Consider the following 107,587-nt stretch of genomic DNA (forward strand, 5'->3'; position numbering starts at 1 on the left):
ATATAACATTCATCGATCTACAAAAAGCATATGATACAGTGCCAATAATAAAATTATGGGAAGTATTGCAGGAATCAAGAATTAACGCAGCTCTGATAAAAGCTGTACAGAATCTTTACTATTGAGGAAAATCACAAATAAAAACGGTCAACGGTCTCTCAGAGGAAATTTCTATCACTAAAGGGCTCCGACAAGGTTGCTGTATATCCCCAACACTATTTAAAATTTATATTGCCAAGGCCTTACATCTATGGAAAAGAAAATGTAAGGGAATGGGTATAGAACTAAATGACATATGCCTATACACCTTGCAATTTGCAGACGACCAGGCCATAATTGCAAACGACAAAGATGACATGGAATATATGGTGCGGAAAATAATTGAAGAATATGCTAAATGGGGTCTCACAGTAAATACAGAAAAAACAAAATACCTTCCAATTGGAGCTAATACAGAAAATCTTATTTTAGACAATAATATGGAAATTAGGGCATGTGAAGATTACAGGTACCTGCGATCGATATTTACAGGAGATGGAACGGACGATAGAGAAATAAACAACAGAGTAATAGAGGCACGAAGAGTTATCAGATGCATAAATGGCATTCTATGGAGTACTGAAATTACAAAAAACAGGAAATATAACATATACGAGACACTAGTTAAAAGCATATTACTCTATGGATGTGAAACATGGCGACTCACTGAAAGGAATAAAAGGAAATTAAAGACAACAGAAATGGACGCGATTAGAAGAGCAATGAGAATTTCACGGAGGGATAAGATCAGAAATGAAGACATTAGACAACAGATGGGAATAGAGGGAACAATAGTAAATGATATAGAACAAAAACAATTAATATGGTACGGCCACGTTCAGAGAATGCACAATGAAAGAATTCCAAAACAAGTCATTCATTGGATACCACCTGGTAAACGAAAGAGAGAACGTCCCATGAAAACATGGATGGAAGGAATAAGAAGGTCGATGAGCGAAAAATCTGACCGAAGATCGATGGGAAAATCGCACAGGGTGGAAGTTAGGCATCGGACAACGTCGTAGGACGTTCTGACCCGAATTTATATATATCTGTAGATGTTAGTAATGTATATATTGCTTTTTTGATTTTTTCAAACACCACGTAACATAAATCTTAGTAAAAATATAATTAAAGAAAATTAACCTTGGAGCGATGTTGACAGCGCCTCCACAGAGCAGTGAAACGATAACAGGGTTGGCGACTAGGGAACGTAAAAATTACGCCAAGCGTGCCAAATAAATTATCAGGCCTGAACGATATGGAATCCGATGACGATACGCCAGACATCATATAAATCATATATAAAAAATACATGTAACGAACTAAAAACGTCAAAAAAATTCTACACCGGTTTAACGTAGGAAACGCTCAAAAAATATATATAATATCATCAACGATGATGAATCGCAATAATCGTCGTATTGTAAGAATAATGACATATCCATAAGTTTTTTATCTATGGACATACCCATAGAAAAATATATTGACAAAACTCAACAGTAGGATGACTATAGGTCATGAAATTCACGTAACATTGACATTTTTCATCGTGTTATCCACATTTGACTATTAGATACCCGAGATTTTGCGATGCTGCCAATATGTGATCAACGCGTACTAGAAAACGATTCGCATGGCAACCAGGATACCAAAATCGATTGCTCGACGTTCCGTTAATCAAATAATTTCGCTTACCGCTTTGAAAGCGTAATGTTTTAATGTCGAAGTTCCAGAATTCGGGCCCAGAATTGGTTTCAACGGATGCAAAAATGCATTGTTGTCATTGGAGAATGTTTGTCATTGGAGAATACTTCGAAAAACAATGTACTGTTTAAAAGTTGTTAACTGTTTTTTTTTCAACTTCTATGTCCGACGAAATCGACCCCCTACATTCTAATAGTGTCTTTGAATTCTCTACAATTACTCCTCATAAGTTTACTGTTGCTGTTATATTAAAAAAAATAAAAACACGACACCTAAGCAAATATAAACATCACAGAACGAAATGACGAAGATATTTCAAAAATTTTATCAGCTCCCCAGCAAGCGTACGTCAAAACAACATCCCGAAAAAGAAATATATCCCACGATTTGTTTTGAATGTAAACACCCGTAATTTTCCATGTAACTAACTATATTTTAACCATCTGAAACCCATCTCGGGGGTTGAAGCCCTCCTGTTTTCTCTCTCTCTCTCTGTTGGTACTTCTGAACATCTGGCACGCATAACGCACTCATCTCTGTCTCTCCTCCATAGATTTCGGGAGGTTAACGCCCTTTATCACAATTTTTATTGGTATCTTGTGCTAGAGAGAGAGGTAGTACACACATAACGTACAAGCATAAATAAAAATCGGCTTGCGTAAACAGAAAGTGATGTTGTTAAAGTACCGAAAAAATTCGGGTGTATCCGTGAGAGACATTTATTTTTAAGAACAATCTTCATTGAGGACACGTGGGTTGGAACGACTTGATATAAAATTCAGGAGTATGTTTCTTGTTTTTTTTTTTGGGGGGGGGGACGTTGGGAAATGTTGATTTACTACTAAGTGTAAATGTTTTTATTTTTATTTTTCAGATAAAAAAACGAGATTTGGTTTGTTAGTATATGACATAAATTAGGATTGATTGTCATATTCAATTATTCTCGGTCACTTCCTGTTTCACCGGAAATAACTACAACTTTTGCTTTTTTAAAAGGCACACTCGGTATTTTTTTACTTAATTCGATAGAAAATGGCACTCTGAATCGAATGACATATCATATGTCAACTTTTGACATAGTCGCTCAAAAACAAATTGCATTTTACATTTCAATCTAGAGTAGCCATCCATAGCTGTGTTAAAAACACTAATTTTTAATCAAGGAGCCTTGGAAAAATAGATTTAATCGTGTAATATTTTTAGTGTCTTGTCCTGGTCGGTTCAAAAGTACCCAAATCGTATTTTTAATCATATCTCTATTTTTTTCAAATGGAACGAGGGTGGCTCATTAGCATATTTGGAAAAATAATTTTTTTACGGATAATTTGATACCACACACTTGGTATTTCGAGTCAAATTGTCATTATGAACCGCATATTATAATTTCAAATAAACCATATGCAAAAATGTCAAAAGTGGACATATGATATGTCATTCCATTCAGAGTGTAATTTTCTATTGAATAAAGTAAAAAAATACCTAGAAAGCCATTTTAAAAGCAAAAGTTGTAGTCATTTCCGGTGTAACAGGAAGTGACCGAAAACAATTGAATATGTCAATCAATCCTAATTTATGTCATATACTAACATACCAAATCTCGTTGTTTTATCTGAAAAAATAAAAAAGTTATAGGGGTGAGCCACTTTTGAGACGCACCCGGGCACCCGGTATATCTTGAGAGGGTATATTCAACTGAACAAAAAATAATTTTAGTAAAACAGTAAAACATTCGTCAAGAAATGTTTAAAAAGTATTTTGGTTAACCTGTTTAACTGCCTAAAAATAAAACTTTAAAAACCCCAAATTGTAAATATCTTATGCCAAAGGAAACGAAAAATAAATTATTCAAAAAATAATGTATAACGTTCAAGTTTCAATACTAATTAAAATCTTTTCTGACTGATTAAAATTCAACATGAATACGCGCATATATGAATATAATTACAGACGTTCATCCGGCCTTCTTGCCACCCTATTCTTCTAAGCTGACCCCGGACGGTCGACTTGCCCTTAGACTTTTACTTTTTCTCTACCAGACATCCTTATCGCTCCATCAAAAATCCGTTTCTGTAGGGTAGGAATACCTTTAGGCCTTTGTCTGGACACCGTCTAGTAGGCACTCGCCCTGCATAATTCATAATTAAGGGTTGTTGTGACCGGGGGAGATTCTTCTTGAATATAATATATAAGAGTGGGAATATTTAACGAAAAAATATTTCCGTAAAAAAGTTTTGTAAATTGCGTATGTAGTCTATGTAGCTCACATAATGCGAGTGGAATTATTGACTTTCTGTGTTACCATCTACAGGGTGGTTCACCACATACGACACGGAGTATTGTAGCTAAACGATTAGATTTTTACAAATTGTAAGTTTTGGGTTCGTTGAAGAACTATTAGTGCTACAATTTAAAAATATTTTTACAAGATACAGAGTGTCCCAAATAAATAAAAAATATCAAAGTTTTATTTTTTTTAAATGGAACACCCTGTATACAGCATGTGTATGCATTTTTAGTTTTTACGATTAAAATAAAGGTAAATTTGATTAAGGTTTATTACACTTAAACCTTACCGTTTTTGAAATATTTTCAATTTTGCGAAATTGCAGTATAAATGTATAAATTTTAAGGCTTCATTTCTCCGAAGATATCAAAGTTTTTAATACTAAATATTTACTGAAGTTTATTTATTGATCAGTTATTGTGTTTTATAAAATTATACTACCTTATACAGAGTGTCTAAAAATTTATTTTAAATAATTACTAGCTCTAAACGGCAATAACTTATTTACTTTAAATAGAACACCCTGTATATTTTATGAGAATCAGATGCACAATTTAACTGTCTATCAAATTGTATTATACCACTTCTTACCTATTCTTTCAAGTTTTCGTAGAAAATGCATTTTCTTATAATTTAGACCTCATTTATCACTATACCCATGGAATATTAACATTTTAGATTGTTTTTAAAACAAGAAATGTACAAAATGAACTATATCGACAATATCAGTATCTGTACCCTTTAAAAATTTGGTACATTTTTAAAAATAATCTAAAATGTCAGTATTCCATGGGTATATTGATAAATGAGTTCTAAATTACAAGAAAATGCATTTTCTACGGAAACTTGAAGAGATAGGTAAAAACGGTATAATACAATTTGATAGACAATTAAATTGTGCATCTGATTCTCATAAAATATACAGGGTGTTCCACTTGAATCAAACAAGTTATTGCCGTTTAAAGCTAGTAATTATTTAAAATTAATTTTTAGACACTCTGTATAAGGTAATAAAATTTTTATTATTGCAACACAATAACTGATCAATAAATAAACTTCAGTAAATATTTAGTATTAAAAACTTTGATACTCTCGGAGAAATGAAGCCTTAAAATTTATACTTCAATTTCACAAATTTGAAAATATTTCAAAGACAGTAAGGTTTAAGTGTAATAAACCTTAATAAAATTTACCTTTATTTTAATCTTAAAAACTAAAAATGTAATAATATATAGGGTGTTCCATTTAAAAAAATACAACTTTGATATTTTTTATTTATTTGGGACACTCTGTATCTTGTAAAAATATTTTTAAATTGTAGCTCTAATAGTCCTTCAACTAACCCAAAACTTACAATTTGTAAAAATCTAGTCGTTTAGCTACAATACTCCGTGCGAGGGGTAAACCGCAGAGGGAAAAGTGTACACCGTAATTCCTTTTACTCAAATAATTCCTCAGAATTCCTCGTAATTCCTTGGGAATTCCTTGGGAATTCCTTGGAATTCCTGGTCTTCAAGGTCAAGGTCAATCATTCAAGGTCTTCCTTGGAATTCCTTGGTACGAACTCGGTAACTCTTTCAGTCTGAACCAGCGTTGCCACCTCGGTTTCGCAGTTCCGCTATGAATTTTCTGGTGATTTTTATAAATGTCTAATGTCTCTATAAGTACTAGATCTAACAATAAAAAGTACTATTACGAGATTTACGTTTTTTAGTTAAATTTTAGGACTAATAGGGGATCATGAGGTAAAATACTGGAAATATGTCGGCACTTACTTATTAAAATTAATTTTTCTCAGGATTTTTTAAAATGATAGGTACCTAGTTATACTCGTATCTATAGGAAAGGAAATTAATAAAACTTCAGTTGCACGTCATAATACGATCACCAGTAAATTCCATAAGATTACGCATGGTATCATTGATGAAGTGCACCTAAAGTTGTATTAATTTCCCTATAGTATATACCTAGGTATTATTCCGAGGAAATGAAAAAATCAACTTTACACTTTCTGGAGTACTGAATAAAAAAATCTTATGAGGGTTTCTTTAAAATGGCGAAATCAGGGAACGTTATAAGTAGATCTCTCGGGGGTGGTTCGGCCGTACTATTGGAAAATATTTTAGATATATAATCGAGGGTACAATATTAAATTAAAAGAATATCTAACCTGTAGATATTTGATATTGGGAAATTTTGGAAGCGAAAACGAACAACGGATAGTAAAAAATCGCCTGCAAAACGTTTTTCTTTAAATTTAGTACTACCTATTATAGTATTCATGGTTTACTAATGTTCGTTAATTTTTTATAAAGTTGCTTGTAATTCCTGTGGAATTCCTCTAAATTTCTAAGGAATTCCTTGGAATTCATTGGAATTCTTACGGAAATAATTGGAATTCCTAGTAATTCCTATGGAATTCCTTGGAATTCCTCGTAATTCCTTGGAATTCCTGTAGAATTCCTTCATAGTGTACACCATAATTCCTCTGCGGTTTACCCCTCGACTCCGTGTCGTATGTGTTGAACAACCCTGTATATTGCTTTGCGAAAAATTTTAAAAACTGTTTTGATTTCTCTCTTTTATCTGTAGTCATGGAATCTAATACATAGGTACTTTGATTTAAGTCCAAGGAAAACGGTTAAAAACGGCCCTAAAGTGTCAAAGAACGGGTTTTCCGCCAATATTAACCGAAATATGGCATATAGATGATTTTCAAGATCTCCAAATGGAAGTTCTGACACTTTTTTTCGTAACGATGTTCGTAAAAAGAAACAAATTCGACTATTCGTAATTATGCAGCTTTCTTTTGTTTACGACACTTTCCGGAAATCCCATAAAAGCGGAAGAGCCACTCACGAATAGTTGTTTTTCATTAAAATGTGATTAAACCAATACTTAAAACTTTCTGAGTTGCTTATAGGGAATCTAAGAACAGTTGTTAAAAAAAGTCTTGACAAATAAGCTATTATTAGTGAAAATATGAATAAGTTTGTAAAAATCTGAAAATTTTTGGACCAAGGAATTTTAATACGAAAAATGTTCATTTTTTAATTCTCCATCTAATAAAAATATAATATACAGGGTGTTCCATTTAAAAAAACGAAGAAAAATTATTTTATATTGTAGAAAGTTTGGCGTAGAATTTTGAACATCCTGTATGATTTACGATTACCATATTTATAGCAAAGTAAGTACAGACCATAGTAACTACCTAATATAGTTTTGATTTCAGGGCAGTTCTTATATTTTTAATAATTGTTTTAAGAAAGGTTGAAAAATACCTATATATTTTTTATTTATTTATTAAGATCTCTGAAACTTTTTTTTGAGGAGGGGGGAAAAATCTTGCATGAGACACCCCGAAAGGGTAGTGCCGGATTCCTACCGGCTAAAAAAACACTCTTCTGCCCTGCCACAGAACCACATTGGAATCCGCTTTCGCATTTCTTCAATCCGGCTGTTGTCCTTAATCTTCTTCTATCAGATTTTACATCATCTGGAACTCCTCTTTATTTTCAATAATATGTCTGATAATCATTGTAACTTTGTCCCAGGCATTTTCCCCGTCAACTTCGGGATATGTTAATGTGTCCATCTGCCATGTTTACCATTTTCCCATTTATTTTACCACTCAGTAATCATTTTACTTCGAGCTTCTTGCCTTGGCAACCCACAGTAAGTTGCATGCCTTTCTTTCTTTAGAAGCTCCATTGGAGTAATTCCAGCTACAACGCAAGCACCTTCATCAGATATTGTTCTGTACACACAGCAAACTCTGATGCATATTGTTCTCTGCACTCTTATAAGTTTTTCCAGTTGTTTTTTATTCTGCGTTATAGTATGTCATGCCGGTGCTGCATATATTAATTGCGAATGCACAACACTTGCCAGAATAGTGGCCTTTTGGAGGGTTTGGGACCCCTGATATTCGGCATGAGACTAATCAATGCCGATATCGTCTTCTGCGCTTTAACAATAGTTTAGCCAATATGTACTCCGAACGTCAGTTTTGAGTCAAGCCATACACCAAGATATTTAATGGCACTACTTGGATTAACTATTGTTTGCTCTACATTAAAATATAGTCTAGCTATTTTTCTCTTAGTCGTTAGTAGAACTGCTTCAGTTTTATGAGGTGCAAGTTGAAGTTTTTGCCTCCTCATTCACTTTGTTACTCGCATTAGTCCGGTGTCGGCCAAATTCATCAAGGATTCCTCACTACTAGCTGTTACAACCATGGCGATGTCGTCTGCAAAACCAACGAATGTAATTTCATCTGGCATGCGGGTCTCTAGCAAACTATCATGCAGAATGTTCCACAAGGTTGGGCCAAGGACCAATCCTTGAGGAACATCACCATAAATTGACACAATCTTAGTGGTCTCACACGATTCAAGTTTTATTTTTCTTTCACTCAAATATGATGATGTTATTTGTATAAGATGTACAAATTCATCTTGTACAAATATCTCTGAAACTATCAAAATATATTCACTCATATCTTACGATTATATTTAAGGTGATCTGAAAGGAAGCCAAAAATGCAATAATATACAGGGTGTTCCATTTAAAAGGTCATCCTGATCCACTCATACTTTTTGAGCCACCCTATAGAAAGTATTTTTTTTTCCTGAAATACATTCTAGAACATACTTTAGGTTTGCATTTAAACAAAATTCCTAAGTTTTTTTATTCTAGGAGCTACAGATGCCCGACGCACTATTGCCGGACCCTGTATAAAGGAACTAACTTCTACGATAATAACACAGGCCGACATGATTTTTGTAACACGAGTCAGTTGCAGAATTTCTTCATAAAAATATGCTTCTAATAACAGAAAAAAATACTCCTGAAGCTCCTACACGTACCACTTTTCAGTTGCCTAATTACGCCTCTTTTTTGCAGGTAGTCAATTTTATAGATGTCAGGTATTAAGTCTAGGTAGATTCGTTTACATACAGGTAAATTTTATGATGGGATGATTGAAAGGGACGCATTTTGTGCACTATAATATATTGTGAAAAACATAAGAGAGTTCAGTTTTCAGTTGATTTTCGACGTGAGTTGTTCTATGCGTGTAGATAAATAGTACGAAAATGTCAAGTCAAACGCGCCGCAGTTGTAAAGTGTCTCCTGATCGATTTTGTTTACATTTGTGGAATTTATGGTGCAATCACAAGCCAGACCATTTTCTGAAAATGTGAAGAAAGCCTACTTCAAGTATTTTGGAGTTTTGGTTGGAGATCAAGACAAGCAGTGGGCTCCTCATGTGTGCTGCGTTACTTGTAGCGTGTCGCTTGTGCAGTGGATGAAAGGGAAGAGGAAAAAATGCCATTTGCGGTTCCAATGGTATGGCGAGAACCAACTAACCATTTTGACGATTGCTATTTTTGCCTGACGAAAACTGAAGGTTTTTCCAAAAACAAAAAGCACAAGATCGAGTATCCCAATTTGCCGTCTGCCATACGACCTGTTCTTCATGGTGCAGATCTCCCCAGTGCCGATCGCGCCCTTAGACTGGCAAGGTATTGTTTTGGAAGATAAGGAAGATATTGAATCAAACAGCTCTGGAGACCAGTGTACTGATCCTACCTTTACCCCAGAGGGCGGTTCCGACAAGCCACATTTGATTGTTCAAAAGCGAGTTGAATGACTTAGTGCGTGACTTGGGGTTATCAAAGCAGCAGTCAGAACTTCTTGGATCCCGGCTTAAGGAATGGAATCTGTTAGCCAATGAAACAAAAATCACCACTTTTAGAAAAAGAAATGCTCCGTTCTCTGCATTCTACAGGTATGGAGGATTCGTTGTGTGTGCATGTACTGATATCGATGGCTTAATGCAGGAACTTTCTATAGAACATTCTCCTGTGAGTGGCGCTTATTCATAGATTCGTCGAAATATAGCCTAAAAGCTGTGTTATTGCATAACGGAAATTTAAAACCCTCTATACCAGTTGCCCATTCAGTGACAATGAAGGAAACTTATGAAAATATGCGCATGCTTTTAGATAGAATCAACTACAACAGGTATAAATGGCAGATATGTGGGGACTAGAAAGTTATAGGAATTTTAGTGGGACTTCAGGGAGGATTTACAAAATACTGCTGTTTTCTTTGTTTGTGGGACAGTCGTGCAGTAAATCATCATTATGTACAGAAAATTTGGCCAGAAAGAAGTGAATTTCAACCGGGTTCCCAAAATGTCAAGTATATCCCTCTTGTAGACCCCAAAGACGTCCTCCTCCTCCTCTTCATATCAAACTTGGCCTCATGAAAAACTTCGTGAAAGCTATGAATAAAGAAGGTGATGGATTTAAATACCTAAGGCAAGTCTTTCCCCAGTTGAGTGATGCCAAATTGAAAGAGGGTATTTTTATTGGACCACAAATCAGGAAATTGTTGGACGACACAAATTTCACAGACACGCTTACCAGGCAGGAACTCAGAGCATGGACCTCATTTGTTAGTGTAGTGAGGGGATTTTGGGAAACAATAAGGATGCGAACTACGAACAATTGGTTAATGAGCTTTTAGATGCTTATAAATCGCTTGGTGCCCGAATGTCTTTAAAAATTCACTTTCTCCATTCTCATTTGTCATTTTTCCCTGAAAATATGGGTGCTGTCAGTGATGAGCAAGGTGAGAGATTCCATCAAGACATAAGGACAATGGAAATTCGTTATCAAGGACGATGGGATCCAGCCATGATGGGTGATTACTGTTGGTTTTTGAAGAGAGAAGACGCGGTCCCTCATAAAAGGAAAAAGTAAAAAGTTTTTGTTTATGTTTTGATCTCGTTTCGATTGTTTTTGTACTTTTTAGGTATAAGTAATGTTTGAGGAGTGTAAACTATAAAATATAATCGGTATATAGGCTTAAGAAGTTCTTAAATCATGTTTTGAATAGCTATCTTAATATATTGAATATTGTAATATTGAATGATGTTTTATTAATGTAACAAAAAAACCTTACGTGTTACGACTTTTTTTTTGCCACTTTCGTGATTAGATAGGTTCATTCTACCACAATATCCTATTGAGCTTTGTGTTACATCGAAAAAATTTTTTTTTGTCGGCCTGTGTAATCGGAGATGGACGAGAAAAACGGAGTTAATTTTATTGATTTGTGTCAGGGTCGATTCTCATGCGGTCAAAGTGTAATTCGTATAGATATCGATATCATTCGAAAATTCGATACCACCATCCCTGCCACTGACGATCCCACCACATTGTACCCGCCCTTCTGGCGACTTTCTCTAAGAGCGTCGTCGTCGGCGGTACCGAGCACCAAGAAGTACCTACTTGTCGGTACCCACGGGGTTGCCCGGTTATCGACCCGCGGTGCCCACTGTGCGTGCGTGTCACCCCGCTAGCCTCCTGCCACATCGGGGACCACGTACCCCCGTTGGCCACGTTGCCGCACTTTTCTAGCGTCATGCCTTGCTAGGCTATCTAGCAGGAAAGCCATTAGTTACTTTGTTTGCCCATTCTCCACTTTTATTTATTCTTTTGTATAAAAATGTTAAGCAAGGAGCAAGGCGTATAATACTATAATACATGTAGAATGTATGGGGGCAAGCGCGGTTTTAGGGGAGGGGTAATGTGGATAACCAACCACCCTGTATAACAGCTATTAAATTAAAGGATTTGACGGACGGGAAGGGATGTTTGAAAAAATGTAGTTTCAAATGTTAAAAAAGAAATAAAATAAAAAAATATTTTTTACGCGTAAAAAATAGTTTATTACGTATAACAGATAGATATTTTTTATTTTATAAAAATGTTTTTTTTTTCTAAAACTGCCCTTGTATGGGAGGAGGAAGTTAATCACTGCAACCTTACAGATCTATTGTGTTCCCCTATCTTAAGTTATAACTCATCATACAGTCTCAGGGTTTTGATAAAAAAGCCAGTGTCTGAGACGGTTTTACAAAGGTTAGTTTTCCATCTCCGATATCTACCATATCAAAGTTTATGAAGTGTTCTGCTGTTTCTCCAATCTCCCCACGGAATCTGCATTCACCGCTGTTTTTTAGCTTCAATTTACTGATGTGTTCATTGAGAAGACAGTGCATATCCTGTTAAAAAAAACTAGCAACAGCTTCTGGTAGTCAGTTAATAATTAGGTAATAAAACAATAGACTTTAAATAGAAGTATAATTAGTGGAAAATGTTAAAAGTTGTCAACTTTTTCTACCAAATGAAAATTACTACCACTAATTTTGATGTTTTGAATGCTTACATTGAAATTAGAGAAACAAAGTTCTCCGCTAATTGAAACCACTAATTTATTCTAAACTCCAAGTTTTCATAAGGGCGGAGGTTTGGGCGGAGGCTTTTCTGAGCATATCCGACATACAGTTATATTACATTATTATTATACAGAATTATTCCAAACTGGTTTACCTTGGGTCAAACAAAACGCCGAGTGCTAGCTGCTGTACAAGCATCTACAATTCTCTACAGATCCAAAATTTGGGGAGAAACCTGCAAAATTCGGAGACATAGAGAGCATACCTTTTTGGAATGTAACCGATGGACAGCTGAACGAAGAGTGCTATACAAAAAACTAAGACTCGAAGACTCGACAGAAATGATTCGATCCCCAGAAAATTTCGATCCCCCAGTTCCTTGGGGAGATACTCAAAGCGGTTTGTGCTCCCCATAGATGTTTTGGACGCATAAACAGTTCTACTTTTTCCTTCTTTCTGGGGTTCACAACCATAAAAGGTTAATAAGGATTTTTTTTGCAATCTATTGTGTGGGCTCATTCAAGGGCAAAACAATTTATTTTATTAAATTAAAAACTTCGGAGGATGGAATTTGTAAAAGTTGTAGCGCCTATGGTTTATGATGTTTTATGACCCCAGCCCTTCTCGCTGTGCTCTCATCATTTTGAGTATAATTTCGAGGGTCTGAATCAAGCTGTATTATTCTGTATTGATTATAGTAAAACATATTTTCTTAATTACTGTTATAGATTTAGTGGCGAATAATCTGTTAAAATGTTTTGACTGAAAGTATGACCACTCTGTATGGAACTTGTCTAGAAAAATCTGCATATAGAAACGTCAAACATACAATGTGTTTAAAAAGTAATGTTCTTTAAGTACACATTTACATTATAGTTTGTGTTGTCTAAGTGGGTCACCAGTTAGGCATGGAGGTTGTAAAAATTCTTTATTATGTTCATATTTTTATCCTTTCTAGATGTAAAACGTGATTCTGAAAAATAAGGTTCCTAAAAGATGGCCCATGGAATCAACAATGTATTAGTTGTTTCTTTTAAATACCAATTAGTATTAGCCTTGGTTATGAATATTAGTAAAAATATTTTTGTACCTGGTCAGTATATTCAAATCGCTGTATAATTTTTCACAGTATGTATGTGTAAGTGTAGCCAACACCATTTCATTGCCACTTTCTCCATTTAATGAAGACGTCATTACTGAGGTACTTTATATCTATTATACGTTTTATTCCGAATAGTGGTTTTCATTCAATTTGCAAATAAAGGTGTATCAAACAAAAAAAACTTTAATTTATTTCTAATAGGGTATTTATAGAGAGTAGATTAAAATTATTTTTATTAAACTTTTTCAGTAAAAGATCATGCTATTAAACTGACCCAATTAAAGTTTTACTATAAAAGTAGAAAAAGTAACAAACCTCATAGATTTATTTCTGTTTTGATATACTTCGTCGAACATCATAACAAAAAAAAATAGTAGAAGGTCTTACTGGCTTTTTGTTGTTCATATAAGTTGTAGGCAAAGGAAAAAAGTTTGTTTTGATTAATTTTGTTATATCGTGTGATCGAAAAAAAACTGCGTCCAGTTGGCTTGGAAATGAACATTTCCGATATAATTTTACAACCGAGTGCGTCTTAATAGTGGCTCACCCCTATAAATTGTTTATATAAAAAAACAGATTTGGTACGTTAGTCTATGACATAAATTAGGATTGATTGATGTATTCAATTTCTTTCGGCCACTTCCTGTTTCACCGGAAATGACTACAACTTTTGATTTTTAAATGACACCCTTGGTGTTTTTTTACTTTATTCGATATATTGTGAATAAAATGAAATATCATGTCATCTTTTGACATTTTTGGATATGGTCTATTTGAAATTATAACTTGCAGTTCGTAACGAAAATTTGACTCGAAATACCAAGTGTGTGGTATCAAATTATTATTCGTAAAAAATGCATTTTCGAAATATGCTAATGAGCCCCCTTCAGCGTTCCATTTGGAAAAATTGAGTTATGATAAAAAATATGATTTGGAAATTTTCTAACTGGCCAGGAGAAGACACTAAAAACATTAGATGACCAAATCTATTTTTCCAAGGCTCCTTGATTAAGAATTAGTGTTTTTAACATAGCCATGGCACTCTACATTGAATTTTAAAATACAATTTTTTATTAAGCGAGAATGTCAAAAGTTGATATTACGATATGTCATTAGATTCAGAATGTCATTTTCTATCGAATAAAGTAAAAAAATACAGAGGGTGCCATTTAAAAATCAAAAGTTGTAGTCATTTCCGGTGAAACAGGAAGTGACCGAAAACAATTGAATACGTCAATCAATCCTAATTTATGTCATATACTAACATACCAAATCTCGTTTTTTTATCTGAAAAAATAAAAATGTTATAGGGGTGAGCCACTTTTGAGACGCACCCGGTATAATCATATCTGATTTTTTTCAAATGGAACGAGGGTGGCTCATTAGCATATTTGGAAAAAGCACTTTTTTAGGAATAATTTGGTACCACACACTTGGTATTTCCAGTCAAATTGTCATTGTGAATCGCATGTTGCAATTTCAAATAAACCATATACAAGAATGTCAAAACTTGACATATGATATGACATTCTATTCAGAGTGTCATTTGCTATCCAATAAAGTAACAAAATACATAGGGTGCTATTTAAAAATCAGTCATAAAGTTGTCATTTCCGGTGAATCAGGAAGTGACCGAAAACAATTGAATACGTCAATCAATCCTAATTTATGTCATATACTAACGTACCAAATCTCGATTTTTTATCAAAAAAATTTAAAAAAAAGTTATAGGGGTGAGCCACTTTTGACACGCACCTGGTATAAATAGACAGCAATCTTCATTTTGGAACCATTGCCGACGCAGTTTTTTTTTCGATCATATTGTATATTAATTGTTGACATTTTTTTTATCAAGACAAAGACTAATGGAGTTTTTAGGTTTTGATCTTTTATATATAGCAAATTACATTCTTTACATTGATTGAAGGAATCACCACCTTTTTTTCTTTTCGCACCTTATCATTATCCTGCAGGTATAAATATAGTTCAAAATGTGTTTTTTGTCTACCCCTGTACCATTCTCACCACCGATAAGTTGTAGGCAATGGAAAAAAGTTTGTTTTGGTTAATTTTATTATACCGTGTGATCGAAAAAAAACAGCATCCACTTGGCTTGGAAATGAACATTTCTCGTATAATTTTACATATAGCGATGTTCATTTCATAGCCATCGCTGGCGCCGTTTTTATTCGATTATGTTGTATAATAATTGCTGGCAATTTTTTTGGTCAAACCTTATTTGATCATGCAAATTACGTTCTTTACATTGGTTGGAACAATCACCACTTTCTGCTTTTTTTATTATCCTGCAGCTAGAAAGATAGTTCAAAATGTGTTTTTGTCTCCCCCTGTACCGTTTTCACCACCGGCGCTGCTCAAGGTCCCGGGAGGGACCCGAACACACAAAATAACCCACGGACCGCGGCCAATTTCAAGGTCGCAATCCACTCTCGGCGGGTTGTTTAGCAGGTGGTCGCCCGCCTGCCGCCGCCACTGCCGCAGAAAATGGCAGCAATCGCCAGGACGGGACGGGGTGACCTCGAGGGTGACTCTAAACCGGGCAGAAAAAACTACCTGGTGTGTAATTTTAGTGCTGCTGCTATGGCTATGGGCTCGGTAAATATGCGGGATGGGATTTGCAGGCCACGGCGTACCCTTTGTAGCGTTCTGCATTTCAAGTGGTAAAAATTCTGCGTTGGCAGTGAACGGATTGTTAGATATACAGTATTTATACTCTTTACAGAGCATAATCGTTCTTTTCAACACTTTTTTAACTTTAGCTTTATTCAGAACCTCGCAATTAGTGGAATAAATTAATGGTTTCCATTAGAGTAGAAGCTTGTTCCTCTAATTTGAACGTAAGCATTCAGAACATCAAAATTAGTGGTAGGAATTTTCAGTTAGTAGAAAAGTTAGTTTGGTAACTTTTTCCCCTTATTGAAAATTCTTACCACTAATTTTGAAACCACCAATTTATTCCACTAATTGCGAGGTTCTGAATGAATCTTTAACTTTGGTCACTAATTATACTTCAAAATTTGCGGTCAAGAGAAATTGTGGTTAGAAATGAAAAGTTTTGTTTTATAAGCTAAATATTAGGCTTTCTCTATGGATGCAACTGATTTCCGCAAGCTGTTGCAAGAATATTCTATTAATTTTAATTGTATTTTGTTAGACATTATAAATGATCATAAACTAAAGGCGAGTTCTGAGTAGTCACTTTTAGTGAATCAGTTTTCATGAATCATTTTTTATGAAACTGCCTTGCGTTCATATTGTCTCATAAAATATGGTCATTTTAAAACTGTCAACTCATGTTTCAGTCTCTAAACCACTATTCATTTTCTATGACCTGTTTTCATAATATGTTCTCATTATTCATTGCGTTTTCATTTTAATAAAATGATCAGTAAAAATGACAGAAAGTAGACCTCCTTTTCACTTTTAATGAAGAGACAAAATTGTAATTCATTTTATAATTCATGAAAACTGAGTCACTAAAAATGACCAGTGAGAACTCGCCTTAATGAGAAATGATAAAGTACTATTAGATTTCATGACTGAAATGCACCAAGCCTATATACAGGGTGGTCCGAACTGTATTCCGGAAACTTCGGCAGCGTATTCTGCAGATAAAAATAAATAAAAAACTTCGTATCAATGTATGTCCTAAAATGCTTAGTTCGGAGATTTAGAATTTAGAATTTAGAATGAGTGGGAGGGGGGGTTAATCACTGCGACCTTACAGATCCATTGTGTCCCCCTTTCTTGAATCATAACTCACCATACAGTCCCAGGGCTTTGACAAAAGCCAGTATCTGGGACGGTTTTATAGAGGGTAGTTCTCCATCTCCAATATCAGTCGTACCAAAATTCATGGCACGAATGGTTGTCGTCTCGGCGCACTCAGTGATGAGGTGTACTGGTGTTTCCCCATCTTCCCCACAGAATCTGCATTCGCCGTTTCTTCTTAGTTTCAATCTACTGAGGTGTTCATTGAGGAGACAGTGTCAATCCGTGACAATCCGAAGATTGTTCTTACTTAAACCCAGGAAGATCTGTGATTTTTCTTGATCATAAGCCCTCAGAAACTTCTTCGAGTGTCTTAGACCGTTGCAAGATTTCCATTCCAGGTTGCGGATGGAATCTTCCAAGTTCTTGAGTTCCGCCTTGAGTTGGTTACCACTTGGAAAGCAGAACGGTTCTGGTCCAGTTAGTGGAGTGTTCGCTCCTTTCCTAGCTAGATTATTTGCTTTTTCATTGCCTTCTATCCCTTGGTGAGCAGGCACCCAGAATAGGAGGACTTTGTTTTCTTTGCCTAATTTATTCAGCTTCTAATGCATTCTTTGACCAATTTCGAATTGATTGATACTGAGTTGATCGCTTTTAACGCTGCTTGACTATCAGACAAGATGGCTATTTCTTGTTTCCGATAGTTCCTATCTAAGATAAGTTGTACGCATCTTTCGATAGCGTAGATTTCTGCCTGTAGGATACTAGGGTAAGTGCCCATTGGTTCGGAGTATTTAGCTCTCGGCCCAAACACTCCGATCCCTGTTCCCGTATTGGTTTTGGAAACATCAGTATACCAAGTTATGGTATGGTCTTTTAACTGCTGGGCAAGCGTTTCGCTCTTCCAATCCTTTTTATTGCTCAATACTACATTGAGATATTTCTCAAAGTTGTACGTTCTTGGCATATCGTCCACTGGGAGTTGCAGGAGTGGTATTTCCTTTATGACGGTGTTCCAAGCCCCTGATCTGACAATTCTCCCAGTACTAATTCCGTTAGTGACCATTCTAATCATTGTCGCATTGGCATATCTACCAATGACAATGTGCAGTGGTGTTAGATCTAGAATGAGCTCCATTGCTGCTGTTGGACAGGTTCTCATGGCTCCTGTGATGCAAACGCATGCTAGTCTCTGGACTTTGCATAGGTTTAGCCTTGCCGTCCGTTGCTCTAGTTTTGTGTACCAGGCAACTGCTCCATAAGTAATCATGGGTCTTACTGTCATGGTTTCGGAGATACAGGGTGTAGAAGTTTCATTTTTATTTCGATTATTTCCAAATAATTTATGAAGTAACGTCAATATTTGGATGAAAATTGGTGTCTGGGAGTTTTTTGACATGAGCAATTTGATTTTGATGTCAATATGACTTCTATTAGTAGAGGGCGCCACCTACATATATTTTAACTGGTTTAAAGAGTAATAACTTTTCGTCCGTACCTGTATAAAACTACTGAGTAAAAAAATATACATTTAGGACGCTTTCTACGTAAAAAAGGTCTCTTGGTAAAAATCGCTACGAGTAATGGTTTTCGAGATATTTGGAATCGAAATTATCAATACCTGACATCACTGACATAAATTAAACATGTTGACTAAATAGTTATTAGACTGAGATCATAAATTTGAAATGTTTTTGTACCAAAAGTTCAACAAAAACAATTTTATCATCATTTTTTTGCAGAAAAAATATGATTAATTTAAAAAAATAAAAATTTCCCAAATTTATTATTTCAGTGAAATAGCTATCTACTCAACGTGTTTATTTTTCGTCAATAATGGCATGTATCGACTATTTCCATTCTAAATATCTTGAGAACGGTTGCTTGTAGCGATTTTCACAAAGAGATCTTTTTTACGTAAAAGATTACAGAGATGTATATTTTTTTCCTCGGTAGTTTTATACAGGTACGGACAAAAAGTTATTACGCTTCAAAACAGTTAAAACACATGTAGGTGGCGCCCTCTACCAGTAGGAGTCATATTGACATCAAAATCCAAATTTCTCATATCAAAAAACTCCCAGACACCAATTTTCATCTCAATATTGACGTTAATTCAGAAATTATTTGGAAAAAATCGAAATAAAAATTAAATTTCTACACCCTGTATCTCCGAAACTAAGCATTTTAGGACATACATTTATACGAACTTTTTTACCTATTTTTATCTGCAAAATGTGCTGCCGAAGTTTCCGGAATACAATTCGGACCACCCTGTATAACCAATACTGAAAAATTAAATATATCTACTATACGATCACAAAAAAATGGCCTTACATTGAAAACAATTATTGACTTATATTAAAAATAAATACTAAATAAACTCTCTTGGATTGACATTGTTTTTAATCAACCAGGAGAATATAAAGCTGCATCTGCACATATCGTTTTCTGTCAGTTAAAACGGAAGACCGTCTAGAAAACTGACGACAGTTCCACTTTCAAACAAAAAATTTTGTTATATCATTTTTTAGTCAAAATTACTTTGTTGACTTTATAAAAAAATCGTACTCCATTGAATGTATGATTCTAAATTGTCTATAAATATGGAGAGAATGTGGCTATGTCTTGCTGAAATTACCATTAACTCATTTTTTTTAAACTGGACTTATACCACTTTTAAAAACAACAGCTTAATTAAAAATCTATAACTATTATCATAAGACGAATATCATAAATGGCTTCTTTAACTTTAATAATAATAATAATAAACAACACTATATTGTACAAAAAGCCAAATTGGCTTCATCGACAAAGCATGTACAGAACAAACAAAAGCACAAAAAATATACAAATAATAAAAAATAGCATACAATACAAATCATACAATTCAAAAAGAAATTTGCGTCATTAAAATTAGTACATTAATACATGGACATTGCAAGAACACAAAAAAGGCGTGTCCATAAAATATTAAATACTAGATTTTTAACCAGTGTGTGAGTGATCAAAATTTTAAAATTCAAAATTGTTCATGATTAAACATCAACAAATAAGTTGTTTATCGCATATAGGGCTCTCTCCAGTAAGTATAATTTCAGAGCTTTGCGAAATGCGGGAAAGAATGAAAACGACTTGATATTCAAAGACAGATGATTGTACATTTTTTTGGCATTGTACAATGTTCAGTGTTTTATTTTGCAATGTTCAGCGTTTAATTAGTTCTGAGCTCGGGGTTGGCAGATAAAGATCGTGCTCCGCATTCCTAAGTGGATAGCTATGAGATGGCCTTTCGGGAATAGCAGATATGTGCTTGCGGATTAAGCAAACGGATCAAAAATGAATAAAGAAGGAAGAGTCAGAATTTTGAAATTTTTAAAGAAATTCTGGCAGTGAGTTCTACTGTTCAATCCCAATAAATATCGAACTGCTCTCTTTTGAAGTTTGAAAATACGATCAAATTTTGTCGCGCAGCAATTACCCCAGAATGAAAGGACATAACGAAGATGCTACTCAAAAGGGCATAATAGACTATTCTAGAGGTTGATAAGTTAAGTTCATTAGAAACAGATCTTAGCGCAAAATAGGCAGCGCTTAGTTTCTTTGATAAAGCTTCGATGTGCAAATCCCATTTTAACGAGTTGTCCACCATAAGTCCTAAGAATTTCATAGTGTCCTCGGCGTCCATAGTGGTGTTATTAAGTACAAAATGTTGTATAGTACTTTTATATGACAAAACTTTAGTTTTTGATAGGTTGAGGCATAGGAGATTAGAATCGCACCAAGATTTAATGGTGCGTAAATCACTGGATATAGTATTATATAGTGCCGTAACATCTGGGCCGCTGGCCGCTCCAGGTAAAACTAGTATCACAGATTATACAGATTATAATCTTTGTTTTTTCTTTATTGTCGTGATTCCAAGTTTCGGAATCGGGCACTAGTTAGGTGACTAGTTTGCGCACATAGCACGCCCACTTATGGCCTCTAAAATTGTGCACAGCGCCTGACCGGCACACTTATTAGAGAGATATCGGAAAACCGAATAGCGTCATCCAGTATTTACGCGTACCTTATCATGGTTACGATATGCGCGAGTCAATTTTTAGTGCAACACTCGCTAATAACGTTACCGCCTGACGTAATTTGCGGATCAATTACACCAAGCGCTCTTTCTAAATAACCTCTGATAACGTTTACAAATTGCTTAAATGGGCATGTGCAGGTATTTGACAACCGGAGCCGGCCGGCGAGATCTTTTATTTTAGGTTATGTTTGAATTGTTTTGAATTATTGCTTTAGTTTTATTAGGTAATTTGATATTTAAGTAGCTGGGATTAGTTTTAATTAAATAAATATGGCCCAAATATAGATTCCACCTCTTCCAATTCTAAAGAACCTATAAAGAGTCTTAATAGGTTTACAGCAGATGACGACTTAGCCCTTCTAAGAGAATTTGTTGCTTGTTGCTCTAAACCCACTGGCAGACGTTGAACAATAAAGCACTGGAAATAAGCACTTTAGCCCTTTAGTTTTAAAATACCTAGTAAACAGAACAATTTCAAAGTTTTAAATTCAAAGTTAGGTTAAGTTTAAATAGCGGACGCGACGCGATCTCGAAGAACTCTTTCCGATCCGATAACTATAAATGAAGAGAGTTAATACAGTTAATACCGCCTCACGTAAAGGAAATAACACCTGGCCTTATTAACGTCCATGCACGCTATTCGGTTTAGCGATATCTCTCTATTACGCTGTTTATTGTTATTTTACGCGAGTTTATTTTTGCGCACAGGAAATTTGACTCGTTTGCAAATCGTCATAAAAAACAATTTTCGTACCACGAATTAGGGACAAGATTTTTATCTGCATACTTATAGGATACCTAATCTGTCTAGTATCGTCCGCAAAGAGGTAGATTTTACCGCTAATGTCTAGATTTGCAATGTCGTTGTTAAACACCAGAAACAAAATAGGGCCAAGTACTGAACCCTCAGGGACACCACATTCTATAGGCTTACAAGAAGACCTTCTTGCTTTGTGTTGGGTCTATTTCGTCAAAAGGTCTGCATTTGGTAATTCGTAAGTGAAATAGAAGTATAAAAATAAAAAAGCTAATTTTTGTAAACACCAATGCATAGAATCCATATGAAAATAGATAAAGTAAGAACTATAATTGAGAAGCTGTTTATAGAGTTAAAAATATATTATTAATTCTTTAAAATTACAAGTTCTATGTTTTTAGCCCACCGTGTAAAAGCTTATGTTGTTTCGTTTGACTCCTCCTTGCTTCACCCCAGAGAATGCAAAAGGAAGAAAAAGAATAAAGGAATGGGCGACGATAGACGTTTCGTTCCATGAGAGAAATGGTCTAAAAAATGTTTCCTAGGAAGTTCCTAGAATATTCTGTTAACCTCTAATTTACTTTAATAGTAATTGTTTTTCCGATTTATTGTAATTTTATACATTTTATAGGTAACTACAAGTTTGATAATTATTATCGAAAAGTTTATACCAGTACTTTTTAACCAATCAAATGGTTTATTTTGATGAAGTTGGCAGTGGATACACTGGTAATACTAAACAAACAAAAATATATAGTTATTTTTTGTAATTTTTATCTTTGTCAATTTTTAGGACATTTCTGAACATTTTACTGGCGCATAGTCTTTGCAACAAAACTCTCTTCCTGCAGAAAAGCTGGTGGGGTGCCATTTTTCGCTGTGGTTTCTAACAAACAGGGAAGCCTTTTCTCGGTAGACCTTTTCCTTGTCTACGGTACCGCATATTATGTCACTGCTTTTGGGCAAATGCTTAACAATCTGAAAAGAAAAATTTAGTATTATTATCTGCTCCTCTTATTCAAGTCAAAATAAGGCCAATTGATGGCAGTTGCTAAGTTGGTAATAAAAGTATCATAGATGTACTTTATCTGGGGACACGGCAGTTTTTTCGAAGAAACTCACGACACTTTTCAGGTGAGAGTATCTTTTAGTTATATATAATATAAATAAAGAGGACATACCTGCTGTAACTGGCTATATTATCTAACATCTATACTAATATACAGGGTCTTTCAAAACAAATGCGAAAAACTTCAGGGGGTGATTCCTTGTTCAAAATAAAGGGTAGTTTGCTTTATAAACGTTGGGTCAAAAGTCAACCATTAGGGAGATATCGCGGTACAAAGATGGCGGAAAAATAATGTTTTTATTCTTTATCTTGAAAACGAAAAACTATAGACTAATGAAATTTTATGGAAGCATTACTGTTATGAAAACATACTTTCTGGTAATTTTCTCAATTTTTTAAAATGAGTGGAAGGTGTTGAAATAAACTACCCCTATCATTCTTGTTTCAAAAAAAAGCTTATCAAACACGTGCAAAAGAAATTAATTTGGATAGTTTAGTTTGTTTAGAAACTTTTTTATCTCTTATGGTTTTTTGATAAAACTCACCGATTTGAAATTAAAAAATAAAATGTAAAGCATTACATATCAGGACAAAAAACATTTTTAGATAAAGAATCTAGTGGGCTGCTCTAATTTTTTTAGGAAAAAATCTAGTCGGCCGCTGTCACTTTTTAGGATGTTTCTAATATTATTTTATTGACATTACTCTACTGCAATACGTTATTATCTAGATTCTTATTATTATCGTTATTATCACTAGATTCTTTATCTATAAATGCTTTACATGTTATTTTTTAATTTCAAATCGGCGAGTTTTATCAAAGAAACACAAGAGATAAAAAAAGTTTCTAAATAAACCAAGCTATCCAAATCAATTTTTTTGCATGTGTTTGATAAGATTTTTCTTATTTCGTTAACAAGAATGATAAGGGTAGATTTATTCAACCCCTTCCACTCATTTTAAAAATGAAAAAATACCAGAAAGCTGTGTTTTCGTGGCACAGTAATGCTTCCATAAAATTTCATTGACTATCTCTTTTGTTTTCGTTTTAAAAAAAAAAACATTATTTTTCCGCCATCTTTGTACCGCGATATCAATGGCTAATGGTTGACTTTTTGAACACCAACGTTTATGAAACAAACTACCTTTTATGGAACAAGAATACTGAAGTTACCGCATTTGTTCGAAGAAATCACCCCAAGTGACTGACATACTGATTATCACGATCCTGCTCAAACCACTCAACGTAAAAAGCTCAGTTTTTGGCATACAGGGTTGATTTCTAGGGTGTAGAGGTTCGATAAGAAGGGATTTTCGAAATTCCAGTTCAAGAGAGTGAAACCACCCCTCAAATATTACAATATTTTTTATTTAAAAAACGGTCAAGTTTCCGAAAAACGCTTAAACACGTATATTTTATTTTGTTTTTTACATATTTTAAGATTTTTAAAAATGTATACAGGGTGTTTCGAAAATCTGGTCATTGATTAATCACGATCCTGCTTAAAGCGTTTGACGTAAAAGCTGATTTTGGAAAACAGATTGACTTTAGGGTGTAGAGGTTCGATAATAAGGATTTTTTCGAAACTCAAGATTCTAAGGGTGAAACTATCCCTCAAATATTAAAATATCTTTTATTTAAAACCGGTGAGTTTTTCGGAAAAAACTCTTAAACGCGTATATTTTATTTTTTGTTGTTTTACATATTTTAAGATTTTTATAAATTTATACAGGGTGTTTCATAAAAATATGACCATTGAGTAATCACGATTCTGCTTAAACTGCTTGACGTTTAAAGCTGATTTTTGGCAAACGGATTAACTGTGGGGTGTAGAGGTTCGATAAGGAGGGGTTTCTCGAATCTCAAATTCCAAGAGGGTGAAAACGCCCCTCAAATATTACAATATTTGTTATTTAAAAAACGGTTAGTCTTTCGGGAAAATGCTTAGACAAGCATAATTTATTTGTTTTTTTTACATATTTTGAAATTTTTTAAAGAATCATACAGGGTGTTCCAAAAAGTTGGGTAATTTCTTAACTACCTATTACAATATTTGTTATTTAAAAAACGGTTAGTCTTTCGGGAAAATGCTTAGACAAGCAAAATTTATTTGGTTTTTTACATATTTTGAATTTTTTTGAAAAATCATACAGGGTGTTCCAAAAAGTTGGGTAATTTCTTAACTACGATTCTGCTTAAACTGCTTGACGTAAAAAGATTATTTTTGGCAAGCGGATTTTTCAAAAGTCAAATTCCAACGAGATGAAACTATCCCTCAACTATTACCAAGTTATATAATAATATCGCCATATTGATTTTTCTCATGCTGACATAAATGTGAGAAAATTTTATCCAGTTTGTATGTTATAGTATTATATATAAAATTCGTAAAATAAAAAATTCCTATAAAAGTTAGTATTGCATATAAAATTCTCGTGTAACAGTTTCAGTTACTATACTCCTCCGAAACGGCTTAACCGATTTTGATGAAATTTTATATGTATATTCAGTAGCTCTGAGAATAAGTTGTTATCTATTTTTTATACCCCTAAGTGATAAGGGTGGCCCACCCCAAATTTTTATTTTTTGGACAAAATTTTTTATTCTTTCTTTTTTATGATTTGGCATTAAAAATACACACAACTCTAAATTTTTACCCTTCTACCATCAACCCCTTTTTTTATGGAGGCTTTTTTTAAATTGTTTGTTACCATACTCTCCCGAAACGACTTGATGTCCATGAGTGATAAGGGTGTGGCCGGTCGTAGCTCCAGCGTTAGTGTGTCGATCTGGGGAGCGCAAGGTACTGGGTTCGATCCCCAGCCAGTACGGTAGTTTTATTTATTTAAATAAAAAATATTTATTTATCTAAATAGAGCGACCAACGAGCCGCCACCTCAAGGAAGGCAATGGCAAACCACCTTGAGTATATTTGCCTTGTACAGCCCCTCAAATAGTGCCGTTCGGATTCGGCAATAAACTGTAGGTCCCGTGTACAGGGTGGACCAAATTCGACGCTTTTAAATGGAAACACCCTTTTCTATAGGAGATAGACGAAAACTAATATCGGTGTCTGGAGCTCAATTTTTATCAAAAACATGATGGTGGAAACCGCACATTGATATCTGTTCCCGTTTCGGAGTTTTAACAAATCGCTGTAACTTTTTTGCTATGGAAAATTTTGTATTTTTATGAAAACATTTCCAAAGCACCTTTTTACGTAGAATTTAATGGTTTAAGTATAATTTTTGTAAAATTAATAATTTAAGAGTTATCAACAGAAAAATTTATTTATTTCGGACACCCTCTATATTTTTAATGAACTGAAAAGAATTTAAAATTACCTTTCCAAAAATATAGCACACTTGATATTTTGTTATAATCCCCTTCGAAATACAGAATTTTTAAAAGTTCGCCAGTTTTAACTAGTAGGCTTGGGACCCCTTATTGATGTTAATGGAACTCGAAAACATATTTTTCCAGCAAAACGAAGCACCGCCTCTGAACGCTGAAGTTATCAGCAAATTTTTGCAGCCAATTTCAAGAATAATTGAATATCTAACCAAGATCCCAGCCGTTGGCCGTCGAGGCCGCATGACTTAGTGCCCATGGATCTAATCCTATGGATATATTTGCGGAAGAATAAAGGTCCCTTATTCTTCCGTATAATCTAGACAAAAATTAGAAATACTTAGTTATTAAAACTGCCCCGTCTGTCCATAACAGAAGATGGTCGATATGTCGAACACCTGTAGCAAAATCTCATGTCTTGGTTTGCTATTTATTTTTATTGTTACTAGATCTAGTCCAAATGTGTTGATGTTGGTTAAATATATTTTAAATTGTTATAAAAGTCTGCATCTCTCATAGCAAATATTATTTTCGTTTTAATTGATGCTCGCAGCTAGAATTTTTTTGCATTACAGCCGGTGCCGTTCAAAGCCTACTTATTTAAAGTGGGCGAATTTTTATATACTCTATATCTCGACGAGGAATCGAGCAAAATATCAAGTGTGTTATATTTTTGGAAAGGTAATTTTAAACTATTTTCAATAAATTAAAAATATACAGGGAGTCCCATATAAAAAATCAAATTTTCTGTTGATAATTCTTAAATTATTAATTTTAAAAAAATTATACTTAAACCATTAAATTCTACGTAAAAAGGTGCTTAGGAAATGTTTTCATAAAAATACAAAATTTTTCATAGCAAAAAAGTTAGAGCGATTTGTTAAAAATGCATATTTTTGAAAAACACCTAACTATATACTCGACGTGTTTATTGTTCGTCAATAATGGCATGTTATTCGACTATTTCCAGTTCTAAATATCTTGAGAACGGTTTTTGCTTGTAAGCGATTTTACAAAGAGATCTTTTTTACGTAAAAAAAGTCACACATGTATATTTTTTCCTCGGTAGTTTTATACAGGTCGACAAAAAGTTATGGACGCATCAGAACAGTTAAAACACATGTAGGTGGCGCCCGTCTACCAGTAGGAGTCATATTGACATCAAAATCCAAATTTCTCATGTCAAAAAACTCCCAGACACCAATTTTCATCTTAATATTGACGTTAATTCAGAAATTATTTGGAAAAAATCGAAATAAAAATTAAATTTCTACACCCTGTATCTCCGAAACTAAGCATTTTAGGACACATTTATACGAACTTTTTTACCTATTTTTATCTGCAAAATATGCTGCCGAAGTTTCCGGAATACAATTCGGACCACCCTGTATAACCAATATTGAAAAATTAAATATATCTACTATACGATCACAAAAAAATGGCCTTACATTGAAAACAATTATTGACTTATATTAAAAATAAATACTAAATAAACTCTCTTGGATTGACATTGTTTTTAATCAACCAGGAGAATATAAAGCTTCATCTACACATATCGTTTCCTGTCAGTTAAAACGGAAGACCGTCTAGAAAACTGATGACAGTTCCACTTTCAAACCATTTGTTATAACATTTTATAGTCAAAATTCCTTTGTTGAGTTTATAAAAAAATTGTACTCCATTGAATGTATATGATTCTAAATTGTCTATAAATATGGAGAGAATGTCTTGCTGAAATTACCATTAACTCATTTTTTTTAAACTGGATTTATACCACTTTTAAAAACAACAGCTTAATTATAAATCTATAACTATTATCATAAGACGAATATCATAAATGACTTCTTTAACTTTAATAATAATAATAATAATAAGCAACACTATATTGTACAAAAAGCGAAAATAGCTTCATCGACAAAGCATGTACAAAACAAACAAAAGCACAAAAAATATACTAATAATAAAAAAGAGCATACAATACACATCATACAATTCAAAAAAAAATTGCGTCATTAAAATTATGGACATTGCAAGAACACAAAAAAGGCGTGTCCATAAAATATTAAATACTAGACTTTTAACCAGTGTGTGAGTGATCAAAATTTTAAAATTCAAAATTGTTCATGATTAAACATCAACAAATAAGTTGTTTACCGCATATAGGGCTCTCTCCAGTAAGTATGATTTCAGTGCTTTGCGAAATGCGGGAAAGAATGAAAACGACTTGATATTCAAAGACAGATGATTGTACATTTTTTTGGCATTGTACAATGTTCAGTGTTTTTATTTTGCAATGTTCAGCGTTTAACTAGTTCTGAGCTCGGGGTTGGCAGATAAAGATCGTGCTCCGCATTCCTAAGTGGATAGCTGTGAGATGGCCTTTCGGGAATAGCAGATATGTGCTTGCGGATTAAGCAAACGGATCAAAAATGAATAAAGAAGGAAGAGTCAGAATTTTGAAATTTTTAAAGAAATTCTGGCAGTGAGTTCTACTGTTCAATCCCAATAAATATCGAACTACTCTCTTTTGAAGTTTGAAAATACGATCAAATTTTGTCGCGCAGCAAGTACCCCAGAATGGAAGGGCATAACGAAGATGCTACTCAAAAAGGGCATAATAGACTATTCTAGAGGTTGATAAGTTAAGTTCATTAGAAACAGATCTTAGTGCAAAACAGGCAGCGCTTAGTTTCTTTGATAAAGCTTCAATGTGCAAGTCCCATTTTAACGAGTTGTCTCGACGTCAATAGTAGTGTTATTAAGTACAAAATGTTGTATAGTACTTTTATATGACAAAACTTTAGTTTTTGATAGGTTGAGGCATAGGAAATTAGAATCGCACCAAGATTTAATGGTGCGTAAATCACTGGATATAGTATTATATAGTGCCGTAACATCTGGGCCGCTGGCCGCTCCATGTATAACTAGTATCACAGATTATACAGATTATAATCTTTGTTTTTTCTTTGTTGTTTTTCGTGGTTCCAATTTTCGGAATCGGGCACTAGTTAGGTGACTAGTTTGTGCACATAGCACGCCCACTTATGGCCTCTAAAATTGTGCACAGCGCCTGACCGGCACAGTTATTAGAGAGATATCGGAAAACCGAATAGCGTCATCCAGTATTTACGCGTACCTTATCATGGTTACGATATGCGCGAGTCAATTTTTAGTGCAACACTCGCTAATAACGTTACCGCCTGACGTAATTTGCGGATCAATTACACCAAGCGCTCTTTCTAAATAACATCTGATAACGTTTAAAAATTGCTTAAATGGGCATGTGCGGGTATTTGACAACCGGAGCCGGCCGGCGAGATCTTTTATTTTAGGTTATGTTTGAATTGTTTTGAATTATTGCTTTAGTTTTATTAGGTAATTTGATATTTAAGTAGCTGGGATTAGTTTTAATTAAATAAATGGCCCAAAATATGGATTCCACCTCTTCCAATACTAAAGAACCTATAAAGAGTCTTTATAGGTTTACAGCAGATGACGACTTAGCCCTTCTAAGAGAATTTATTGCTTATTGCCCTAAACCCACTGGCAGACGTTGAACAATAAAGCACTGGAAATAAGCACTTTAGCCCTTTAGTTTTAAAATACCTAGTAAACAGAACAATTTCAAAGTTTTAAATTCAAAGTTAGGTTAAGTTTAAATAGCGGACGCGACGCGATCAGAATTCTTTCCGATCCGATAACTATAAATGAAGAGAGTTAATACCACCTCACGTAAAGGAAATAACACCTGGCCTTATTAACGTCCATGCACGCTATTCGGTTTAGCGATATCTCTCTATTACGCTGTTTATTGTTATTTTACGGGAGTTTATTTTTGCGCGCAGGAAATTTGACTCGTTTGCACATCGTCATAAAAAACAATTTTCGTACCACGAATTAGGGACAAGATTTTTATCTGTATACTTATAGGATACCTAATCTGTGCTAGTATCGTCCGCAAAGAGGTAGATTTTACCGCTAATGTCTAGATTTGCAATGTCGTTGTTAAACACCAGAAACAAAATAGGGCCAAGTACTGAACCCTCAGGGACACCACATTCTATAGGCTTACAAGAAGACCTTCTTGCTTTGTGTTGGGTCTATTTCGTCAAAAGGTCTGCATTTGGTAATTCGTAAGTGAAATAGAAGTATAAAAATAAAAAAGCTAATTTTTGTAAACACCAATGCATAGAATCCATATGAAAATAGATAAAGTAAGAACTATAATTGAGAAGCTGTTTATAGAGTTAAAAATATATTATTAATTCTTTAAAATTACAAGTTCTATGTTTTTAGCCCACCGTGTAAAAGCTTATGTTGTTTCGTTTGACTCCTCCTTGCTTCACCCCAGAGAATGCAAAAGGAAGAAAAAGAATAAAGGAATGGGCGACGATAGACGTTTCGTTCCATGAGAGAAATGGTCTAAAAAATGTTTCCTAGGAAGTTCCTAGAATATTCTGTTAACCTCTAATTTACTTTAATAGTAATTGTTTTTCCGATTTATTGTAATTTTATACATTTTATAGGTAGGTAACTACAAGTTTGATAATTATTATCGAAAAGTTTATACCAGTACTTTTTAACCAATCAAATGGTTTATTTTGATGAAGTTGGCAGTGGATACACTGGTAGTACTAAACAAACAAAAATATATAGTTATTTTTTGTAATTTTTATCTTTGTCAATTTTTAGGACATTTCTGAACATTTTACTGGCGCATAGTCTTTGCAACAAAACTCTCTTCCTGCAGAAAAGCTGGTGGGGTGCCATTTTTCGCTGTGGTTTCTAACAAACAGGGAAGCCTTTTCTCGGTAGACCTTTTCTTTGTCTACGGTACCGCATATTATGTCACTGCTTTTGGGCAAATGCTTAACAATCTGAAAAGAAAAATTTAGTATTATTATCTTATTCAAGTAAAAATAAGGCCAATAGTTGCTGAGTTAGTAATAAAAGTATCATAGATATACTTGATCTGGGGACAAGACAGTACCCTGGCCAACTTGAGCACAACCGTACCATACTTTTTTTCGAAGAAACTCACGACACTTTCCAGGTGAGAGTATCTTTTATTTATAAATAAAGAGGACATACCTGCTGTAACTGGCTATATTACTAACATCTATACTAATATATAAAATCCTTAAGTGACTGACATACAGATTAATCACGATCCTGCTCAAACCACTCAACGTAAGAAGCTCAATTTTGGCATACAGGTTGATTCTAGGGTGTAGAGGTTCGATAAGATGGAATTTTTCGAAATTCCAGTTCCAAGAGGGTGAAACCACCCCTCAAATATTACAATATTTTTTATTTAAAAAACGGTCAAGTTTCCGAAAAAACGCTTAAACACGTATATTTTATTTTGTTTTTTACATATTTCAAGATTTTTTAAAAATGTATACAGGGTGTTTCGAAAAATCTGGTCATTGATTAATCACGATCCTGCTTAAAGCGTTTGACGTAAAAAGCTGATTTTTGGAAAACAGATTGACTTTAGGATGTAGAGGTTCGATAAGAAGGGATTTTTCGAAACTCGAATTCTAAAGGGGTGAAACTATCCCTCAAATATTAAAATATTTTTTATTTAAAAACCGGTGAGTTTTTCGGAAAAACTTAAATACGTATATTTTATTTTGTTGTTTTACATATTTTAAGATTTTTTATAAATTTATACAGGGTGTTTCATAAAATATGACCATTGAGTAATCACGATTCTGCTTAAACTGCTTGACGTTTAAAGCTGATTTTTGGCAAACGGATTAACTGTGGGGTGTAGAGGTTCGATAAGGAGGGGTTTCTTGAATCTCAAATTCCAAGAGGGTGAAAACGCCCCTCAAATATTACAATATTTGTTATTTAAAAAACGGTTAGTCTTTCGGGAAATGCTTAGACAAGCAAAATTTATTTGTTTCTTTTTACATATTTTGAATTTTTTTTAAAAATCATACAGGGTGTTCCAAAAAGTTGGGTAATTTCTTAACTACGATTCTGCTTAAACTGCTTGACGTAAAAAGATTATTTTTGGCAAGCGGATTTTTCAAAAGTCAAATTCCAACGAGATGAAACTATCCCTCAACTGTTACCAAGTTATATAATAATATCGCCATATTGATTTTTCTCATGCTGACATAAATGTGAGAAAATTTTATCCAGTTTGTATGTTATAGTATTATATATAAAATTCGTAAAATAAAAAATTCGTATAAAAGTTAGTATTGCATATAAAATTCTCGTGTAACAGTTTCAGTTACTATACTCCTCCGAAACGGCTTAACCGATTTTGATGAAATTTTATATGTATATTCAGTAGCTCTGAGAATAAGTTGTTATCTATTTTTTATACCCCTAAGTGATAAGGGTGGCCCACCCCAAATTTTTATTTTTTGGACAAAATTTTTTATTCTTACTTTTTTATGATTTGGCATTAAAAATACAAACAACCCTAAATTTTTACTCTTCTACCATCAACCCCTTTTTTTATGGAGGATTTTTTTAAATTGTTTGTTACCATACTCTCCAGAAACGACTTGATGTACATAAGTGATAAGAATGTGGCCGGCCGTAGCTCCAGCGTTAGTGTGTCGATCTGGGGAGCGGAAGGTACTGGGTTCGATCCCCAGCCAGTACGCTAGTTTTATTTATTTAAATAAAAAATATTTATTTATCTAAATAGAGCGACCAACGAGCCGCCAACTCAAGGAAGGCAATGGAAAACCAACTTGAATATATTTGCCTTATACAGCCTCTCAAATAGTGCCGTTCGGATTCGACAATAAACTGTAGGTCCCGTGTACAGGGTGGGTCAAATGCGACGCTTTTAAATGGAAACACCCTTTTCTATAGGAGATAGACGAAAACTAATATCGGTGTCTGGAGCTCAATTTTTATCAAAAATATGATGGTGGAAATCGCACATCGATATCTGTTACCGTTTCGGAGTTACGGGGTGTTTTTCAAAAATGTGCATTTTTAACAAATCGCTGTAACTTTTTTGCTATGGAAAATTTTGTATTTTTATGAAAACATTTCCAAAGCACCTTTTTACGTAGAATTTAATGGTTTAAGTATAATTTTTTTAAAATTAATAATTTAAGAGTTATCAGCAGAAAAATTTATTTATTTCGGACACCCTCTATATTTTTAATGAACTGAAAAGAATATAAAATTACCTTTCCAAAAATATAGCACACTTGATATTTTGTTATAATCCCCTTCGAAATACAGAATTTTTAAAAGTTCGCCAGTTTTAACTAGTAGGCTTTGGACCCCTTATAGATGTTAATGGAACTCGAAAACATATTTTTCCAGCAAAACGAAGCACCGCCTCTGAACGCTGAAGTTATCAGCAAATTTTTGCAACCAATTTCAAGAATAATTGAATAGCTAACAAAGATCCCAGCCGTTGGTCGTCGAGGCCGCCTGACTTAGTGCCCATGGATCTAATCCTATGGATATATTTGCGGAAGAATAAAGGTCCCTTATTATTCCGTATAATCTAGACAAGAATTATGAATACTTAGTTATGAGAGGGTATCTTTCACCCCCATTGAGTTAATTAACTCCGCGAGAAATGTTCAAAAACTGCCCCGTCTGTCCAGAACAAAAACTGCCCCGTCTGTAACAGAAGACGGTCGATATGTCGAATACCTGTAGCAAAATCTCATGTCTTGGTTTGCTATTTATTTTTATTGTTATTAGATATAGTCTAAATGTGTTGATGTTGGTTAAATATATTTTAAATTGTTATAAAAGTCATCTCTCATAGCAAATATTATTTTCGTTTTAATTGATGCTCGCAGCTAGAATTTTTTTGCATTACAGCTGGTGCCGTTCAAAGCCTACTTATTTAAAGTGGGCGAATTTTTATATACTCTATATCTCGACGAGGAATCGAGCAAAATATCAAGTGTGTTATATTTTTGGAAAGGTAATTTTAAATTATTTTCAATAAATTAAAAATATACAGGTATCCCATATAAAAAATCAAATTTTCTGTTGATAATTCTTAAATTATTAATTTTAAAAAAATTATACTTAAACCATTAAATTCTACATAAAAAGGTGCTTGGGAAATGTTTTCATAAAAAATTCAAAATTTTGCATGGCAAAAAAGTTACAGCGATTTGTTAAAAATGCATATTTTTGAAAAACACCCCGTAACTCCGAAACGGTAACAGATATCGATATGCGGTTTGCACCATCATGTTTTTGACAAAAAATGAGCTCCAGACACCGATATTAGTTTTTGTCTATCTCCTATAGAAAAGGGTTTTTAAGAAGAAGATAAGGGTGACCCACGCCATTTTTTTGGAACAAAATTTTTTATTTTTATTTTTTATGATTTGGCATTAAAAATATCTAACCGAGGGGTAAACCGCAGAGGGAAAAGTGTACACCGTAATTCCTTTTACTCAAATAATTCCTCAGAATTCCTCGTAATTCCTTCGGAATTCCTTGGAATTCCTGGTCTTCAAGGTCAAGGTCAACCATTCAAGGTCTTCCTTGGAATTCCTTGGTACGAACTCGGTAACTCTTTCAGTCTGAACCAGCGTTGCCACCTCGGTTTCGCAGTTCCGCTATGAATTTTCTGGTGATTTTTATAAATGTCTAATGTCTCTATAAGTACTAGATCTAACAATAAAATCTAAAAGTACTATTACGAGATTTACGTTTTTTTAGTTAAATTTTAGGACTAATAGGGTATCATGAGGTAAAAATACTGGAAATATGTCGGCACTTACTTATTAAAATTAATTTTTCTCGGGATTTTTTGAAAATGATAGGTACCTAGTTATACTCGTATCTATAGGAAAGGAAATTAATAAAACTTCAGTTGCACGTCATAATACGATCACCAGTAAATTCCATAAGATTACGCATGGTATCATTGATGAAGTGCACCTAAAGTTGTATTAATTTCCCTATAGTATATACCTAGGTATTATTCCGAGGAAATGAAAAAATCAACTTTACACTTTCTGGAGTACTGAATAAAAAAATCTTATGAGGGTTTCTTTAAAATGGCGAAATCAGGGAACGTTATAAGTAGATCTCTCGGGGGTGGTTCGGCCGTACTATTGGAAAATATTTTAGATATATAATCGAGGGTACAATATTAAATTAAAAGAATATCTAACCTGTAGATATTTGATATTGGGAAATTTTGGAAGCGAAAACGAAAAACGGATAGTAAAAAATCGCCTGCAAAACGTTTTTCTTTAAATTTAGTACTACCTATTATAGTATTCATGGTTTACTAATGTTCGTTAATTTTTTATAAAGTTGCTTGTAATTCCTCTTAATTCCTGTGGAATTCCTCTAAATTTCTAAGGAATTCCTTGGAATTCATTGGAATTCTTACGGAAATAATTGGAATTCCTAATAATTCCTATGGAATTCCTTGGAATTCCTCGTAATTCCTATAGAATTCCTTCATAGTGTACACCATAATTCCTCTGCGGTTTACCCCTCGTATCTAACCCTAAATTTTCACCCTTTCACCATCAACCCCTATTTTTTAATAGCGATATTAGTAATTCAATAATTTTAATTTAACAACAAATTGTTAAATTAAAATCACCGATCATCAACATTCTAAGGTACTTCTAAACGTCTCACAAACTTGGCAATTGCACGGCACCATAATTATAAAAGAATTTTGCCAAAAATTTTGTAGTTAAACAACTGCATTGGGAGACTTGGTAGACTTTTTTACATTTCCTTTTTGATGGGATTCAGAATGTTCTTAAATCATCGCAGATGAAAAAAAAATATAGTAAACTAGCGTGTACCAGCGACTTCGTTCGCGTCGAATTAATCATTTGTAATAGTGATGATAAAGCAAAGCAAGAATTTCCATTAACATACAAACTGGATAAAATTTTCTCACATTTATGTCAGCATGAGAAAAATCAATATGGCGATATTATTATATAACTTAGTAATAGTTGAAGGATAGTTTCATCTCGTTAGAATTTGACTTTTGAAAAATCCGTTTGCCAAAAATAATCTTTTTACGTCAAGCAGTTTAAACAGAATCGTGGTTAAGAAATTACCCAACTTTTTGGAACACCCTGTATGATTTTTTAAAAAATTTCAAAATATGTAAAAAACCAAATAAATTATGCTTGTCCAAGCATTTTCCCGAAAGACTAACCGTTTTTTAAATAACAAATATTGTAATATTTGAGGGGCGTTTTCACCCTGTATAAATTTATAAAAAATCTTAAAATATGTAAAACAACAAAATAAAATATACGTGTTTAAGAGTTTTTCCGAAAAACTCACCGGTTTTTAAATAAAAAATATTTTAATATTTGAGGAATAGTTTCACCCCCTTAGAATTCGAGTTTCGAAAAATCCCTTCTTATCGAACCTCTACACCCTAAAGTCAATCTTTTTTCCAAAAATCAGCTTTTTACGTCAAGCGCTTTAAGCAGGATCGTGATTAATCAATGACCAGATTTTTCGAAACACCCTGTATACATTTTTAAAAAATCTTAAAATATGTAAAAAACAAAATAAAATATACGTGTTTAAGCGTTTTTTTCGGAAACTTGACGTTTTTTAAATAAAAAATATTGTAATATTTGAGGGGTGGTTTCACCCTCTTGGAACTGGAATTTCGAAAAATCCCTTCTTATCGAACCCCTACACCCTAGAATCAACCTGTATGCCAAAATTGAGCTTCTTTCGTTGAGTGGTTTGAGCAGGATCGTGATTAATCAGTATGTCAGTCACTTAAGGATTTTATATATTAGTATAGATGATGTAAAAGATTTATATCATTATACTCGTATTTACTTTAGCTAAGCTATTTCCTAAACCTAAACAAAAGCCGTTCATTTATCCCATTAGCATATTCACCCCCAACTTTCTAATCGGTGGGAATCCGGCTTACTGTGTCCGGCTAAACTGTGTTCTACCTATATAGTGGGCGTAGGTCAATGAAGGGTACGTCGAATAATAATGGTAAACGCATTATTAAAGAGGGAACATAACCTCTATTTCCTCTCTTTCCACCCTTGTGCGTCATTACGCTCCTTCTGATTGTTTTGTTTGTCCGTTCAGGTGCGTGTGAGAGTACGTATGGACGGCCGTGATTTTTAATTTATGTCTTGAATGTGGGAGAATTTTAGGGTTTGTATAATGGGGTGGACAGCCGTTGGTTGTATTCAGGTCACTTGTTGCTATCGAATTTCTCTACTGAATATTCCTTTGCTCCAAAATATTATATTTCAAGGATAACCTCAAAAATCGTAATGACGACGATTTTTGAGGTTATCTTTGAAATACCAGAATTCATTATTATATTTTTTGTAATATTGTAGATTGACATATAGATAGTGATGTAAAGAGTAATATTACCGGTAATTTTGGCAATATTACGTAATATTACCGCAAGATCGGTAATATTGGAAATATTGATTTTTTCCGCTCTACTTTCTATTTGCCCAGCTCTATAATAAGTATGTTGGCTGTAGACACTTTAAATTTACCATCGTCGATAGCCGCAATCGAAAGAACCCTTAGTCCTTATCGATTTGTTTGTGGACAATGACCAACAAATCTCTACTATGGTGGAGAAACTCATAGCTGGCATCCAAAAAGTAGGACTTAATTTTCTTTTCCTAGTTTGGTCAGCTTCTCCAGACATTTTTTGACCAACTTCGAATTGATGGTTACCGAGTTGATCGCTGTAGATACATTTTTTTAAATTACTTAAAATCGGTTGTCCAAAATTGTTCAAATCTGAAAAAAACTTTGCTGTAAAATCAACAGAATCAATATTTGGACAGATAGTTCAAAATTTGCATGGGATTTTCTGTTTCCAACGACAAAGCACCACCCGGTATATTATTAGTAATCGCAGACTCAATCCCCTATTTTGAAATACCATATAATCAAATGAAAAGACGGCATCCCATATATCTTGGAAATAAACACCACTGTCATTTTGTATGCAATATTATATGGAAAACGTCATCGATCGTCATTTCTAAGCTAACTAGACGCCGTTTTGTTTTCGATCACAATAAGGTATAGTTTAATTTCGAACAATATTACGTCGTTGTTATAACTACCCCCTTACTTGATATGCATCGGCAAGCGTAACAAATCATTTCAGCTCTTCCCTTCTTCGACAAAAAGCGAAGTTTTCTAGTTTTTTGCCTGGCCGGCTTGATTGAAACACTAACAAGTACGGTCGAACAAACACGAGGTACCACCTGAGCGGCCAACCAAATTAAAGAGGGTACAATATGAGTTGGGCTTTGTTTTGAGGCATTTTGTAATAATAACAATACATTCATACGGGAGTAGACGGAAAAGTTCTAGACTTCACTATACCAAGTGTTTTTCAAAAGATTCTCTTTTGACTGTCCCTACTTAAAGGGCTCGCCCCTATAACTGTTTTTATTTTATCAGATAAAAAACGTGATTTGGTACTATACCATACTACCGGGTGTCCCACTAAGAATAGCTCTCGGCTGTATCTCGGAAAATATTTAGTCGTAGAGTTTGCGGAAAAAATATTTATAACTAATGAGACCATGAGAAATTGCTAGAAATTATTTTCGAGTTTGTAGGACGGCCGCTAGAGGGCGTAACGCTATGGAAAATAACAAAATGGAATTTTCATCATCTTCAGTAAATTTTGGATCTTTGTTATTAGAACTATTTTCCCCTATCTGCTAAAATAAAGTGGTAGGGGGAGGTTAAATCTGTTTTTATTTAAATATTAATAACTCCGGACTGGATGATCGGAAGCCAACAAGCGGGGGCTCATTTAAAAGAGCGTTTCTTACTCTATATTGTACCATATAAACAATAATAATAAGCTTTTGAAGGTATACGCTAGAGGGCGTTGTCTTACAATTTAACAAACATTGCGCGTTTTTTTCAAAAAAATTAAATGCGATAGAGGTAAACCTCGTGAGATGGAAAATTTCCGACGACGACTACAGCAAAGAATGCGGAGAGGAAGAAAAAACCATAGAGCACCTGCTGTGCCACTGTCCGGCACTGGAATACTAACGCTTTAAAACTTTCTTCTTCTTTCAGTGCCTATCCTCTATGGATGTTGGCAATCATGTTGGTCAACATAATCCTATTGACAGCCGCCCTGAATAGATGTACGGTCGTCATTCCCGTCCACTGTCTAATATTTTTCAGCCATGATGTTCGTCGGCGTCCCTGACCTCTTCTACTATCTATTTTGCCCTGCAGTATCAGTTGGATAAGTTGGTATTTATCATTACGCATCACATGCCCAAGGTATGCCGTTTTTCTCACTTTCACACTATGTACTATTTCTAGTTCCTTTTGCATTCTCTGGATCACGGTGTTGTTTGTAACATGGTAAGTGTATAATTTCTAGTTCCTTTTGCATTCTCTGGATCACGGTGTTGTTTGTGACATGGTAAGTGTATAAGATCCTAAGCATACGGCGATATCACCACATTTCAAAGACTTCCAAGCGTCTAGATGTAGCATCTGTCAGGGTCCAAGCTTCCACTCCATATAGGAGCGTGGAGAATACGTAGCACCTTAGAACCTGTGTTCTTATAGCAATATTCAGGTGCATATTGCATAGGATTTTTCTAAGACGGTTAAAAACGGTTCTGGCTTTTTCTATGCGGCATCTGATCTCTCGTGAGTGATCCCATTCCTTGTTCAAGCTGCAGCCCCCCCTGTACCTGCTGTTTCCAAGGTTTCGTTATTCGCCCTAAACTGGTGGTACTGCGCTTCGTCATTTTTACTAACTACTAGAATTTTGGTCTTCTTGCAGTTAAGCCTCATACCATACATATCACATGCCTCTACAACTCGGTCTATTAATTTCTGCAATCCCTCAGCACTATCTGCTATGAGAACTGTATCGTCCGCGTACTTTAAATTACTGTACATTAAATTATTTAAAACTTTAGGGCAATGTATTTTGGAGGGACTAGAGGAAGCAGCAGAAGCCAACATCAGCGCCATCGGGAACTTTGCAAAGAGCTGGAAGTGCTTTAACTCAAAGAAAGAATAAGAGGAAGGTTTTGTAAAACAATACAAGGGTATCGCAATGGGCCCAAGGCCTCCGAGTGAGGGATCAAATATGATCCCAAACCCCAGCAACCTAACCTAACTTAACAGGGTGTCCCCAAAAAAAGTTACATATCAAAGTTGTGTTTTTTGTAACGGAACACCCTATATATTAATTGATTTTTGGATTCTAGGAGAAAAATAAAGGTGAGTTTTATAAGAGAACTATATAACTAAAATGTACCGGTTTTTGACATATTTAACATTTTCTAGAAATAAAGAACAATTTTTAAATTTTACAATAAAAGCCACTTAAATTGGACTTTACCCGATATAGCCTAATATGTAGTTAAATTAACTATTGTACTTTAAATCAAATTGAAACTTAATCCAAAAAGTTATACAGGGTGAGACAAAATTAATATCGAACATTGGTCACCGTTAAAAGCATGTTACTTTTTTATTTTAAATGGAACAGTATATTATTCCGATATTCAATGGAGAATTCATTAAGATTGCCTACCCCTCAAACAAAGATTTTCCTAGATATTTTCATTTACATGATTTGATCTGAGTAGATCTTTATTATTTGATAAAATCTTGATGGCTGTGATAACTTCAACATAACTGTCTAATTCGTCCAACTTTAACAACTAGTTATCATTATGTGTCAGTTAAAACAAAAAAAAAATTCTCAGAAATTTGCCGAAAATGCAAATTTATCCTACATCAGAGAGAATTGATACCATTCTATTAGTTGCACACTGCATTCACCACTTATTAGAATACTTAAATGCTCCTGATTTTATCTAGTCTGGGTTTTTTATGGGGATATGTTAAAGACAGTGTTTACAAAACTCGACCAGCTATTGTCGACAACATGAGAGAAATTATTGTAGCTGCTTTTCGAGGTAGAACTCAAGCCTTTTAAAATGAAAAGACCCTTTTGAATAGACAATCATTTTATGCCGTTAACAGGAAAGGAAGCATTTTGGGCATTTGATTTCATCTAGCTAATTTTTGTCACATAATTATAGGTTTATATCTAGTTTTAATACTGTAACAATTAAAATATGTTTTAAACGTGTATCTTTTTATTACCACTGAGTATTTTACTCTACAATCTTTAATTTTTATTAAATTAAAAAAAAGGTCATCATACAGCCACCTAGATTTTTTCAATAATAAAGATCTACTGACGCAAAATCATAAAAATTAAAATATCTAGGAAAATCTTTGTCTGAGGGGTAGGCAACCTTAATAATATTTTGGAGATATATAAATTCCCCATTGAACATCGGAAAAACATACTGGGTGTTCCGTTTAAAATAAAGGAGTAACTTGCTTTTAAAAGTGACTAATGTTCCATATTAATTTTATTTCACCCTGTATAACTTCGGGTCAAATTTCAATTTGGTTTAACATACAATGGTTCAAAATTTAGGCAGCCTGTTATCGATATTTAAAATTTACTCTTCATTTTCACAAAATGTGAAATATATCAAAATCTTTAGATTTTAGGTATATGCTTCTTTAATAAAACTCACCTTTGTTTTTTCCTAGAATCTGAAAATCAATTATTATATAGGGTGTTCCATTAGAAAAAACACAACTTTAATGTGTAACTTTTTTTGGAGACACCCTATATAATTCTATATATTTTTATAAAATGCTTTCAGTTAACCTACATATGCTGCCAAAATTTCATTTCGATATAAACTACCGTTCTCCTTGGAGCTTCCGCGACGTATGAGAGGCGCCACCCTGTACGTAGTAGTTCTATGTCCACGGCATATTGGGACACCATGTATAATATAAATAAGAATAGAGTATTCAATTGTTTTTGGTCACTTCCTGTTTCACCGGTAAATCGGTGTACAACAGCAAAATAAAACACTAATCACTACAATACACTACACACTTTTCACATCGAAGCTCTATCAAAGAAACTAAGCACTGCCTGTTTTGCGCTTAGATCAGTTTCTAAGGAACTTAACTTCTCAACCTCTAGAATAGCCTATTATGCCCTTTTTGAGTCACATCTTGGTTATGCCCTTCCATTCTGGGGTACTTGCTGCGCAACAAAATTTGATCGTGTTTTCAGACTTCAAAAGAGAGTAGTTCGATAGTTATTGGGACTGAACAGTAGAACTCACTACCAGAATTTCTTTAAAAATTTGAAAATACTGACTCTTCCTTCTTTATTCATTTTTGAATCCGTTTGCTTAATCCGCAAGCACATATCTGCTATTCCCGAAAGGCCATCTCATAACTATCCACTTAGGAATGCAGAGCACGATCTTTATCTGCCAACCCCGAGCTCAGAACTAGTTAAAGGTTCAATACTGTACAATGCCAAAAAAAGGTACAATCATCTGCCTTTGAATATCAAGTCGCTTTCATTCTTTCCCACATTTCGCAAAGCTCTAAAATCATACCTACTGGAGAGAGCCCTATATGCGGTAAACGACTTTTTTGTTGATGTTTAATTATGAACAATTTTGAATTTTATAATTTTGATCATCTCACACACTGGTCAAAGGTCAAGTATTTAATATTTTATAACTCTAAAATTATATCTATTTACTGCGTACTGTTCTAAAATTGTCCATGTATATTCTTTTTGTAATTTTTTTGAATTGTATTATTTGTATTGTGTATTTTTTGTTGTTTGTATTTTTTTGTGATTTTGTTGTTTGTGAGTGCTTTGTCGATGAAGCTCTTTTGGCTTTGTGTACAATAAAGCGTTGTTTGTTGCTGTTGTACACCAAAACAGTTTAATAATTAGTTTTAACCAACATCGTATGCTGATGGTGTGATGGTTATAGCGAAACGCGCGTCAAGTGCAGAAGTAAAATGCTTTGGTGTATGGTGGTGAATTAGTGTTTTTAGTACGATGAGCTCCTGTGCTTCCTTTTTTTATTATTGCTGGTTGTAAATAAAATATCATAGAAACGTCTAAAATATATTTGCAAAAATTTCCTGTCAGCTGATGCAGCAGCCGTTAATAGATGTCACGGCCCGAAAGATCGGAACGAAAACGAATGTAAACGAAACAAAGACTAAATTATAATCAGTGCAGGTAGTCGGGTAAAAAGGGGTTTTCTACACCCCAAAAGGTACAAAAAATATAAGTGGACCGGTGAGAAAATACTTGGTCCGTCTGTCCGGCCATTATGGACGGTCATCGGGGTGAGTAATGAAATGCACTCCCACGGGGAAATTACCATGAGGTAGCGGTGGGGGCCATACACCCCTCTTTAATTTGGTCCGCTGGTCAGGTGGATATGGAGGATGTCTGTGCAGCCGAATTGGTCGACCGTGATTTGATTGTCGGTCGTTTTCTTTTTATAAAACTAACCAACAAAAAATGCTTCTTTTACAATAATAACACTATATGAATAGATTTAAGGGAAGGAAAAAAATCACAACTTTTTGTAAACGCAACCAGTGGTAGTGCAATTTTCAAGTGGAGAAAGATACGTCAAAATATATTTCAATGTATTAGAATATCTTCTTCAAAAGCGTATATCTCCAATAAAAATAAAACTATTGTCGTGAAAAATGCACCTTAATGTTATAGCATTTTTTTAAATGCCTTACATTATTAAACTATTGCACAGGGTGTTTCAAACATTTAGTAAACCCAAACTAAAGACATTTTGTTTTCTCCACATTGACTGTATTATTTCTCTTTAATTTTTATCAATTGCCTTAGTGGAGTGCTTTAAGCCCTTATGAGACACAAACCTCGGAATTCATTTACTGTATACGAATTTTTATAAAACTTTTTGCATTGTATTGTTAATAAGATATATTTCAAAGTTTATCCATTTAAATTCGTTGCTTTCACTTTACTATTTAAATAAACACACATATACAAATGCATACATACAAGATGGCTCCACATTCCGGAAAAGCTCTGTATCAGGATTCCTATTTGAGATTTTCACTTCAAACTTTCTACAAAATATGTGTTTAATGGTAGTTCACATTTCAAAAATATTTTTATAGATATACAGGGTGAGTCAAATTCCGGTTTCAAAAATATCTGAATACCATAGAGTATATTAAGTCGTTTTTGAATTATGACCAAATCCATGAGGACGTCAATCTAGACATCCAGGAACCTTCGTATGATAACTTCTAATCGAGACGATCGACTTATTGTAAGTTTATCGCAAAGAACCCGCCGTTTGCCAGCTTTTCAAATTGATAATGAATTGCACTTAAGGAACGTACATATTAACTAACGGACTATAAGAAGAAGATTAAATGAAGCAAATCTTATGTCAAGAAAGCCTGCTTCGGGACCAGAACTTACTAGATGTGTTGACTAGGCCCAAAAGCAAAGGCATGGTCTTAATGTAAAAATTATGAAAAAATGATATAGTCTTCTTCAAAAATGAATATTTCCAACAAAAATAAATCTATAGAAATGAACCAAAACACAAACCGAGAAAGGATGTATCTAGACGACAAAATTATTTTTAAATTTCTTGCTCTTTTAACATATTTCACAGAGTGTTTCAAACTTTCATCAAAAATATCAACATTTTGTTTTCCCTCGTATATTTAACAGATGGGGAGTTTCATTTTTAATTTAGAAAAAGATACTAAAAAATCAAATAATTTGGCAACACACTGCTTAAAAAATCATCAAAATCGGCCCATTAAAATAAAATATATTAACCTCTTTAAAATACATCAAAGTTTTAAGGTGTCCATTTTTCGTGCCGGTGAATGTATTTCAAAAACTATATACATTTTAGTCATATACTTTTGTAATGAAACAAACCTTTATTTTTTTACTAGAATCCAAAAATCAATTAATATATAGGGTGTTCCTTTACAAAAAACATAACTTTGATGTGTAACTTTTTTTGGGGACACCCTGTAGAACTCTACATAATTTTAGAAAATACTTTAAATTGACTTACATAAGCTCAGAAAATTTCACTTCAATACAAACTTTTGTTCTCCTTGTAAAAACGTATATAACTTCGTATATGACGCTCCACCCTGTATAATTCGATTTCAATCAAAATTTCAATGATTAGAATATAAGCAGAATAGGTATAGCTTATGTATTAGATTTATTTATTTCAATAAATTTACTTAGAAAAAGAATTAAATAAATCAAAATATTAAGAAGAAAATAATTAAGAATTTACTAAAATTACTAAAATAAAAAATTGAAAGCAACGAAAAAAAATGGGTAAACATTTTAGTATTTTATCTATAAAACACACACATATATTCACAGTAATTTAATTCTGAGGTAAAAGTCTCTGGGCACTCCACTCCTACTCAAATCCATTTTTCTTTTGCCTTTTTTTGTCTCAAATCCAAACTAGCGCATAACCTCTGTGATTAAATCGGATTAAAACGTTAAACTTACCATCTCCAGACACCTGTGCGTGCACTGTTTATTTCCGAAGGCGTTGTTCATGAATGGCGCGTCGATTTCCTGCGTCAGTACCGGGTCCCCCTTGGGCTGGTCCTTCGAGCCCCTTTTGAACTGGCTGCTCAAAAACACGCCGCAGGTACAGGGGGTATCTTCTGGTCTCGCAATTTCCGCTTCCTGTAACGTCTTTATTGAATAAATAAAGGGTTGCTGGCTGGCAGAAATAAAAAAGAAAAAAAAAAGGGCAAGCGATTCTTCGAGAATATAAAACAAACAAAAATAAAACGGAAAATTTATTTTTACAACTGATTATTAAATTCTTGAAGCAATTTAAATTAACAAACAAACCAGAAAATCGGACTTTTTTCTGATTAATTTGTTGCCAATAATTACAAATGTTTTTCGGCAACCGTATTCCGTAATAATACAAATTCCAGATAAAACATTGAACATGAACAGTAACGATCGGAAAACATGATATACAGGGTCCGGTAATAGTGCGTCGGGCATTTGTAGCTCCTATACAGGGTGGTCCGAACTGTATTCCGGAAACTTCGGCAACGTATTCTGCAGAAAAAAATAAGTAAAAAAGTTCCTATAAATAAATGTCCTAAAATGCTTAGTTTCGGAGATACAGGGTATAGTAAATTAAGTTTCATTATTATTTCGATTTTTTCCAAATAATTTCGTAAGTAACGTCAATGTTTGGATGAAAATTGGTGTCTGGAAGTTTTGTAACTTGACAAATTTCATTTTGATGTCAATATGACCCCTATTTGTAGGGGTGCCACCTACAACATAAGTTTTAACTGTTTTGAGGAATTTCTTTCGTACCTGTATACAGTACGTCTGCTGGATCTGTGTCTATGAAAGGAATGCGGACAAAAAACATTTAGATAAACAGCAATATATTTTATACGTCGACTTGACGCGTACGTCACCGCAAATAGCACCGCCCACTCATTTTATTGGCTACTTGCAAATTTGTCAAATTTTTATTGATGGGACGCGTCGTCTAATTTTTTACGAAAAACATCGAGAGAATATCGTTTCCCCTATCACGGATACCCCGTAGCTACAGAACGGACAGACTAAGTAACATTACTAAGTGAAAAAATATACATCTCTGTGACTTTTTCCATAAAGAATGTATCTTTGTAAAAATCGCTACAAGCAACCGTTCTCAAGATATATAGAATGGAAATAGTCATTACATGCCATTATTGACAAAAATTAAATACGTTGAGAGTAGATAGTAGTTATTTGACTGAAATAATAAATTTGGGAAATTTTTATTTATTTAAATTAATCATAATTTTTTCTGGGAAATAAAACAGTCTCTGCTAAACTTTTGGCACAAAAACATTTCAAATATATGATTTCAGTCTAATAACTATTTAGTCAACATGTTTATGTCAATGATTCACAGATAATGATAATTTCGATTCCAAATATCTCAAGAACCATTGCTCGTAGCGATTTTTACCAAGAGACCTTTTTACGTAAAAAATGTCGAAAATGTATATTTTTTGACTCAGTAGTTTTATACAGGTACGGACGAAAAGTTATTACTCTTCAAACCAGTTAAAAAATATATAGGTGGTTCCCTCTACAAGTAGGAGTCATATAGACATCAAAATCAAATTTCTCATGCCAAAAAACTCCCAGACACCAATTTTCATCCAAATATTGACGTTACTTCATAAATTATTTGCAAAAAATCGAAATAAAAATAAAACTTCTACACCCTGTATCTCCGAAACTAAGCATTTTGTAACATATATTTTAACGAACTTTTTTACTTATTTTTATCTGCAGAATATGCTGGCAAAGTTTCCGGAATACAGGTCGGACCACCCTGTATAATAAAAAAACTTAGGAATTTTGTATAAGTGCAAACCTAAAAAAAGCCACCCTGTAGAAGTTAAAATATTTTCTTGTAATATATCCTAATACATACTTTAGGTTTGCGCTTTTACAAAATTCTTAAATTTTTTTTATTATTAAAGCTATAGATGCCCGACGCACTATTGCCGGACCCTGTACATTAGCTGTCATTGTCCTTTTAGATTCTTTCTTTGGACATACTATACTAAACCCAATAAAGATTATAAGCTAAAAAATATACTAACCTGAGATTTGCTCTGATCTTCTTGGTTTTCTTCGATATCATTAGTTATTATAGCTGAACTTCTCGCGAATACAGCAATAAGAACAAGACAATAAAAAAATGTGAACTAAAACAAAAAAATATATATATGTTAAACATAAATAAAAGCATAATAGTGTATAAGATATTTACCCTTTTCATAATTGCGGTTTGGTTGTAATTATACTAAGACTAATTTATTGTTGTATATGTTCATTGGAAATTTTTTTTACAAAGTAAAATGGCAAAACGTGCATTAATTACTCATAAATGGGGTCAGACAAAGTTTTATTGAAAAATGCTGAGGGCAGTATATTCGACGTTGTTTAGTAGTTATTATTTTTATATCGGCACCGTAATTTGCAGTTTATAAAGTAATTATATAAGGTGTTCTAATTCTAAGCGAACAAAAAAAAATATTTTCCCTGGGCTCTTCCAACTGTACTTGGAATTACAATTAGACACTGCCAAAATCATGGATTTTGGCACACCCGATCTAAGGGGGGGGGGCAAACCGGGGCACCTGCCTCGGGCGCCAGTGTCAGGGGGCGCTAAAATCATAATATAATATGGTTGAAAATCAAAAAAAAATTGCTCCACAAAGCGCAAAAATTTCTTCAATCAAGTAATCATTTAATTTTAAAACGTCCAGTTGGTTTTTGAACATTAGAATTTAGAATCTAGAATGAGTGGGAGGGGGGTTAATCACTTCGACCTTACAGATCCATTGTGTCCCCCTTTCTTGAATCATAACTCATCATACAGTCCCAGGGCTTTGACAAAAGCCAGTATCTGGGACGGTTTTATAGGGGGTAGTTCTCCATCTCCAATATCAGTCGTACCAAAATTCATGGCACGAATGGTTGTCGTCCCGGCGCACTCAGTGATGAGGTGTACTGGTGTTTCCCCATCTTCCCCACAGAATCTGGATTCGCCGTTTCTTCTTAGTTTCAATCTACTGAGGTGTTCATTGAGGAGACAGTGTCCTGTTAAAAACCCCGTGACAATCCGAAGATTGTTCTTACTCAGACCTAGGAAGATCTGTGATTTTTATTGATCATAAGCCCTCAGAAACTTCTTCGAGTGTCCTAGACCATTGCAAGATTTCCATTCCAGGTTGCGGATGGAATCTTCCAAGTTCTTGAGTTCCTCCTTGAGTTGGTTACCACTTGGAAAGCAGAACGGTTCTGGTCCAGTTAGTGGAGTGTTCGCTCCTTTTCTACCTAGATTATTTGCTTTTTCATTGCCTTTTATCCCTTGGTGAGCAGGCACCCAGTGTAGGAGGACTTTGTTTTCTTTGCCTAATTTATTCAGCTTCTCTATGTATTCTTTGACCAATTTCGAATTGATTGAGACTGAGTTGATCGCCTTTAACGCTGCTTGACTATCAGATAAGATGGCTATTTCTTGTTTCCGATAGTTCCTATCTAAGATAAGTTGTACGCATCTCTCGATAGCGTAGATTTCTGCCTGTAGGATACTAGGGTAAGTGCCCATTGGTTCGGAGTAATTAGCTCTCGGCCCAACACTCGATCCCTGTTCCCGTATTGGTTTTGGAAGCATCAGTATACCAAGTTATGGTATGGTCTTTTTAACTGCTGGGCAAGCGTTTCGCTCTTCCAATCCTTCTTATTGCTCAATACTACATTGACATGTTTGTCAAAATTGTACGTTCTTGGCATATCGTCCACTGGGAGTTGCAGGAGTGGTATTTCTTTTTTGAGGGTGTTCCAAGCCCCTGATCTGACAATTCTCCCAGTACTAATTCCGTTAGTGACCATTCTAATCATTGTCGCATTGGCATATCTACCAATGACAATGTGCAGTGGTGTTAGATCTAGAATGACCTCCATTGCTGCTGTTGGACAGGTTCTCATGGCTCCTGTGATGCAAACACATGCTAGTCTCTGGACTTTGCATAGGTTTAGCCTTGCCGTCCGTTGCTCTAGTTTTGTGTACCAGGCAACTGCTCCATAAGTAATCATGGGTCTTACTATCATGGTATACATCCAGCGCAAAATGTTAGGGGAGCAGCCCCATATTTTTGAACATACCCTAAAGGCTTATTCTGTCCCGTTTACGAAAAATGCCTACCTATATATCATATTAATTAAACTTTTAGTTACGTCATCGAGAGTCCGATTTTTAAATTCATTGTTGCCAACCATGGTCATATTCGGCGCGGGAAACTGGAATTTAAATTTCGCGCTGGGGATTCAGGTGGTAGCTCTGCTGTAAAAAATGTCAAATTGCTGCATTTATTTATTTATTTCCTGACATTGTCATTCGTTTTGACACTTTCGTTTTGTATTACGAATTTTTGGTTTAAATAAATAGTGTTGTGATACTAACACAAGAACTGTCCTGAAATCAAAACTAAATTAGGTATTTACTTTAGATGGTCTGTACTTACTTTGCTATAAATATGGTAATTGTAAATCATACAGGATGTTCAAAATTCTACACCAAACTTTCTAAAATATGAAATCATTTTTCTTCGTTTTTTTTTTTAAGGAATACCCTGTATATTATTTTTTCAATAGACATGAACATTTTTTGTATTTGGAGTATTTCAAATTTTTTTAACGGTTTCCCAGATATTCGCGATTTTATATTTCATATAGCATTTTCCACAGTAAATTTTTATCAAAGCCACCCAATAATTTTTTCCCGTATTTTACAGTTGAAAGAACCATATGAAATAATACTGCGTATGTCTTCGGAACCATTAAAAATTTTGAAATACTTTAAATGCAAAAAATATTCATTTTTTAACTCTCCATTTAAAAAAAAACAAAGACAAATTATTTTATATTTTTGGAAGTTAGCCGTAAAATTTTGAACATACTGTATGATTTACGATTACCACATTTATAGCAAAGCCCCAAGTACAGACCATCTAAAGTAAATACCTAATATATTAGTTTTGATTGTAGGATAGGTTCTTTTATTTTTAATATTTTTTTAAGAAAAGCTGAAAAATATATATTTTTTATTTATTTATTAATATTTCTGAAACTATCGAAATATATTTATTTATATCTTAGGATATGCAAAGTGGTCTGAAAGGAAGCCAAAAATGCAATTTTATACAGGGTTTTCGATTTAAAAAAATATCATCCCGATCCACTCGCACTTTTTTGAGGCACCCTATAGAAGTTAAAATATTTTCCTGAAATAAATCCTCGTAGATACTTTAGGTCTGCACTTAAACAAAATTCTCAATTTTTTTAGTCTAGGAACTACAGGGAAGATAATGCCCGACTCAGTATTACCGGACCCTGTATAACTATAATTATAAAAACATAATATAACTAAACCATATCGACAGGTGAATTGCCATCACTTATCGATAAGTACAATCTATTATCGCCCATTCCTAATGTAAACTGAATGAAGTAAGAAAAAATGAAAAGAAAATCATATTCCCTTATATTTATATTGTGTCAAGGAAACGCAAGAATGGAAAGAAAATGTGAAAAATACGTCGAAATTTTTATAAGGTACCTACCATGAATATGGCAGTACTGGAGGCAAAATTTTAGTGGGAAGGAAATCTCGTATTTACGTTGCAACCGCTCCCATGCAGATCCTGCGTCGGCCTGCCACTGTGTGCACACCCAGACCGACCCCCTGACCCAGGTTTGCTCGTTTTCGTTCTAAACTTAGCAACAACAACGTACAGTGAAAATCGTGATCGCTGCTAGCCGACAATCTTCTCAAGAAACAAACACAGATTTAAATGTAAAATCTCTGACGAGGGGTAGGGGACTCAAAAAACTCACAATCTATTAGGATGTTTATTTCAAAATTTAATTTGATTTAAAATTGGGGCGACATATTGGTATGAACCTATAGCACATATTAAGTACATATAATATCAGAAAAATAATTATCGAATTCAATAAGAAAACTAAGAAAACGCTAAAAAGGTGGAGCGGACTGTTTATTTACCTATGAAAACGTAACTCCTGGTTCTTTCTTATCGCTGCGGCTTTTACACTTGAAAGGGGCTGAACAACTAATCGCCATTGTAATAAAGTTTGTACAAAGTTCACTATATACAAACTATTAAAAATCGCTAAAATTGTCGCTGATAACTCATTCGTCGCCATCAAAAAAATGTCACAAATTCTTCTGCAGCCCGTATATGTCCTTATATTCTTTAGTCATTGGAGATAACAATAATATTTGTTGGGAACAATAAAAATCAATATTTCGTTAAAAATTTTACCTAAAAATAATGTATTAAAAGTATTGTTCACTTAAAATCAAAAATGAAGTTAGCAGGTTATCTTTCATTGACGATATACCGGGTGATGCATCGTCGTTGGAAACATAGGAAATCCCATGCAAATTTTAAACTGTTCAAATATTGGCTTCCTAATGATTTTACAGCGAAGTCGTAAATAGATTTTTTAAAGGTTTATGCATGGTAAATACACATGCCAAATTTGAATAATTTTGGGCCAACCGATTTTGAGTAAGTTAAGAAAGATTGCATCTATTTTTATATTAGAACCAAACAGGTAACAATCAAACACCAGTCAAAAACTGACATACCTTAGGTTTACAAACTAATATTAAAAAAACTGTAATATGATTTTGTCATTGTCAAAAATAATTTAATATTAATATTCAGGACAAATTATAGTCTTTTATCTATGGGACAAATTAACCGAAACAGAATAGAATAGAATAGAATAATTTATTAATGTCATTACCATACAAATAGTGGCTTACATAAGTCAAAGTATAAAATAAAATACATATATAAAACACAATTAACCTTAAAAATTAACACAAAATACATAAAGTTAAGACCATCATATTAGATGTGTGGGTACACAATGACAATTACTCTAGTTAATACACTGTAATATAAACATAGGGTGGGAGTTTCCAGTTTCCACATTCTGTTGTAGAAGGAATTTCCATCAAGTGAGATTAATATGTATATCACTTGAAAGAAACTCCCTCGAGTCATACAGTGGATTTTCAAGCAACCAGTCACGAACCCTGCCCTTAAACACCTTATCGGACAATAGTTTATACCCATCCGGGAGTTTATTGTAAAACTTCACACCCCAGTATCTAGGCCCATCTCGAGACCTTTCTAACCTATGTATAGGGATACTGAAGTGCTCCGCCCTACGAGTGTCATGAGAGCCGTGCTGAGCATTTGTGGGATATTTTTCCGTATTGGCTTTAACATATAAAAGATTTTCCAATATATAAAGATTTGGGAGAGTAAGTATATTTAACATTTTAAAGGTTTCCCTGCAATCATCCCTGTAGCCCAATCCTCCGACAACTCTCACAGCCCTCCTCTGAAGCGCGAAAACCCTGGGCCACTGAGGTGCGTGACCCCAAGCCAAAACAGCGTAGGACATCACAGAATGAAAAAGAGCGTAGTAAGCCGTCCACAATACGCAACAGGAAACAGTACCTGACAAATTGCGCAGAACGAAGAGCGCGCTTCTTAGCTTCTTGCATAGTTGCTCAATATGAGCATTCCATCGCATTTCACTGTCCAACTGAACCCCTAAAAATGGAACAGATTCCCTGGAGAAGCAACAGTCCTCAGGCACACTCCTCAAAGAAAAAATTACACGATTTGTTTTGGCCTCATTTAAAACTAGGTTATTTTTCCGGAACCAGTCAGCCGCCCTCGCTTGAGCGTCATTCGTGCCTCCCTCTAGGTCTTTTAGCTCTTTTCCTCTGACCGAAACCGCTGTATCATCTGCGAACAAAACGTAGTGGTCGTCACGTCGGATATGTGGTAAGTTGTTTATATAAATCAAAAAAAGTAAAGGACCCAGTACTGAGCCTTGTGGAACACCATTTTTAAGAGGTCTTGGGTTCGACCACACATCATCAACGACCACCCTCTGTATTCTGTCCTCCATGTAGGATTTCAAAAGGGCAACACTACCCTCACTAAATTTATAATAGTCGAGTTTTTTAATGAGCAACTCGTGAGACACACAATCGAAGGCTTTACTTAAATCGCAAAATACCGCGCCAACATGTTCCCTACCCTCAAAGCCATCCAAGATGAATGACACGAGGTCCAGAATAGCCAGCACAGTGCTGCGTCCGGACCTGAAGCTGAACTGTTCGTCGTTCAGCAATAAATTCTCTTCAAGGAATAACGCCATTCTTGAGGCCATACATTTCTCAATGATTTTTGAAAAAACAGGAAGCAGTGAAATCGGACGATAATTACATATATCATTCGTGTCCCCCTTTTTGAATACTGGTACGACAACAGCCTCCTTGAGACAACATAAAAAAATGCATTCCCTAAAGCACAAATTAATAATTTTTGTTAGCGGTATAAGGATAAGTTCCCTTATCATCTTTATAATCCTAACACTGAAGCCAAATTTGTCACGCGAATCTTTATTTTTTAAGTTAAGTATTACGTCCCTGACCTCATTAAAACCCACATCTCCGAACTTGAATTCCTCATCCGGCAGATGAGTAATCCGAAATGGAATACCTATTCTTGCGTAGAACACTGTCCATTTCCGACCAAGACATACACACTAGAGAAAAAATAATTAAAAATCATTAACATGACAAATATACTGTCTAAGGTAATTTCCCGCGGAGTAACATTTTATCATACTCACTTTTTCTTCATGTGTATAACAATAAAATACTACTACTGAATATTAAAATTAAGTTACGTTTGAAAATGGTTTGATGGTTTGTAATCGGTTTTGACTGGTGTTTGATTTGACCTGTTCAATTTTAATTTAAAAATAGATGCAGTTTTTCTCAAATTACTCAAAATCCGCTTGTCCAAGACTGTTTAAATTTGGCATGTATGTTTACCAAACGTAGACCTTTAAGAAAATTATATAAACTTCGCTATAAAATCAATATACAACCCAATATTTGAACAGTTTAAAATTTGCATGGGATTTCTTATGCTTCCAACGACGATACCACCACCCAGTATTACCTAAAGATCATCCTAAAACCTCACAACTAGGAAAAGAACTACTAGAATTAATAATAATGGTCGAAGTCAGAAGAAAGGCCGACAACTTTTGACAAATAAGTTTGTAAGTGGGCACCCCGAATCTATTCAAATATTTTTCAGCGCCGACCTTGATATTTTGCTCTTGACTTTTGTGTGCGACGAGACAAGATTTTACGAATGTCTAATGAGCTTTATTATAGCTGTTATTAGATTGTTTATAAAAAAGCAGACAGATATTACAGATACTATATCTTTGTATACTGTTGTTTTAAAATAGTGTGATAGGTAAGAAAATATAGAATTTATCAGATGTTTGTATGTTAGTTTAATTATAGATCGAAAAATTACGGTTAATATCTCATTAGCTAAACCGTTTTAGACGCCATAACGTCCAATAACCATTTATAACTACTTTACTAATGTGAATAGAAATTGCTAGGTCATGTTACTCATGAACCAATGCCAATTTATCGTAAATATTGATTATAGACTCGGTGCATGGTATAAAGAAAACAAGGTATGATCGATAGCGGCTCCAATTTCGTTAAGTTTGCGCATACCACCTGTGACGTCATACGCCATACAAAAAAATATCCATATTGTTCAATTGCCACCAGAGATATGGAAGTGGGAGAATGAGCTTTGACGAGTGCGCATCCAAATTTTTGTCGACGGCAAGATGGCAGACATCTTCCAGGTCTCGCTGTCACTTCCCCTCTTTAATTGACATCTGTTTGTTTTGTTTTTTTTTTCGTTTGTGTTGTTATCTAGTTAAAATTTATTATTATCTCAATTATTCTAAACACTAATTCAAAAAGGCTTGTTGTATATTGTCATAGTCATTCTAAGAAAGCTAATACGCCGGGAAAAATGATTAGTTTTCATGTGTAAGTTTATACAACATATCGTGTTTACAGATGATCCAAAACTGTTTATTTTTAGTTTTCCTAAAGGCGATTTGCAAAAATCGTGATTGTAATTGGGAATGGTCAAAAATAAGTATATGATGTGGCCATTTAAAGAGGATGTTTTTATTACGTGTGGAGGAAGAAGATACTTGGAATCAATGTTCGTGCTTCTGTAAAACAGTGCAATCTTATAGTGTCCATGAAAGCACAAGTTCAAGTGTACCAGAAATATGTCAAATAAGATTGGTCCTTACTTGATAAGAAGATTATTTGGAGGAAAAGAAAACATAAGATAGGGTATTTTAATCGAACAGCGAAAATTTAACATTTTTATTGTAAAGTTTGTTGTAGGTAGTTGTAGTTTTATGCTAAATATTTCTAACATTAGCAGCAGCAGTGTTCAGAGTGTCAAGAGGAGGAGAATTCAGTTAATTAGATTTATGCACAGTTACAGGTATGAAGGCATTTTCAAACATAGTATCAAGTTCTATAGTCAACATTTTTAGTATTCCTACAACTGTAAAAACAAGGAACATTGGACTGAAAAAATGGCAAGATTTATATAGGAAGAAAGGGTATTATGCCAATAAGAAAATTAAATCTGTAGGCAGAAGTTTCTTATTTAAAAACTGTTATGGGGCATATATTAATTTGTATCTGTGCCACAAATCACTGAGAAAAATCATATAATATTCATAATTGTTAACGAGATGATATTTAAAGAGTGTTAAAAATGAGACTATTAGTCATGAAGCTTACAGTGTTACTTTGTTTCAATATTACACTTTTATTCTTGTAAAATCTATGATGAAGTTCAAAAGCATTTTGCAATGGCCTTAAATTGTGAGTTGTGAGCCAGGATTTATAGTAAAGGTATTTGATGCAATGAAACTTAATCGGTACCTTCCAGTATGTATTTTAGTAAGGGGATTGTCAATCCCATGTTTTTAAATAGATAAAATACAGGCCAAAGTTGACAATATTACAGTTGAGAAGAAACTATTTTATCTTAAAAAAAAATTTCTTAAAATTCTGAGATCATATAATCTAATTTTCTTAATAATAAATTAGGTATATGTACATACAGAATTTTGTTATGGACAAATAAGGATCGACAAGCTTCTTTTGTGCAAAAAATAAATGATTTTTTCTAGTATTACGACAAACCATAATGTGTTTTACAAACTTACCGGTAACAGTTTTTGTTTATAATAAAATATTTAGGAATAATTTGGGTTGTTTATCAATATATTAATGACTTGAATTTTGACAAATCGAATTTGTATCAAAATAATTTTACGAAATATAAAATTGATGTTCTATTACAAGATTGAGTTTTTATTGTCGACAAAAACCAGGATAAATACTAATAATAATACCCTTAATAAAATCAATGATGTTTATGTATTATGAAAATATTTGTTAGAGGACATGTTATGTAACAGTTTTTGAAACATAATTTGAAGGGACGAATAAAAAAAATAAAACAAAAACATATTTTTTCTAGGTTTATATTAAAAATACAAGGTAGATAATCATCAAAAATAATTATGAACCAAATGTTTTTTATGAATATACAACTTGAACAAAAAGTTGTTTAGAACAATTTTTACCAAATTTGCAAAAATTTTAAATTGAAACGCGTAATTCAGTACAAGTAAACATGAAATATTGTAAATACTTATTTAATATCATTTCGAGTGTTTTACGACGAAAAGGTCATCTGTCCGTAGCGTCTTTTGTCAGAATATTCGTATATTTAGTGTATTATATACCAATATTGTACGCAGTTTTGAAACTGATAATTAAATAAATCATATTAATGTTAACTAACCATAATGATAGAATTTCACTAAATTTAAATTGCCCCCCGTATGGTTGAAAACAGCAAATTGATATTTGATTACTTATAGATTACCACCTATATACAAAATGACACGAAGACCTGGAATATGGCGCCCAACTTGATTAGACCTTCTGCGCATGTTGACGCTCATTCTCTATCCCTTCTATTTCTCTGATTGCCACTAATAAAAAAAGACCTAAAATAGGGAAGAATTAGGACATAACCCCAAAAGTTATGTTTTGACATCGATCTTGACATTTCAAAAATTATTTTCACATTTTGACACAATCAAATTTCACAGATGACACAATCTGTTTGACAATTTGAAATTGGCGCGCAGAGCTTGCCGACCAATAGTGCAGTTTATCACCTGTGACGTAGTGACCAACCTGCGCAATATCATACCTTGTATTCTTTGTATCATGGACTCGGTGCATTCTCCGCCGGTGCTGCCATCATCGGAGAATATCGTAAACAATCGATATGTACAAATACACATGTTTAAATAGCGAGTATAAGAAAAATTTATTATTTAATTACTTTAAAAGTGTTAGGAAGTATATTTTGTAAAAATTCTAAAAATAAAAATAAAAAAGTAAATATTTTGATATCTTCTGAAGGTCTAACTGTGTATTATATTTATTATTCCAGCTAAAAAAAATTACATGTGTTTAACTACGGTAGCGAGCGTAGTTTTAATCACCAGTTTTGCTAGTGGGGTCATAATTGGGGCTATTTCGGCTATAACGAAATTTTTTAAAGGTATATAACTATAACCTTTTTATTTTACACTTTGACAATAGATAATACTAATTTCATTCTCGACTTAAGACTATTTCCGAACAATAGTGTATTGAGTAAGGAGGAAAAATTATACTTTTTTTGACGAGGTTGTACGTTTGACGGACTAGCGTAAACAGGGAGGCACAAAAGTACATTTTTACTCCGAGTAGAATATACTATATTTTTACAAATTAAACATTACAAATAATTTTTTTAATCAATTTCAAACGTTGCAAGTGATATAAAAAGTAATGCCTTGTAAGTAATCGAGTAACAATTTATACACTCCTTGAAATTGACGCTTAATATCAGTTTAATAATATATTTTTGTACTTTTGTGCTCTGGACGTTGAAATGACAAAAATTAATACTCTTGTGGCATTTAAAAAAATCCTTTTGATCTGAAGCGAGCGACTTTTTTTGCGGAATATATTGGTGACCGATGAGGGAAAATGACAAGCGCCGTAGAAAAATATTTCAATAACGTCGCTTCCGTGTTTAATGTACAGGGTGGTCGAAATTGGTCTGTTTTAACAGAGAAAACCTATTGCCTGACTAGACAGAGCAAAACCGACATAGATGTCATGGGCTCGATTTCTGAGAAACGTTTAATGGCCTAAACCGCCTGTTCATATTTTCACTGTCAACCGAGATACGGAGTCTTCTTGAATTTTTTACCATTTGGGAAATTGCCCATAACTTTTCTATTTCCGGGAATAATAAAATTCTGTAAAAACGTTCTTAAGGCACTTTTTTAAGCACAATCCAGTGGCGTAGTCAGTTTTTTTCTATACTTGCTTTTTTAGTCAGAAATAATAAAAAATATATTTTTTTAAATGGAAATCATAGTTGGCTATGAACTTAAAAAAAATGCTGGCGTTTAACCCTTTCCAACGATATAAAGTTTTTTTGTATTTATTTCTAAAAATGGGAGAAATATTACGTGTTTTTTATCTTTGTATCGAAGCGGGCCTTGATTTTCTGTTGACCTATACTTGCCTAATTATTTTTTATCATAATATAATATTCTATATCATTATTTATCTGCATAATTAAAGACTTTTGAAAATGTAAATCAACATTCTATATTAGTACTACCATTTACAATTAAAAAGCCAGGGTTACAACTGCACTATTAAATGGAGAATTTAGAGAGAATTGGATTGGAACAAGGGATCCCATATCTTCGCCTGCTAGGTCCTGTGATAACTAACTCCTTTTGACTTTTTTATGGGGGAAATTAAAAGGCCTTATATATATATATTATAAGGGAAGAACCATTGGAACGAGAGAAGAATTACAGAAGGCTACTAGGCAAGCTTTTGGACTTATTACACCAGTTCGCCTAATAAATTGTTGTAACTCTGTGCGCAAAAGATCTTTATTGTGTATTCAACAAGGGGGTGCTCAGTTTGAACATCTTTGATGATTTTTTAGAAAACTATATTCGTCACTCAAAAAATACTTTTTTTAGTTTTATTCTTTGTTTATTGTATCGATTTCAATTGTAATTACTAATACTAATATAGAATGTTAATTTACCTTTTCAAAAGTCTTTAATTATGCAGATAAATAATAATATAGATTATTAAATTGCGATAAAAAATAATTAGACAAATAGGTCAACACAAAATCAAGGTCCGCTTCCTCAAAAACCTAATATTTCTCTGATTCTTGGAAATAGATGTCCATAACTTTAGAGCATTGGAAAGGGTAAAACGCCAGCATTTTTTTAAGTTCATTATTATTTCTGACAAAAAGAGCAAGCATAGAAAAAAACTGACTACGCCACTTGATTGTGCCTAAAAAAGTGCCTTAATAACGTTTTTACAGAATTTTATTATTCCGCAAAATAAAAAAGTTATGGGCAATTTTCAAAATAGTAAAAAATTCAAAAAATCCCCGTATCTCAGTTGGCAGTGAAAATATCAACAGGCGGTTTACGCCATTAAACGTTTCTCAGAAATCGAGCCCATGACATCTATGTCGGTTTTGCTCTATCTAGTCAAGAAATAGATTTTCTCTGTTAAAACAGACCAATTTCGACCACCCTGTACACATAAAAATAATATTTTTTTTATTCCTTCTTTAGTTATTTTCACAATGCTTTACACCAACAAAATTCATCTGCTACCTACTAGATACCACTATTAAAAGAAGATTCAAGACCAAGTTATGATTAAGTCATAAATCACACGGAAATGTATATTATTAAAGTGTTTATTGATTAAAACCAGTATTTTCAGATAACTATCGTACAGTAATCTATGTTTTAACCGATGTTATCTAATGTATGCCCGTGATAAAATAATAAAACAATAATGTTACACGACGTAATTCGCTACATTCAATTTATCACATCGTTGAACAGGTTGGCGTTGCGTATTAAATTCCTTTCAGATATTGTTATAAATAACTGGGAATTATTGTTGTGGTTTACCCTAATTTGTCTTTCTTGCTTATATTGATTAGGTGGTGTTTGGACATATAACACTTTCGATATATTTGAGAAATAGCCAATTTATTAAGACGAAGCACAAAAATAATTTAAATTAATAGTAAGCATATGTATATACGAGTAATGTTCATAGATCCTACAATCTTCATAGATATGTCATAAATTATTATTACACACGACCTTATTTCTGAGGGTTTGGCGAAAGTTTGAAACAACCTGTAGAATCGTTTAATAAGATAAAGATTTAAAGAAACAAAAATAAAATCAATAAGGTGAATTTATGCCATTAAAAAATCAAAAGCTGTGGTCATTTCCGATGAAACAGGAAGTGAACGAAAACAATTGAATACGTCATTCAATTCTAATTTATGTCATATACTAACTAGGGAATGCTATCCCGCAAATGCGGGATCCCTCTGTGATTCCGCGGGATCAAATTTGCGGGATTTACCGTGCAGGATCTGCCGGATTGACATCAGGGGATTCCCCTTACGGCTTGGCCATTAAAAATAAGTGAAACAAACAGGTTAGTTGTTAGATTTCTTTCTGACGTGCGTAAGTGAAGAAAAGCGTTTAACTGGTACTTGTGGACAATTTCGTCCAATAAACTGCCGGACATAATTATCGGGACAAGCAAAATTTTAGGGTAAATTTAAAATTGAATATCTCTTGAACTAAAAAAGATTTTGGGATGCGGTTTGGACCAGGTTTGAGATGCATCTATTGTGATTAAGATACTATGTGGTTTTCGAAAATATATTTAGCGAATTCTCGTATACAGGGTGTTTTATAAGAGTGTGAAAATTTGATCAAGAATATTTTTTACCGCAAATTTACAATTTTTAAAAATCAAAATTTTTACCGTTTAAGTACGACTAATCTGTATTGAAATTAGAAAAAACAATTTGATCGGGTTTTTAATTTTTTTTGTTTTAAGGAAAATACGACGTTTTTTCGAAAAATATGCATTTTCAGTCATACGATGGTCCTAAATGGTACAAAAAGCTTTGTACATTCTGCATATGCCTAAAAATTATTGATATAGAGTGTATCTAAAAGCAGATAACTAACACAATATTATATTTGTATTTATAAAATAAGTAGATAAATTATAATAAAATTTAAGTTTTTTAATATTAAATATATTTTTTGAACACCCTGTATACATCGGTCCAAATTTCTGTACAGCTAGTTTAAGATACACGCTATATCAGTATATTGTGGGCCTATGCAAAATGTATTATGCCTTTTATACCATTTAGAACCAAATGTATGACTATAAATGCATATTTTTCGAAAATAACTCGTATTTTCCTTAAAACAAAAAATTAAAAAAAAAACACCAAATTGTTTTTTCTAATTTCAATACAGATTAGTCGTACATAGTTAAAATTTCGATTTTTCAAAAATTGTAGATTTTCGGTAAAAAAATTCTTACACACTATATTATATATTGAACTATAGTATATATTGTACATTATAGTATATTTATATATTACATTATAGTACATATTGTACACTATATAAAACACCCTGTATACGAGAATTCGCTAAATATATTTTCGAAAACCACATAGCATCTTAATCACAATAGATGCGTCTAAAACCTGGTTCAAACCGCATCCCAAAATCGGAGAGAGAAAAGAAGAGCATTTATTGTTTACAATCGCGCAATTTTGCGGATCCGCGGGATTGATTGCTTTAATCCCGCGGATTTGCGGGATTGAAATTTTGGTGCGGGATTGAAATTTTGGTGCGGGATTGCATTCCCTAATACTAACAATCAAATCAAATCAAATCTCATTTTTTTACCTGAAAAAATAAAAATTATAGGGAGAGTCGCTTTTGAGACGCACCCGGTATAGTTTCTCAAATACTTTTAGTGAAAACTCAGTTACAGGAACATCCTGTATGTGCATTCTAAGTAATTAATCATTAATTTGCTTTACAGCTAATACATCTTTTCCACCGAGTCGTCTTAACTTTCTGTTTGGTCGTACGGTACTTCTAGTTTTGAAGCGACGAAGATTTCCCACACGTCGCGGCCAACGTTGCCTATAGTAGTACCCCAGGAAACACGCCTCTTCTTCTTTAACTCGGCCGATGACCACTGGACAGTGTCAACTCGCCTGGGTACCACCGTAAAACCACTTTAAGTTTTTCGGTAACTCGTAGCAACCCACCGAATTTTTGGGTGGTCTGAAAGCGGAAAGTACTCTTCCACCGAACTCTCTAAGCCGCCTAGCAGGAAAAGTACAGTCCAATTAAGTTCGCTAGGTGTGTAATTTTTAATTTCTCACAATATTCCGCCTAACCAACAAAAAATAATGATTTTTCAGGGATTTATAAATCTAAAAGAATTAATAATTCTTATTTACATTTTTTTTTCACAGAATGTAGCAACAGGATTGGGATTAATAAAGTTACTGCAAAAACAAAAATAAGAACCACTATTTATCTTTTATTAGAACAATAATTCGTATATAATATAGTATATAAATATAAAATGTACTAATAAATTCATAGTACATACAAAAAAAAAGAAATATTAAGACAAAAATCCATCATCTAAAGAAATAATATACAACATGACAATAATTTGATACATATCGGGCGCTTGAAGGAGAAACCAATTTGTGTTTGTTCAAAAAATTAATAGTTTTCAAAAATGTTGCTCACCTTTGAACAGTAAATTGTCAAAACCTGTACGTCTTAAGATTTTGCTATATAACTGTAAAATAAAAGCAACAAGCTTTTCAACAAAGTGTCACATAGGATAGATTCTTATTTAAAAAAGTGATTTTGGTCACGCCTGCAATCCCCTGATATATATATTTGAGATCATAGATAGGATTTTGTCTAAGAGATAGTACTGATTGCTACTTGTTAAATTGCTACCCTGTATACAATATACAAATGGCGGCTGGTAGAATTTCGATGTACTATATCTCTGGTACTATGAGACGACATTTTTGTATTATTAAAACCGATTTCAAAATTAGCGATTTTTCTTCATTTTTGCTTATACACCATCAATGCCAACTTTCTTTTTTTTTTAAATATTTTTTGTCACATTTGATCGAAAAATTTTAAATATCGTCAAAAAATCACAATTTCTGTGAAAATACAACGGTTTATTATTTTTTTACTTGGGAAGTAAATTAAAAAATGTACAGGGTGGCCTACTAGTGCAAGGAAGTCCAATATCCAATATCGTCATCGTTGTCGAATATATGAAAAAAAGTTTTATACAGATATTGCATGGTTTATAAAGGGGCATATAAATATTCTAAAAATATTTTGTTGTATACAGGGTGTCACAGAAAAAGTTATGAGAAACTTTTAAGTTTTTTTTAAATTGCATCCCCCCCATTTTTCTGTACATATTTGGATTCAAAATAAATTCTTCATAGAGTAAGCTATTTTTATTTCCAGCCTTTTGCGGTGTAGTCATTCTATTTCATATTGTTTATTAAAACTTTGGTTAAAAACACTATATCCCAAAAATTGGTTGAAAACTAGAGAGAATTATCTTATACAGGACAATTTTTATGGTGCCGCAAACATCGCAATATTTAAAATGCTCTATCTCATTTTTTAAAGCAACACCCTGTATATTATGTTTCTTTTAGATGCAGAATAAAAAAATTAACATTTTTTGTATTTAAAGTGTTCCTAATTTTTTAACGGTTTCGAAGATATTCGCGGTGTTTGCCGTATAATCGAAAAAAACGGCGTCAGCAATGGTTAGGAAATGAAGATCGCTATCATTTTATATGTAAATTTATAAGGAAAATGTCTTCGGTCGTAATTTCCCAGCCAACTGAACGCCATTTTTTTTAGGTCATTTGGAGTCCAATGTCTTTGGAGTCAGTCAATATGGATTAAAACCTTATGACAACTTTTTTTATGACACCCTGTATACAATAAAATATTTTTGGGTTATGCTCCATTATAAATCATGCCAACATATTAGGTATAAAACTTTTTCTTCGACAACAACGACGATATCAGGCTTATAACGTATATAAGGGCCACCCTGTATATAAACCGCTGTCACTTTGATAATTCTGACAATATTTAATTTTTTGTATAAAATATGTCAAAAATAAAAAAAATGATTTAAAAAAAATTGCGTTGGTGGTGCGCACAAAAAAAATAGTCAAAAATTTTAAAATCGTTCTTAATACAATAATGTCTCTAGTAGGCCCTAAGTTAAATTTGGTGTGTAATAGAGAGATATAAGACATCGAAATTCTACCAGCCTCCCCTGCAATATACACACAATCGAAGTTTTATTTAGGTTTGTCCATAATCAACTGCGCATCTCCATACAAAACGACCTTTTCATCTCCACAGCCGTTGCCATCATCGACTACACACTTAAACCCGACTTTAATTATTTTCCTGACCTCTATGAGTCGAACAGTCACGGTTACAGTGTCGTCGACGAAACATTTGTTTGGAAAGATCAAAGTTTGTTTGACGACTAGAGTTCCGCTTCCGGGAAGTTTCGTCCCCATTACGCACGACACCAGCGAGTTTAAATAAGCGCCGTGCACCAGCGCCCTCTGTGAACCGGCAACCGAATGCACCGCGTTCGCGTCCCCGGAGACATCTATAAATTTCTCTATGTCTTGTCTAGAAATCTTTTTTCGCAAGCTAGCTTCCTGTCCGACTTTAAACTGTTGGGAAAAAGATCTAACAAAACTTTTAAACATATTAAAACCTTTAAAATAACACGAAACCTTAAAATAAGTCTCACTGAACACCTCTCCTAGGTTTGTAAAATAAAATATAACAAAACTTTTAAAATAACACACTACCTGGATTTATACAGACTTAAAATATGTCTCACTAAACAACTTCCCTAGATTTTGGAACCTAACATCTTCAGACTTTTCGTATTCCAGTAATTTGGGTAGAAGATCTTGTGGAACCGTGGTTGAACTTGATTCGAACAGATAGAATAACGTTGTTAGAGCATTCAAAGCAATATCTTCGTTTTTGTGACCAAGAAACTGCGACACTAAGTGAATACCGTTCAGTGTGATGATATATTCCCTACTTTCGGGATCTATAAAAGTCACAATTATATATTACATAACGTAAATTTGTATTTTATTCTTACCACAGCATATATTGCAGATACCAGCCAGAGCAAAATGAATAAGTTCTTCAGAATTTTCTGATAACTGGGCTAGAAAAAGATCTATTATGTGCAGTTGTGCTATATATTCGTAGTTAATTGGATCATAGGCAAAGTTGGCTAGGTTTGCCAAAATCTGTTTCCGGGCATCTGAAAAATATGAATCGTTCAAGTTCAAAAATACACAAAAAATTTGTAGAATAAAAAAAAGAAAAATACCATAGGATTTTGATGTAGCAAACTCATTCACTAGTTGTTTTAGGTACTCGTACCGCCCAATACCATCCTCTCCTGTCTTCTTAAGTAATTGTTCTTTTCTACTAAACATTACAAAATGTAAAAATTGTTATCTACCAAAATATTTATTAACTCGAAATTGGGAGGTAAAATGTGAGGTTATTGTCAGCTTAACTTGTCAAAGTTTAAATACCTACGGCGCCACCTAGTAACTGAGAAAATATAATTTCGAAGAAATCATTTTAAGAGTCGAAAGAAGTTGAACTGAAGCATGATAGATGGCGACAATAGAAAATATTTAAAATTTTACTCTTTCAATTAATTTTTTTGTCTATTTCAAAAATGCTCTTAAGAAATATTGCTACCGGAGTTGCTACTAGTATTCTATAGATAGATATTTAAGGTAATTTGGATGATTTTCTTCCCCAAAAATAAAATTACAGAGAAACACTAATACTTTACAAAAGAATTATGTTGTTTTATCTTCGGTATTTGGAAAAATAGAGAAAGTGATTATTATTGTTACGCTTAATTTAAATTATTGTTGATCCATTTTTGAAACTAAGTAATTTTAAGAAAAGATTAGAACAATAATACAGATTAAATAAAAACAAGAAACAATAAATTGATGAAGATACCATTTGGCAATGGAAGTTGAATGATTTTATCAGATATAGCAATCAAAATGTATATAAAAATAAATGTTTCAATACAAACCGGTAGTAGACATTATTTGTTTGCACTAAGAGGAAAACAAAATGAAGATTACAGTTGCTGTATTTTTATTAACTATTGCAGGTTCAGGTTGGGCCAACAAAGATCTAAATTATGAGTTACAAATAAATAAGAAAATTTTGGAGAATTTACTACAAAAATTAGAACCTCTACAAGACGAGTAAGTAAATTTTCATGTAGCCTTTAATAATAATTTTTAATTTGATTGATAATATCGAAGTATGAAAAACTTCTTTTACCTGTATATTTGGTATAAACCAAATTTTCAAATTATATGTATAATAACTTAATATAATATAATATAGTTATTATAACTTATTAAGTATTTAACCAAACTGGTATAAATAATTTTTTAATTTTTACTTTTCAAAATCCAAAAAAAAAATTTTATTGTAAACTTTTTGGTAGATATTTGTAATAAAAAATGTAGACCATAATATAGAAACTACAGTATCTGGAAAACATTACTAATTTTAAACATAAAAAATTAATTTTACCATTTCAAGATAAAGAGAATGCTTTTAAGTATGCAACTTTTTTTGAAATCAATATAAATATTTATTTACTATTTGAAATCAACCACTTCATAGATTGATAAGATAATAAGATGGTAATTTTTGAAACGTAGACTAAAAAAATGTTTCATGTCAGTAATTGAATTAGGTTTCAAGAAACATAATTTTTGAGATTCGCGGACGAATCCATGTGCAAAATTTGTCAATCTGAAGTAGCACTCATTTTATAATAAAAAAACATTTCAGTCAGAGCTTTACATCTTTAAAGTATTTATACCGTATGATCGAAAAAAAAACGGCGTCAGCGATGGCTATGAACTTAATGAAGATCGCTGTCATTTTATATGGAAAATTATATGGGGAATGTCATCGATAGACATTTCCAAGTCAACTGGACGCCATTTTTTTTTCGATCATACGGTCGTACCTATACAGGGTGCTACAAATTCGAGGTACGAGCATTGGTATCTCGGAAACCGTAATAGATACGAAAATGACCAAATTGGGGCAAAGTTGCCCCTTGGCATGTTGACCAAGATGCCATCAAAAAAGTTTTAAAAATTTCAAGGATTGATGAGTTTTTTGGAAAAAACGGATTTTTTTGAAAATCAATTTTATTTTTTCCTGTCGTTACTTTTTAGAAAATCAAAAAAATAATTGCACATTCTCATAGCCACTTTATTAGGGTTATCTGATGGTATTTTTAGATTTTTAAATTAGCTGATAATTTGTGAGATACAGAGGCCAACTTAATTTTTTTAAATACGGACCTGCATTTTTTATTTCAGACTTTGAAAGAACTCGGTCTCCTGAGTACAATGATATGCCACACTTGTAACATTTTTTTTTGTTTTGGGTACCTTAACAGTAACAAAACTATTTAACTGTTATTTAAAATAATTTGTCCGACTCTGGTTTTTTAATTTATTTAATCTGATTATATTCAGCACAACAATATTGATCAGCGCTAATTAACATTGAATAAGGAAAATCACGCCAAATGAAAGATTCAAATAATTAATATCCAGGTCAGCAATTTAAAGATTATTTTAACTTTTTTATTGTTAATTTGAAATCTAAGTCTAATAATCTAATAATATGCATAATATTAATCGTAGTTATTATAAATAAATCAACTTCTACAAACTAGTTCCTAATGTTCTGCATGTTCGAAAGGGTTACCATCCTTCATAATGCACACATTAATTTGTTTTTCGTTCAATCTTATGTATAGCTCTTAAAACAGATCTTCTTCTCATACTTCCGAATGCATTTTGTACTCTTTAATTGTTTTTATTACTTCTTAATTGTTTTTGTAACTTAATGTTGAAACTATTGATTTCAAATGTCCAAAACAATTTTTATTGTGTGTGTGTGATTTTCCTTATTCAATGTTAATTAACGCTGATCAATATTGTTGTGCTGAATATAATCAGATTAAATAAATTAAAAAAAAACAGAGCCGGGTTTTAAATTATTTTAAATAACAATTAAATAGTTTTGTTACGGTACCCAAAACAAAAATAAAATAAAAAAAGTATCAAGTTGCCCTTTGTATCTCACAAATTATGAGCTAACTTGAAAATCAAAAAATGCCGACAGATAGCTCTAATAAAGTGGCTATAAGAATGTGCAATTCGTTTTTTTGATTTTCTATAAAGTAAAGACAGGAAAAAATAAAATTGATTTTCAAAAAAATCCGTTTTTTCCAAAAAACCGAGCAATCCTGGTTTAAAAACCTTTTTATGGCATCTTGGTGAACATCCTAAAGCGCAACTTTGCCCCATTTAACCATGTTTGTATCAATTACGGTTACCGAGATACCAATGCTCGTACCTCGAATTTGTAGCACCCTGTATAGTTCATATCAAATAAACTTTTACTTACGTGATTAAGCTTGACCGGCACAGCGTTGCCCACTTTTACATAATTTCTTTTAATCAAAATATTTTGGAAAACAAAAATAAATTAATTATAAATAATATTTACATCAACAAAACTCACCTTCTTAATAGCACTTAAAAGACATAAAGGACCATTACAACAGCTTTCCCGTTCAACGTTTCCTAATAAAGTTGCGATAAGTTTTTTTACGGCTATTAAGCTATTTTGTACACTTCGCACTAAAAGAGGTTCTAAAAAGAACAATGTTCGGCTGCAAGGTCTGCTAGTAACCATTTTTCAGCTTAAAATATCACAACGCTATTGATTTAAAACAATAACTCGTAATACAAAACTAAAGTGTCAAAACGAATGACAATATATCAGGCAAAGTATCAGAAAATAAATAAATAAATGTGGTAACTTGACATTCCCCAGCAGGAAATTTAAAAATCGCGCCCTTAATTGACCATCAGGATTGCACATTTTACTGTTATTTATTGTAGGTTGTCTGTTGGTACTGAAGGCCACATAACAGCAGTAATTAACGACTATGCAGATCAATTATTAGAGAATATTTACACATACTCTGTCAACAAAGGCTTTGACACTATTGCCTTAGATGATTACGATAATTGGGTAAATTCAAAAATCCAAACATTTCTATTTTGCTTACATTAAAACTCTATATATTTTCAGTTTTTGACAGCTAGCGTAACCTTGACCAATGGTACTCTAGGAGGCCTCACCAACATCCAAAGGAGTGATGACGTAGTTGTCACGTATACCAGCAGCTCCAAGCTATTGGACGTGACCATACCAATAACATTTAAGAAAATCTATGTAAGACATATATTAGATGGATAAAACGAATTCTCTTGGGCTTATAATTGACACTTTTGCTATAGTTTCAGTACCATTATCATGTCATTGTTCTGTTGATAGGACCTGAAGGTACTATGACCGGAAAAATCCGAGATCTGAGTATGGAACTTAAGCTATCTTTTGATTTCAACGAGTACCAAGCAACTTATACAAAAGCTTCAATAAAAAGCTCTGGGTAAGAATATTTTTTTTCTTTTTTTAGAAACAAAATAAAAGAGTTTTTCAGAAGAATATGTCTAATATAATAGCCAATCCTCTTCCAAAATAATAAAACTATATAAGTGCAAGTAACCAAAGGTTCTAACATAAAATGTACTTTTCACTAGGCTCAAAACAACCTTGTTTTAAAATACGAAATACAGATGGTTATTTTTTATTATGTTTTAGCCATATCGATGTTACTTTTGATGGCGGTTTAGTGGAAATAGTAGTAAACATTCTGTCTGAACTGGCAACTACTATCCTACATCCTTTGATAGTGCTTGTAATTGAAGGTGAAATAAACAATGTCTTGGGTAAGGTAGTCGAAAATATCAACGAGTCTATCAGCAACATTTTAAATCCACAATAAACATACTGTTTGAATAAGTTTTGTAAGTTTTAATATGAAAATAATTGGGTATGTATAGATGTAGATACTTATTTACTAAATATTAAATAAAGGTCTATTTTTTCTTAATGTGATTTTATTAGGTTGAAGCTTTCAAACTATATTTGATATCAATTAAAGTTTTAGTTACGTAATCGAGGGCGCCATTTTTAAACTCATTGCTGCCAACCGTGGACATATTTCGGCGCCGGCGCCGGGCTGACTAACTGAAATTTAAATTTCGCACTGGTTATTCAGGTGGTAGCTCTGCTGTAAAAAATGTCAAGTTGCCGCATTTATTTATTTATTTCCTGACATTGTCATTCGTTTTGACACTTTAGTGTTATTGTTACTATTATAGTTTTGTCTCTGGAACAGCATGCGGCCCGTCTGGCTGCCGATACCCGTTGCGTTAACTGGTTGTCCCTAAGCAGTCCCAAGAACAGTTAATAGGACTGCTCATTCAGCCAAAAGTGTCCGCCAGGTGCATGCGAAAACTACTCGCTTTGTGACGTCATTGTAGTCCTTGTCATGCTTATTAGTCCTTATCCGGCAACCAATAATACACACACGTGCATTATTGGTTGCCGAATTCAAAACGTTCATTATTTGGTTTATTTATTTAAACACCTTATATGTATGCAGTATAGAAAATTAACTGTATAAATCGTATTAAGTACTCGGATAATGCATTTTTAAGAACAGCAGTTCCCAGCATCACCTTTTGCAAGCATTCTTTTTAGAGTACTTCCATATTTTGCTTTAAAATAATTAATAAACAAAATCGTTTACTTAGTAAGCACTTTGTCACAATCCACAACACAAAATGAACGTATTTATACACTCTATAGCTCTAAAAACTTTAAAGACACCTTTTTCACATTTAAAATTGACAGAATAATTAATTCAAAATTTCTCAGCTGTTATTTTTATAAGTTTACCATAGGCAACTAATAATCTGAGTTGTTAAACTACACGTAGTAATTAATAAAATACATTTACTACATGTCACAAGTAGTTTTTTAAATGTCGAGTAGTAAATGTGTAGTTTATGTAACTAATGTAGTTTTTTAAATAACATTGAAAACATAACCTAAAAACTTTGTTGATCAATTTAAAGAAATAAAAAATCTATATTTTGTGAATTTGTTCCTTATTATGTGATATTTTTGATACTTAGTAGCAGGGTTCGGAAGTAGTTAATGAAGACGTAATTTACCTGATTAACTACATGTAGTTTTTCTTCAAAAACTACGTATTTTCCCGTTCATTAACTACATGAAAACTAAGTTAATAAACTATGTCTTGATATTATGAATAATTTTGCTTTCTATTCTAATCTTTGAATAAGAAGACTAAGGAAGGAGCATATCAAAAATCTTAGGTCCACCGCGATGGGACTCAAATATTTTTTTTTATTTTACGTTGTGAATAAATGTTGGTAGTTATTAAAATTGTTATAAAAACATATTATTATATTAAAAATAGATAAGTTTTAATAATTATTTATTAACACAAACATCCGATACGCTACTGAAGCAGGTAAGTCAAATTGACGTATCTAAATTCTTTGACATCTTATCTTTGACAAGTAGTAAATAAAAGCTAAAATGCAAGAAAAATATATAATTTAGTTAATTTAAGTGAATTTCATAAATGATCGATTTACTACCCGTATGTATATTATATAGTCACTTACTACCGAAAAGTTGTTCCATTATTTCACTCGATTTTTGCCGAGATCTGCCGCACGCTACACAACCAATTATTTTAGAGTCTCTTTCGGTAAATCGCGATCTGTTAATTGAAGTTCTGCCACAATTTCCATCTAGATTTACTACCTTTATACAACTATCAGTAGTAGAATAAATAATAAATAACATAAAATAAGCTCCGTAAAGACTGACAAATCCACAAAATTTCAAATCAAATTCAAATGTGTCAAATGAATCGTCAAACAGAACTGTCAAGGATCCCCACCCTAGAGAGCTTTTATGGTGGCTTTTCCGCCCACCATGCATGAATACATGGATAGCATTATGCTCCTTCCTTAGTCTTCTTATTCAAAGCATTATAGACACAGAGAACATGATTACATGTTCTCTGTGTTATATACTAACAATGCTAACAATATATACATCATACTTTCTAAGATTATGCATTATTATACAGGGTATATCCTAAATGCGTAATACCCAAAACCTAAATATTTTAAGGGGTTTCTTCCTCGGATTCGTCTATCTCTTAATCGTACTCTGTATTAAATTTTAATTTATTTTTAACTCCATACGCCGTAAAAATGAATAATCTCAAAACTAGATGCTTGAGACTATTAAGCATATCGGAACAAAATATAAAAAGCCGCTTCCTTTATTTTGTAAAAACCTATTTGCAAAACAAACACACTGGTACTTCAGTTTTACCACAAACCATTTAGATTTACCTAATAAACCACTTAAAGGACGCCACAGTTTGACAAATTTATTAACTCAAATTTTAGTATCATTAGAAAAATAACAAAAAATATATAATGAGTTAATTTAAGTGAATTTCATAAATGATCGGTTTAACACGTATGTATATTATATAGTCACTTACTAGCGAAAACAGGCTCATTAGTTGTTCCATTATTTCACTCGATTTTTGCCGAGATCTACCGCACGCTACACAACCAACTATTTTAGAGTCTTTTTCGATAAATCGCGATAGTGTCACTGTTAATTTAAGTTCTGCCACAATTTCCATCTAGATTTACTACCTTTATACAACTATCAGTAGTAGAATAAGTAATAAATAACATAAAATAAGCTCCGTGAAGACTGACAAATCCACAAAATTTCATTCAAATGTGTCAAATGAATCGTCAAACAGAACTGTCAAGAATCCCCACCCTAGAGTCCTTTTTCCGCCCACCATGCATGAATACATGGATAGCATTATGCTCCTTCCTTAGTCTTCTTATTCAAAGATTCTAATCTAAAGAGTTATTCATTGCATGTATAACATAATGTGGATATGAAAAAATCTATTATGGAATAGGTTGATACCAGTGAGTAAATAAACACACAAAAGTCGTAAGTCAGTCAGTACAGAATTTATAAAAATATGAGAAAGTAATCAATCATATATATTTTATTAAAATAGTAAAATATCTCTAAACCAGGATAAAATTTTCGAACACATTTTAGTCTAAAAACATCTTATTCTCGTGAGAGCCAACACCAAAACGGTTACAATAAGGGACGTAACAGATAACAGCAATAACATAGTCAGCCAAAAACAGAACAATCCGTTGCCGTTCAGCCTATCTTGAAGAGTTTTTCCACTTCTATGGATATCAAACGCAGAACTACTGACATTTAAGTTTTGTACGGGTACAGCTTCAAGTATTACGGGATCTTCAAAATTCATTGTTCAGAGAATTGAAACTTTGAATTGAAACTGATTGGTGTCAAACGCAGGTGTCAAAGTTACAGTTAATGTTGACAAATAGGTTATGTCAGAGTCAAAGCATATGATGTAAGCTGTAAAGTCTCTAGATATTATACCGGGTTTTGCATCGTCGAGCGGGACATAGGAAATCCCATGTAAATTTTAATGGGGTCAATTATTAGCTTCCCTAATTATTTTAGGGAAGCCTTTAATTCTATTTAAGTTTATTGAAGAGCTTACAGTTGAGGGTTGGGACCTTTGGTGTTACACAGCAAAATATAAACACTAAATCATCACAATACACCAAAACACTTTTACTTTTACACTGTTGAAAACGCGTTTCGCTAACCATGTTAGCATCATCAGCAGATGATTATAAACTAAAGTACAATCTACAAGTTGAGCGTTTATATATCAGTGGGCAACGAGTGGGCGTGGCAAAATCTAGCCAACCGAGTCAGAGCCAACTGAGCGTAACAAATAATTTTGCCACTAGAGTAGTAGGAACCTTGAACTTGAAGGAATTGGACCGTTGACTCTGTTCATACTATCTTTACATTTATTAATTCTAATGCTTTCATATGCATCTAATTGCCTGTAATTTGACAATGTGTTGACATACAATGTTCATTATCAACAATATGTTCGGCAACGCAAGATTTATCCGGTCTACCATATCTTATCTGAGCTAAATGTTCTTTAAATCTAGTTATTATTGATCTTCTAGTTTGCCCAACATATTTCTGATTACAATCTTTACAAGAAATTTCATAAATACCCGATCTTTCCAGTGGAGGTGTTTTATCCTTTGGATTACCTAATTAATTAATTTGTATTTATTATTACACTATCCCACAAGTTTATAATTGACATTCTTAAAAATTAATTTTAGATCACGGGATAACTCTCTATCAAACAGTATCGAAAAAATATTTAGACTACAGACTTTCTACCATTTGAAAAGTCGAATGATTAAGAAGTTATTTTAAAATATACCTACGGGTTCTAATTGGGTGTTTGATTCGAATAGTGTTTTGGTGTATTGTGGTGATTTAATTTTTTATATTTTTATTGAAGAGCACTAAAACCCACATTTACAAGAGGAATAACTTTAGATATTTTTGATCTTAGAAAACGTAAATTCTTCGTAAAAAATGCTTACAAATTTCCATGTCGTTTTAGAGAAAATTAAAAAAACATTAAAATGTTTCTATGGGAATATATACCCGTTTACGAGTTATCGCCCGATTTCTTTTAAATATTTCTCCTTTCTTAAAACAATTGTATTAAACTATGAGCAAAAGTCAGGCAAAGATAACTGTCAAATGAAGTTGTAATTTCAGAAATTTACCTATTTAGTGCTTTATTATTATTATAAACTCCTTTGAATAAGAAGACTAAGGAAGGAGCATATCAAAAATCTTAGGTACACCGCGATGGGCCTCAAATATGGCCGACTTAAATTCCGGTTTATCAGTGTCGTTCTAATTTTATTTAAAAAATGTAAAACTATGATGTAGGGTAGACGTGGGGTAGACTCAATAATTTGTTGTTTTATTTTACGTTGTGAATAAATGTTGGTAGTTATTAAAATTGTTATAAAAATATATAATTCTAATAAAAATAGATAAGTTATAATAAGTATTTAACACAAACATCCGATACGCTACTGAAGCAGGTAAGTCAAATTAACGTATCTAAATTCTTTGACATCTAATCTTTGACAAGTAATAAATAAAAGCTAAAATGCAAGAAAAATATATAATTTAGTTAATTTAAGTGAATTTCATAAATGATCGGTTTACTACACGTATGTATATTCTATAGTCACTTACTACCGAAAAGTTGTTCCATTATATCACTCGATTTTTGCCGAGATCTACCGCACGCTACACAACCAATTATTTTAGAGTCTCTTTCGGTAAATCGCGATCTGTTAATTGAAGTTCTGCCACAATTTCCATCTAGATTTACTACCTTTATACAACTATCAGTAGTAGAATAAATAATAAATAACATAAAATAAGCTCCGTAAAGACTGACAAATCCACAAAATTTCAAATCAAATTCAAATGTGTCAAATGAATCGTCAAACAGAACTGTCAAGGATCCCCACCCTAGAGTGCCTTTTCCGCCCACCATGCATGAATACATGGATAGCATTATGCTCCTTCTTTAGTCTTCTTATTCATAGCATTATAGACACAGAGAACATGATTATATGTTCTCTGTGTTATATACTAACAATGCTAACAATATATACATCATACTTTCTAAGATTATGCATTATTATACAGGGTATATCCTAAATGCGTAATACCCAAAACCTAAATATTTTAAGGGGTTTCTTCCTCGGATTCGTCTATCTCTTAATCGTACTCTGTATTAAATTTTAATTTATTTTTAACTCCATACGCCGTAAAAATGAATAATCTCAAGACTAGACGCTTGAGACTATTAAGTATATCGGAACAAAATATAAAAAGCCGCTTCCTTTATTTTGTAAAAACCTATTTGCAAAACAAACACACTGGTACTTCAGTTTTATCACAAACCATTTAGATTTACCTAATAAACCACTTAAAGGACGCCACAGTTTAACAAATGTATTAACTCAAATTTTAGTATCATTAGAAAAGTAACAGCTTACAAACATCTGTGGGCATCATAATCATAATAATAATTTATTATTTATTAACATATCTTTGATAAAGATCATTCTATAGACGTTCATAATAATTTATAATTAATCAACAAATTATTTACACATGTCTGAAATTCCACAGTAATTAGATGCTTATGATAGCATCAAAATAAATAAATGTAAAGACAATATGAACACACAATAGTCCCATTCCTTGGTTCTCTGTTCCTATTGCTCTATTCTGCTCGATTGTTTGTTTGTCTCACTTCGCAGGTTCTTTCAGGTTTAGTAACAATATACTAATCCAGTTTTTATACAAACGCTGGCATAGTTAGAATGTTTAATAGACGTAATAGATATTAATTTGTTTTATAATTATTATAGTACGAGAGCTAACAACGTCGAGAAAACAAGTATTTTAAGAAATCTGGCTCTTGGATTTATCTTTTACTATGCTCTCTGGAACAGCGTGCGGGCCGTCTGGCTGCCGGTAAACGTTGTGTTCTCCAGGGGGGTGACAGTGAAATAGGAAAATTGGAAACAGTCATTAGTGTCATTCCTGTCATTCTCCTCACGACAAGTATGGCCGCCTAGACAAGGACAGCATTGTTTTTGTCTAACTATTGTCTAACTTCACAGTTTAGAATTGACAGATTTCAGTTTCAGAGACAACTTCAGATTTGTTCTAGAACAAATTCGAAAATTGTGTCGAAAATATTCGACGCCATTTTAATTCATTCCGTTTAGTTTCGTTTTGGAAGTTCAATTTAATATTTCGGCTGAAATTTATAATTATAAAGGTAATAAAGTATATAAAATATATATTACATGAAGAATCCTGGAGAAAATGACGTTTCTGCCGTAGTAGGTATGTCCCATGTATATGAAAAATAGGTAGTAAATAAACACTGTTTTTACATTTTTTAGATGCAAGAAAATGGTGTTATAATCTCTTTGATCGGCGATTTTTTTGAAAATGGAAACAATTTACAGCAAGGTAAGATCATTTTTAACTATAGCCAACATCATTTATCTCCAATATGTGCGATTTATTGTCAATAATGCAATAAATCGGACTGATAATCTGATTATGTTATCCGACTAAAAGTCTCTTTTTGCTTCTTTTTGATTTATAAGCCAGGTCTCTTTGGGAATAATGGACGCTTTTTTAAACAGTATATTTATATTTTATACCTATTGATATTTTTACATTGTTAATTTTAGTATAAAAAAATTTGTTTTTCTGTTTTCAGGTTTTTGTATAAGGCTCCCGTTTTCATGTCCCTGTGTCCCTTTTCTGTCCTTGAAGTCTGCGAATACGTGTGTTTATTTACAAATTACTGTAAGTCATGCTTATACCTTAACTAATTTACGTTAAAAGTACATATAATTAACTAATTGGTATTGAAACAATACAATCCTCTATATTTTTATATTTATTTAGTCACGTTGTTCCATATTTCAAATAAATATATGTGAATAAATTATTTTTTGGTTTTATCTATGAAAAGAAAAAATACAAAATACATTTGAACTGAAAGAGGGCCCGCCATTGAATAACCGGAAACGGAAGTGAAAATTAAGCCATCATGTCCTTATCATGTTAACCTGTCAATTGAAAAATTAGTTCTCCAGACGACAACGAAGGCTTTCGGTGGCGTATCGTGTTTCCACGATTTAACACAGAGTTGACACTTCTTTCTAGTTAATTATTTTATGGTGTTCTCTACTGTGCATTGAAAGAAGATAATATATTTTTATTAGTCCTTTAAATTCTAGTATTAAATATAAACCGAGCGAGTCTCCATAGCACGGAGCAAAAAGGTTCCGCCAGGTTCCGCCTATGAAGCGAGGAGTCCGAGTTCCTCTGCGCGCTGCGCTATGGAGACTTGTTCGATTTATATTCAATACTAGAATTGAACGGACTAAATAAAAAATATATAGAATCTTTCTCCGATGCGCAGTAGTACACGCAACCTGTATCGGCAGCCAGACGGCCCGCATGCTGTTCCAGAGAGCATAGTAAAATATATATCAAAGAGCTAGCTTCATTAAAATACTTTCTCGAAAACGTTGCTAGCTCTTAGACTATTAATTAAATCGATAATAATCTTAATTGTGTGTCTTATCAAGACTTGAATTTCAGTCAATTGATGTAAACACTTGAACTATATATCTATTCACAATTACAGTGATGCAAGAAGACAGATTGAGCTAAAAATGACAGCTAAATTATCTATTCAAGTTTTTTCACATTCGTTAGATAAAAAATAGATTTAAATTATTACGTTATAATAAAATTTTATTCAAAGAGAGAAAATACTTCAGTAAAGGTGTGAACTTAACGATTTAAAATGAGAGTTCTATTTGTGGTATTTTTGTTGTGTATTTCCTCTTCTTTTGGATCTGAAAATGAACCAGTTGGAATTAAAGCTAAGGGTTTAGTTGAATTAGATTTGGCAGATACACAGTTTGTTAGTGAGATTAAACAGGAAGTTCTCAAATCTGTTCGCAGTTGGAGGTAAGGAAATGCTTTAATTATAAACTTTAATAACTCTGATTTCGGACAAGCATAATCTATTGAATTTTGTAGCGATATACAAGATGTTCCAAAAAAGCACGGCCAAATTTCAGGAGATGATTCCTCAAAAAAAATAGGAAAACATTTCCTCTAAGAGTCGGTAATATGTGTGTTAAAAAAAGAGATTTATATTATAATTATTTTCAATACCCTGTAGCCAACTTTTTTGAAATGTGTCAATGTTATTTTTAGTAATAATAGCATACTTTATGTGTAATTAAATTAAATTAACTTCAATGGCGCCAAATCTTATCGAAAATAATTGAGAAAAACCACGCAAATGACTTTTCTTACAATATACCATTTAGTTTTTGTGTGATATAAAAAAAAGTATTGTAAATCAAAAAATTTATTCTTAGTTGTTATCAGTCATATAGTGGCCCAAAACTTAATATGTAACTGTTTTCTGTTACATTATATTAATTTAAAGTATACCATTTTCTCAAAAACAAATTGAACATAAAAGCACCAAAATATGAAATAGGTGCACAAATATTGATCGCTTAACGTTTTATCTATAAAGCTTTTAATTTCCGGACCAATGTTTATAGAAACATTTTTTATATTCCTTATCAGGAATCACCTCCTGAAATTTGGACATGCATTTTTCTAACACCCTGTATAGTATACCTACCTCAATTACTAATCAGTTATACGTCTGCGCCAGTTTTATTTCTCATAATCGTTATTCTAGATTGCGAGAAACGTTAGAAGCTGATGTCACAAACTATACAAATGAAATCTTAGATAATGTTGGTCTTTACTTGGTGGAAAACGGTATGGATCCTATGGAACTATCCGATGAACTAGTTGATGTAAGTTAGATAAAAAACAAAGATCTTATCCGACTATTTCCGAAGTTATTTGGAATAAAAAACAATTTTCCAAAAGATATAATACCAAATTTCACTTTTAATGCCCTACAGGTTAGGTTAAGTTAGGTTGCTGGAGTTTGGGATCCTGTTTGATCCCTCTTTCGGAGGCCTTATTGGGGCCATTACGATACCCCTGTATTATTGTATCAAACCTTCCTCTCATTCTTTCTTTGCTTTGCCGATGTCGCTGATGTTGGCTGATGTTCTCTGCAGTAGTCATCGTTGGAAACCTTTCAGCTCACGAGGTTTACTCCCGTGGGGAAGTTTCCAGTGATGACACCTACACAATTATGTGTACTAGATTCTTTTTGTGCTCTAGTAGATGTTTTGTCTTTTTGCTATATACCACTGGCCACAGTCTTCGAGCTGTAGCGCAGTCCTCACGGTGTTGCCAAGTCTCTTGTTGCTTAGCCTTGATAGTATAGTTCCCATGGCTTCCTTCAGTGTGTTGATCGTCACAAGTGGTGGGTCATCTGCCACGGCCTCTACCCTGGCCCTCTCTTTGGCGACTCTGTCTTTCATACAAATTTGATTAATTAGACTTGTTATATTATATAATAATAAATGTTTTTTTAAACGTCATAGAAGTATTAATTTTTGCGACGTGATTGCAATATAAAAAAGTTATTTAATATAAAAAAGTAAAGCACTTTTACGCCTAAGCACAAAAGTACGAAAATATATTATTAAACTGACATAAAGTGTCAAATACAACGAGTGTAATATGGAGTCTAACCATAATTTCTCGATATACAGGGTGTCCCAGAAATAAGTGCAAGTATTTTAACTGGTAGTATAGTTCAACCCCAGAAACACGCCTATGAGGTTTTTTTCGCGAAAAATAATTTGGAAAATTCGAAATTTTTTTTTAGTTTTTAGTTAAAAAAGATAATTTTGTAATAATGTGGCAACATAGGTATTAAATTTAATTTACAAGAAAGAAAATCCAGAAAAGATCCAGTGGTTCTCAAAATTTTAACGCAACTAACCTCGACACTGATAAAAAATATAAAAAACAAATATAAATTAGTAAAAATCAACCAACCCCACCAAATAACCAACTAACCAATGAATTAATACCCTCCAAATAACCACGCTAACCAACCCACCAAATAACTAAACCAATCCAACCAAAAGAGTGAAACCAATGCAATAAGATCACGCTATAAGCAAAAAAAATATAAAAAAATCTTGGTCGGCGTGAGATTCGAACCACGGACCATTCGCTTACGAAGCGATAGCCTCAGCCACTGAGCTACAGGTGCTCTTGCAAAATGCTTAAGGCTAGGCATTACTTTCCGCCGACATGAACGACGTCACAATATCTATTAACGGCATTTTAGTAGGCTACCGTTTAACGGCTGTTTAAGTACATCGTTAAAATAACTCCGTTATTTTGACTAATTTGAGAAACGAATATACTATTGTTTAGAATCGGCAACATTATTTAGGACTCGCCATTTAATCTGAAATTTTAGTTTAAACGCCGAATCTTAACAGGTTTAGGCAAGGTTTAGGCTTTATTTTTAACCAATCTTTTCAAATTTTAAAATAGCAATTTTAAATCAGCGGTTCCTAATCAACGGTTTAACACCCCCCCCCCTCCTCCCCTCCTTTTTCATAGTCCAATGTCCTTTTTTTTACTTTGCAAAAAGGTGGCAACCCTACTAAAAATATAATCTACGTTTAAGAATTTATTAAAATTAATGCCAATATCATTTTTAGCTGCTCCTTTTAGGGAAAATAAACATGACCAACGGATGGTTACAAGAATTGTCTTCAATAGGAACCTACGAAAATGTATACGTTACTTACTCCAACGACACTAAGAAATTGGAACTCTCTTTGCCTCTCAGTTTTGACTCTCTATTAGTAAGTAAACAAATTTCAGACAATCGAGCAATTTAATAGGCAAATCTCAAAATGCCAATATTTTTAAAACTTAGAAAGTTGACTTTATTTGTACACTTTTCAGATTACCTACAAATACAAATACACGTACCTACTTATAACGATATCTGGAAACATCAAAGCCAAGATATCAGACGTCAAAATCAACCTACATCTTGGATTTGACTTCTCCACTTACCAGGCGTTTGTTAACAAGATCGACGTAAAAAGCTCTGGGTATTAGACTAACTTTTTTTGGGGGTTAAATATTCTCATATCTTTTTCTATTTCCAGAAAAATCGATTTTGAATTCACCGGACTGGGATTGTTAGACTGGATGATAGATGCATTTAGTAGTGTTCTTACCACCTTGTTCCACAATTTAATCCTGGGAATAATCAATGCTATTGTATATAATCCAGTGCAATCGGTGGTATCGCAAATTAACAGCGTCATCAATAGTATCCTACATCCAAACTCTACCTCAAACATAATGATGTTGTAAAGAAAAAGAGTTATAATTTGGAGAGGTGTATTTACACCTATTTAGATTATTTTCTAAAGTATTTATTTTAAAAATAACTGCTTCAAGATAGATAAGAGTTTTATTTCTAGCGTTAATACCTTCACCGTTAACCTGTCCGACGAATCAGAGAATATTTCGACAAACGACAGAAAATACAAAAAATACTGTGGCAGACTATAACTGTCACTGATATGTTCTATCCTCTTGTAAATGTAGATTTTAAGAGAAGAGGGACTTAATCACCGCCACCTTATAGATCTATTGTCTATTGTGTCTCCTTTTCTTGAGTTTGTTTACCCATCATACAGTCTCAGCTTCCCCTAGGAGATGCAAGACCTTGTCGTTGGTGGGGAAACTCTTGGTCAGGTGCTGGGGGGAATCCCCCTAGCGCCTGGCTTGGTCTAACAAGCATCTCACTCATCGTCTTGTCTCTGGCTGTAGTGTCGTGGCCAGGGAATTGCACCAAGACATATAACGATGCCGGACGAGGCTACCCCTGTCCGTCATACCAGGTACCCTCTACTGACTGTGGTCATGTCTCGCGGGTAGAGGGTGTGAGGAGGGGGGTCTTGGCTTAACCGCCTGGACCAAAAGGAGACATCCTCACCAAAAACCTAAATCCTACGATGGCGGGACCAGGTCAAAGGGATGCGTGGCTAGATAGAGGATTAGCCATTACTGGCCTCAACCTTGGGGCATCAAGGGGCACCCCATTGTATTTACCCCTTACTTCTACATGCGGGGCTCTGTAGAAGTGGACCGACTATCCCTAGCGACTCGTGAGAACACTATGAGATCTAGCATTAAAAACAACACCGGTGAAGCTGTGGGGAAGCTCCCTAGCGACACTGGGAACATTACAAATGAAAGTTCCATGGGACCAAATCCAAAGGAAACTACAAGAGGGGCGGCTGACACTTGCTTGGGATCATCCTCCACAAGTGGCGCACAAACTACCACCTTCTCCAGCAAGGATCGGGAGCCTACCTCTAGACCCAATAAGCGACACAAGCTACCGTTTCGTCTACCCGGCCTGGTTCAACCAGGCAGGCTAGACGATCCTCTGAGAGTAGGTCTTAACGGAGCAGAAGCACGGAGATACCTCCGACTGCTCCACGAAGGACTTGCTCCAGAGGAAGCAAAAGCGAAAACACTTCTCCGAAAAGGGGAGAGTAAAGAAACCAAGATACAAACTGACCCATCTCCATCAAAGGGCAAGAGAGGGAGCGAGAACCTCTCACTTCTTCTCCGGCAGGGACAGAAAAAAGCCAGGATGGAAAGCCGTCCAACACCGGGAGGCAAGGAGGGACGTATCACCAGCTTTGCCGCTATTGCTGGACAAGTGAAAATGGCAGTGCTGCCAAAGGATTTCCCAGAGGTTGCTCTGACCACCGACCAGCAAACGTCTCTAGAAGAGGCTATACTGGACAAAGTAGTGGCGATCGGGTCACGACACAACGATCTACAAAATGTAGGTCAGCTGCGTTTTGTGGGAATACACTTTCGGGTGGGCATGATCCTCATAGATTGTGTATCTCAAGAATCGGCGAATTGGTTGGTGGAAATCGCACCTAAGCTTAAAAATTGGCAAAGGCCGGAACTGGTTGTAGTGAAAGGAGAAAACATCCCTAAAGGGGCGGCCATCACGGTCGTTCTTCCGAGGAGCAAGGGGAAAGACACCACCTACCTGCTGAGCCTTATCCAGGGTCAGAACTTCAATGTAAGGACATCGAGATGGCGAGTCATCAACTCGAGGGAGGAGGGTCATGGTCAGGTCCTCACAATAGGAATTGACCTCAAATCCAAGGAGGCAATAGAGAAAGAGGGACATATCCTCTATTATAGATACGGGACACCACCGGTATCAGGTCTAAGGAGAGACCAAGTTAAAGAGGTGGAGAAAATGGAGACAGATCCTCCAGCCTCCATCTCACGGGGTTCGTCAGCCGGAGGCAAGCTCCTCGACTGTGAAGGGCGGCACGGGGAGGCCAAACTCCAACTGTGGAAGGATGTGTACCCTCGGAGGAAGAACTGTTGTTAGAGATGGATAACCTGTCCCCTCTACAACAGGGGTATGATGGGTTATAGACTGTGTGATGACTCAAGGAAGAGGACTTCTCTTACTCATTCTACATTCTACTGTCTCAGGCTTTTGACAAAAGCCAGTAGCCCCACTTTTTCAACCTTTCTAAGATTCATTTCGAATTTATGGATACTGAGTTGATCGCTTTTAACACTGCTTGGCAGATTAGATGGATATTTCTTGTTTACTATAGTTCCTACATAAGATAAGTTCTACGCATCTTTCTATAGGGTAGATTTCTGCCTGGAGGATGCTGGGGTAGGTGTCGTATTATTATAATTTCGTTGATTTTTTTCTGGCATCTTTACATCATTTATTCGAGATACATATTTCGCTCCATATTGTTTTCTGGTACATATTAATAATTTAAATATTAAGTTTTAGTATCACCTCATAGATAAAATAATCGATTATATTAATCGAACCATACTGTAACGTAATAGAAAACACTTGAAATATTTTAAATAGGTACAAGAAGACAGACAACAGATCGATATCTGACTTTTACACGTGTGATGATAAAAAATATTCTAATTTGATTTAAACAAAAAACCAAACAGTTGCTTGAAACCGAAAAGTTAACGTCACTAAACCGATTAAAGATTCAAAACATAGGTTAATTTTTTTGCAAACTAAAGTTGAGATTAAAATCCACAACAAGCAAACATATGAGCAGGTCATTTCTTGAAGAAAAAATTGATCAACAACAAAATCATCCCTTTTATCAAATACTAGATGTATTTCAATACCTAAAATCAACACAGATGTTAAATTTTAAAAAATATGTCTTTATGCAACATTGTGGTGCAAGAAACTCGAACTTAGATACGGTATAGAGTATGTTCAATGAGTCAGAAAAGATTTCGATAAAAGACATCCAAAAAAATTACAGAAAACATAACTGTCAATCCTCTGGTTGGATAGACTATAATTTTCCAGAAAGGTCTAATAAAGCTTTTTCAAAAAAAACATCCTCTATTTTCAAAGAAATTGATTTAAAAAAGTTACTGTATATCATAACAATATCTTCTATTTTAACACTTAAAAGAACACTTTCAAGCACTTCACATATTTATAATTTAGGTATCTAATCTATTGCATCCCCACCACAAAGATATCTTTAACACCATATATACAAAAACCTAGTCATATTTCATTAAAAAATATATATCTTTCCGCCTAAAAAATGAAAACTATAGCAATCTTGTTTTTTCTTATTTCAGTTTCCTGGGGAACAGAAACCAGTGAATTCGAAGCATTCACAAATGATATAGTTGAAGTAAATTTAAATGAAGTAATTCCAATTGAATTGAAAGAAAAACTTCTACAAGGAATTCTTACAGATTATGTTGATAGGTAAATACTCGAATATATTATTTTGATTAAATTATCTTGTCTTAAGTAAGGTAATGTATATTATGTTATAGTTTGAAAGAATCGTACAGTGCTGATGTTACATCTTATGCAAATGAAATTTTGGCTAATGTTGGAGCATTCATATTAGAACAAGGTTTAGATCCTGTATCGCTTCCTGATGAATCAATAAAAGTAAGTATTGGGTAAAAATCATAAACAATAAATTAAAAAAAATACATGACAATAGATTTTGAAGAATAGGAATAAAGGATTCTCATAAATTTTTACACCAGATAACTATACTTAGTTGTTTCTGTTTCAGGTTCTCACTAGCACATTCCATCTAACAGAAGGATCATTAGAATCACTGTCTACTATAGGCACCTATGACAACGTTATTGTATATTACAACTCAGATACAAAAATATTAGACCTAACTCTACCAATTAGCTTTGAAAAACTTGTGGTAAGTAAATAATCATTATCTGAATAAACAGAACTATCCTAAATCCATGTAGTCTTAACAAAATACAAAATATATAAAATCTAAAAAATAATGTTATAGCACAGTTATAGTGCATAATATATTTCAGATAAAATACAAATACAGAACTAAAGTTCTTTTGGTGACTGTTAAAGGAGATGTAACAGCAAAAATCACAGACGTTAAAGCGAATTTAAATCTTGGATTTAACTTTAGTAGTTACCAAGTATTTGCTGAAAAAGTCAACCTGAAACATTCTGGGTAAGCATTTTTAAAGAGAAACACTATATACAATAATTTCGCTTGTATCACAGTTTTATGCAATATATTAACTACTCATTGCCATCCTCATATGAGCTTCTTTTTGTCTAATACAAAAAATAATCATCAAAGGCAAGTCTGAGACAAAACGATTATAAACAAAGCTAATTCAATATCCAACTGAGTATTGGATAAGTACAAAGTCTATTTTTTAATATTATCTGTAAGAGTTACAATAAACTGAAATACTATAATTTTAGATAAATATTTCTATTTATAATTTCAGAAATATACACATTGATATTACTGGTTTGGGTGTTCTGGACTATCTCTTGGATGCTATGACAACAGTATTGACAACACTTTTCCATAACCTCATTTTGAAAATAGTGGACAACGTTATTGATACACCAGTGCAGTCCATCGTAACTGATCTGAACAACATAATCAACAATATTCTTCATCCAAATTCCGGCAACAATACTTTATTTTATTAGATAAACGTGTGTTATGTCTATAGTAAATTACATTTACTAGGTCATGCATAGGCTACCATCTGACTGTGACGCCATTTTTGTTTGATCATACAGTATATTATGACAATAAATCTGAGATACCAAACTTCAAAACGAACGGTATTGATCAAACAGCACACAAAAAAATAGTATTTACGTTTGATCAATATACAGGTCGTAATAAATTTTCTAATTCTTGTTATTTTTTTTTATTAAATTATGAACCCAATAAATAATGATACAATTGAAAAATTATCAAAAAAACTTCTGCTTTGTGTACTTGATGAGAACCTAGATAAACTTTCAATATTGAAGAATATCTATGGATGGTCTGAAGGAGAACAAACTATCATAGAATACAAAAGTATAGAAGAACTATATTCGTCATATGAAATACAAACCAGTGGTTTACTTAGTGATACGAAAGAAAAGATAGATTTGGTAGATTTCCAGAAAGACTGTTCTTTTATTGAGGCAACTCTAAAGAAAACGTTTCAAGAACTTAAAGAACATGGAACTTACACTGAACTTACTGCTCTTGTAAATATATTTAAACAACTTCAAACGGATGAGGCCAGTTTTTTACTGAACACAAAAAGTAAAGAAGAAGAATATATAAAGTTACAGAGCATATACTTAAATGAAAAAGAAAATTTCTTGACTAGGATTCATGAGACAATGGTTAAAATAGGAGAATTAAAAGATGAGATAGAGGTAAATAATGTTATATCACAGTTTAAAGAATATAAATATATCAGTTGGCCCACTCTTTGCCCGTATCAAAATTCCTCCCGCCGCTCCCCGCCTGTCTTGTAGACTTGGGTCAGTCTACATCCGTTGGTCGACGTGTACACAGCGTTCCAAGTTTATTTTAGTTTTGTTTTCGGTCCGACGCATAGGGTGAACCAAAAATAGTGTTTTAGTTGTTTTGTTCGAATTGTGAATAAAATGTCTACTGGAAATATTTGTGCAGTGGATGGTTGTGAAAGTAGAATGACAGACAATATATCGTTCTTTAGGTGCCCAAAAGATGAAGGAAGGTATATCTTTATATAGTATAGGATATTAAGTATATAATAATTAAAGTATTAAACATATTAAGTATATTATAATTATGGAAACCCAATTATGAATAAATTGTTTTTTAAAAAAAAGAAAAGATTTTACTCGAAATATGCACAAAATATTTATTTTTAACAATTAGTTTATTATTTTAGTAGATATATTAGAGTAGTAGTAGATACGTTACTATTATGTTTTGGATTTGCCAGTATTTACCGGTTGGCAAAGTGCATATTAAATTATTTTTTAAGCTATTTGCATTTTTTTTATATAGCATGTTTTGCTTTTTAGATGTTTGTATTTAACTTTAACTACCTACCTGGAAAGTCCAAATTTTATCGTCAGGTAATAAAAATGCGTGCATACCACTTGTTCTGCTATTGACAAGTTTTTTATAGTTTTTACTAAATTTTATGTAACAGTAAATATAACAATTGACGAGCACATGGGAAAAACGATGAGTATCCAGAAATGATAAATGTTCAGGAAAGCGTTTTTTTAATTCAAATTACGCATGGACTTTTATATCGTTTTTCCCCTTTTCAAATGCCTGTTTCTATGTGGCCGTTATCGATATTCCCGTTTATTGAGGTACCAAAAGGTACCCCCCCCCCTTTTTGGTACTTTCATTGTTTTTTCCGTGTGCTCTTCAATTAGTAGTAAGTATTGTAATAAATTATATTTGCATATTTCTTAAGTTATAGTATGTTTTGCTTTTTAGATCAAAAATTGTAGTCATTTCCGGTGAAACAGGAAGTGACCGAAAACAATTGAATACGTCAATCAATCCTAATTTATGTCCTATACTAACATACCAAATCTCGTTTTTCATCTGAAAAAATAAAAAAGTTATAGGGGGTGAGCCACTTTTGAGAAGTACCTGGTATAAAATATGGTATGTCCTCTGGAAATAACGCAAAAAAAACATAAAAAATAAGTTTCTCCAAGAAGGAAATAATAATTCAAAAGTAAAATTTATTTTCTGTCATTTTTTGGATCCCGTCTGTCGAATTCTTCCCTTATTCTTTAGACAAACTTTAGTTATAAAATTTACCCTGTATATATCAATTAATATAGCCACCTATATTCGTCCTGTTTATATCCATTAATATAATATATTTTGTATACTTGGTTTTAAAAAGAACACTACTATTAAAAAACTTCCAATTAATAATAAAATATGATATGAAGTTTTTATATATTAATATATTTTTGGAAGGATTTTGTACAAGAGAGCAAAATAAAAGAGGCATACATAAAAAACTGGGAAACAGCGGAAACTGAACTAAATGATTTTACAATGAAAGAAAAAGAAGAACAAATAAATCACAAAATAAAAGCTACACAACAAAACTTTGCTAAAGAAAGTAGAGTTCATCAAGAAGTTAGGAATATGTTTAATGAAATTGAAATGGTAAATTATAAATTGAATTCAAATTAATTGAATTGAAATATAGCAGAAATAATAAAACAATGTTATTTTAAAATGGCACACTTACTTTTGCAATTTCAGGACTTGCAAAACGAAATTAAACAATGGAAAATAAGATATGAACATGATTTACAAATAATGGAAGAAAAAATAAAGATTCTGAAGGAGAAAAAGGAAGCCCAACAGGAGAAAACAGCAGAAATGATAAAAAAGGTTTCATGAAAGTCTAAAATAAAATTTTTAAAAATTAAACAAAAGACAAAGTCTCAAATTCACGCTATTCTCTAGTATATTATGTATTTATTTTAAAAGTATCTAGTTTTGTTATCTAGTTAAAAATTATAGAATATTCTTCATATTATTTTTATAAAAGAAATGTTCGATATTTTTTAATAAAAATTTATGATCTGTTTAATATGATTTCACATTGGATTTACCAAGCATTTCTAAACGTTAGTTTTTTTTCTTTTAGTATTTTATTAGGCAGAAGGCCATTGATGATTACAATGAACATAAAATCCAACAAGAAATGGAACGCCAAGAGAAAGAAAGAAAAGATAGGGCTGCAACAAAAATTCAGGCCTGGTGGAGGGGTATTATGGTTAGAAAAGGTTTTGGAAAATATAAAAAGAAAAAAGACAAAAAAGGAAAGAAGAAAGCTAATGATAAGAAAAAGTAATATTACTATTTTTTTTTCTATGTTGAGGTTTAAATATATTGTTTTATTCATAAATAACCCATTATACTACCTTATTTAAAAATAAAATGAAGAACACATGACTGTTAAATGAGAAAAATCATGTATTTACTATTTTTTCAAAGTATCTATTTACAAATAAAATCATTTTACACTTACATTCTACAATTTCCAAAGTGTTTTATAATCTTTTATAACTTCTTCAGCTGAAGAGTGCTTATGGAACATAAAGAAGCCTTGAATTTGAGCAGGACTCACGTTTCTCTTTTCACTAAACACTTTCTCTGCAAACTCTTCAGAGGATTTGTCCACATTTTCACCTGGATAAAACCGCAAGAACATTTGTCGAATCTGTGATTTTGAACACCAACCGATGTATTCTTTTAAGTCAACTCTACCAGGTCTCACAAGGGCTGGATCTAACCTATAATAATACAAAATAATTATATATAAAAATATATTTTAAATGGTTTAAACAAACACTCACCTCTCTATATAATTGGTTGTCATAAAAACTATTCTAGCTTCAGTACTGGCAACCCCATCTAAACAGTTCAACAATCCACTAAAAGTGACCCTATTCAAACCTTGATAGGCAGCTTTTTGTTGTTCGGAATCTTCACGAGACACAAAGGCAGCATCAATGTCTTCTAAGAGAATAATACTTTGTTGGGGAGCCACACTAAGTAAATGGTTGAGTCTGTCATCTGATAAACCTCTTTCGGAGAGGTTTAGGACACATATTCCAAAGTCCAGTTCACCTGCCAAGGCTGTAATGTATGACGATTTGCCGCAACCGGGAGGTCCATATAGTAAGTATCCTAAAAATATTATTTATTCATACCATAAAAAAATAGAAATTAAATTAGTACCTCTTCTATATGGTATGCCCCTCTCTGTATACCATGAGGGATTGTTTATAAATTCTCTACAGTCAGTTAATACTCTTTCACTTATGCCTGAATCTAATACAACCGAAGATATAGGTCTTTTTTTCCTGGGATGTCCAAAAGGTCTCCATTCACTACCTATTGCAGTGTACATTATAGTCTTTCCTTCGTGTTGCTTTAGAGCCATCTGTCTAGCTAACAAAAATTTAGATTAGATTAACAATGAAAGAATAAAGATTTACAAAAAAAACTTTTTTTTACTTTAAAATAAAAATTACATATTCTAACAAGACAATACACCTCACCTTCCTCTAGAATCCTAAAATACAGAGCTTTATCCCTTCCAAAAGCTGTTAATTGTACAGTTTCCCACGGAACTCCCATATGAAGATCTAAAGTATGCTGTTCCCTCGTTCTTTCAACTCTGATCCACGTAGATCCATACCTACAAATAATACCACCAATAAACCTAATAGTTCAAATATTAAAGGGTCTATTTACTTAAAAAAATGCGTGCCTATACTAGGAATAAACTCGTATTTAGTCTTGATATATCCGCTATCCTTCTGTTCGAAACTGGTTTCAACACTGAGATGTTGGGTTTGTCGGGCCCCTTTAGTCGTCATCCATTGCAATAGCCACTGATACGACTTATCACGGCAGGGTACTTCCAAGGTAATCATGTAATGCCTTCGGAAAAGGATTAATGAGGTTTGATAGCCTTTTCTCATTAGGGCAGCCCCTGCTCCTAGGCCAAAAAGACCGAAACCGGCCCCAAAATATGGATTATCGGACAAAGAACTTATGTAGTCTATTAAAGACATCGTGGATAGTTAGGAATATAAACTTATTAAACTATATTCTATATGTATTATATAAAACTGATCAAAAACAAGAAAATATAACCTAAAAGTAGATAGATAGACATCAGATTAATTTTAATCTATGGTCTATGGTCACTACTAGAGATGGGAGATATTATTAGGAATGAGGATTAAATTGAAAACATTTTAAAGTTTTGTCAGGATTTGATTAAAAATAAAATTAATTTGGATTTCTATTAAAAAATTGTATGGTTTCTTTTAATAATACATAAACAACCAAACCACGTAGTGTATATTATGTTGTAATACAAACATTGTAATATTAAAGCATTTGAAATTTAGATTAAGATTTTTTTTTGTTTAATATCATTTATTCAGTTAAATATTTAGTAATTAAAAACTAGCTAACTAATTCATTGAACAGTTTACAAAGTAAAAATACAGATCATGAACACTGACATTTTAAAAAATAAATAAAATTATATTTATTGTAATATTTTGAGCTAGGGAGTGATTAGCATATTAATTACCGAAGACAGATATAATGACTTCGGCTGTTTAGATCGAAAATAAAGATATGTCACCTCGTACCACCATAAATAGCATATGTTGTGAGAGAGTTCCCCCTATTTTTTAGGCCATGGGTACGTCACACTCACATGGGGGTAGCACGCGCTATAATGAGCACCATATCGACTTCGAAATATAATATTAAGAATAAAAGATTCTTTGGTTTGTGATAGAGCATGCGGGATTCCCACGATAGATCTCCCACTGAAATATTTTGAAGAAAAATATAAGACAGATCAAAAGAAAAATATTTATTATGATATTAATTAATTTATAGTTTATTGTATTAATATACTATTTGAGATATTTCTATAAGACAATGTAAATTCCATTGTTCAAAAAAAAAACAGGATATATTAAGCTTCGAACAATAGTACGATTATCAATGGGTTAGTTTTAATGTGGAAAAAATTATTCTTTCTGTGTAAATGCAAAACAATAAAAAAATAATTATATGATGAACTGGTTTTCTGTTCTATTTCATTTCTGAAAGTTATTACTAGGTCGAGAATGATAGAGGTCATTGGGTTTCACTTTTTCTGATTTTTGGTTTGTTTTTTAGCAATTTTTCTTAATTTCTGAAACATTTTATTATATTTTGATCAGACTTGATTATATTTCTAATAAAGCTAAAAAATAGATTTACAATGAAAATACGTAAATTCCTACAAATGTGCAAATAAAAGACTACTTGCGAATTTACAGTCTTATTAAAAAATCGTCATCATATTGTGAAGACCCACGCACGCAGAAAAGAAAATGGAATTTGTAGATTTTTATTTTGCAACATCTATTCCTCAGAGTAACGAAGTAATATAGAATTTATTTATTCATCAATATTGTGGTGGCTCAGCTTAAATATGATGACATGACGATGGAAGATAAAATTAAGAAAATAAACCTACAAAACATCAGAAACTACAGAAATGAAATAAGCAGTTGTAGAATGTGTTCCCCTTTCTTCTTCTGATAAAATCTGTAAATTGGGTTAAATCTTAGTCTTTTAGCTTAAAAATGGCGTCCTAAAAAGCATATTCTACATTACTTTTTATTTTGCCCCCCCCTAAAATAATTTCCTGCATCCGCCCCTAAAAGGGTGTGTGTGGCCGAGACAGAGAACCACAATATCTAGATCGGAGATTTTTTGCACGTCATTGTTTTACAACGAGATCTATTGATTAAACATATTTTCAATATGGCGGCACTTCCGGAAATACCGGAAGTTGACAGCAACTTTCTTATTTTAAATAGGTGCCCCCATTTTTTAATACATACTTAAATTCTCTGTAAAATTCTATGAATATTGATGTTAAACACTGTATATCTGACATTAACCGTTTTTGAGAAAAAAAAAATATTTAAAATTTTTGGACGAAAAAAACTACCTGTCAAAAAAATTTGTATAGCCTAAAAGTCAAATTTAATGATTACCACAGCCACTGTGACATAAAGAGAAGACATGTGGCTATCTATTTCAAAAATTAAATTGTTCGAATGTCATATAATAATGGTGGTAGCTGTCAAGGAAATGAGTGATTAAAAAATTATCATAAATAATTTTTTTTCAAATGGAAATCCATTTTTTTTATTTCACTAATGAAACGGTTTCTCAATTCATTACTTGTTAACTATACATGTTCCTATACCTAAAATAAATCGTTTTTAAGTTATTTAAGATTTAGTTTGAAAACGTATATTTTTATTATTTTTCTTCATTTCATCTAGCTTCCTTTGACATTAAGTGTCAAACAATTTATTTCCATCTGTCAGAAAACGAATTATTCGAATTTCCTATAGTATAAATACTGCCTGCTTAAGAATTCAAAAGGTGTATTTATAAAAAGTTATCTCGTATTTTTGCTCTTTATTGATATCTAATTTGATATTATTCATAATATTCCGTATGATCGAAAAAAATACAGCGCAAAGTTGGCCCGAAAACGATTCTGCTTTTTGAACAAAGCGTTATAATATGACATGGCCAGATCTATTATTTTACATCACTTGACGTTTAAAGTCATAGGCTACTGGTTAAAATCAAGAAAAATATACGCTTTAAAACTAAATCAAGCCTTTTCACTAGCGAAATAAAAAAAGTGGGTTTCCATTTCAAAAAAATTATTTATAATAATTTTTAATCGCTCATTTCTATGACAGCTGCGGCCATTATTATATGACATTCGAACAATTTAATTTTTGAAATAGATAGCCAAATGTTTTCTCTTTATGGCACAGTGGCTGTGGTAATCATTAAATTTGAGGTTTAGGCTATACACATATTTTTGACAGGAAGTTTTTTCATACAAAAATTTTAAATATTTTTTTTTCTCAAAAACGGTCAATGCTAGATACACAGGGTTATTCACCACATACGACACGGAGTATTGTAGCTAAACGATGAGATTTTTACAAATTGTAAGTTTGGGGTTCGTTGAAGGACTATTAGAGCTACAATTTAAAAATATTTTTACAAGATACAGAGTGTCCCAAATAAATAAAAAATATTAAAGTTGTATTTTTTTAAATGGAATACCCTGTATATTATTACATTTTTAGTTTCTACGATTAAAATAAAGGTAAATTTGATTAAGGTTTATTATACTTAAACCTTACCGTTTTTGAAATATTTTCAATTTTCTGAAATTGCAGTAAAAATTTTAAAGCTTCATTTCTCCAAGGGTATCAAAGGTTTAATACTAAATATTTAATGAAGTTTATTTATTGATCAGTTATTATGTTGCAATAGTAAAAATAATACTACCTTATACAGAGTGTCTAAAAATTTATTTTAAATAATTATTAGCTTCAAACGGCAATAACTTCTTTAATTTAAATGGAATGCCCTGTATATTTTAGGAGAATCAGATGCACAATTAAATTGTCTATCAAATTGTATTATACCGTTTTTTACCTATCCCTTCAAGTTTTCGTAGAAAATGCATTTTCTTATAATTTAGACCTCCTTTATCAATATATCTATGGAATATTGACATTTTAGATTGTTTTTAAAGCAACAAATGTACAAAATGTACAGACTAGTAATATTATCGTTTTTAGCAAAACGATAATATTACTAACCATTAACATAAAAAGAAAAACTATTTAAATCTTTATAAAAGAGTATACCATTAATTAAATATAACACCATTATTTCCGCCCATATCCTAATTAATTACATACTTAATTGTGTTCGTTAATAAATTATTATAAATAAATGTGGATTTGAGTCAGAAATCAATATAATAATAACTTATCAAATTAAAGTCTCTGTTGTTATAAATAAGCATTTATTAAAAAATGAAATATCATTTTTAAGGTGTTACTTTTTATCACACTGTCTAATGCCCATACAAAATCCAGTTTTTTAGTATTTGGAGCAATTATTATTAATCAACGCAAACAGTCAGTTAATGTAGTTTGAATACTGGAATCACAGCTGGAATCATATTAATTGATCCTCTTTAACAAATATTTAAACAGTTTTTTTTTATTTTTTAATGAAATAAACGAATTATATCTACAATATTAGTATCTGTACTCTTTAAAAATTTGGTACATATTTAAAAATAATCTAAAATGTCAATAGTCCATGGGTATATTGATAAATAAGTTCTAAATTACAAGAAAATGCATTTTCTACGGAAACTTAAAGAGATAGGTAAAAAATGGTATAATATAATTTGATATACAATTACATTGTGCATCTGATTATCGTAAAATATACAGGGTGTTCCATTTAAATTAAACAAGTTATTGCCGTTTGAAGCTAATAATTATTTAAAATAAATTTTTAGACACTCTGTATAAGGTAGTATTATTTTTATTATTGCAACATAATAACTGATCTGTAAATAAACTTCAGTAAATATTTAGTATTAAAACTTTGATACCCTTGGAGAAATGAAGCCTTAAAATTTTTACTGCAATTTCAAAAGTGAAAATATTTCAAAAACAGTAAGGTTTAAGTGTAATAAATCCTTAATCAAATTTACTCTTTTATTTTAATCGTAGAAACTAAATACGTAATAATATACAGGGTGTTCCATTTAAAAAAATACAACTTTGATATTTTTTACTTATTTGGGACACTCTGTATCTTGTAAAATTATTTTTAAATTGTACCCCTAATAGTCCTTCATCGAACCCAAAACTTACAATTTGTAAAAATCTCATCGTTTAGCTACAATACTCCGTGTCGTATGTGGTGAACAACCCTGTAGAGTGTTTAATATTAAGATTCATAAAATTTTACAGAGAATTTAAGTACATAATAAAAAATGGGGACACCCATTTAAAATAAGAAAGTTGCTGTCAACTTCCGGTATTTCCGGAAGTGCCGCCATATTGAAAATATTTTTAATCGATAGATCACATTATGAAACTATGATGTGCAAAAAATCTCTGAACTAGCTGTTGTAGTTCTCTAGAAACTTCTAATGCACGCTCAGCCTGGGACACCCTGTATAGCACTGTAATCACAAAACTTCAATATATTTCCGTATTGTAACGGAATTTTAAATTATGTCTTTATTTTCGAGAAAATTTAATCCAAACATAAGGAATATTTTGTTGGTGATTAACCATCGAAATCTTAAAAATAAAGAAGTTGTCTAAAAATGTGTCTCAACCAAGTCTCTCTCACAAGTCTCTTTTTTAATAATGGTTGTCTCAGTTGTGTCTAAAAATACGGATAGAGTATAATCCTTTATCTTTAATTTTCTTCTTCATTTGTGTAAAAATATCTAACCAGTTTTACAAAAAACGTTAAATGCCGAACGCTTAATTTGCTACTTTTTCGGACTAGTGAAACGGACCCATAAGTTTTCTGTGAACTTGCAGCTCTGATGAGAGAGATCTTCATTGTCTCTATGCTATTTACTACTCTGAAATGCGACACGATTGCATGTCCCGCATCGAGGTCCTTCGTTTGTGGAACGGTATGACCGGGCCGACGTATACACACATGACCCCTACGCCATCGCCAATTGAGCGAGTTAAGCTTAATTGAATCTAATGGTCGCTTAATTGAGAGCAATTGGAAGAGAGACGAGCGAGCGAGACCCATCATCCTTTTGTCGTTCCTTGGTTTTCCAGCTAGATTATACGCACTTTGGCCGACCGGCAACAAGTGTCGGAACTAGGCTGGAATGCGAAAAAGAGTAAAAAGCACGTTTATATTAGCGGTCTTTAACGTAGGCCTTTTAAACTCGTTATTATAGTGACAATGAATTATCTTTACTTACCTCAAATGACCAGAGATCTGTTATTATTAGTATTAGTAATAAACGCATGCAAGATCACGACCTAGACTCGCTTTGTTAGTCTTGCCCTTGCAGGGTCATGTCTTTGAGTAAAATCCATCCAATCAAAAACATAGAATGTAAAAAATGCCAAGTCTCGCAATACAATTTTTTAACTATAGAAAGTCGTGAGATCTCGTGTATAACCAAGTCAGTTCATTTTATTTAGTTTCTCTTTAAGCACCTATTCAACAATTTTGTTACAAATAATTAGTATTTAGTATCAATATTAGACATCTTCATTTCTGTAATAATTATAATGACTTGGCAATTGCAGGATATGATATTCTCTGATAATTAAAAAACTTTATTCTTAAGGGCATTGTTTAGATTTACTTAGCCAAAAAAGAAATAGTAGATTATTTTTTTTTAATAACGGTGTCGTGTCTTATAGGTATAATAATATGTGTGAGGTTCTAATTGCGAGGTTCTGAATGAAGCTTTATACTTTTTAGTGTACAGGGTGGGTCAAATTCGACGCTTTTAAATGGAAACACCCTTTTCTATAGGAGATAGACGAAAACTAATATCGGTGTCTGGAGCTCAATTTTCATCAGAAACATGATGTTAAAAACCGCACATCAATATCTGTTACCGTTTCGAAGTTACGGGGTGATTTTTAAAAATGTGCATTTTTAACAAATCGTAACTTTTTTGCCATGGAAAATTTTGTAATTCTATGAAAACATCTCCAAAGCACCTTTTTACGTAGAATTTAATGGTTTAAGTATATATTTTTTTTAAATTAATATTTAAGAGTTATCAACAGAAAAATTGATTATTTATTTGGGACACCCTCTATATTTTTAATTAACTAAAAAGAATTTAGAATTACCTTTCCAAAAATATAGCACACTTGATATTTTGTTATAATCCCCTTCGAAATACAGAATCTTTAAAAGTTCGCCACTTTTAACTAGTAGGCTTTGGACCCCTTATTAATGATATGCCCTTAATGGAACTCGAAAACATATTTTTCCAGCAAGACGACGCACCGCCTCTGAACGCTGATGTTATCAGCAAATTTTTGCAGCCAATTTCAAGAATAATAATTGTATAGCTAACCAAGATCCCAGTCGTTGGCCGTCGAGGCCGCCTGACTTAGTGCCCATGGATCTAATCCTATGGATATATTTGCGGAAGAATAAAGGTTCCTTGTTCTTCCGTATAATCTAGACAAGAATTAGAAATACTTAGCAGTTATGAGAGGGTACCTTTCATCCCCCACTGAGTTAATGAATTCCGCGATGAATGTTCAAAAACGGTTCCGTCTGTCCATAACAGAAGACAGTCGATATGTAGAACACCTGTAGCAATATCTCATGTCTTGGTTTGCTATTTATTTTTATTGTTATTAGATATAGTTTAAATGTGTTGTTGTTGATGTTGGTTAAATATATTTTAAATTGTTATAAAGTTCTGCATCTCTCATAGCAAATATTATTTTCGTTTTAATTGATGCTCACAGCTAGAATTTTTTTGCATTACAGCCGGTGCCGTTCAAACCCTACGTATTTAAAGCGGGCGAATTTTTATATACTCTATATCTCGAAGAGGAATCGAGCAAAATATCAAGTGTGTTATATTTTTGGAAAGATAATTTTAAATTATTTTCAATAAATTAAAAATACACAGGGTGTCCTATATAAAAAATCAAATTTTCTGTTGATAATTCTTAAATTATTAATTTTTTAAAAATTATACTTAAACCATTAAATTCTACGTAAAAATGTGCTTTGGAAATGTTTTCATCAAAATACAAAATTTTCCATAGCAAAAAAGTTACAGCGATTTGTTAAAAATGCATATTTTTGAAAAACACCCCGTAACTCCGAAACGGTAAAGCCCCAATTATAGATTGAAAACGTTGCGGTTCGACGCCCGACGTTACGGTCGGTGAAAAGTTCGTTTATACGCAGGATGTTTTGTTGATTATAAATTTTTCGGTTGTTGTTGCGGTTGACGTTTTACGTCCAAAAGTTAACCAACTTTTAACTTCGACAGGAACGTTGACCTTGAAACGTTAGTAATAGCCAATAAAATGACTTTTTAGCGCCTCTATTTAAAAAATAATGCGGTGGCGGCGATTCGAGCGATCATAACATAACCTCACAATTGTTTCAGTTTCTTTTTTTGAAAGTAGGTATGAATTTTCGAAATTTTCTTTAGAAAATGCAGGAAAAAGGTGATTTATATTAAAATTTAGTACTTTGTAGGTGTTTCTATTTTGTTATTGGTGCCTATTGTTGTGAACTGTGAAAATGGAGGTCTTGGAAGACACTAGAGTTGGTATGTATACTAAACAATGTGTAACTATTATCAGACATTCGAGTCCACTTAAAAAATTCTTCGGGGTCCTTCTTTTTAATGTTTTTAAAATAATTAAAAGAATTTTCTCGTGATAGATTTACAGGGCGAATGCTCCACCTCCTGGGTCTCCGTTCTTTCTGATTCTGGCTGAGCTTCAGTGCCAAACAACACAATAACAGGGCTAAAACTCCAACCGATATCTCAATCATCGTGTACATCCATTTTTTTTAAAGCCAAGAAAAAAAAATTTTTTTAATTTTGCTAACTAAATACTACCTAATTATTGAATAATAATAATTTTGTAAATTCTTCAATGACATTCATTGATTGAATAAATAAGGTTAGGTTGAAAATGTTAACTAAAACGTTTTATATCTATAACTAACAACAAATTACCGTCGTTATCGTTCAACGTCAACCGCAACGTCGAACCGCACCGTTTTCAATCTATAATTGGGGCTTAACAGATATCGATATGCGGTTTTCACCATCATGTTTTTGACAAAAATTGAGCTCCAGACACCGATGTCATTTTTTGTCTATCTCCTATAGAAAAGGGTGTTTCCATTTAAAAGCGTCGAATTTGACCCACCCTGTACAATCGCTCACAATATTTAAAAAACACGATTAAAATTAATAAATTTCGTAGCAACAGCTTTCGGTACTCAGTTGTATCGTTGTATCCATAGAGAAAGCCGTATTTGGCTTATAATTAATTTAGCTTATAAAACAATCAACTTTTGATTTTTAACAATTTCTTTTGACGGATGATAATGAAAGCCGAAAATGACAAATTCCTCGCAAATGTTGAAGTATAATTAGTGGAAATGTTGAAAGTTTTGTTAACTTTTTCTTCTAATTAAAAATATCTACCACTAACCACTAATTTTGGCGTTCTAAATGCACATTGTAATTAAAAAAACAAACTTCTACGCTAATTGAAACCATTAATTAGGAAAAATCTATTTTTCTAACGATTATTTCTATTTCCTAAAAAATTCAATGTTTTACCAAAAAATACTTGATGAAGTTTACGAAAAATAGGATATTTTATGTTTTTGATCCATTATTTCGTGATAAAATATAAAACATTGTAAAAGTTTCATATATTTTTTGAAGTTGACACTTCTTTCAATAACTTTCACGCGAGTCGATTAAATGAAAAATTATATCAGACCTTCTTTGAAGACCGTTCAATTTCCAACAAGAATATGTATTGATTTTTACAATACGCTGATGTGCTGGAACGCAATAAAATTCAAAAAAAAAGTTGTTTCCCCGTGTAATTTAAATGGGAATTACAGACCAAATGAATATAGACCAACCAAACGCTACACCTCCAATATCCATTTGGTAGTATTTGATATACTTGCTCTATTGCAGTTCCTCTATTATAAACCTGCTACTTTCTTAACTACTTCCCTGCCTCTTTTTTCACACAGAGGTACTGTTTAAGCAACATTATTGAAAATAACAAAATGAATTATTTAATAAGTTAATTATACAGGGTGAGTCTTAAATAAGTGCAAATATTTTCAGGGCTGGTAGATTTCGATAAAAGAAACATATTTTCTCTTTACGATTTTTCAGATAAGTCCAAAATAACCCAGTTATTTAAGTTTAAAATTTTTTAAAAAAAATTGATTCTTTTTCAAAAAATTTTGAGTCACCGGATTTTTTCTGTATTTGCATCCCTTTTATTGCCGTAACCATAGAGTAAAGCCGTAACAATGGTAATATCAGAGATTAAGAAATTATATATATATATATATATATATATATATATATATATATATATATATATATATATATATATATATATATATATATATATATATATATATATATATATATATATATATATATAAATTCGGGTCAGAACGTCCTACGACGTTGTCCGATGCCTAACTTCCACCTTGTGCGATTTTCCCATTGATCTTCGGTCAGATTTTTCTCGCTCATCGGCCTTCTTATTCCTTCCATCCATGTTTTCTTGGGACGTCCTCTCTTTCGTTTACCAGGTGGTATCCAATGAATGACTTGTTTTAGAATTCTTTCATTGTGTATTCCCTGAACGTGGCCGTACCATATTAATTGTTTTTGTTCTATATCATTTACTATTGTTCCCTCGTCTAATGTCTTCATTTCTGATCTTATCCCTCCGTAAAATTTTATTCATTGCTCTTCTAATCGCGTCCATTTCTGTTGTCTCTAATTTCCTTCAGTGAGTCGCCATGTTTCACATCCATAGATTTCTATGCTCGATGACTAATGTTTCAATATATATTATATTTCCAGTTTTTTGTAATTTCAGTGCTCCATAAATGCCATTTATGCTCTGATAACTCTTCGTAGCCTGTATTACTCTGTTGTTTAAGTTCTCTATCGTCCGTTCCATAGAGGCGACTGTAATATCGATCCCAAATTCCTGTAGTTATTGGGATCATGCCTTGAGCCCTTCCATATATTGTCTAGATATAAGATTTTCTGTGTTCAGCTCCAATTGGAAGGTATTTAAGCACTGGTTTTCTGTCTTTACAGTTTTTTGCTTCCATTTAGCATGGAGTTCCGCATATACTCCCTCTGGGCCACATGCTCTTCCATTCTTTAAAGACATTATAGCGGTCTTTATTTTGTTGGTATCCACGTAGATTTCCTCTCCTTCAATGTTTATTTCTGGCTGTGGCGGTTCTTGATACTCAGGTCTGTTCTCTGACAAGAATTTGGAATAATATTTTACCCATTCTTTGTTGGTTACTATTTCTATAGGGGCTGACTCCTGTTTTTCAGTTGTTGTTTTTATAAATCTCCATACTTCCGTATTCCTTCTTCCGCCTATATACGTATTAATTTCTTTGCATTTGTCATCCCACACTTTATTCTTTTCTTCTTTTACCATTCTCCTCACCTCATTTTTCTTGTCATTATAAGTGCGCTTGTCTAGTTCAGATTTCGAATTTAGCCATTTCAAATACAGTATCTTTTTTTCCTCTACAAGTTTTTCAAGTTCATCAGTCCACCACAACTTTCTGCTCTTTCGTCTCGCTTTTATTCCTAATGCTTCCTCTGCGGCTCCATGAATATATATATAGATTAAGAAATTATACCGTGGGAAATTTTGCGGTGAACAAGTAGTTCTAAAAAGTTTTCGAAAAATATACAGGAAAATTTAAAACAAAATTCACGATTTTCAACATCTTTTTTTAGCGAAAAAAAAATCATAGACGTGTTCCTGGGGTCGAAATATACCACCTCTGAAAATATTTGCACTTATTTAACACTCACCCTGTATAAGATGTAAAAGATTTTAGAGAGCAGCTAACAAATTACTTAAGATGCTAAAAAATAAAAATCAGCTTAATAATATTTCCTCATTAATAAAAAGTAAATTTTGGTTTTTATTTTTAACACTTACATTTGATATTAAATGAAGTCATAAGTAGAAAATATAAATCGTCTTTTTCTCTACGTTTTATTACTAAACAGTAATTGGTTACATCCTAATTAAACGACTACTTACTAAAAATACATTCTATTCAACCACCTTGTCAACTTTGTGTGGGTATGATATTTATAGTCATATTAAGTGTTGGTATTCAATAATATCTGTATTATAATATTCCCTTATTATATTTTTATGTATTTTATTTTAATATCAACTGTTCAAAAACATAAATGTATGTTCAAAAAAATACTTCTCTTAATCATAATTGATAGATGTTTTTAGAACTCAATAATAGTAAATAATTCCAACTAGATCTGAGCTATTCGTCTGAAAATGTGTCGCATGTATTTTTTTAGAACTGTATGCTGCAAGGTCATTTTCATTAAAAAATTTACCGGTATTTCCTTCATAGAAGAATGATGAAAAATGGTAGAAAAAGTAGGCAGTTATTACTTTTGTGTTTGGAATAGATGCAATTAAAAATAATAGAGTTGAACTAACTCTATTTTGTTTTCATAAATTAAAATCAGAAATTTCTCAACTCCTAAAATATCCACATAAAAATCATAGTAAACAATAAGAGCTTGTCCCTGTCATTCTCTCTATACAAGGTGCTACAAATTCGAGGTACGAGCATTGGTATGTCGGAAACCGTAATAGATACGAAGATAGTTAAATTGGGGCAAAGTAGCGTCTGGGGATGGTTCACCAACATGCTATCAAAAAAGTTTTAAGAATTTCAAGGATTGCTGACTTTTTTGGAAAAAACGGATTTTTTTGAAAATTAATTTTATTTTTTCCTGACGTTACATTTTAGAAAATCAAAAAACTTTATTATATATTTAACCACGTTCAATTTAATCAATATCTATTACAGTTATGGAGATACCAATGATCGTACCCCGAATTTGTAGCACCCTGTATAGAAAAAACTCCAATCATACGTTTCATAATTAAGATTTTCGTCATGAAAAACTGCAATAAAAATGCAAAAATCTTGAAATTTTTTGATTCATAAACTTGTCATTATTGAATTTCTCGTTCAATCTCTTTCGAATTTGCATATCAGAAATATTCTCAAAAAGTTATGATAATAAAGACTATCTTAACATTGGTGCATCACTAGAACTAAACAAGCGGCAATAAAGCTGTATAGTGGGTTTACCGAGGAGTCTACTAACAGGACATTACAAGATAAATATGCATCTAAAGCATTGGCGTAACTACAGGGGGGCCGAGCCCCCCCCCCCCAAGTACTGCTGGGCACCCACCAGAGAAATACTGAATTATGACTCTTGGCTACGTATTCATTTTTATTTGCTTGTGATGCAGTAAAAATGACGTTTTCTAGTTTTGTTTAGTTAATATTATTTTGTTGTGTTCAAAAAATGTGTTTTTTTTATTTTTTTTAGAAATTTTGTAGGTATTTCAGTAATCTACGGGAACACGGTTTGATAACCAAGTCTATGAAATTTATTGATAGAGAAATTCATGTAAACGTTTTAAGCTTGATTTTCATGCATCCGTTGTCCGACGATACGTTGATACGATATTAATTTCATTAGTTGTATTTAAAGGGTTTAATTGGTTAAAATCAAGCTTTATTCAAAAAATGTGTTTTTTAAAATTATTTTTCACTTAAAAAAAACAAAAGCCCTAGGCTCCCCTGGTATCAACCCCCAATATTTGACAATAAGTTTCATAAAAAGCTTAAAAAAATTAACAAATTTTTCCCTGTTGTTCATGTGAAAATTGATTGAAGATAACATACCGTGATCGAAAAAAAAACGGCGTCCATTTGGTTTGGAAATGACGATCAATGTCATTCCCTTTATAATTTTATATATTTACTAGCGTGTACCAGCGACTTCGTTCACGTCGAATTAATCATTTGTAATGGTGATAATAAAGCAAAGCAAGAATTTCCATTAACATACAAACTGGATCAAATTTTCTCACATTTATGTCAGCATGAGAAAAACAATATGGCGATATTATTATATAACTTGGTAATATTTGAGGGGTAGTTTCATCTCGTTGGAATTTGACTTTCGAAAAATCCGTTTGCCAAAAATAAGCTTTTTACGTCAAGCAGTTTAAGCAGAATCGTGGTTAAGAATTTACCCAACTTTTTGGAACACCCTGTATGATTTTTTTTATTTCAAAATATGTAAAAAAACCAAATAAATTATGCTTGTCCAAGCGTTTTCCCGAAAGACTAACCGTTTTTTAAATAACAAATATTGTAATATTTGAGGGACGTTTTCACCCTCTTGGAATTTAAGATTCGAGAATCCCCTCCTTATAGAACCTCTACACCCCACAGTCAATCCGTTTGCCAAAAATCAGCTTTAAACGTAAAGCAGTTTAAGCAGAATCGTGATTATTCAATGGTCATCTTTTATGAAACATCCTGTATAAATTTATAAAAAACTTAAAATATGTAAAACAACAAAATAAAATATGCGTGTTTAAGAGTTTTTCCGAAAAACTCACCGGTTTTTAAATAAAAAATATTTTAATATTTGAGGGATAGTTTCACCCCCTTAGAATTCGAGTTTCGAAAAATCCCTTCTTATCGAACCTCCACACGCTAAAGTCAATCTGTTTTCCAAAAATCAGTGTTTTACGTCAAGCGCTTTAAGCAGGGTCGTGATTAATCAATGACCAGATTTTTTGAAACACCCTGTATGCATTTTTAAAAAATCTTAAAATATGTAAAAAACAAAATAAAATATACGTCTTTAAGCGTTTTTTTTGGAAACTTGACCGTTTTTTAAATAAAAAATGTTGTAATATTTGAGGGGTGGTTTCACCCTTTTGGAACTGGAATTTCGAAAAATCCCTTCTTATCGAACCTCTACATCCTAGAGTCAACCTGTATGCCAAAATTGAGCTTCTTACGGTGAGTGGTTTGAGCAGGATCGTGATTAATCAGTATGTCAGTCACTTAAGGATTTTATATATTAGTATACATTTCATAACCATCGCCAAAGCCGTTTTTTTTATCATATTGTACCGTATGATCGAAAAAAAAACGGCGTCCAGTTGGCTTGGAAATGACGATCGATGACATTTCCCATATAATTTTACATATAAAATGACAGCGATCTTCATTTCATAGCCATCGTTGACGCCGTTTTTATTCGATCATACGGTACAACTTTACATACAGGAATGCTGATTGATTTCAAGGTTATTTGAGGCGTTTAAATGTTTTTCTTTTTCTAACAAATACACCTCCTGCACTGGATAATCACTAAACACAAAACACATCGCACCATTTTCAAGGCTGAATTAATAAAATCCAGGAATTATTAGTTCCAACGCAGATATTAGCTCACAATCACTATACAACGTAGTACAATTCTGATCTAAGATATTTGGTAAACAACCAAAAGGCACTAAACTGGGATACTGGAGCACAACCCTACGGAATAGAGTCCCCTTGAATTATTGG

General features: G+C 32.9%; 8 protein-coding genes across 11 annotated transcripts; 4 read left to right on the plus strand and 4 right to left on the minus strand.

Moving 5' to 3' along the window:
* Positions 1-22,553: 22,553 nt before the first annotated feature.
* Positions 22,554-48,438, minus strand: LOC115881712 (follicle cell protein 3C-1). 3 transcript variants are annotated; one of them, XM_030899319.1, is made up of 4 exons: positions 48,124-48,438; positions 47,954-48,058; positions 45,816-46,007; positions 22,554-22,940 (listed from the first exon to the last, which is right to left on the minus strand). In XM_030899319.1, the coding sequence occupies exons 1-4, from the start codon at positions 48,130-48,132 to the stop codon at positions 22,752-22,754; spliced, it is 495 nt and encodes a 164-aa protein (XP_030755179.1). In that variant the 5' UTR covers positions 48,133-48,438; the 3' UTR covers positions 22,554-22,751. The 3 variants fall into 3 exon arrangements, with proteins under 3 accessions (XP_030755179.1, XP_030755180.1, XP_030755178.1); XM_030899320.1 differs by lacking the exon at positions 22,554-22,940 and adding an exon at positions 30,871-31,260 and having other exon boundaries at positions 45,816-45,998; positions 48,124-48,279; XM_030899318.1 differs by lacking the exon at positions 22,554-22,940 and adding an exon at positions 30,871-31,260 and having other exon boundaries at positions 48,124-48,279.
* A 15,581-nt stretch (positions 48,439-64,019) lies between these two features.
* LOC115881610 (armadillo repeat-containing protein 7-like) lies at positions 64,020-66,505 on the minus strand. Its single transcript, XM_030899159.1, has 3 exons — positions 66,328-66,505; positions 66,091-66,258; positions 64,020-66,036 (listed from the first exon to the last, which is right to left on the minus strand). Exons 1-3 carry the CDS (start codon positions 66,434-66,436, stop codon positions 65,792-65,794), a joined length of 522 nt encoding a protein of 173 aa, XP_030755019.1. The 5' UTR covers positions 66,437-66,505; the 3' UTR covers positions 64,020-65,791.
* Positions 65,255-65,680, minus strand: LOC115881552 ((R)-specific enoyl-CoA hydratase-like). Its single transcript, XM_030899092.1, has one exon. The coding sequence runs from the start codon at positions 65,678-65,680 to the stop codon at positions 65,255-65,257; it is 426 nt and encodes a 141-aa protein (XP_030754952.1).
* A 538-nt stretch (positions 66,506-67,043) lies between the features above and the next one.
* Positions 67,044-71,040, plus strand: LOC115881707. Its single transcript, XM_030899310.1, has 5 exons — positions 67,044-67,240; positions 69,983-70,115; positions 70,176-70,319; positions 70,385-70,536; positions 70,749-71,040. The coding sequence occupies exons 1-5, from the start codon at positions 67,104-67,106 to the stop codon at positions 70,930-70,932; spliced, it is 750 nt and encodes a 249-aa protein (XP_030755170.1). The 5' UTR covers positions 67,044-67,103; the 3' UTR covers positions 70,933-71,040.
* An 8,152-nt stretch (positions 71,041-79,192) lies between these two features.
* Positions 79,193-82,967, plus strand: LOC115881666. The gene is made up of 5 exons (XM_030899242.1): positions 79,193-79,547; positions 80,302-80,422; positions 82,208-82,354; positions 82,458-82,609; positions 82,667-82,967. The coding sequence occupies exons 1-5, from the start codon at positions 79,381-79,383 to the stop codon at positions 82,875-82,877; spliced, it is 798 nt and encodes a 265-aa protein (XP_030755102.1). The 5' UTR covers positions 79,193-79,380; the 3' UTR covers positions 82,878-82,967.
* A 3,131-nt stretch (positions 82,968-86,098) lies between these two features.
* LOC115881606 lies at positions 86,099-87,796 on the plus strand. The gene is made up of 5 exons (XM_030899153.1): positions 86,099-86,337; positions 86,409-86,529; positions 86,660-86,803; positions 86,931-87,082; positions 87,369-87,796. The coding sequence occupies exons 1-5, from the start codon at positions 86,168-86,170 to the stop codon at positions 87,577-87,579; spliced, it is 798 nt and encodes a 265-aa protein (XP_030755013.1). The 5' UTR covers positions 86,099-86,167; the 3' UTR covers positions 87,580-87,796.
* A 12-nt stretch (positions 87,797-87,808) lies between these two features.
* LOC115881605 (dynein regulatory complex protein 9-like) lies at positions 87,809-90,787 on the plus strand. Its single transcript, XM_030899152.1, has 4 exons — positions 87,809-88,311; positions 89,879-90,073; positions 90,173-90,304; positions 90,564-90,787. The coding sequence occupies exons 1-4, from the start codon at positions 87,817-87,819 to the stop codon at positions 90,768-90,770; spliced, it is 1,029 nt and encodes a 342-aa protein (XP_030755012.1). The 5' UTR covers positions 87,809-87,816; the 3' UTR covers positions 90,771-90,787.
* LOC115881604 (mitochondrial chaperone BCS1) lies at positions 89,464-92,595 on the minus strand. Of its 2 annotated transcripts, XM_030899151.1 has the most exons (6): positions 92,180-92,595; positions 91,984-92,123; positions 91,661-91,873; positions 91,276-91,609; positions 90,948-91,212; positions 89,464-89,491 (listed from the first exon to the last, which is right to left on the minus strand). In XM_030899151.1, the coding sequence occupies exons 1-5, from the start codon at positions 92,500-92,502 to the stop codon at positions 90,951-90,953; spliced, it is 1,272 nt and encodes a 423-aa protein (XP_030755011.1). In that variant the 5' UTR covers positions 92,503-92,595; the 3' UTR covers positions 89,464-89,491; positions 90,948-90,950. The 2 variants fall into 2 exon arrangements, with proteins under 2 accessions (XP_030755011.1, XP_030755010.1); XM_030899150.1 differs by lacking the exon at positions 89,464-89,491 and having other exon boundaries at positions 90,875-91,212.
* Between the last annotated feature and the right edge of the window lie 14,992 nt (positions 92,596-107,587).

Source organism: Sitophilus oryzae, unplaced genomic scaffold, assembly GCF_002938485.1.
Source record: "Sitophilus oryzae breed Bouriz unplaced genomic scaffold, Soryzae_2.0 scaffold_172_pilon_pilon, whole genome shotgun sequence".
Taxonomy (NCBI): Eukaryota; Metazoa; Arthropoda; class Insecta; order Coleoptera; family Curculionidae; genus Sitophilus; species Sitophilus oryzae.

Bases quoted from the DNA above. Each gene is read 5' to 3' on its own strand.
- LOC115881552 (XM_030899092.1), bottom strand. From the start codon at position 65,680: ATGTTTAAAAGTTTTGTTAGATCTTTTTCCCAACAGTTTAAAGTCGGA.
- LOC115881707 (XM_030899310.1), top strand. From the start codon at position 67,104: ATGAAGATTACAGTTGCTGTATTTTTATTAACTATTGCAGGTTCAGGT. The intron at 67,241-69,982 runs GTAAGTAAATTT...TATTTATTGTAG, and splicing joins TTAGAACCTCTACAAGACGA to GTTGTCTGTTGGTACTGAAG. The intron at 70,320-70,384 runs GTAAGACATATA...CTTTTGCTATAG, and splicing joins TAACATTTAAGAAAATCTAT to TTTCAGTACCATTATCATGT.
- LOC115881666 (XM_030899242.1), top strand. From the start codon at position 79,381: ATGAGAGTTCTATTTGTGGTATTTTTGTTGTGTATTTCCTCTTCTTTT. The intron at 79,548-80,301 runs GTAAGGAAATGC...TCGTTATTCTAG, and splicing joins AAATCTGTTCGCAGTTGGAG to ATTGCGAGAAACGTTAGAAG. The intron at 82,610-82,666 runs GTATTAGACTAA...TTCTATTTCCAG, and splicing joins ATCGACGTAAAAAGCTCTGG to AAAAATCGATTTTGAATTCA.
- LOC115881604 (XM_030899151.1), bottom strand. From the start codon at position 92,502: ATGTCTTTAATAGACTACATAAGTTCTTTGTCCGATAATCCATATTTT. The intron at 92,124-92,179 runs GTAAATAGACCC...TATTATTTGTAG, and splicing joins ATAGGCACGCATTTTTTTAA to GTATGGATCTACGTGGATCA. The intron at 91,874-91,983 runs GTGAGGTGTATT...AATTTTTGTTAG, and splicing joins TTTTAGGATTCTAGAGGAAG to CTAGACAGATGGCTCTAAAG.
- LOC115881712 (XM_030899319.1), bottom strand. The intron at 46,008-47,953 runs GTTAGTATATTT...TATTCAATAAAG, and splicing joins AAGATCAGAGCAAATCTCAG to ACGTTACAGGAAGCGGAAAT. The intron at 22,941-45,815 runs GTAAGTTTAACG...TTTTCTTTTCAG, and splicing joins CGCACAGGTGTCTGGAGATG to ATTGTTAAGCATTTGCCCAA.
- LOC115881610 (XM_030899159.1), bottom strand. From the start codon at position 66,436: ATGTTTAGTAGAAAAGAACAATTACTTAAGAAGACAGGAGAGGATGGT. The intron at 66,259-66,327 runs GTATTTTTCTTT...CATATTTTTCAG, and splicing joins TGCTACATCAAAATCCTATG to ATGCCCGGAAACAGATTTTG. The intron at 66,037-66,090 runs GTAAGAATAAAA...TGACTTTTATAG, and splicing joins TATCTGCAATATATGCTGTG to ATCCCGAAAGTAGGGAATAT.
- LOC115881606 (XM_030899153.1), top strand. From the start codon at position 86,168: ATGAAAACTATAGCAATCTTGTTTTTTCTTATTTCAGTTTCCTGGGGA. The intron at 86,530-86,659 runs GTAAGTATTGGG...TTTCTGTTTCAG, and splicing joins TTCCTGATGAATCAATAAAA to GTTCTCACTAGCACATTCCA. The intron at 87,083-87,368 runs GTAAGCATTTTT...TTATAATTTCAG, and splicing joins GTCAACCTGAAACATTCTGG to AAATATACACATTGATATTA.
- LOC115881605 (XM_030899152.1), top strand. From the start codon at position 87,817: ATGAACCCAATAAATAATGATACAATTGAAAAATTATCAAAAAAACTT. The intron at 90,074-90,172 runs GTAAATTATAAA...TTGCAATTTCAG, and splicing joins TGTTTAATGAAATTGAAATG to GACTTGCAAAACGAAATTAA. The intron at 90,305-90,563 runs GTTTCATGAAAG...TTTTTCTTTTAG, and splicing joins CAGCAGAAATGATAAAAAAG to TATTTTATTAGGCAGAAGGC.